Source organism: Phasianus colchicus, chromosome 1, assembly GCF_987193195.1.
Source record: "Phasianus colchicus chromosome 1, bPhaCol1.hap1.1, whole genome shotgun sequence".
Taxonomy (NCBI): Eukaryota; Metazoa; Chordata; class Aves; order Galliformes; family Phasianidae; genus Phasianus; species Phasianus colchicus.
Genome location: NC_143436.1, coordinates 51,943,352 through 52,086,105, shown reverse-complemented (window position 1 = coordinate 52,086,105; position 142,754 = coordinate 51,943,352). Strand labels below are relative to the sequence as shown.

At 47.4% G+C, this 142,754-nt stretch overlaps 3 protein-coding genes and 2 long non-coding RNA genes across 9 annotated transcripts in view; 2 read left to right on the top strand and 3 right to left on the bottom strand.

Moving 5' to 3' along the window:
* Positions 1–13,488, top strand: part of CYTH4 (cytohesin 4) — an 18,160-nt gene extending 4,672 nt beyond the window's left edge. The window contains exons 2-13 of one of the 2 annotated variants that reach the window (XM_031600117.2): positions 804–886; positions 3,072–3,172; positions 3,415–3,481; positions 6,564–6,682; positions 7,059–7,139; positions 7,761–7,873; positions 8,436–8,584; positions 10,015–10,126; positions 10,640–10,716; positions 11,048–11,119; positions 11,951–12,105; positions 12,410–13,488. In XM_031600117.2, the coding sequence (XP_031455977.1) occupies positions 804–886; positions 3,072–3,172; positions 3,415–3,481; positions 6,564–6,682; positions 7,059–7,139; positions 7,761–7,873; positions 8,436–8,584; positions 10,015–10,126; positions 10,640–10,716; positions 11,048–11,119; positions 11,951–12,105; positions 12,410–12,482 (1,202 nt within the window). In that variant the 3' untranslated portion in view covers positions 12,483–13,488. Of the gene's footprint in view, positions 1–803; positions 887–3,071; positions 3,173–3,414; positions 3,482–6,563; positions 6,683–7,058; positions 7,140–7,760; positions 7,874–8,435; positions 8,585–10,014; positions 10,127–10,639; positions 10,717–11,047; positions 11,120–11,950; positions 12,110–12,409 lie in introns of those variants that run through there. The other variant, XM_090142635.1, reaches the window with a different exon arrangement.
* A 43,594-nt stretch (positions 13,489–57,082) lies between these two features.
* On the bottom strand, positions 57,083–65,703 carry ELFN2 (extracellular leucine rich repeat and fibronectin type III domain containing 2). The gene has a single exon (XM_090142621.1). It carries the CDS (start codon positions 65,299–65,301, stop codon positions 62,875–62,877), a length of 2,427 nt encoding a protein of 808 aa, XP_089998747.1. The 5' UTR covers positions 65,302–65,703; the 3' UTR covers positions 57,083–62,874.
* Positions 65,704–65,737: 34 nt separating this feature from the next.
* Positions 65,738–111,423, bottom strand: LOC149919604 (uncharacterized). Of its 2 annotated transcripts, none has more exons than XR_016467735.1 (3): positions 110,915–111,055; positions 97,195–97,364; positions 65,738–65,966 (listed from the first exon to the last, which is right to left on the bottom strand). It is a non-coding gene; the product is annotated as an uncharacterized LOC149919604 (long non-coding RNA). The 2 variants fall into 2 exon arrangements; XR_016467734.1 differs by lacking the exon at positions 110,915–111,055 and adding an exon at positions 111,077–111,423 and having other exon boundaries at positions 65,739–65,966.
* Positions 85,650–91,849, top strand: LOC149919605 (uncharacterized). Its single transcript, XR_016463657.1, has 4 exons — positions 85,650–86,506; positions 89,518–89,821; positions 91,359–91,497; positions 91,646–91,849. It is a non-coding gene; the product is annotated as an uncharacterized LOC149919605 (long non-coding RNA).
* Positions 111,424–130,866: 19,443 nt separating the features above from the next.
* MFNG (MFNG O-fucosylpeptide 3-beta-N-acetylglucosaminyltransferase) lies at positions 130,867–141,836 on the bottom strand. Of its 3 annotated transcripts, none has more exons than XM_090142607.1 (8): positions 140,964–141,829; positions 136,734–136,848; positions 135,222–135,324; positions 134,972–135,125; positions 134,275–134,360; positions 133,005–133,170; positions 132,316–132,401; positions 130,867–131,468 (listed from the first exon to the last, which is right to left on the bottom strand). In XM_090142607.1, exons 1-8 carry the CDS (start codon positions 141,309–141,311, stop codon positions 131,402–131,404), a joined length of 1,125 nt encoding a protein of 374 aa, XP_089998733.1. In that variant the 5' UTR covers positions 141,312–141,829; the 3' UTR covers positions 130,867–131,401. The 3 variants fall into 3 exon arrangements, 2 of the variants coding, with proteins under 2 accessions (XP_089998733.1, XP_031455981.2); XM_031600121.2 differs by having other exon boundaries at positions 136,734–136,782; positions 140,964–141,826; XR_016467728.1 differs by lacking the exons at positions 130,867–131,468; positions 132,316–132,401 and adding an exon at positions 133,253–134,170 and having other exon boundaries at positions 133,039–133,170; positions 140,964–141,836.
* Between the last annotated feature and the right edge of the window lie 918 nt (positions 141,837–142,754).

Below are 142,754 nucleotides of genomic sequence, written 5' to 3'. Positions count from 1 at the left end.
TTTTCCTGGGGCTTACCATCTGCTGTGCCTCTCTGTGGCTTCAGCCTCCTCATTCTCCTTGCTGAAGAGTCTGTGCTTCAGCAGGATTATATTTAGCAGCAGTGCTGTCACCCCAATTCTTCTAGGCCTTTTATGAATCATGTTGTGGTCTCTTTGGCTCTGTTATCTGTTTGACTTCCTGTGCATTACAAGGAAGCCTGTTCGCATTTCTGTATTGTCTGTAATCCACAGGGGGGAGGAGAGCAGAATAACAGCATCCCACAGATGCTTCTTCTTCAGCAAGGCTTTCATCCCCTAGACCCTGTCCTCAGACTTGAAAGTCCTTGGTTCTCTTTCTTGAGCCATTTTTGACTCTAGCTGTGGTGGGTCAATCGATGAAGCTAGTGTTTCTTCATGGGAGGTTTGGATGTAGATGGAGTATTTAGGTTGCAGCTTTCTTGTGCTAGAGGTCTTGTACACTGAGGTGACTGACACAAAAACCACTGAAGAGCATTTGGTAAAGCCTCTTGGTTGTGCTTGCAGTGAGTAAACCGGGTTGTGTAGGCAGGTGGGTTGCTGCAGGGTTAGATCAGAGGGCTGCTAGCACAGAGGCTGGCTGTGAGGCAGGGTATAGGGGGCTGCTGCTGGCTCTAGGCTGAGAATCATTTTGCAAGACAAAGCTCAGGTTCAGTGGTTACAACAGCAGGGAGCATAGATGCAGGAGCACAGATATCAAAGCTGCTGAGGCACTGAGAGATTGAGGCGGCTTTTCCTGTGATGTGTTGGCATTAACTATTCTCATGGGCACCCGCTTGCTCTTCCAGGGTCATCTGACCTGAGTGAGGCTGAAGAGGCTGAAATAGAGACAATAAGGCAGCATAGAGAGGAGCTCTTGGAGGACATTAAGGTAAGAACCACCTTGTTCCTTCCATCCTGCTTAGCCTTCTCAGAGCTGTCTTCACCAAGGAATCTCTGCACATAACAGTCCAGACCATGCAGAAGTGTTTCTGCACAGGGCATATTTGCTTTGGCATGATCCAACTTGATTTCTAAGCTTCAGTCTGCCCTGACATACTTGCCACCAGCACTCATCCAGCCTCTGGTACTCTCTGCTGCGGGACTCATCCACCAACATAATGGGGTATTTGAGAAGGGATTGGCAGTTCATTAACAGGGATTGCATATTTAGAGTAAAGGAAAGAAATGTGACTTTATTAAGTCATACAGGCAAGGATTTGACTCAGCATTTATGGCTATTTTAAAATATCAGTCACCTTATCAATTCTAGTTCTCTGCTGCATCCCTCTGCGACTTTTAAATTTTTGTTCTTTTTGTGGACCTTGCCAAGTCACTTTTGAAAGGTGTGATGAAAGGGCCTTCAACACAAACTTCCGTAGCTGAACTTGCTTTTCTTCTTTTCCTTTAGCAGACTCAAACACTACTTCACTGACTCCTGAAGAGCCTGAAAATGACAAACTGAAAATCAGTTAGTAATATCACATCACATCCACGTCATGCATGGTGGTGGACAGCTTTTTCTCTTCTGCTTCCATTACCACAAAATGTACACTATCATCTTGCACTGACTTTTCCACAACATGAGGAGATCCGGACTCCTGGGGAATGACTGAAGTATTTCTTCACATAAAGAATTAAACCAAATTATCTGCGACTTCTCACACTTGCAGACTTAGCATCCCTGCTGCAAAAACAGAAAGACATCATGTGTCTGTCGATGCACGTGCTTGTGGTTTACTTGTGCACAGTTTTCATCTTTTCAGTTTTTAGGATGGGCAATGGGCACTGTGGGATATTTGAACACAAATCCTACATTTTTTTTTAACTTAGTCTGGGCACAAAAAGAAATACTAGACTACTTTGACCCTTATTCTAAAATCCAGAGCCATTAACTAATAGGGCATACTTTGTCCAGTGGAGAAGAATGAGTTTAGGTGAAAGTGCACCTAGAACTAGGATTTTTTTTTTATCAGGTGGATTTCTTCATTAACTGTTTAGCAATACTCTTTATCAAAAAGACTTGAAGGGTGGTGCTATTTGGGAGAGAGAGAAGGAATGAGGCTGAATTTCATCTTACTGTTATATAGAGAAAAAAACACGATCATTTAAAATTCAGGAGATATGATCACAGCTTTGTGACATTTTTGCAATACCTGAAGCTTATTAAGGAACACTTTTAGCTCTGGCAGACTGATGAAACAAAATGGAATGAAAGTAAAAGCAAAACTTTAAAGTTGTGGGATATTGGAGAACTTCACAGTTTCTGTACCAAGATTCATATCATAGCTGCATCCTGATTCCTAGCTGAGGCTAGATTAGTCACATAGCCTTCTTTCCCTGCCTATTCAGTTTGCTAAAGAAATAAATTGAGAGATTCCTGGAAGAGGCATGTAAAGAAGCACTCTTGCTCTGAAGGGAACCCAAAATGCAGAAGGAAAACAAGGAGATGCACAGATCTTGGTTTCCTTGGTAACACAGAACATCCAGCCAAGAAGGCTACCATCTCTCATGCATCTAAAGGAAACAATTAGCTCTTAAAATTCTTTTTGCCCTCCTCTCTTCTTTCTCCATCTAAAGACAGATATCCACTCACTGGTATTTAGTGACAGGAGCATTAGAAAGTATATTTCTTAACTTGGCCATTTCAGATCCTCATTGACCTCCCAGTTACTGGTTCCACTTCCTCTGTCCTGGATGTGTAGCCAGGCTGTGCAAAGCAAAATCTAGAAGAAAATATGTGTAGTGGAGAGAGTGTCATATGTGACATTGTTTGAAGAACTAAAATCAATATTGGGATGGGTTCTCTGACTCCTCCAAGTTGACTGAGCTTGATTTTCCAGCCTTCAGTGACAGCAGACACAAGAATATCCTCTGCCCTTCTCTCCCATTTCTTTCAGCTGAATTCCAGTTTGGATGGGCAAGGTCACCTTAGAGCGATGCATATTTCACAGAAATCCTTGACTAGTTCTGAACAGCTGGCTTTTTCCTATGATGGAGGGATGAAATAAGACAGGCTTTGTACATCTGCTGTTTTTCCCTTCTCTGCCTTCACCCTCTTGATATTTCTTTTGCAGAAGCTGAAAGAAGAGATTGCACAAGTGTTTGCAGAGATTGAGGGCTTCCAAAATGCAGAGGAGAGGCAAGAGGCAGACCAGAACCCTGGTGAGAGGACCAGGTAAGTAAGGCTAGTTAAGTATTCCTTTGTTTTCAAAACCTCCCTTAGTGTTGGGAAAACAGGAGCGCTAATGGAATTTGGATCACAACAAAGGCAGGAAAATGAGGCCTGGAATGTCCTTCTGTCCTCTGGGATTTCTCCCTGAACAGACACCCTCCCTTGATATCTGAGTTGCTTGTGAGGGTTCTAAGTGAAACTTGGCCCTGTATTCTAAGTTTGGCTTTTCTTCTTTTTGTTTGTAGCAAACTATCACAGAGGGATAAACTTCTGTCCGTGGGTCGGAAGAAATTCAACATGGATCCTGAAAAGGTAGGATCTGATCATTCCAAATTTGAGGATAAAGCTGTGAAGAAGAGTTTCTGTTAAGTACTGGTCCCACCCATGCCAAAGGAGCTATTTCCATGGACTGTGGGGCTGGTTTCCTACCTCGCTAAGGCTCTAGTCAGAAGACTATACCTTCTTTCCTATTTCTGAAATATTCTGATAAGGTCAATCTGTATTGCCTCCCCACATCACGTGTCTATAGGGGCCTATAGAGAATTTCATCAGATGCAACCCAAAACTAAGAGAAATAAAGGGAGGATGGCTTAAAACTGACAGTGTGTCAAGAGAGCTAAACTTTCTTCAGTCCACCTCTTCTTGCTTGTGTGATGGTCAGAATTCATAGAATCGTAGCATCATTAAGGCTGGAAAAGACCTCTGAGATGATCTAGTCTAGCTATCCCCCTATCACCAATACTACCCACTAAACCATGTCCCTAAGTACCATATCTACCCTTTCCCTAAACACCTCCAGGGACAGTGACTCCACCACCTCCCTCCCTGGGTAGCCTGTTCCAGCTGCAGCACCACTCTTGAGAAGAAATTCTTCTTAATATCCAACTCGAATCTTTCCCGGCACAAACTGAGGCCATTACTTCTCATTGTATCCCTATTACCAGGAAGAAAAGGCTGACCCTCACCTCGCCACAACCTCTTTTCAGGTCACTGTAGAGAGTGGTAAGATTTCCCTTGAGCCTCCTCTTCTCCAGACTGAACAACCCCAGTTCCCTCAGCTGCTTCCCATCAGACTGGTGCTCCAGACCCCTCACAGCTCTGCTGCCCTTCTCTGGACACACTCCAGGGTCTCCATGCCTTTCTGGCAGTGAGGGGCCCAGAACTGAACACAGCACTCGAGGTGCAGCCTCACCAGAGCTGAGTACAGAGGGACGGTCACCTCCCTGCTCCTGCTGGCTGCACTATTGTTGATACAAGCCATGATGCCATTGGACTTCTTGGCTACCTGGGCACACTGCTGGCTCGTGTTTGATCAGCTGTTGACTAATACCCCCAGATCCTTTCCCACCACTCAGCTTTCCAGCCAATCTGCCACAAGCCTGTAGTACTGCATGGGGTTGTTGTGATCAAAGTGCAAGACCTGGCACTTTGGTCTTGTGGAAGCTCATACAGTTGGTCTCAGCTCATCAATCTATACTATTGAGATCCCTCTGAAGGGCCCATCCTACCCTCAGGCATATCAACACTTCCGCCCAACTCGGTGTCATCTGCAAATTTACTCAATCCTCTCATCCAGATTGTCAATTCAGATATTAAATAGGACAGGCCCCAATACTGACCTTTGGGGAACACCACTACTGACCAATCACCAGCTGGATTTTACTCCATTCACCACCACTTTCTGGACCCAGCCATCCATTCAGGTTTTTACCCAGTGAAGAGTACACCTGTCCAAGCCACGGGCTGCCAGCTGCTTTTAAAGAAAAAATACAGTCTGCATTGAACAATTGTTCATTGTAGGCTAACTGCTGCTATCATCTTGGAGGCTGCTGGTCTGAGTGACAGCTTCACATGCCTCCCTGCTGAGACCATGAAGATGCCTTCCCCAGTGTCTACACTGCATCTGAAGTGCATGCCAGCCTCTGGACATCCCTCTGCCAGTGGGAGCTGTCTTTGAGCACTGATAACAGTACATCCAGATCATGCGAGAGCGGATTCTCTTTTTGTCTTTCTGTCTGACCTTGGTTTGAGGCCCCAGAGGCATCTCTTTCTATGGCACTTTGCCATGACATGCAGAAATGCCTGAACTAATCCTGACCCCAAACCGTTTTAGCATTATTAGTTCAATGCTGATCAGCCTGGTCAAACTGCTGTACTATGTTCCTATATTGATTTTAGTTTAGAACAGGCACACACAGATCTCTGTTTATTGCTTCCCTTTTGGTACAAACTAGAGCCTTGTAGGTCTTGCGATGCAGGGAACTTTCTTTGTTCCCTGCTGAGGTTATGTTTCATCTAGGCAATGTTGATGAAATGAGTTCCCATCTCCAAGCGCTCAGGGTAAGTTCCTGAGGCTACAGGAGGTAAACACTAGAAATACAGCTGAACAAAATCTTCTGGGAGAAACATTCTAGTCTGAAAAATGGAGCTCCACCATCACTTCAATAATTTGCAAAATTAAATTGGTCTAACCGAAATTTCATCTGGGGAAAAAGGAAGGAAAATAGTGTGGAGAAATCTCCCAAACATTTCAATTTCTTTCTTTGAAACTGATTTTTCTTTGGGGCATTTGAGAAATATTTTCTTATATATTGCAAGGCATAGTGAATTGATTCTGCTGAAGTAGAACGTTTTGATATTTCTAAAACAATATTCATTCCTTTACTGTATTTTGTGAGGAGAATTGCAGTGTGGTCTGAAGAATTGCAGTGTTTCTAGATAGTGCTCTTAAGCTGAACAAAAGCTCAAATTTCAGTGACTTTGGAAATGATGGAATTCTCTCTAAAATAAAATGTTGGCTGTTTGCACAACCTGATTCAGACTCTCTATCTTCCTTAAAGAACACACTCCATCCTCGTTGGCTTGGGAGAATGGAGTTTACCAGGTTGCTGACTTTTCTGTTCTGTGGCCTGCAAAAAACTTTAGGAAAAAGATATAGTCTCAGGCCTACATTTTTGACTGAATACCCCTTTTTGATAACATTGCTTATTTATTTTCAAACAATTTTTTTTCTTTAAGTTTCTTTGGTGAAACCTGACTTTTAGGAACAGAACTCTAAGATATTTTGACCAAGAATGTTAAAACGAACCCTTTTGACTTGACTTTAAATATACATGGCTGTTTGAACTTTTGAGCTACACTGCCCTTTTCTGTTTGCTTGAGTTTCCAGTTCAGTGAAACATTTGTCCAAGTTTAGGGATGAAATGAGCAGCCCACCACAATAGATAAAAATGGTGGGAATAAGGAGAACATGACTGTGATCTCCCATGGAGGGGTTGAGGAGTAACAGGAGACAATATTAACAAAGCCAATGAAGTCTGACATTAGAATATTAAAATTCTAATTTCACACCAACACAAAGATCTGTCTTGCTGTCTTGCTTGTCCTCCTCCAGGGGATCCAGTACCTGATCGAGCAGCAGCTATTGTCATCAGACCTGCAGGAGATTGCCAAATTCCTCCACAAGGGTGAAGGCTTGAACAAGACAGCCATTGGCGATTACCTGGGTAGGAGGTAAGAAATCAGCTGAGATAAAAAGGTCCTTTGGATGCCCTGTTCTGCATAATCCCTCTCAGCCACCATCTTAGATGACCCTTGGCAGATGCTGAGACTGAACATGACTTCACACTACAGTGGGCTGGGTGGGCATGGACACTGGGAGATGTCCTTTAGAGTGTGGCTGAGGCTGGCTCCATGGGTTACCTGTCTTTCCATCTATACTGAAGTCAGTCTTCTCAGACAAGAGTGGTGCCCATGCATCTTGGTTTCTTGCTGGTTGAGGGGAAAGGGAGTCTTGGAGGGAGCAAGATACGTGTGATCACATCAAGGAGCATCCAAATAGACCAGGGGCACAGCTCTCTACTGACCTTTTCCCTCTCTCCTCTCTCAGAGACTCCAAAAACATTCAGATTCTCCAAGCCTTTGTGGCATGTCACCAGTTTGCCAACCTCAACCTGGTGCAAGCACTAAGGTGAGTGTTCAAGAAGTAAGAAATGGAGCAGGAGCCTGTCCACCCAGAGAGGTCATGAAAGTCCCAGTGAGATGAGATTGGGTTTCCCAAGGTCGTGCTGTGTGTATTGGCTTTAGGCTGTTTTTTTGTGAATTGTAAACCTATCTTTCCTTGGTGGACCTATTTCATGGTCTTCTGAATGGACTAGCTATGTGCAGAGAAGATGGGGATAGCGAAGTGGGTTGTTGTTCAGTGGATGGTGGGGACAGGGTAAGTTACTTTTTGTACTAGGAAATACGTTAGCTCACGGTGCCCATTATGTCTGTGACAAAGTGACTCTCTCTTAGAGCATCTTGTTCTCTTTAGGCAGGCCTTCTGGCAGGGCTCTTTCTCTTCAGGTCTCTGATATCTTGCAGAATGCTCAGTAGGGAACAAGATTTACAGGATGCTTAGCTCTGCTTCTTTTTGAGGGTGAGCCTAGGAAATTTTTAGAGAAAGAAGCAGATCTCCTGCTTGATGTGCTGCATTGTTTCCCTGCTGTGATAACTTCCTTTATTTCCATGGTGTCCCATGGGCTGAGGGAAAGGATAAATATTCCTTGTACACAATCTGACTAACTCTCTGGCATGCTACTCCTGCTAGACAGTTCCTATGGAGCTTCCGGCTGCCTGGGGAAGCACAGAAAATTGATCGCATGATGGAGGCCTTTGCCAACTGGTACTGCAAGTGTAACCCAGGAGTGTTCCAGTCCACAGGTACTTACAGGGAGAAGAAAGGCTATAAAGCAAAGAACCACTGTGTGCTAGAGAGAGGAGCCTTCCTTTCCCAATCACAGTGCATAGAAAGCATCCTGTGAAAATGAGGATGCTGTCTTTCATGTTCTCTTATCTGAAGCTAAAAGAGGCAGACCAGAACTTTTCAACAGGCTGATGGTCTTCTGTCCTCATTCTTCTACTGTGCTCCAGCCCATCCCAACAGGGAACAGGCTTGAGAAGTGCTCCCAGCCCCACGTGAGACATACCTCATTGCAACATGGGTACCACTTACAGGCACGGGTCTGTAGAAACTTGCTAGCAGAGCTTTTACCTGACCAGATCTACCCAAGTTGCCTACTAGGGAATCATGTCCATCACAGGAGATCAAGTCTCCTTAAGCCCTGTCTGCCTCTCTTACACCAGATAGAGGGGAAATCTCCTCCTAAATCTGGGAGGCTGAAGCTGTTCACCGGCAACTGGAAGCCTAGTCACCTGTTAGCATGTGGATTATCTGCTCTCTAAGAAAAATGCCATCAGTCCTGGTTTTCTTTCTCATTGACAGATACATGTTATATACTCTCCTTCTCTATTATCATGCTTAACACCAGCCTGCACAACCCTAATGTGAAAGACAAACCCCCCTTTGAAAGGTTTGTGTCCATCAACCGAGGCATCAATGATGGAGCAGACCTGCCAGAAGAGCTCTTAAAGGTAAGAAAGGTTTTGATCTCCCATTTTATCATCAGTCCCTATTTTCTCTATGGGTCAAGCTTCACTGTGAACGTAAGGTCCATTGATCTCAGTGCGATATAAGACTACTGACCTTCTGCCCTGCAAGGGGAAGAGCTGCTCAAGGAAAAAGGTATAAAAAAGGAAGCTGCAAAACATGAAAAATACTTTGGAGAGTGACTGCAGGCATGCTAGTTGGTGAGGACGTGTAGCAAGAGAGACATTCAGAGAATAGCGATGAACAATGGTAGCCTTCTACACAGGGGCAAGTGTAGAATCCTGCACCTGGGAAGGAAAAACCACATGCATCAGTGCAGGTCAGGGGCTGACCTGCTGGGAAGGAGCTCAAGGAGAAGGACCTATGCATCCTGGTGGACAGCAGGTTGGCCATGAACCAGCAGTATTTCTTTTTGGCCCAGAAGGCCAATGGTGCATTACAAAGAGCATGGCCAGCAGGTAGAGGGAAGTGACCGTCCCCCTCTCCTCTGCCCTCTGTCTAGTTCTGTGCCTCTTTCCAGTTCTGGGCACCGTAGTTCAAGAAAGGCAGAGAACTTCTAGAGAGAGACCAGGGGAGGGCCACCGAGATGATGAGGGGTCTGGAGCATTTCATCAGTCAGGACAACAGAGCCTGACCTCTTTTGCATCGGAATACATCTGTGCAAGTAGCACCATCAAGCCCAAAATGAATGCCAGAGGCTTTTAAAACACCTCTTCCAGCACCTTTAAAGCTCTCAGCAGTCCATATCATCTCTGATCCCAGAGGATGAAGATGCAGAAGGGGGATGGAGGCAGGAGACACAGTCGTTATCATAGCTGGAACTATCAGCTTCCCAGGGGCTCAGCAGGCACAGGGCCATAGAATCATAGAATCATCTAGTTTGGAAAACACCTTCAAGATCATCAGCTCCAAATGCCTGGGTTCTGTGAAATACATTTCCTTATGGTTATGCATGTGTTGGTCTTTGCATGCAAGTTCTTAGCAGAATGTTTGGTTATTGGATGGTGCACCACTAACCCAGGGCCTAAATGGGGCTGCAGTCGCTGTCACCCCCCTCCCACCCTCTAACTTCCTTAGTGTACCTTGTTATACCCTCAGCTGTCCCCATAGGACATGCTGTGGTCAGCAACTGCTGCCAGTCCTGATGAATTACATGGTTTCCAAAATGGATTTCCTTTATTTTTGACTCAGGGTGCAGAAAAAAAGCTTGCAGTCGCCGTTGAAACATTTTGAGGTGTATATTGAGGGCTGCTGAGGGCTAGTGCTCACTGTTACCTCCTTTCCCATTCACTCACCTGCCCCTGTGTAGAGTGATGTACCAGATGGACCTGAAATGATTGTGTACAACTTTTGTCAGAAATTTGTCTTTCTTTTTATCTTCTCTTTCTCTCCTTGATCCAATGCTCTGGTGCAGAATCTGTTCGACAGCATAAAGAATGAACCATTCTCTATACCAGAAGATGATGGAAATGATCTCACACACACTTTCTTCAACCCTAATCGTGAGGGCTGGCTCCTGAAACTAGGTCAGTGGGAGCCTTCCTCTAACTCCTCGGGATTCCTCACTTTCATGCCTCCCTCCCATCACAAATTTCCCCCAGAAACCCACTCGGGCATCCAAAACTCACCCTGGCACCAGCATCTCCATTGTCCCTCCCTCCCGTCTGTTGTGGTGGGCTGAGGCTGACACCTGCTGTTGAAACCAGCCGCCTGCTCTCTCGTCTAATTCTGGCCCTGCTCCTACAGGGTCTCTCTGCTTAAAAAACAAAAACAAAGCAAAACAAACAACCACCACCAACAACAAAAAAAAAACCCGTTTCTATATATATATACCTCCCTTCTCCCCATCCCTAGCCTCATCACAGCAAAATCCCTCAGCATCCACTATATGGTGGTGAGTACCACTGATACACTGGTGGCAACGACCATGGTTTTCTCCTGGGGACTGATGGCTACGGGGAGACTGTGCATGTGTGTGTGTAGAGTAGGGTTGGGGGGAGGACAGCTAAGAGTGAAACTAATGGATTTTGAATCTTTAGGAGGGCGTGTGAAAACCTGGAAACGTCGCTGGTTCATTCTGACCGATAACTGCCTGTACTACTTTGAATATACCACGGTAAAGGCTGAACTCTAAGTTATGAACTTGTACTGGGTGGTTACAAGCCTCTGAGGGGCCAGGGGTTAAGACCGCCTCATACTGACAGACTGAGTTCAGACCTCCTTCCTCTCATATTCCATTTCCTAGGCTGTGGTCTGGAGAAAGTCTGGGCACCGAAGCTGTTGCTTTGATCTCTTGTTATCTAAGGTCCCCATAATGTAAATGTAGGGATCTCCCCAGGCAACACTGCTTTTGTTCTACAAAGGCACACATGTTGGGGAAATCAGAGGGGCTGTGGCAAAGGTGTAGGGATGATGTTTGGTGTTAATTCCTGTTTCTTTGACTACAGGACAAAGAGCCTCTGGGCATTATCCCCCTGGAGAACCTATCAGTCCGGAAGGTGGATGACCCCAAAAAGCCAGTAAGTCTCCTTTGCTTGGTATTCTGCCAATAGGAGGTTGATGGGAAGAGAAGGTGCTCACATGCTGGTGAAGGCTGAGGTGGCTCTGGGAAAAGGGAGTAGTGGGGAACAGCAGTTTCCCAAGCCTGCATGTATGCTTCTCAAAGGGAAGGTGCCAAACTGTCTTGAAACCCACTCTAAACACAGATGTATTTTAACAGACAACAACTGGTCTGAGAACCATCCTTTTACTGGCTTAATTGTATGTATATACACGTATATACATGTATATACATGTTGGAAGAGATGAGTACACAGAGCTGGCTTCTACATATACTGCACCAAGACTCTCCATAATGAGTTACATGATGTGTATTCCAGGCAGTGCTGTGGGGTTAAGAAACTTTCGGGAAGTGGCACTTTTCCTCTGTGCATCTTCCATGGAAAACCACTTCTTTGATGTGACATGAGTTTGGGAGAAGTGCCATTTGTCTCTGTGGTAGCAGGCAGAAGAGAGGATGCTTTGTCTACCCAAAAGTGGAAGACATTTTCATGTGTGGAGCAGGATGACAGATGCTGTAATGCATAACTATTGCTACTCTACCTCTCCATAAAACCTGTTTTTATGTCCAACCTCTGACAGGAGTGCTTACCTAAGAGGGATGGCTTGAAGATCTAACTCATGGGGCAATTCTTGGGGCCGAGAAGATGAGACCCTATAGCACTGCAAAGACAGAATGCTCTTGTTCCTTTGAAATCTTTCTGAGCCTGTCATCTATGGCTGAAAGCAGCATAGCTTCCTTGATCCCTCCTGTCATCTGCTGCAATTCCATTTTGTTCCCTTTCTGACAGAACTGCTTTGAGCTCTTCAATCCCAACTGCAAAGGGCAGAAGATCAAAGCCTGCAAAACAGATGGGGATGGGAAGGTGGTTGAAGGCAAACACCAGTCCTATAAGATCTCTGCAGCTACACCAGCAGAACGTGATGAGTGGATTGAGGCAATAAGGTGAGGAGACCTTAACTGGAAGCCTGAGCCTGCCAAAATGTTTACACAGTTTATCTGGCTGCCAGGGAATACAGCCTGAAAAGGGGAATGAAAATAACTGTTTGTAGCCTAACAACCACTTGATGCCAAAGAGTCTCAAGGTCCCTTCTGGAGAACCTCTAGACACAGCTTTGTTCTCTCCTATTTGCACTTCTCCACTCCTACTTTTTGGTGAGCTGTTTCTCTGTGCAGGTTCAGTAGGTTGCCTGTGTTGTTCTCCGGCATTAAAATTCTTGCTCTTTCTCTCATTTCTGCCGATTTTCAGGACTAGCATCACACAGAATCCTTTCTATGATCTCGTCTCTGCCCGAAAGAAAAAGATTGCCAACAAAAACTGATCCCTGACCTGGTCGCTGGCAGCAGGAAGATGTAGTTGTTGGACAGCGTCTCTCACATGCTGGGCACTTTCAGGGAAGAAATTTGGGAGGATTGGCTCCTTCCCACTTGGCACGAAGATGACTGACAGGACAACTTACCAGATTTGCTTCTTCTCCTTCCAACCCAAAGGCAGAGGAGCAATCCACTGAGGACTGTCAGAGCTGTGGGCACAGCACTTCCCATGTCATAGCTCAGAGGCTAAACATCAACTGGCCTTTGGGTTCCTCCATATTGCTCCAGGCATGAAGGGCAGGATTTGAGGAGAGACAAGAATGTCTCCAGAACGTCTCCAGCCTGCAGCTGATCTCTACAGCCATCAAGTGAAGCCTGGGTATTTTTCTATGTGGATGCTATTGGGACAGCAAAGCACAGTCCAGTCAACTGTGGAGTAGATAAGATCCATTGGTTTTTTTTCCATGAACAGATGTGTTGTGGTTGTGTCAAGGTGCCACTAATGTTTCAGGACTCCAGGATGAAACCAGAGCACAAAGGATGATAAGAATCCCTCTGTGCAGATCTCTTCTTTGGCTCTTCCTATAGCCATGAGGGCTGTAATTATGGGAAGTCCCTGCTCTGCAGCTGAGTCACAGGTTTTAGGAAGTAATTGATGTTAGATAGGGAGATAAGCTGTACACTCTGTGTAGAGAGGTTGCTGAGCCAGGGAAGAAGCTCTGGGTCTCTGTCTCTGTGTTTTGCTACTCTGGGACTGGCCATAGGTCTCCCTAGGGAAGAACCCCGAACGTTATTTCTCTTTCTGGCCAATGGCTGCCCAGCAAGCATTGCTTGCCCAAGATGTGTATCTGAAAGGTCTGCAGCCAGAAGGCATGAAAAATCAGAGGTGCATTTACATACACACACAAGCATGGGCACACAGAGGCATTCCCATCTTCACAGACCGGTTTCACTTGGAACCTGCATTTTTTGGCTCTTGTATGAAGAAATAAAAGTGTCTGAAACAAGCGGAAACCTCAGGGCAACATGATTATTGTGGTGATAAAAGCAGAGGATGTGAGATAAGAGTGTCGTGTTCTTGTGCATAGCAAAGCAGCCTGAGCTCCAGCACAGCTCTGCAGTGCACCCAAGATGCAGGCTGAGCAGTGGCACCAGCAGTGGAGGAGGAGTAAATGAGACAGGAGAAAAGGAGCAGGGAGTAGTAACACTGTCTGCAAGCAGGGAAGGGAATGGATGTAAATACCAGACAATTGCTACAGAAAATTACACCTGCAAGATGAAAGAACTTGATAAGCTATTGCTATCTCGTCCCTTAAACCTTTCAGGGCTCTTCTTGTAAATAATGGTGCTCTACTTCTGCCTTTTTGCTTCCTGCAGAGGGCTCTATCCACCAGGAAATCTGCAGCAGGGCCTGCACCACCGATTATTCATTTCAGTTATTTTTGCCCAAGCCACAGGAATGTTGAATTAATTTCAGGAGGCAGGGAGTGTATCTCAGAGTTGAAGCACGCGCACACCCTGGAGAAGGAACGTGAAGGTTTTCTTCTGCTTGCGCTTGTGAACGTCTCCTGCACTGAATCTCTGTGTCGCTGATGTGATACGGAGTGAGCTTTTTGCCCACTGCTCTGCAGCACGTGCTCTCGCACACATCCACTCTTGCTGTGGGTGCAATGCAGGGAAGCAAGGTCATGGCCAGAGGTGGGAGGAGAAGTCAGAATCTGGTCCCTCATCCCAGAGACATCTCCAGTGTATATAAGAGAAATACAAACAAGCACTTGGCTAGTAAAAGATGCCCCAGAGACTAGTATTTGGGTAAGGAATTTCTATTCTACTGCCTATCAGGCTCTTGCTCTGTTTGCCAAAGGACATCAAAATGCAGCTCTTCTACCCACAGTCTGATAATTCATGCTAAGCTCTGCCTAAGCTTACCTGGATTCCTCCTATGACAGCAGTCTGTTCAAGCGCTTCCCTGTCCCATCAAGGAAGGTGTGTAATGGCACAGGCTGCCCAGAGGGCTATGGTTGTCCCATCCCTGGAGGCACTCAAGGCCAAGTTGGATGGGGCCCTGGGCAGCCTGAGCTGGTGGGTGGCAGCCCTGCCCACTGCAGGGGTTGGGAAATTGATGATCTTTAAGGTCTCTTCTGACCTAAGCCATTATATGATTCTGTAATCAAACTGACCACAAGACTGAGGTAAAGATGGACCAGATTTCCTCTCCCCTTAGAGACTGAGGTAAGCAGAGACACAGTATGTTTCCAGACACAATTAATTCCCAGACCCCTTGCTCAATCTCATCAATGCTATGAACATGCAATGTTGCCCACCAGCAATGCAACTCAGGAGCTCTCCAAGTGCTATGCCTGCCCCCGTGCCTGCTGAACACCAATATATTTGTACAAGGAGGGAAAAAAATGACAAAATTTGGCCAGCCTGTTCTGGCTTCATCTATAAAACTTGACAATCCACTTGTATTAAGTGTGCTTTGGCAGCCACGCTTGGAGCTGTCACAAACTTGTGATGGGAACGACTTGTGTAAGAGGAATGGCACCACCAGGCAATGAGTTTCTGGCTACCATCACACGTTCCCTTTTCTGAGGGCGCTGCACAAATGCACACATACACACAGAGAGCCCTTCAGGTACTAAATCTGACAGACTGCTCTCTGGTAGACATGTTCATTTTTCTGCTCGTAGGCAGTGTATGTGGGTCACGCAGACGCACATGCAGAAAACTGACACTTACTCACTGCCAGCCCAAGGATTCCAGTGCACACCCAATAATTCATTTTCATAATAAATGTCTGTCTGTTTCCATAAAAGGGTTGGGAGGAGAATATCACCAAAGTGTAGGATAGAGCACATCAATGCATCTTGCCTCCTCCCCCTTCTTTCCTTCCTCCTGTCCCTGTTTATCAGCTCCTTTTTGGAAGGCTAATACATTTTAAAAAGCCTTTCTAGAAATTGTTTGCAAATGACATAGATGGAGCAGCAGAGCCAGCAATCTCATTCAGTACCACTTAGGTATCTAAGCAAAGAGTAGAGAAAACCTTTGGGATTTGGAGGGGAAGGGCAGTGTAGGTGGTAGACTGAGCAGAATTTTGAATTCAGAGCCCATCAAAAGGTGGAACGTGTCTTTTCCCAGGGGGGTACTGCCTTTGGCAATGGGAGATCATCAGTAAATGGAGCGCCCATCTGACACCGTCCATTCCTGGTTGGCCTGAATCTGCTCAGTTCTGTGTCATGCATCCTTTAACACAAAAGGAAATTCAAACAGCTCTTTTCTGCCAGCTGAACAGGGGTTTTGGAGCAGGACTGCAGCCTTTCATCTCTCTCTGTCTCTGTGATAAGCCATCCGCAGCAATGCAGGGGTTGCAGCCAAGAGAGGTTGACAGGTTTGCCAGCTCATACCATCAGCCTGGAGAAAGAAGAGGCTCTTCCAAGGCCCTCAGGGGGACAAGAGCCAGACTTCATACCCTCTGGAATTGGTCATTTTAATGGAAAGAAGCACAGCCTTGCCATATCTGAGATGGTTTGAATGAAGCAGTCAGATCTGTGGGGGGCAGCAGGAGCTTCCATCCTGCCTCCTATCCCTTCTTGCCTGAAGGTGGGGGCTGGAGGAAGCCCAGGCAGATCAGGGTCCACACCTGACCAGACTGTCTTGAACTGTCACTGCTGTCACATATGCAGTGGCTCTGCTCTAAAGTGCTTGCGACAGGGGTGTGCAGCAGTCTCATCTCACTGTGCCATTTCCAATGCTGCTACCTCCCTGAGATGAAGATGAATGTGACCTGTCCTGGGTTATCATATTCCCATGTGTAAGCCTGTGTACAGCCATCAGTTTGCACCTGGAGGTTGATTCTGGTGGGCTAACTGCGAGAAGGCTGTGTGTAGTGACCTGAAGTGGATTACAGGGAGCAAGGAGGAGACTCACTGATGAATAGTGACAAGAACATGTTTTTCATATCATATCACAGAATGGCTTGCGTTGGAAAGGACCTCAAAGCCCACCCAGTCCCAATCCACTGCCATGGGCAGGGCTGCCACCCACCAGCTCAGGCTGCCCAGGGCCCCATTCTACCTGGCCTTGAACCTCCAGAGATGGGGCACCCACAGCTATCTGGGCAGTCTGTGCCACTACCTCATTGCCCTCTGAGTAAAGAATTTCTTCTTAACATATAACCTAAATACTCCCTTCTTTTAGTTCAAAGCCATTCCCTCTCATCCTACCATTATCAGACCATATAAAAAGTCATTCCCCCTCCTGTACTCAAGTACTGGAAGGCTGAATGAGGTCTCCCCAGAGCCCTCTCTTCTCCAGGCTGAACAAGTCCAAATTCCTCAGCCTTTCCTCATAGGAGAGGTGCTCCAGTCTTCTGACCCTCTTCATGGCCCTCTTCTGGACCCTCTCCACATTACTCCTGTGCTGAGGCCTCAAGCCTGGACGCAGTACACCAGACTCACAAGGGCAGAGCAGAGGGGGACAATCCCCTCCCTCTCCCTGCTGACCACCCCTCTTTTGATCCAGCCTAGGATACTGTTGGCATTCTGGGCTGCAAGATCACACAACTCTGGAGCAGGGATGACACAAATATCTAGACCAGGTAACATATCACATCTGGGCAGAACATGCAGGGAGAGGAGCATATGCCCTGCTAGCACAGCATGTCTTCACTCCTTATCTTGCTGGAAAAATTGGGTTAGAGGTCCTCTTCTGGTTGTGCCCAAACACAGTCGTGTTCTGCATGCTCACAGTCACACATATCCAAGCATATCTGTGCATGCACATGTAATATGGTTGGAACTTAGGAAAGGATTATGGTGCTAAGGGACATTGCACAGTGAGACTTTTAGCAGTCCCTTTTTCTTTTGAGGTACTAGGCTCACCCTAATGCACCTACATGGAAGAGAAGTTTTCTTCTGCTCCTTTAACCATGGTGAGTGGAAGCAAGGTTCCTGGGGATGGCTAAAGAGGTGGTGATTTGTGCAATTAATGTCTAATCAGTTCTATGAATATTTATTGCTCATCAGCAAGCTCCTGAATGACAGCAAAGCCCCATCTGACCAGAATCACATTCACAGCTAAACCAGAGACTCCTGTGGGCTTCACAGATGTGAAAGTGTATAACCATCCCATTGCTCACGGGAGACATAGAAACTGCTAGAAAATTTTACTCCAATCTTTTTTGGAGGAGAAAAAAATTGACTTAAAAATCGACTGGCTGGGGAGAGACGCCTTGAAATACTCTGATATATTAACAAACTTAACCCATGACTGAGTTTGAGCTTGTTCTTTGTGTGTGTGCATGCGTGCTAATTTATTTTCCATTGCAACGTGGGAGAAAAAATAAAAGGGAGAGAAATATCAATTCCTGCACCTGTTTGAAAAGTCACCTAAGAGTCAGGAGCTTCTTGGAGCTTGTCATTGACCCTCCCCCAACATGGCATAAAGTCTACAGAAAGATACTGTTTTGCTTCCTCAAGAAATACCACGTTCAGGATTTTCTGCCATCATCAGAATTCTGATGTTCACCCAGGAGTAGGGCTTGATGATCCTTATGGTCCCCTCCAGCTTGAGTTATTCTATGATTCTGTGATATCTGTGCTCCTTTCCAGAATTTCCTTTTTTTCTCCTTGCTCTGATTCTTCCATCTCATTCCTTTCTCTGTCTCTTCCTTCCTATGGTATCTCCTTCAGCTTGATCCTCTTCATAAGGGTTCCATTACCATCCCATCTCCAGCAAATCCCAGGGAGGTGGTGCAGTCACGGCCCCTGGAGGTGTTCCAGAACTGTGTGGATGTGGCACTGAGGGATGTGGTTAGTGGGCATGGTGAGGATGGGCTGGTGGTTGCAATAGACATTCTTAGAGGTCTTTTCCAGCCTTAATGAGTCTGTGAATGATCCGTTGTAAATCTGCCTCTTCCTCTTTTCCCTGACCAGCAATGCTGCTTTTCCATCTCTCCCTGCACCTCAGCCAGGTTCTGCTTTGGGAACTCCAAGTCTGTCCTGGCAGAGCTCTAGGGAAACCCCCCTATTACCCATGCAAAGACTTCCTAAACCAGAGCCAAACTCCTCAGCTCACCTGCAGCTTGGGTTTGTGCTGAAGGCTCTGCCAAAAGCCTGTTATTACCTAAATGAAAAAGATACATGGCCCTCCTGGAGAAGGAAGAGACACAGATAACAGTGATTTGTCTGCTGCCTGCTGCCTTATGACTGAGAAAAAAGCCCCACATTCCAGCAGGGCTTCCAGGACTAGCTCTTGGTGGAGAGAGAGAGGACAGTGAGGGCTACATTTGCACTTTTTGCATGGATAAAATCCCATTATTTCAGTGGTGAGGTGGGAGAGAGCCTCTAAATTTGCACCACAGCTGTCCCCTTCCTCTCGTGTGGTTGTGCTTGAGCCTATACAGGTCTGGAATATACAAAAAGGGGGCCAGGAATAGACTCAGAATAAACAGCAAGGTATCAGGAGAGGGCAGAAGAGAGGGCTGGCAAGCCCCAAACCATTATCATAGTGTGAAAGGGCTCTGTTCTGCAAGTGTCTGGCAATTGTTTTCCTTGCTGCAGCCACATGCTTCGGAGCTGTGATTTCAATACCCAGGAGTTAATGTGCTGCTTGGACTCCTCTCCACAGGGCATTCAACAGAGAACCATGCATTGCACACAGAGAGGCAAGAAGGACCTCAGAGGAGGCAATGGGTAGGGATGGGGGAGCTGGTAGCTCAGGAACATGAAGCCTCAGAAATTCCCAGAAATTCCAGCTGACCCTACACCCCTGTCATACACAGATACACCTCACAGTGGCTGATGTCCATACAGCAACATCTTTAGGGTATGGGCATTGAAAACTGATGTAATGGTGGGCAAACATGGGTGTGCACGCACATATTTCTTTTCCAGTACAGTACCTTCTTCTGCCCATTCACCACTTCACCACATCCCTGTGCCAAGCTAGACCTAAATATTCCCAACTTACCCAAATGTAAAACCGTATTTAAAAAAACACTGTCTTTTATTTGAATATCCAGGGGACCTTTGTTTGGTTATATTTTGAGCTTATTTTCTCTCTCTGGAGAAGAGAAAGTATCTCACTTCTCTCTTTCCTTTCTTGTATTTGATATGAGAATTGAAATTGTCATTTGATTCCCCTATCTCCAGGTGCTGAGGCTTTAAGGAAAATGTTAAATATCATGATGTTTAGGACAAAACAGTGAGATTTGCATCATTTCCATGCAGTTCTTTCATCAGATAACTCAACTCCTGCTGTAAAGTGTGTTCTTAGATTCCTTTCTTCTCCCAAATGCTTACCCTCCTCTGTTCCCCAGCACCTGATCAAAACACCCCTGTACCACATGCAGCTCTGCTCAGTCCTTTGTAATCACACACAGAAGAATCCTTTTATTCTTTATTTTTTCTAACTTTAATTTTAGAAAATACCAATGTTTGACGTATGGCTCCACAGGGCAAGGTACAACATTCCTTCCCAGCTTTGCCACAGACTCCTCCATGATTCCCTGCTTTGTTACAAACTCACCTGTGATACCTCCTTATCTCCATTTCCCGAATTCAGCAGTACATCCTCTTTTCTTCAGAAAATCAAAAACTCAGAATGTGTCGGGAAATGTTCGGCATGCTGCAAGATGATCCTTAAAATCATCCATTCTGTTGGGGTAACCCTTAGCAAACCCATGGGGCTTTGCAGTGGGAGAGGAAGAAGAGGGAAACTGTCCTGCAGTCAGGTTTGGAGCTGTTGCATAATTCCTCCCCTCCCCTCCTGAGAGCTGCTTCTGTGAGCTGAGGATTGCTAAGAGATTGAAAACCTGTTGGTGTGAATTTCAGAGATGCCTGGCAGGGGCAGCTGGAGCAATGAAGGGTTCAGTGTATTAAACTTGCTGTAGTAAAGCCATAATAGGATTTTGCATGCTGCTGCGATCAGAATGCACAAACCAGCTCAGCATCTTGCTTCATCAGACGTGCTTCCAGTACATCCTTCCTGCTCTATCACTCTCTTCCTACCTGTAGTGCTTGTCCCAGTCCTAAAGCTTTGAAAGAATGCCATCTGCACAGTATGAAGGGAGGTGGGGGGTGGGGGAGAGGGCTTTCCTCTTTTTACTCTACTCCTTTTAGGACCATGACAGGCAGCATATATAGGTGGGGATAGGTGAAGGGGAAAGCACAGGAAAAAAAAAGAGCAAGAAAGTGAGTTTCTGAGGAGCTGGATCAGAAAAATATGGATAAGAAGGCTTGGGAAGAGGCAAGCCAAATAACAAGTGGAACATGATAGAAAGTAGTGATGGAAAACCAGGAGGAGGGATGCTCCAGGGAAGGATTTAGGAATTATCTGGGGGAGGGAAACCTTCAGAAGGAGGGTATGGATCACTGAGTCCAACTGTCAGCCCATCCCCACCATGCCCACTAGCCATGTCCCTCAGAGCCACATCCACACGGTCCTGGAAGAAGTCATTGTAGAGGGCGATGAGGTCTCCCCTGAGCTTCTCTTCTCCAGACTGAACAATTTCAGTTCCCTCAGCTGTTTCCTGTAAGACTTGTGCTGCAGACCCTTCACAGGTTTGCTGTCCTTCTCTGGATGCATTCAATTACTTTTTTATAGTGAGGGGTCCAAAATAGAGGCAACAGAGCTGTGAAAAGGCAAGCACTGTGTCAGAGCTGGGTTTGCAGTCTGTGGTCAGGACAGCCATGGAACTGCCCACATGCCAGAGAGGAGCGTGCAACCTGTCTGCTTCTAGGAGGGATGTGAAGGGCAGCCAAATTCCCCCTTTTCTGCTATGAATGAACGTGTAAGAACCCCCATCCCCAAGACACTCCCTGTCCAGTAGCATGTTCAGCAAGAGATTCCTGCAGGTTTTCAGCCACCACTGCTATGGCATCCTACCCAAACCTCTTCACCTTCCCATGTCAGGCTGGGCTGCAGACTCAAAGATACCTTCTTAATCATGAACACTATTATAATTTGAATATATTCTCTGTCTGGAGAACCTGACTCCTATCTATGTGTACTTTCCTTTCTATTTCTCCTTTTCATTTCAAACCCTTTCAAGGTTTGGCTACTCCTTACCTCTTTCCCAAGCTCTTCAGTGGGATTTTACCCTTACAGTACATGAAAGGAGCTTATAAGCAGGACAGGGACTAACTTTTTACATGGTTTGATAATGATAGGACGAGGGGAAATGGCTAAAAGAGGGGAGATTTAGGTTTAGATGTTAGGAGGAAATTCTTTACTCGGAGGGTGTTGAGGTGCTGGCACAGGCTGTCCAGAGAAGCTGTGATGCCCCATCCCTGGAGGTGCTCGAGGCCAGGTTGGATGGGGCCCTGGGCAGCCTCAGCTGGTGGGTGGCAGCCCTGCCCAGGGCAGAGGTTGGGGCTGGGTGGGCTCTGAGGTCCCCACCAACCCAAGCCATTATGTGTTTCTGTGATTCTATGATTGTGGTTAACTGCCTCCCACTTTCTTCCCCTCACTACCATGAGAAAGAAGGCAGAAAGAGTAAGGAGGAAAGGCACCATTCAGGTGCCACTTGGGAACCATTCTGCCATACTGGCTTGGGTAACCTGCCATCAAGATGCATGCCCCAAGAGCCAATATAACCTCACCCTAACACAGAGCCAGAGGTAGCCTCCCTGCTTCTCCAGCACTCTCAAACCAAAATTTAAGCCTGAGTGGAAGAGGGAGAGATTTGGATTAAAGTAAGGGAATATTTGTCAGTTAAGTAGTAATTTGGAGCTTAATTTAGAGTGGTCACCTCTGGCACACTGGGCATTTGCACAAGGAAGGTGCGAGGCATTTCTGTGCTTACTGCTCCTTTCCAGCCCAGAGAAAGCCAGGAAGGTACTTGAAAATATGCTCTTCAGCTGTGAGTGAGTTTGCAAGGGAAACCACATTGCTCGGGTCACTGACAACTTGTGTGGCCAGAGCCCCAGGGGCAGTACTCCCTGGCTGGCTGGGTAACAAGTGCATCCATTTCCAGTGTTGGTAGTATGGCACTCAGCCACTTGGCAAAAAGATGGATCAAATCATAACACAGCCAAGAAAAGCCTGGGAGGGAGACAGAGTCCAACTCTGTCAGGCCAGGCTGCATCTGCTTAACAGTAGAAGGAAGAAACTTAGCTGGGTTTTAATTTGGAATTCTATAGTGCGAGGTCTGGGTATGGATAGATGGCAGTGGATTCCACGGTCACTATCAGAGAGTTAGGTTGCCATAGTTACTCCTCCATTAGACTTCCTTCCCAGCAACCAGACACCATTGCTGTGCCAAATAGTCACCACCACAGGTGTAAGGGAAGGGCAGGGTAAACTGAAGAGCTCCATGTACTGTGGTTTTCCATCTGCCATGTAAGTAGAGGCAGATCAGTCTCTTCTATTCTGTGACCCTTCCACCAGCTCTTCACCTAGAGTCTGTGTGGCACAGCAGCAAAGTGGTGAGTCAAACCTGACCAAGGATGGTCTTCCACCACCAGGATGAGCTAGAAAGACCCAACCCACACTGTTCCAGCCAGCAACCAGCCATTTTTGCTGCATCTCTACTTCACTCCACTCCACAGGACACAGAGAGGTGGCTCCAAACCCAAGCTTCCCCTTTTCCTTTGAGGAATGGGCCTATTTCCCTTTTTCCCTCTCAAGGGCATGGCACCATTCCCTTGTCCTTGAGAGGAGAGAAGGTCTGGGTGGTGGCGAATGTCTTCCCACCTAGAAACAGGCATGGTGTTAGCAAACTGCATGGCACAGGATTGTCATGGTGAAGTGCATGGGAATAAGCTCCCTGTCAAGAGGAAGGAGCAGCCCCATACTCAGCATGTACAGTCTGAAGGCCCTGATTTCTCCCCTGCTTTGGGCTCTGTGTGCCAGGATGAGATGCATCAGGAGAGGTACCATTTTGCTAAATCTTGAAGCTGACACATTTAATAACCATTAGCATTGCTACCCTGCCAGAGAGCATTAGTTGAGATACAGGGACTGCTTCCTCCCTGATCCCTAGCCCAGTCCCTACTGTCCCTTCTTGTCTCCCCAGCTCAGCCTGGTTACTGTTCCCAGTACTAACATTATCAATTACCTCATGTTTTCTCCAACTCCTCCTTCAAAAAACCTGTCATCGGCATCTTTCAGTAGCTCCTTCCCAAGGATTTCTGTCTCTTGAGGACAGTATTTCTCTACACCAAGCACACTAACCCACATCCAGATGCATATCTAGTAAAGGACAAATAGGAAGTCTTACCTTGTTCTGCCTCCACGAAGCATATATGAAGATAGCAAAGGATAAAGTTAGAAACAGACTCTCGTATTCTCTCTTGGTTGTAGAGGTCAGTGGAATCTGCTGCCAAGATCTGATTTTGTGAAACAGTGCAAATTTCTTATCAAACCCGTTCCTGCCATCCCTCCACAAGTTTGGGCTACCAAGAAATCCAAAAGGAGGATGGTTGCATCTTTCCTGCAGGGGGTGAACAGAGGTGAGGAGTGCAAGTTGGGTTTGCTCTGGATGTCTGTGATCACAGTAGAATATGGAGCTGATTCTCTAGATATGGGCCAAGCTGTCATGAACTCACTGTGCTGCGGCCTGAAAGAGTTTATGCTCGGATGGTTAAATTCCCCTCCCCTCTACTAGAGCAGATGGGCCTTATAAATGACCCTCGGCATTCATGCCTCAAACGAGGCATGAACATCATCCAGAAGACTGTTGATCTGCACAATCCACTGCCATGAGTGAGAGGGGGCTGACAGTTATGGTGCAGACAATCTGAGAACAACGCTCAGACTGTCCCGACTATGTTCAGTATAGATGTATGGCTCTGTCCGTGGGCCTTCAGGATCTTGGAACTGCAGAGTTTGGGAGAAAAGGGAAGGGAAGGGAAGGGAAGGGAAGGGAAGGGAAGGGAAGGGAAGGGAAGGGAAGGGAAGGGAAGGGAAGGGAAGGGAAGGGAAGGGAAGGGAAGGGAAGGGAAGGGAAGGGAAGGGAAGGGAAGGGAAGGGAAGGGATATGCCCCCAAAATCTCCAAACAAGCAAAAAATGTCATTGGGGAGATTATTTTAAGTGACTCAAGCAAAAAAAAGGAGTGATTTGGGGAGCAGAGCAGTTTTTTTTCTTTTTCCTAGGGTGATGATGTCAAATATCAGTGACAGAAGGAAAATTATGTCTGGATTTTATCTTGGTGGCTGTGAGCATCAGTGTAGGTGTATAAACAAGAAATTGCAAAGTCTGGGAGCTGAGATGCTGCAGACCTGTGTGCCTTCACCCACAGCATTTTTGTTCTATCTATCTCCTAGTTTTCATATCAGTATTCATCTTCTTTTTCCCTATCAATTGCAGAGCTTTGGAGAAAAGAATAATGTTTGGGTATGTAGAAGGAGAGTGTCTGCTCCCGTAATGGGATCTGCTTCAGGACCTTTTCCAAGGCAATAGGGGAATAATAAGAAAGGGAGGCAGTGATGCAGCCCGAGTCTGGTCTGTCACACTAATTGGTGAGGGCATTTGAGAATGAGGGAGTGTTTATTCCCACAGGGTTTGATAGCGGAAGGAGGATTTGGTGGGAGTACAATATTGTGTACTTATACATGACTGTGTTTCTAACACATAAATACCCACCTGTTTGCAGTAAACCAAGTATGGACATGTTTCTGATCACCTAGAAATACTGACAGATTTCTCTCCTTTTTTACAGTCTCAGCTTCAGGGGATATTATCCTCACTGGACAGGTAAGAGTGGCAAATATATACTTACTATGGCTGGAAAGAGGTGCATGTTAATTGTCAGGGAGCTTTTTGCTCCACGAACAAGGATGATTCAGGAGCTGAAGATGACTCAAGCATGGGCAGAGCAGCAACCTCACAGACTGGGGTACAATACAGTATCACACAAGCTGGGCTCATGACAGCAGTAAGACCCATTAACAATCTCAGTTAAATAAAGGTGATGAATCAGCTCTAGGATCCACATGGGTATGCTTGAAAAAAACCCTATCTGAAAGATGCTTGAAAGATTGTTCAAGAGTCTGGAGATATGCTAGAAATCAGGGGGAAAAAACTGCTTGAGTTATTTAGAAGGTGGGGAGGCACTCCCTGCTGGGTCCAATAGCAATAGGATATAGTAAGGGAAGTGTTACTTGAAGTGGCATAAAAGGAAAAATAAGTTTCCTCCCTGCAAAGTGATATTATCACATTGTACCTTATGCTGAGCAAAGTAAAAGAAGGAAGCTGAAAGGAAGGACAGAAATCAACAAGTGTTAATGAAAAAAGTATGCCAAGAGCAGTGAAAACAGCACTGCTGGGGGAAAAGGAAGAATTGGCTGAAAGCTTGAATTATAAAGGATTCATTACAGTACATAAACAGAAAAAGCCTTTAAGAAGGTGTTACTGTGTAAGTACATATCCAAAGGAAGTGTAAGAAAAGTCATTATCTCACAAAGACATCCCAATTGCGCACACACAGCGCTTTGATAGGCCCATTACAGAACCAATTCAATGGCACATCCAGCTTCAAAAATACAGTGACTTTAGAAAATGGGCTGAGAAAAAGAACACCTACTGCGAGCAAGACCACAGAAGTGCTCTCAGCGCAGATCTCCTGGCTGCCCTTGCTTCTCTTTGGATGCTCAGTGTCAGCCCCACAACAACACCTCTTGCCTGTGTCTTTTCTGAAACCTTAACTCTGTTTCTTATTTCTGGTTCAGTTTTGAGATCGGAGTTTTGTCTGTGGGGTGAGAGATGTCTGGTTACAAAAATGTGAAGAGTGCAAGCAGATGACACAAGGATGGAGTAGGCGGGAAGTGCTGTGCTGCCAAATTCCTGCGATTACACTGGATGAGTTCAGGTGGTTCACAGTGAAGTCACAAGAAAATAATGCAAGGTGGGATCTAGGCCTTTATCTGAGAAAAAAAAAAATGTAGAACAGCAATACACGACAGCCTGCAGGACCTTTTCAGTGAGCATGCCAGGAAAATCATGTTCCAAAGCTGATCTCCAGATCCAAACATGTCAGATTTCTAATTGCCAGATTTCTATTTACTCATCTAAATGCCCATTGACTGTAAGGGGCTTCAAGCGTGAACGTTGGAGTCGCTGTTTTTATTTCCCCTCACTGTGGTTTATTAACACAAAGACAAACAATGAATGAATGAATTATTCAGCACCAAATTAATCTCCAGTTTAGCAACATATTCCTTTTATCATCAGGGAGGATTAGACAGTCTGCACTTCCATGCTGACCGGCAAGCTCCAGCTACTGCTACTCCTGGCAACTCATGGCTGATTTGCTTTGGATTTGAAGCAACTGTTGTCAAGAACTTAAACCTCAAGAGGTGAATAGCAGGCCTCCTTAAGGTATCTTCCCTTTTCCCAGCCATCCTGTCTCTTCCTGCTTCTTTAAACCCAACCAAGGGATGAATATTATTTTCTAATGACTGAAAGAAGACAGATAAGAGGCAGGTCTTCAGATTAAGAATCCAAGACTTGATTGCAGCTCTTATCATACTTCTTTTCCATTTTTTCCCTCTTCTTCCCACCAGAAAATAAATTGCTTCAATAAATTATGTCTTTAATCTGCATAGGGGACCAGCAGCCTGGGCTCTCATTTTAATACGTTCTATATCAAGATAATCAACACTTTCTTTTCACTGCGTGGAGCAAACTAATAGATTTTAAACAATTCTATTATTTGATGACTTCTCCTGTTATTAATACAAATTGTCTCTACTCACTTTCAATTAGAGCATTTTTATTTTCTAATAAATCCCTAACAGATCCTCTCAAACACCTCCTAGACACGGGGAGATTACACACCTTTCATTAAACGGAGTACATATCACATACAGTGCCTTACCTCCCTCCGTTTCTCATGATTTTCCTTCTACCAAGTTCTTCCTCTTTCACTTCTCCTTCCTCTCCCTTTCTCAGCAGAACCCACTTATTTTCTTCCCCCACTGCTTTCTCCTAAATCTATTTTTATGTGGCTATCTCAGGTGGTGAAGTCAATAAGGCTCCCCATTAACAGTATTGATTTGTGCAGTCACCTATTATTCTGCCCGCGTTCCCAAGAGTGACACAGCTCACATCTAGTGCAAATGCTCTATCCAGGGCCCCCTTTTGCTGTCCTGACACACGGAAATGAAAAACTCTGCTAACCTTCTAGTGAGAGTGCACTATCATGTGCACTGTTTGCAACACAGGCTGCCCAGTGGAAGGTTGGGTTGGATATCAGGAAAAGGTTCTTCACCAGAGGGTGTCAGGCATGAAATGGGATCCCCAAGGCAGTGTTCACAGCATCGGGCCTGCTGGAGTTCAAGAGGCACCTGGACAGTGTCCTCAAATGTATGGTCTGATTTTTGGGTTGTCTTGTGTAGAGCCATGAGCTGGACTCAATGGTCCTTATGGGTCCCTTCCAACTCAGAGCATCTGGTGATTCTGTGATTCTGTGTTTGTGATGCAACTGTCCAAAGGTTTCCTCACCTGAAAGCAGAACTTATGTGGTCATTCATAGCTAGGGGAGTATTTAATTCTAGGACAGCTGTAAAAAGGAGTGGTAGGATTTCCTGCTGCAGTTCTTAGCCTGGCTGCTTTTGATCGTGCCCAATTACACGTTGTCCTGCATGGCCAACAATTGCATCTTGTCCTCTTGGCCAAACACCTTGGCTCTTAAATTTTTCACTCACCTTCTTGGGTCTCTGGTCATTGACAGTCACTGAAATGAATAGTTGCCCAGAGTTGAGTACTGATTTATCACTAAACACTACACACTTTTTTTTTTTTTTTTTTCCTCCAGCAGCACCAAGAGAACCCCATTCAAATGAAGCAGGGAGAAACTGAGTGTACGCAGTCATGCTCCATCAATGAGCTTAGGACTCTGAGAGTGGTGGATGGAGAGGTAGCATGGCTGCTTTTATTTTAAAGCTGAATGAAAGTGGTGCAATACTCCCCATAAGTCTATGGCAAAGCTAATATCCAAAATCCCACAGGGCTGTCATGGCAGCTAGGAGCGGTCTAGGGTCCCCTTCTCAAATCTCAGTCCTACCCATTATTTAATGCTATCACAGCACTGCTCAGCTTTCAAGAGGCACCATTAAATCCAATCTGGCAGCTAAGCAGTGCTGCATGTGGGTGAGGAGCACCATGCGTGCCCAACACACTGGCAGCTCTCCCTCAGTGCAGTACCTGGGTGCTCTGAGCTGTGAGAGGTAGGACAGGGGAAGCTGACAGCTGCTGTGGCAATCTGTCTTGCCTTGCAAGGAGCAGGACAGGATGAAATCAGGACAGGAAAGGTGTGGGAATAAATCACAGCCTGGTTTGGGGAAATCATAGAACCACAGAATCATTAAGGCTGGAAAAGACCTCTAAGATCACCAACCACCAGCCCACCCCCACCATGCCCACTGACCATGTCCTCAGTGCCACATCCACACGGTTCTGGAACACCTCCAGGGACGGTGACTCCACCACCTCCCTGGGCAGCCTGTGCCACTGCAGCACTGCTCTTTCTGAGAAGACTTTCCTAATATTCAACCTGAAAATAAATATGCAGAGATCATTAGCCTTCACCATCCTTCATCATTACCGCACAGTTAAAGCTGTAGAGGCTGCACAGCTGAACACGAAGAGGATGAGACTGCTTTGTTCACATCACCCACAGCGTGTGCCACGCACACCCCCTCCCACAAGCTCACAACTCCACCTCGCCCCTCTCAGCCCAGAGGGTGGCATGTGCGTGATATCCACCCACATGCTTTCTCCACCGGTGTTTTAGCAGTGCCGCTCTTTGACATGAACAAACATCCATCTCTGCCCCCCCCTGCAGGCAGCTTTGCAATGCACTGACCGGCCCTACAGCTGCAGATGCGGCCCTCTGTATTGATGTAACCCTGTGCCTGCAATCCTAGCCCCCAGGATGCACACATCACCCTTTCCAGACACACAGAAGAGCACAGCCCCTCTGCACACACCCTCCCTGGATTGTCCTCTGGCACTTCTGTTTGCATACATTGCCACAGCCAACTTTCCTCCTCCCCTCCCCAGCGAATTTACTGAAAACAACTGACTTCCCCAGCACATATACATCCTCCCCTCCGCCCCAAGACTCTCTCTTGCCACGCCAGCTAGCGCCAGCCACCCACACACAAACACAGGCAGGCAGACACAGAGTGATGGCAGAGCCCTCCGTGAGCTGCTGGAGCAGAACAGATGGCTTAGCAACCAAAAAAACAGTCACTCGCTCCACAAGTTTCCTCCTCGATGTTCTGTTTGTTTTCAGAACACGTTCATCGCCAGAATAAAATCCAGGCAAGGCGAGCTGATATAAACAGCCCAGCCTCAATCCTATGAGGTGTGAAGTCCCACCTGCTTTTTGCACAGATCCCAAATAATTCTTCCTGAGGCATCCCCTTCTTCCCCCACAAATCCCTCTCCTTTGGTGTAAGATTAACTTCATGCTCCCTGTGATACTGTGCCCCACATCTCATCTTCTTCTTTTCCCCAGAGGGCAAACACTCTTCACATTTTGCAATGGTCATTTCAGGTCTGCATCTGATCCACAGGAGCACATTGTCCCCTGTTTTATGCTGCAGATACCCACCTGGAAAGCATTTGCCAAACATTTCAGGAAGCTTTGTGGTGCATCTGGCAGCAACTGCCATTTCTGTGGCCATGGACACAGTATCCATCAGATGTCGTGTGCTGTTAAAAGAAAGGGTTGAGGAACTGAAGGTAAGCTGCAGCTTCTATCATAGAATGATAGAATCATTTGAGTTGGAAGGAACCTTGAAGGTCATCTGGTCCGACTCCCCTGCAACGACTAGGGACATGTACAGCTCCATGAGGGTGCTCAGAACCCATACTGCCTGACCTTGGATGTCTCCAGGGATTGGGCATCCACCAAATTTCAGGGCAACCTGTTCCAGTACCTCTCCATCCTTGTTGTAAAAATCTTCTTCCTCATACCCAGCCTAAATCTCTCTTTTAGTTTGAAACTACTTCCCCTTGTCCTGTTCCAACACACTCTACTAAAGAGTCTGTCCTCTTCTTTCTTATATCCCCCCTTTAGATACTGAAATTTAGATATTGCAATTGTATTACATAATACAGTGATCCCCTGACTGGAATTTGGGATAGAAAATGAGACCCATATGAGTTAGGGGTAACTGGCTTTTACAGGCAGAAAGGAAACTGTCATCATATTTTGATGTCTTGCCTTACAGCCAAGTGGGAGCTGTATCTGTTCCCCAACACATGGGTTAACTATCAGGTCTGCCTTCATCCAATACCTATGGCAAGGGAAGGGGAACTTTAGCACCACAGCTCTCTGCCCATTGTTGAGATAGGGGTGCCTGCCATGCCTGCAACTGACTGGACCTGTCTATCACCATCCATCCTGGAGTGGGTTGCCCAGAGAGGTGGTGGGTGCCCCACCCCTGGAGACATCCAAGGTCAGGCTGGAGGGGCTCTGAGCTCCTGATCTAGCTGTAGGTGACCCTGTTCATTGCAGGGGAGTTGGGCTAGATGACTTTTAAAGGCCCAACTCAAATGATATTATGATTCTGTGAATGACCAGAGGCTTCTGGGACATGCTGAGCTGCAGCAGAAGACAGGGTTTTTTTCTCCCTCTAGTGATGTATCTGGAATAGGGCCTCACAGACCCACTGCTTCCCACATCTTCCCCAGAACCCAGTGCTGGGTGCTCAAGATGCACCGCCCAAACTGCCTTGCCAGCTCAAATGGAGCTGTTTATACAAGCAAGCCAATTAAGAGCTCTGTCTTCATTCCCACATTGGCATTTAATGATGATGCCTCATGGGAGAGCTCACTGAATGCACAGGGTGGGAGGAGGAAAGCCTGAGGAAGGCTAACAGCTGTCTCCAGTGCAGCAGGATGGGGGAACAGATTTGGCTGGGGTCACTCCAGGCAAGTTGTCTCCCACCTTGCCTCCTCCCTTAAGCGAGAATCTCTTCTCTTGTAATATTTTCTGCTGTGACGGATGAGCTGAAATGCCAGAATGCAGGCAATTAAGAGCTGAGCAGTGCACAAGCTGCCTTTGTCTGCCTACCAGCAGCTGGGGTAGTGCCCTCTCTGCGTGCCACCCCTCCGTACTCCCCTCCCTGGGAAGTTAAGAAAAAATAAAAAGCGTCTGAGAGATGAAAAAGAATTTTTGAAAAGGAAGGCTAGATGAAGAGGTGATTGACAAACACAGCCAGCATGAGGAGAGGAGGGAGAGGGATGAGGTGGAATGGCAAAGAGTTGTGTCAATATTTCATGAGGAGGGAGTGTTCCCATGCTCTGGAGACTTATATCCTCAGCAAGTAATGAATGGCTGTCCAGGCCAGGGCAGCAGGGAGGGCAGGATGCCAGAACAGAGCTTGTTCCATGTCAGAAACGTGGTTTGGGTAGGAAGAATTGAAAGAGACAGGGAGCTGGGCAAGGATGTAATGGAAAGTTTGAAAAGAGAAATGATCCCTTCTGGTACATGAATGAGGGCTAAATAGTGTGATGGACACAAAGTAGGACCTATTAACTCTAAAGGAAAGTTGTGCTCCCACATAATTTTGCGAGGACATGCCCAGTTCCAAATAAGCCATCTTTGTTAGACTTAGGGAATTCTACTTACAGTCCCATTTGCACTACATGAAGTCATCCACGGCGTGTCCAACTTACAGGACATAAAATTTTAGTATGAATGCAGTAAGTGGACCCTTTCTGCCTGCAGACATGCTCTGTGAGTTTATGCATCCCTGTCCCATCACATCAGATGATGTGGTCTCAGCACACATTTGCTCAGTAGAGGACGAGGTTGCATTGCAGAACAATGGCCAGAGCTGAGAAGTGCTCTGGAGTGCTAACGCTCAAATTCAGCCTAAAAGATCTTTTCCTATGTCCCCAGGGGCCCTTCCAAGGGAAGAGGACATGAGTGCCAGCCTTGTCACCACCGTGAAATTGTGTGAGCAGTTGTGCTACGCAGAACAGCAACAACTGTGAAATCCCAGAAGGGTCACAGATTCGTTATACTGTAATGTATCTGCGTCGAAACAGGGCAGGCAAGGAGAACTGACAGGAGAAGGAGAGCTGAAAGCCTTCCTTATGGACTGCCTCTCCTGCGAGCAGAGCAAGCAGCCAGCACCCAAACACTGTGATAGCTCTGCCTGTGCCCTCTTTGGGTTGCAGCAGCTTTTGGAAGTCTGCAGCTGAAGGCAGGGTAGGGAGGGAAAACCAGGGAGCCCTTCATGAGTCACTTCCATCTCTGATGGGGGGCTTGAGGGGATTTATGGGCAGGCTTGGCACCGCCCAAAAGAAAGCTATTGCTACTGCACAGACTCGTAAGAGAAGCTCCTGTCTGCCCATTCAGCTTCCTCTACTAGATATGAAGCTTGGGGTGTGGAAGATGAGGGATCTGAAAAGAGGGAATCCAAAAGGCATCACAGCAAGTTCTCCCTACAAGGTTAGGTCAACCAACTCCTTGAAGCAAGTGCAGCATTCCCTGGAGGTATTCAAGAAAAGGATAGATGTAGCATCAAGTGACATGGTTTAATGGGCATGGCAGTGATGGGTTAATGGTTAGACTGGATTACCTTAGAGGTCTTTTCCAACCTCAGTGATTCTGTGATCCTATGATATAAACTGTCACTACAAAGAAGCAATGCTGAGTTGTAGTCATAGGTCACTCCCTCCACAAGGGAATAGAGACTCCCATCTGCAGACCAGACCTTCTTTACAGAGACGTTTTCTGCCTCTCCAAGGCTATGATAAGGGACATCACCAGAAAGCTTTCAAGTTTAATACAGTCTTCAGGCTATTACCCAATCCTCCTCTTTAGTGTGGGTACCAACAACACTACAACAGGGAGCCTAAGGTCTATCAAAAGAGACTTAAGGACCATGGAAAAATGTCCAAAGGATTCAGGAACATAAAAAGCTTTTTCCTCAGTCTTTCTAATAATGGGGAGAGACAAAGAAAGAAATAGGATAAATCAGCTTATCAATGGCGAGATTGGTGCCTCTGCAAGAATTTTGGGAACATGGAAGAATTTGAGATAAGAGATCAGCTGACTTGATGGGGAAACCATTTTTTGCTTGGAAAGATGGACAGAGAGAGCTTTAGATTAGGATCCATGGGTGAAGAGGATACCATTAGGAACACTGAGGTTATGCTAAGGGATAGTACAGCACTGTATAAAGCAGGCCTGGCATCTCATCTACACTGGGAAGAACTGTGGGCTCAGGAGCACTTCTGAAATGCTTGTAATCCAATGCACTCAATATGAGAGACAAACAGGGGGAACTGGAAACTTTGGTCCTTTCCCAGAGCTATGAGATCATTGATATAAGTGATACTTGGTGGAATAAGTCCTGTGAATGGAGTGCTGGGATGGAGGGTTATCAGCTGTTCAGGAGGGATAGGCAGTGTAGTCAAGGTGGAGATACTGCACTATACTGGGACTAGGGCAGAAAAAGAAAATATACAATCTCTGCAAGTAAGATCTGGCTTCACAGGGAGAGTATAGAACAGTTCACATCTGCAGGTAGACAACAAGAAAAGCCAAAGCCCAACTTGAGATAACAGCGGCCAGTGAAGTGTCAGACAACAAAAAAGGCTTTTTTTACTATGTCAATAGCAAGAGAAGGTTTAAGGAAAACACTGAAATGATACTTGAAGCAGAAAGTCACTTAATGAGAATGAGAAAAAGATGAAGGCATTTAACATAGTACCTGATTTAGTGGGTGGCAGCCCTGCCTACCACAGAGGGTTGAAACTAGATGATCTTTGCAGTCCCTTCCAATCCAAGCCATTCTTTGGACCTTGTGATTCTATGATTCTATGATGCTAAGATTTTGGGCTGCCCAGTCCTAAGATCTGAAGGACTCTGGCAGAAGATGTGGGATGGGCATGAAGCTGATTCATGGGAGATTCAACTTAGACATTAAGAAAAACTTCTTTACTTTGAGGTTGGTTAAACAATAGAGTAGGCTTCCTAGAGAGGTGGTTGACTCCCCAGGTCAGTGTTCAAGACACATTTTGATAATGCCCTTAATACGCTTTAACTTTTGGTTAGCCTCAAAGTGGTTAGGCAGTAGGACTTGAAAATCTTTGTAGGCCCCTTCCAGCTGAACTATTCTATTCTATTCTGTTCTTTTCCATTCTAATTACTTTACATCACATTACATATTTCCAAGAGGGGTCTGTTGCCTCTTTTTCTCATCTTCTTTCCCTCAGAGCACCAACAATGCTGTTTCTCCATGCTGGATAATCCTCTCCCAGTAAATGGTATTGACTTTGCATCATTTGCATCTGTGGTCCCGAGACACTAACCACAGTGTCAACCTGCTGTTGCCTGTCTCCACCAGCTACTAGGCTGAAAGACCAGGGAGGAGTAGAATATCACTCACAAAGTTAGTAGGTGTCTGAGATGCCAGAAAAGGCTCCTGATCCTTTCTTGTCTCATTCCATATGCAGCCTGCCATATGCCCCTCTCATCTAGAGACTATGAGAATTTCCTCTGCCCCCTGCTTATACTGGGAGTGTTCTCACCCTTCAGTGGAGTATGGTGACTCCTCTTTTCTATCATTGTGGAAGATTACAATGGTCTGGGAAGAAAGTGTGAGGGAAGAAAGCTGGATTCTGTAGAAAAGGAAGTCAAGAATTGGCAGGTAGTGCCTTGGCAGGACATCAGCAGAAAGGCAGTCTGGGAAGAAGAAGGGGAGAAGGTAGAGAAACAAGTGGAAGAAGAGGAAAGGCAGGAAAAAGAGGCAGGAGAAGGAAGGCAGGGCGGCAAGGGCATCTCCATCACCTTAGGGGGGCTGCATCTTCTCAGCTTTTTCTAAATCCCTAATTACAGTGACTTATTTTTTCATAAAATCATATAATGGCCTATGATGGAAGGGACCTTAAAGATCATCTAGTTCCAACCCCACCAGACTCCACCTGAACACAGACTTATTGACCACAACTCTCTGACTGTGACCATCCAATCAATTATTTATCCACTGAATAGCTCAGCTTTCAAGCCCATATTTCTCCAGTTTAGAGATAAGGATGTACACTGGTGTGGAACTATGTCAAAGGCCTTGAAGATGTCCAAGTAGATGACATCTGTTGCTCTTCCTTGATCTACCAATGCCATCATTCCATCACAGAAGGAAACCAGATTGGTCAGGCACAATCAACCCTTGGTGAAGCCATACTGGCAGTCTTGGATCACTTCCTTGTTTCAAATGATCCTTAATCTCTTCCAGGAGGAAGATGTTTATTACTTAGTTTGTGTGAAAGACAGCCTTCTTTGTAATGTTAATGATGTCTTCAAAGAAAACAGATGCAGGGGCATTGAGAGATGCAGAATCATTGGACAAGGAGTGGAAAGGGACACACAGGCTTTTATTTGACACACATCAAACAATTTCACTGCAGGTCTTGGCACCCATGGGCTGACAAGAGGATAGGGGTAGAGAATCACAAAATGCAGATGGAGACACGTGTGTGGGCATATGCAGCTGGTAAGAGGTTTTCATGTGAGAAGACCAAATCAGAACATACAGATCGCATTGTCCACGTGTTCAGGCTGCATGTGTGTGCGTGTGTGTTTACCCATCCTATGTGCCCAGTTGCTCAGTGTAAGTCTGTTGAAGCCTAAGTGGCAATCTGGATTTATGCCTGCCAGGCTGCCATTGCACACTTGTGCAGCTACGTGTGTATGTGTGTGCAAATTATGCTGCTTTTCTTCTGTACCAGCTGAGTGCCCATGAAGCTGCAGGGCATATGATGTCCGGACAGCAGCTCTGTGCTCATGGATGCTGTGAATGATACAGGCGAGCTGTGGCAGTTCTCAGCAGCTCAGAAGAAGGCTCTTAACTTGCACAGACAGCCGGTGCTGGGGGCAGCTGGCAAGGGGCTAGAAGCCAATGCACTGTGACAGCTGCTCTGCCAGAGGAAGCTCAGGGCTTCTCTCTTCTTATTTTCACCACAAACTGGTTACCTACCATGAGGCTAAGAGGGACATTGCTAAATCCAACAGAAGTGGGATCTAAGGAGACATGCACAGAGTGCATTAAGCAGAAGAGCATCAGGAAAGCAAAGCACTTGAGAAATGCACATTTCCTACTGCATGAGCTACTGATAGACACTGCTCTGTTCTCATGCTTGCCTCTTTTCCCAAGATCCTTTTTCTCTTCCATCTTCTACTATTCCTACTCTTCCTCCCCACCTCCAACACATCCATCTTGTCTTCTTCCACATACCATGGCCTCACTCAGCCAGGATACTGTCACAGCTAGAACCTCCAATGTGGCTCAGACTGGTCCTTTGGCTACCATCTGGCAGAGATGTCTAAGAGGGGACTACAGCGATTCCCCTGCTGTTGCCTCACTTTGTTCAGCATCCTTGTCCTAGACTCTCTGGGATCCCTCAAGCTGGGCAGTGCGCCAGCCATCACAAATAGCTGCTTGGTCCCTGCTTCCCACCGGGCTCCTGACAGCACTGATGAGCCTCACGCTATGAATAAGGGAGGAAACAATAACAGCCCTGAGCCTACTGAGGAGATCCAAAGGAGCTGTGATATCTCAGCATAAAGTCATCCTTGTCGATAGCTATAGATAGCAGGGAGGAGGGCTTGAGAGCAAGCATAGAAATTCTAATGTCTTGGATTACTCCTAAAAACCATCCTGAGTCTGCTTCAAGACTTTCTGCCCCCCTTATGCCTGCATACTTTTCTTTTTATGCAGTCTCCCACTTTACTTCAGTACAGTGCAGGAATTATTGTCTTTTCTCCTGTTTTAGAAACCAGCCTGAGGAGCCAGCGAGGCTCCAGCTTTCCATCTCCACAAAGACTGGGAAAGAAAGAAAGAAAGAAAAAGAACACAATGAGTGACTTGGCAGTGAAAGCAGATTTGTTGCACATCGCCCCATAAATCTCATGCCTGTCAGAGTCTCTTCTGCTGGAGTCACTTAAAACCATGGCATATTATTGGGTTATATTGAAGAATGGCACAAAAAATGGGGACAGCCTAAAGCACTGACTGGAGACTCTGCTGATGGCAGGCTCCCTCTCTTGTTCACATTCTGCTCCTTCTCTCCAATAATGGAGCCTTTCTCTTAATCAGAAAGTAACTGCTCTCTGTGTTACTGCCTGGAACATTTAGAGATCCTCTTCAGGGAGACCTGGAAACAGCAATGCTCAGGCCTTCAACAGAAGGACAGAAGAAGGGAAAGGACCAGCCACCAGTGGATGTCATGTTGTTGGGATCAGGCTAACACTGTCTCAGAGCCTTTCCTTGATTCCATGGTTTCAGCTCTTCTCAGCCCAGTGTGCTGAACTAGGGGATAAAAGGTGTCTGCTTGACTTGGTGTCATTTCCTATCCCAATGTGATCAAAATGCACAGTGATGACTGAACATGACTCAATATTGTGTAAACCCATTTTTCACATCCATTCTGGGATCATACACCAGCATGCAGGCTATCCTATTTCCTCTGCACAGCACCAAGCATGAAACTCCTGAGTTGCCTCAGTCACTCTATTATTTTTACCCTTTCCCTTACGCACCCCCTTGCCTCATTCTCTTCTTTCTCTCCCGGAACCCCATCCACCTCTGTCACTGTTCCTCAAGGGCTGCCTTCCCCCTTCACCTTCATCTTCACCCTTCTTGAATTCCTCAGCTATATTTTCCAGTTTGCTCCTGCTGCATTTTTTTCCACTTGATATTCTCAAAGGAAATCTCTTCTGCTGTTTGCATCATTGTTTCTGCAGGTGGAGGACTCATTAAGCACCAAGAGCATTAAGTATGCTTCCCTCTCCTTCTCTTCTGTGCCTGTAATAGTTTGAGATACAAGGTTTTGGGAATACTCATAAGGTCAGCATGGTTTCTCTGTCCAAATCGCAGTCCAGGCAGGCACTTTTGGCATCTTTGGCATTTTTCAAATACACTCTTCGCTCAAGTATCAGGGAGTTGGAGCGAGGATGCAGGATGACAGGTGAATTCTACATGTAGAATGGGAGTTTAATGGGAGTTACTGCCATGAAAAATCTTTGGAAATGAGGGACCACAGAGTAGTCTGTAAACCAAATCTTAGAATTATAGAATCTGTATGGCTGGAAAAGACCTGTAAGATCACCTGGTCCAACCGCCAGCCCGTCCCCACCTTTCCCCCTGACCACGTCCCTCAGTGCCACATCCACATGATTCTGGAACACCTCCAGGGATGGTGACTCTACCACCTCCCTGGGCAGCCTGTGCCACTGCAGCACCACTCTCTGAGAAGAAACTTCTGAGTGGCCATTCTTCCTCCTTCTTTTGCTCCCTGGGAACAAACTGGAATCAGAGCTCACCATCTTTAACATGGTGGTCTCAGAACTACTGCCCTGCATAGCTCCTGGGATACAACCATGAAGGTATCCTGGAGAGGGAGGTAAGCAATGGAATTAACAGGCATGGCAGATGCTTCAAGGGAAGTCTGGTGAAACAACAGCAATAGGGGACACATAAAACTCCTAGGGAGCTCCCAGCATGTAGGCTAAGTAGAGCAAGCAGGTGTGCTAGATATAAGGGACTTGAAGACTGGATAATTACAGCTGTGTGCAACTTACTGTAGAGATCCTGCTTTAGCAGGTGGTTGGACTTGATGACCTCCAGATGTTCCTTCCAACCCTTACAATTCTGCAATTCTACATGATTCTGTGATGAGGACGGCTGCTGCACTGATCTTGCACATGGAAGAGGGAGGGAGAACCATAGTTCAGGACAGGAGGAAGAGAGAGACTTAGAAATGTTGCAACTTTCAATCTCTTCTGCTTTGGTGAATACTTTGGAGGATGGGGCAACAGGTAGAGGCAGAGTCAGAAAGAGGACACTGACACACGTGGTCCCTGCAGGTGGTGAGGTTCTCCTAAGGTCTTGCACTACAGTGTTATCCCTTTTGCTGTATTTTCACTGGAGAGTCTCCCTCCCTTATACCAAGAGCCCCATCTGTTCTTTAAGCAGCAAGGGACTCCTCCAGTCTCCTGACACATGATCTGCCTTGCCCAGGGGCTTCTCAGATGGTTCCTGAGACCTGAGGGGTAGAGGGGGGTGGGAGCACTGCCTCAGTGTGGGTAAAGGACAGGGCAGGACAACTCTGTGTGTAGTGAGGTGGTATGGGAATGCTATCAGGGATGGCCAGGAGAGATGGCACTTCTCAGAGGTGCTGCTGCCTTTGTTTTGCATTTATCATGGCATGCAGGACCTCCACGTCCTTCCAAATCAATGCCTCCCCTTCCCTTTTGGCCATGTGTAATCAGCCCCGTGCTCAGATGACACAGCTTGATTCACTCCTCTTTATCTTACAGCTCTGCCTGCTTGCTCCATTCACTGCTCTAATCCTGATGAGGCAGAATGGGAAGATACCACTCCTTTCCAAAACCAAGATCATTTTCTCTGTCAACAGCAAGAACATTTGGCTTCCATCTCCCTTCTCCTTTCATCTCCTATCTTTCTCTGTGTACTGTATTTCCTCTTTTAATGAGGGCAGCACCTGCTTCCCAGGCTCATTTGAATCCCTGAGGAACCTTCCCCAGCAAGTGCAGTAGGAGCTCAGAGGAGGAGTAGAAGGATGGGCAGACACCACTGGAGGACAGTTCACCTCTCTGAATGTTGGGTACAGAAGGCGAACCACTGCAATAGGATGTTGCATAAACTGCTAATTGTGCAAGATGCTTGTGAAGCTCAGACATCCTTCTGGCTGCAAATCTCTGGGTGTTCAGGATGTAATAGGTCACCCTATTAACCCTTCCCAGGTTATTTCAGAGCTTGTGCTCTAGGAGTGACACTCAACATGTCATCTTATGGCTCAGTAAGACAGGTCTTTGGGGAGGAGATGTGAACAGAGAGATAGGGTCACTGCCTATTGCCATTTCCTGGACTATGGCTTGTTCACTGAGAGAGAGGAACAAAGGCTGTGTGTTTGTGAGAGAGCATTCCCAGGTACCAGCCAGCCAGTGTACAGCCCTGCTCTGAAGCAACAATCCCTACCTATCTTTTCACTGTGCAGACATGGATGAGCCAGCTGCCCAGCCAAACCTGGTGACTGTGCTAATTGGGAGCAGAGGGAGAGAGGCTGAGACATGTCAGGGGAAGATGGAATGACTGAGTGAGCAGACGGCAGACGGCGGCACGGGGAGACAGTCAGGGGGAGAGGGGAGGATTGTGTGAGCGGGAGGTGCAGAGGAAAGGCAAAGAGGCTGAGAAGGAGGGGCTGAGCAATGCCAAGTGTTGGAGAGAGCAGGCAAGCACGCGTCAGAGCTGCAGGCACTCGGGGATGGTGTTGCAGGCAAAGCTGAAATATAAATGGAAATTCTCACTGAGCCGGATCAATGCCATATTGGGGAGTGAAAAAGGGGGGCTGGAGGCGTAAAGGAAAGCAATATGGGCAGGGCAGCCCATCTGACATCTTGCCAGGCACCCCCAGGAGCCTATAGTGGAGGCTGTTGAATTGAGGAATAGGCAGCCAAAGAGCAAAGGGGGAAAAGGGGCACTAAGCCAATTCATTTGTCACTAATACACCAGTAAAGAGAATGAACAAAGACACACAGCCATTTTTTTTTTTCAGTTTCCTTCTTGCCTTTTACCCCCCCCCCCAATCTCTCTCTTCCTCACGGCAACCAGATAGCCCTTCTTTGCCCATTAACCCCTACACCCTGCCTCTGTCTCCTACAGGATGTGTTTTGTGTATTGGCATTTCTCCCTAGGGCTCCAGGAACGCATCAAACATGGGGCTCTGGTAACCCCAGGTGCTAATGCACATAGGTATTCCTTAACTACATAGTTATGTCTTCCACCTATCTGGCCCAAGAGGGGCTGGAAAGTCCTGGTCAAGAAGTTTTAACTAGAAAGGTTAAGATGAGAGGAAGGGAGGGAATCTAAAGGCATAATTTCTTAAGGGTGCTGTGTTCTCCTTTGCAGGATGGTGTGGTTTGTAATTCCCCTGGCTTTTGCTGTTGAGTCCTACTCGTTATGTTTCATTTAATTAACGTTTTCTGCTTGTCTGAGTGCCCTGGCCACACACAGCTCCACACATCCACCAACCTAAGCCCGAGAGTAACTTCTAGCCTGTCAGACCTGTCTTCATCTACCTCCCTTAGTCATACAGTCTTCTCCTCCAAAGTTCTTCTTTCTCTTTATCTAACACCTTTCTTCTCTCACCTCTCTAGACACTGAATTTCATGGGTCTGAAGGGAAGACAGAAAAATCAATGTGGAACAGTGCAAATTAGTCTTGAGATCTGCCATTTCTTGCCATCTGTCTTTACCCATTGCACATTCCCTTGTGTCACGAGAAGAAAGCTTCATTCAGAGCACTGGGGAATGTATTCTCTGGCAGAAATATTGGTAATGAGAGCATAGGTGTTGCCACGGCACTGAGATCTGCAAGTTGGAGAGTCGAAGGATTAAGCTGTGATGAACAAAAAGACAGACTGGTGAATTAGCAGCCTTTCTTGGTCTGGATCACCCATGGTCTCCTAATACCCCGGCCACTTATACTCACAAACAAGATGGTGAACCTCTGACTCTGAAAGTCTCTGAGCCGTAATGCAAAGGTAGGCCATTGTGAGAGAAACAAGAGCACTTTACTGCAGCATGTTCTTAGACTCACAGGATCATTAAGGTTGGAAAGAGCACTAAGATCATTTAGTCCAACCATCAGCCCACGTCTGTGAGTGCTCTAGGCCATGTCACTCAGTGCAACAGCTACCCTCTGGAGATACTGAGAACATTCTGGCTTTCTGGTGAATCCACACACCTATGTGTGTAGGAAAGCAAATATTTCTATTTGATCATGCTGAGGCTCACTGCTGTATACCATCAAGCCTACATCTCCTGTCTGAAATTGATACCTGGCAGCAGTTGCCCTAGGGAGCATCAGAGAGTGTGGGTGTCATCATCATGACTTTGCTTTGGCAAATGGTTCTCCCATTTTGTGTGAGTAGGACAGACTCAGCTCTTGCAAGGTGGAAAGAAGGACTGTAGTGCTACGTAGAGATGCACTCTGTGGGAGATTAACTTTGCCAAAGTAAGCCCTATGAACACAAACACAAAGACTCATTAACTGCCCGCATCAGAGACACTCACACGAGGGCTGTGAGGTTTTTGGAGCTCTGTGGTAAGGATGGCAACTTCATGGTGACACCTTCACCAGTCATGGTCACACAGTTTGAATGGAGTGGGACTTGTCCAAATGCTTACTTTAACATGGTACACCAGCAGCACCTAGAGTGGGGTTCTGCCTAAGCACTTTGTGTGCTTATTAAGTCAAGATAGATGCCAGCAGTGTGGATATGCACCTCACGGTGTGGTCAGGTTTGTACATGGCATACATGATAAATATGGCATACTTGTCTCTCAGTTTGAAGATGGAAACAGTTTTCTTGACCTCGGGGAACACATTCCACTCTGCTCACTTAGGTCAAAATTGCCCAAGGAAGTTATTTCCCATTTGCCCCAAATCTGATCATCATCTTTGTACCTCACCCCCATCTACCATCCTGATAAATGAAATGAGAATGTCTCCCCAGCTTGCCTAATGCCCTCCCATCCCTCACCCTGCTGGCTCCGCTTCTCATGCACATCACAGCCAGTTTCTGTGCCTTTGGAGATCTTTGTTTCTCTTTTGATTTTTCACAAGTGATTATCGAAGTCAGAATTTGTCACCCGCAGAATGAAATGAAAATGAACCTTCAATCACAGATGCAGATCTACCTCCTGAGAAAGAGAGAGAGGCAGGAGAAGCAAAGAGAAGAAGGATATGTGAATCAGAGTGAAGAGATCATGAACAACATGAGCAAGAGTGAAGGCAGGACACGCAGGGAGGGGTTGGCAGTGGGATGAAGAATTTGAGATGAGGAGACTAAATGAAGCAGAACAGCATAAGAGAGATCACTATATCAGAAGAAATAAATTTCCTTAACCTCCTTTCCATTGCTTCCCCTGCCTGATCCAAACCCACTTATCTCCTTTTGCTCCCAGCACTACTGGTTCCTTATTGAAGCTGTGAGGTTATTCTGCCCACCTTGATCTGTGCAGGGGCAAAGTAACCACTGCAGCCTGGATCCTCATCAATACCCTGTCCTTGCTGCTGCCCTAAAATGTACCATCACACACACACACTTGCACATGAATATTTGCATCTCTCAGATGGGAAGATAGTTATCATACGTCCTCTTAGTCATCACTTAGCAGAGCTAAACATATTTAGTGTTTAATCTCTCCTCATCAGTCAGGCTTTCCTTTGCCCCTCTATCTGCTGCTCTGTCCTGAATATTCCTTATTTTCTCTCCGTCTCAGTTAATAAGCTGCCCAGCCAAGCAGAGCCCTCCAGAGAGGGGCAGGAGGTCTCAGCTTTAAGGACAACCATTTTCCTCTCCCTCCCTTCTCCTGCTCCGCTCCACCTCCTCCAAACAACAGCTATGGATATCGTTTTGTAATCTTCTCTGCTCTTCCCTTCTTTACTGCCTTACAGTTTGCTTCCAGATCTCTCAATGGCTCTTCTCCTTTAAAGAACAAATTACTTGTGTCAGACGAAGAGAGGACAATGTTGAGCTCTTGAGATATACATTTAAAAGTATATGTGCTTCTCTAAATTAAAAGGAACACTGTGTCTGTGAAGAGTTTGATACTAAGACACCCATACATTAAAAAAGCTCAAAAATCAAAAAGCAGCAAGTAATCCTATTAGCATTTTAAATTTATTTTGATAAAGCATATCTCACTTGCATGAACCTGGGGACCATTCATTATACCGTGCAGAGATGCTGGACTGTGCAGCCACAGCGGCATTCTCACTGGGAAGGCAAGGTGGAATCCAGGACAGGGCTGTGCTGGTCCATTGGGGATGAATAAAGGATGCTGCAGGTTTAATGATTGCTAGGGAGCCTATATTTGCTTATGGTAAAGGATGGAGGACCTGACTGGATTTTAAATAAGTGCTGCTACAAGTTGATCGAATGTCCTATAATTAGGTAGATTTAGATGCTGCCATTCTTTCAGATAGCTCCAGGACACTATTAACCTGCTGTATGAAGCAATAGTGGCCATCACCTACGCACAAGAATACATCACTGCCCAAAACAAAGATGTATGTGAAAGAGTATGAGAGAGGATTAAATAAAGCAGTGGAAATGCAGACTTATAAAAGGAAGAGATGAAAGGCATGCAGTGAAAAAGCACTGAAGAAAGTCTTTTGGGCATCACTGTGGATAACAAGGGCTTGGAGCTCTACGCAAAGAAACTGGCATGTAGATTTTGCCTAATCAAAGCAGCAGTTGGTGTTTCCTTTAGAAAGAGAAGTTATCTCTAGAAAACTTTCTAGATCCATCATTTATTTGTCTCCTTAATGGAAAACAACAGAAAGGAGACTGAACTTCAGCCAACAGCTTGCCTGTAAAAGATGCAACACAGTCTCAGGGCATAAGCCTAGGGCAGGGATCCTGTAATGTACATCTTCTCATCTTACCACGTCTCCCACCAGTGGGATTCCAGATACATCCAAAAGGTCTGTGCTCAGTGAAGAGTTGTGAACTACTGGTGCCAGTAATGACACCTGCCATCATGGAATCGTAGAGTCATTAAGGTTGGAAAAGACCTCTAAGATCACCTGGTTCAACCACCAGCCCACCCCCACCATGCCCACTGACCATGTACCTCACTGCCACATCCACACGGTTCTGGAACACCTCAGCGATGGTGACTCCACCACCTCCCTGGGCAGCCTGTGCCACCGCAGCGCAATTTTTTCTAAGAATTTTTTCTCTAATATCCAATCTGAAACCATTGAATGTGTACTACTCCTTGTACCTTTTATCACATCAATCCTAGCATAAAATTTGGGGCCTCTGATTTATTCTGACCTCCTGCATATCTCAGGTCATTTTTATTTTCCCATATTTGCTAATAACAGCCGAAGATTTCAGTTGAATCTGTAAAGTAAGTGTTTGTTTACCAAATAAAAATATGTGCTGCTGGCAGGGACTGAGAGCTATCAAAGTGTGAGCTTGCTCAAGGGTTTCTAAAGACAGGGACATGACTGCTTCCTGGAGCACAGAGAGTATCTTCATGTTTGTTTTTCTCCTCCATCTGTCTCTGTTCTCCTTGAGCACTCCATCCCATTCTGCTGGTCTGTCCCAGACTTTCATCTTTTCCCAGCACTTAGCTAGCCCCAAGTCAGTGGTGTGGGGGTACCTCTGCTCTCCCTCTCTCCCTCATGGACGTGTGTAAGCACAACATGTCCACAGGGATACATAGTTGCCTATGTATCTATCCCTGTAGTTTGGATTAGCAAAGAGAGAAAAAGGACTGTTTAGAGTCAATTTGGAGGGAATTGTAAGATCTCAGCCAGACCCTTTCTGTTCCGCAGACTTCTCCATCCACCACCTCCTGCTCCACTGAAGCCAGAGAGATGTTTTCCCTGTTGACTTCAGTGGCAGCAGGAGCCAGCCACTAATTAGGAGCCAGGATGACAAAGCACGGAGCAGCCCAACACTGCTAGACCACAGGTGCCTAGAGGCAGAAGAGGCAGCTCCTGTCCAAGGATCAGTTTCATTAAGACAAAGAACATGAAACAGCTCTCCCTGAACTGACATCCGTCTGTCAAAGGAGTCTGCAAAGAAAGGCAGAGCTGACAGAGGCCCCAAGGAGAATCTCATTAGCATGGTTTTAGAGAGGCCTCTTGATGAGAGAGCAGTGGAGACTCTCTTCTCCCTCCCATCAGAGCTAGCTTGTGCCTGTCAGTTTGTTGTGTCAGTTCTCAGAAACTGATAGGGACGGACAGGTAACACTGATGGAGGTCACGGGCATGGGAATGTGACCTAGGAGGAGGCATTGGGCTGAAAGCAAAGCAGTGGAGCAAGGCACCAGAAAGTGAGTGCATAGCGGCAGCATGCAGGGCCATGACTCACGTTTTGGCTCTGAGGAGAGGAGCTGCTGTAAAGGGCAGCTACTACAGCAAACACCCCAGGGTGAGTGCTGGGGTTGGAAGGGCATCACCTCACCTATTTGTGCACATATGCATGCTACGCAGGGTTGAATACAGATACATTTCATTTAGGCAAACTTTCACTCCAGGGACCCAGCTGCACATCCCTAAAAGTTCATCAAAATCTCAGCCCAGCTCAATTAACCCACGGCTCAACCTGGGACACTATTCCTCTCTCTCATGGGAGCAGGGATGAGGAAAGACTCCTTTTCTCTGTGAACAGCAGCAACATGAGTGTTTGTATGGGGGAGGTATAACCGAGGGACATCTGGCTCCCCTGGTGTGAGGTACAGCTCCATGAATGCAACATAGATAAGTGATTTCTGCAAGGCTTAGAACCAGGCATTTCTCTAACACCATGTCTCTCCTGAGGCACTCCTGCTGGTAACTGCATTCAGACACTTGCCCTGCAGTACAATGAAAAGGCATGAGCTCAAATTCCCCAGCTAGCTCTGATTCAGTAATCATAACAAGTGTTCATTAGTGCCTGTAGGGACATCCTACTTATTCGCAGTGGTCAGCTGGGCATTACAATGTGCTCAAGTGGTTCACCAGTCTTTAGTTTCTGGGTCAGACCTTGCAATTGACTGCTGCACAAGTCAGTGACATTATTCTGTGTCTCTGGAGGCTCACATAGGTGATATCATCACCTTTTATTAAAAGTTGCTTCTTGCCATCTCTTTATGTAGATTCAAAGCATTTTATCTTTCTGTTCCTTAGATAGCTCATTCTAATAGCCTGCCACATATGACCTCGTTTTGTTTTTTCTATAACAGTGTTGGGAGACCTAAACCCCATAGGCTGGATGTGGCTTGCAAGTGCTCATGCGCCTGGGACATATGGTATTCAGAAGTCCTGCACGTGGGCGACATAGAAGATGCCCCTGGCACAGGCCAGGGCCTTTGCATGTGTCATCACAGACTCAAATCAAAGATACAGCTCACAAACCTTATTTCCAACCAGTCCTGATAGCCACATCATGTTGTCACCTCATGTTATTGCTGTACAATGATAAATGCGACTTTAGGACTAGATGAAAAGCGTTGGGAAGACTTGTTCTGTCCTCAGGAAAGAACAGGCTCATCAGCTCTGCACCAAGACTTTGCAGTGATGACATCATCCAGGCTTTAAGCAGCTTTTCTGGATGATGTCATGTGATACCTCTGAAAATCTGCAATGCTGATGCTGTCCTGTGCCTGGTTTAGAGGGCTCACATCAATGATGTTAGTCAAGGAGTGAGTCAGAGGCCCAAAAAATGGTGCGCAGTGCAAAGTCACCTACCTGTCTTTAGGTTCTCCTGAATATCTCCCCCAGGTCTTGTATGGCATTTGCCAGACCTGGGCAAATATTTCAGGGTACCAGAAAAGGACCTGGGAACCATAATCTCACCCTTTGTGTCCCTGACATCTTACCGCAAAGACGCTGTCTGCCATCTACATAGCTTTGCTGGGATGCCTTTACTCTAGATTTTCCTCTCTTCTGAGGACAGCCATTCCAGCGTGGAGGGTTGTTGCCACGAGCACTGTAAAAGCCCACATTGTGTCACCATGTTGAAGTTTCCCTTGCCCTTGCAGTGTTTAGAAAGGATCCGTCACTGAGCCCTGACCAAAATGAACAAGTCCCTGAGCACCAGGCTTGAATTTTTAAACCTCCAGGAACTGTCAGCACTGGCAGAGAAAGAGGGACCAGAGCTGTGATCTGAGCGTGACCTCTGTCCATCATCTTCCCTCTTTCTTTTGCTTCTGAGTCCTTGAGAACTGCTGTCTTTGCATCATTATACACCGGGGAAGAACTGGGCTGGAAGGTGAACACAGCGGCCAGCACACCACTAACATGTTCCACAGGCTGCATCAAATGGCTACCATTCTTCTCCCTCCACATTGATGAGTGGTCCAAGGAAGACAGCTACACTCAGAGGCTCAAGAGCAAGTGTCTGAATGCAGGAGTGCCTCAGGAGAAAAACATAGTGCTAAATAAATGCCCAATTCTAAGATTTCCAGAAATCACTGATATATGTTAGATCCTTCCTTTCATCTCCTCTTTCTCCCCTGCTTTCTGCCTGACCCCAAGAGTCTGAGGTGTCTCATGAGACAGAGAATGTAAGGATCATTTTTCTGCTAGTCACTGCAATAAACAAGTTCAGGTGGGATGTATTTCTGGGCTTAGAACTGAAAGAGTAGCCCTCAATATCCTGAGCACCACGTACAATAATTCCCAACCTCATCTTTGTCAGCAGTGCCATTTGGCTCTTAGTTAGTACTCCCTGTCTCCATCTGAAATGTGATTTCCCACAACAGCTCCTTGCCCCCACAGTGGCCTTCTAGGCAGAGGTGTTCAACAGGCTCCACTTCAGCTCACCTCTCTCCTTCTGTCTGCCTCTTGTTCTCCCTCTCTCATGCTTGCTGTCACTGTCTCAGGCTTTCTCACACAGTCTGTCTCCCACACAAACATCTCTAACACAAACACAAAGGATACAGGATATATGTCTCTCACACATTGTATAGGATCCTTCTCCCTCACAGTGTCTCACACATACTGTCTCTATCCCTCACACCCATACTTGCATAAACGTTTTTCCTACTGCTTCATTCTCCTTCTGGCATTGGTGGGAGTTTCAGGGAGCAAGGCTCTGCCTTATTCCCTCTGTTCGAAGTATCTCACTCTCTGCTAATGTGTATGGAATCATAGAATCATAAAGGTTTGAAAAGACCACTAAGATGATCTAGTCCAACTGTCAGTCCATCATCTTTTCATTTTATTACTAGTAGTTTCTTCATTTAGTAGTCAGTTCTCTGCCCTCAAGGAGCAACATGAACTCTTATAGCTTAGCAAGAAACATATTTTAGTTCTTAGCATTCACTAGGCATGCCTTCACTTGCGCAAGGATTTTGCTTTGCAGCCTGGTCCACTTGGCTGTGTTATCTATCAGAAAGTGATGGTCACAGCATATGGCAGGTTCACATGATTCAGCTTGAATGCCAGGCAAACCTAATGTGAAAACAAACGGCACGTAGCAAAGATCAACTCTGAAAGACTGTTGAACTGCAGCTCAACTGTCTGGTAGAAGAGAGAATCCTCTTCTTCATTCCTGGTGTTGATTATAACAAAGAGTACCCATGTTCAAATGGATCATCAAAACAATTCCTTAATCTTCTGCTTTCTTTTCCTTCCAGCTCACTAATCAATGTAGGGTATGTTATTGTTTTTACAGACTGCCCTCTGTGAAAATAAAAATTTATATTTTAACAGGAGAGCTGTTCTGAGTGTAATGTTTGAAGACTGTAAGATTGGTAAGGTTTGTAGAGAAGGAATAGCTATGGTATAGTTAGAAAGACATGGGCAGTATGTCATGAACACAAACAAGTCTGGAGGAAATAAATGCACCAGGCCCAAGGAAGAGCTTGACCATTTTTACATTTAGTTTGGCTTGTCCAAGAAAAACAACAAACATTTATCTCCATCTACAAGCATTACACTACCAACAAATCATTGTTCCAACTTGACAGGAATCAGAAATGCATGGAATCCTCAAAGCAGCGTCAACCCTTTTTAAGGCACACGTCTCTAAAAAGACAGAGAAATTTCAGTTCAAACCTTCCTAGCTGGCATGAACCTCCTTATGACTTCATGTAGACTTATAATTTCCATAACATCAAAAGTATCACCCAGACAATGCTATGATAGTTTCGCTACTAAAGATACAGATGACATTTGAGTATATATTATCCCTTATTTTCACAGAACAGTTGAGATTGGAAGGACCCTCTGGAGGTCTTTGTTTCTAAGCCCACAGCTAAAGCAGGGTCACCAAGAGCAGGCTACCCAGAACCATGTCATTTTTTAGTATCTCCAATATCTCTGAGCAACAGTTCCAGTGCTCTGTCACTCTCACTGTGTTTCCCAATGTCCAGACAGAACGTCTTGTGTTCCAGTTTGTACCCACTGCCTCTTGACCTGTCATGGGACACCACTGAAAAGAACCTGGCTCCATCCTCTTTGCACCCTCCCTTCAGGTATTTATACACACAAATGAGAACATGCCCAAATCTGCTCTGTAGGATGAGCAGCCATAGGAGAGGTACTCAAGTTCCTTCATCATCTTTGTGGCCCGTTTTTGTCCTTCATGTACCTGGAAATGCTCCCCAGAACAAGCTGCTCCATCATCTTCATAGGGATTGAGGTGAGGATGAGTGACCTGCAGTTCCCTGGGTTCTCCTTCTTGCCTTTCTTGAAGAAAGGAGTAATGTTTGCTTTCCTCCAGTCCTCAAGCACTTCTCCTAATCACTGTGATTGTTTAAAGATTGTTTAGCACCCCTGGCTGTCTCCTATCAAGGCCTGTAGACTTATGCACACTTGCTTAAATATCCTCTAACCTGATTCTCCTACACCAAAGTTATATCTTCCTTGCAAAATGTTTCCCCCTGGAGTCCAGGGCCTGGAATTTTTGGAGGCCAGTCTTTCTAGTAAAGACTGAGATGGAAAGGCATTTGGTACCTTAGCCATTTCCATGTCCTCTATCACCAGGACATCTTCCACATTCAGCAGTGAGCCCATAAAATACCAAGTCTTCCTTTTGCCACTTAAATGCTTCTGTACAATTTTGCTTGTAAGGTTCCGAACAGTAATGGAGAACACACCTGGAGGCTTACTCAGAGAAATTCAGATCTGTGTCCCATGTGCAAATAATACAGAGCATACCTACCATCTGCTCAAAGAATGAGAAGCTGACTGCAAATAAGGTCATTAGCACATCTATTGTAGATCTTCATCTCCTAGGATCAATTCCACAGAAACCTTCTTGGCTTAAAACCAAAGTGATTTAAGTCATGGAGACATATGTTTCAGCTTCTTCCTTGTCTATTTTCACCAGTGATTTCTTTGTATCTCACTCCACCCCACACTCCAGTATTTCATTGTCAGCAATTGCTGACATCAGCATTCTTATCACGATGGAAATTTTACTGCTAGGAGGATTCCATTGCTCCAGTGCAATGCAATGACTTCCTCTCTCTCACCTGCTCTGACATACCTGGCTTTGGTCACAACACCTGGCATGGACCTGGGAGAGGTAACTGTGCAGACTGGTGCATAAGACAACCAGTTCTCTGGGACTGTTCTGACTTTATTTGATGAGAAGCCAAGATGCATGAAGTTCTGTCTCCTATTCATTTGATTGCTGCTGTGTATATTTAAGTTTGCTTTCTACCTGAACATTCCACTTGTCCTTTCAGTCTATGCCAAATAGTTGCAAGCCTTAGTTTTATTCAGGTACTCTCTGTATACTGGGAGAACCATCAACAGCAGCTGCAGAAGCTTTGTTCTGAAACCATGAGTCTCACTGCTGCAATGCTGGAAAGCTTCAGATGCAGCTGTTTTCCCATCAGGTCTGTCAGATGATCTTAACATCAGGCTAAGAGTTATCTGGAATTTCAGACTGCTGCTGCAGCCTCTCTGGGTAGACATGGGTAGCACAAGGCTGTCTGATGTTGAATAAGGTATGCAGAAATGTAGAAGAATGGATATATAAGATCACTGTGAAGGTACATCTGTCCTAATCTCTGATGGTGTCCAGGGCAGGCTGGCTGGGCAAGAACAATAAATGAGCCTTCCTTTCTTTATTTTCCCCAATCTGGTCTTTCAGTAGTTTAAAGAGTCCCAGACATCTCATTACAACACCAACTGGACAGATTCACAGAAAGAAAAGAAAAAAAAATAGACATTGCACATTCAAATATGTGATATCTCTGACTTGAGTATAACTAACTGAACAGTTTATTAAGAAAGTGCAACCACATATTTGCCCTGTTCTCTAATAACCTAAGCCTCAGTTCCTTCTCTCTGTGCAAGACAAGATAATGGACTAGTTATACTTTTGTGCTGGCCTAATTCAGCCTTTGGAATAGTACATTAGGTTACATTCATGCCATCCTACTTAGTGGTCACTGCTGGAAACTTGGAGTCTGGCTTCAGGGCTCCTGCAAATGAAGCAAGAAAAACTCCTGGTTAGCCTATCCACAAGCAAGTTGCTAAAAATACTAGAATCACATGGGATTAAGCCTGTGCTTGCTCTATGCAGAGATATTGTTTGTTTAATAGAGCACTGCTACTCAAGAGTCTGAGGAAGACACTGAGATTTTCTTTCTCTGCCCTCTGAAGCTACTCTCTGAGCTATTATGTGTTGAGTCAAATTCTTCTTTTCCCTTTGCTATAGTCAATAGATGCTGAGTCTGACTCCTAGTTGCAAGAATAGCATGGTACTTTCTCTGCTTCAGTCATTTCTGAGGTGATGCCTCTGCCCAAATCTATTGGATTTCCTCCATATTGTGCTCATTGTGAAGAAATTCTAGCCTGTGAATGGCGTCCAGGTACTGCAGTAAGTTGTCTTTTGGATCAAAGCATGTAAGAAATTGATTACAGTTGAAAGCATTCAGTGAGGAACCAGGAGAGACCTGGTGACATTCTGAGGGGAGAGATGCCTGATCCCTCCAAGAAGTACTTCCCAGGGAACTCTGAGGGATTGCCACTTTCCTGATTCTGATGGTATGGCAATAGGATAGAAGTGGCCCACACCTGCCTTCCCAACTGTACAACCAAGGCCATTACCAGAAGTGTCACAACAGGGTAACTTGGCAGCAATGTAGTGATCCTCTGTCACAGGGAGCCAGGTCTTCTCAGAGGAGCAGGGAGGGTCCATGACCCCTTTCTTACAGAAGCAGAACATGCATGACAGTGCAGAATTATCACCTGGCAGTTGTGGGTATCCAAGTACTATTCAGAGCCTTGTGAAAGTCACTCAAACCTTAGTTTCTACAGATGTTGCCCAGTTAGTATCCACCAACTCAGTTCCCTGCAGCTTGCTCCACTCCTAAACCTGCAGTGTCACTAAGAAGCAGGACTGCCCTTTTCCTGGCTGCCACCATTGATGCTACTGGCAGCTCCCTACTTCTCCCCTCTGCCCCAATGGGGCCATTCACTGCAGTGGCCCTGAAAGGAGTACACCATCCTCATGGAGTATGGTAACATTGTCCTGGAAAGCCTTTCATTAACCTTAATTATCTAATTTGCCACTTCATCCCAGCAGCTCCTGCCACAAAGTACTTAACAAACAGTGTCAAAAATACCAATTATCTCCCTGGCTGCCACTTGAGAAGCAGAGAGAAGGAGAAACAGGTGTCACAGGCAGGAAGCTTGGTGAATGATGGTGACAAAAGACAGAGAGAGAAAATGCACTATAGGGAAATGGGGGCAATGGGTCTTGGCCCATCTTACTAGGAGCTGATGGTTAGCTGGGATCTCATGTATCTTCTGAACAAATGTCTGATCTGAGCAGAGCCCTGAATGAAGTTCTTTTTCTTCAGACAGGATATTATAGGAATAAATAGACATTTCACTTCACTGAAGGTAATCATATACATCAGATACAGCCTCTTCAGCCTTTACAGCTTTAAACTGATAGGCTTAGCAGCTCCTTGCCCTGAGGAATTCACTTCATGGCATTGTTTTTCTTAGTTTGCCTATTTTCATTGGGCAGCTTTATCACTGTCCTGCAGCTCAAGATCTTGGTCAGATAGTGCATGGACCATTCCAAGCTGTTGGGAAGCCCCAGTCACACCCTTAAAGTCATCTCTGGATAAACTCCAGAGATTCAGGTAAGGAAAGAACAAAGTCTAAGGAAATGTCCCAGTTTGTGTGATCAGGAGACAGTCAGCAGCATCGGTTGGTCTTTGTCTATTTACTCACAGGTCTGTGGGCAACTCTGGCTCTTCCTCATGGTCCTTGCATGACTGTGCTTCTCCCTCTTTCAGTCACTTCAGATCAGAGGTCCTCAGCATCCCTCGGCCTTTCTTCAGGCTCCATCTTGTTATTCAGGTCCTGTTTGTCCCTTGATACTCATGGCAGCACACTCACCATCTTTGGAGCTGGAGCAAGACAAGCAGGACAAGGCACTAGGCCGGAAAATTGGGTGCAGAAGTTGCAATGAATTCTTAATGATGCCCTTTCTGGTGACATATACAGAGAGATGGAGCTGAACGCTTTTCTTTATTTAAGTGTTTCTTATTTAAAAAGTGATGAGGCTTTTGATCCATTTTCCACAGTAGCGTTGGCTGGGCCCCTGCTTACTTCTGCCTTGCTTAGCAAGAGTCATCAGTACAGCTCCTTAAACTCACTTTCTGTGACGTGACTTCTCCCTTTGAAGACTTGTGCTAAATACCAGGCCCTGACCAGCATGGCAATCCCATTGCAAGATGCATCATGTAACCATGAAGTGAGAGACAGACTGTCCTAGGGAGCTCAGTGAGGGAAGGGAGGACACAGACCTTTGTTTGATAGTTGGGAAGTTAGGGAATGGAGCACTGTTATAAATATGTAAGTGAGCTTTGTGTATGCAAGTGCTCCTTCTATCCTCCTTAACCCTTCACTCCTGTATCTTTTGCTGAGGTCTTAGCTGTCCTATATGATTTCTAGCTAAAGTCTCCATCACTAAGTTAGTTTTTCTTTTGCTGCAGCAGTGATTTCTTGGTAAGTGGGGATGATGAAGAACCAAGACAGCATGGATGAAGCACAAAACACCAAATCATCATGAACCAACAATTACAGCCCTGTACAGAGCAGAAGAATCCCAGGGTATGACTGGAATCAGCCAAAGGCTTTTTAAGTACCAGAACTGCTGGCCTCTTTCCTCATGGTACAGAGGGATGTGGTTTAGTGGGTGTGATGGTGATGGGTTGATGGTTGAACTTGATGATCTTAGTGGTCTTTTCCAACCTTACTAATTCTTTAATGCTATGATTCTATGATTCTACAGTCCTTCAATGTGCTCCCAGTCCAATGGTCTCCACCTGGCTTCAGGACATATGTGACTACCCCAGCCCTGACAGTCTTTCCTTCCCAAAGCTTTCTGTTCCCCCTAGATAGCATCTGCAAATACATCTTGTCCTTTGTCCTCCCTGTGGCAGAGCACCCAGTTGAAATGCAAGGACTGTGGAGACAAAATTGAATTTAGCAAAAAAATAAACAGCATGGGGGCACTCTACTGATGAGATTATACCTGTTTAAAATTTCTGCATTAATTCCTCTCAAGATTTAAGATTCCCTGTCTCCGACAGCACATAGCCCTGCACTGCAGAGATGCAGATGCCAAGAATATTACTTTGACCCGATGATCCAGCTTTCCACAAAGTACACAGAGCTCTGATAAACCCCATCAGAGCTCCTCTTTGTTATGCACCATTTTCCATCCCCCAGAGATGCACAGCCCAATGCCATTCCTTCCCACGCTCAGTCATTCTTCCCAGGACCAAGGAAGAACATATCAGACTGTGAAGCATCTGCATGTAGTAGCAGCTGCCCTAGGCTGCTCTAAAATCAATTCAAGCATTAATAAGAGTTGCCAGCTACTGTGGCATATATATCCAGGAGCTGAAAGTCACTGCTGTGTTCATATTCACCCCCTACCCCCCAAGACTGCTTATTCCTGCCACTTTCTGCTCTAGGAAGAGAGGCTGTTACAGCAAGTCGCAGCAGCTGCCTCCACAAAGGAACCCCAGAAGCCACAGTTAGACTTTTCTGATCAAAGAAGAATGTGCAGTGGCAAAAGATGATAACTTCTGTGCCAAGCAGCAATACCACTCTTGGAGAAAAAATCAGGAGGTGAGGAAGAGATAAGATATTTATGAGAATGGCTGCTATGTCACCATGCACAAATTGGCCTAATTATCTGTATAAATGCACACCAATACACACAGATCTGCTGGCTGCATTCTTGCCTTGAAATATTGATGCTTAGGAAGAGCTGAGATCAGTGTATGTGGTTGTAGATTAGTCTACAGATTGCTCAGCCACTACCTACAGACAAATTACCTGATTTCAGGAGCCTTTCTCCTGACAGCTCTGGGACTTGGGTGGAGAATGCCTCTTGCCACCAATTGAAGATCTTGTGCAGACTATGGGTGAAGAAGCACTATCCTACACACAGGCAGTGGCTTATGCATGCCTGGGATGGGACATAGCTCCGGGGAGACCTGTAGACGTGGGAGCAGCCTTTCAGTACCAAAAGGGGGGCAATAAGAAAGAAGGGGACAGACTCTTTTATCAGGGTCTGTTAGGACAGGACAAGGGGAAATGGTTTCAAATTAAAAGAAGGAAGATTTAGATTGGACAAAAAGATTGTTTTTTACAGAAAGGGTGGTGAGGTACTAGCACAGATTGCCCCAACCCTAGAGACACCCAAGGTCAGGCTGGAAAGGCTCTGAGCACTCTGATCTATCAGTAGGTGTCCCTGTTCAATGCAGGGGAGTTAGACCAGATGACTTTTAAGGATGCTTTCCAACTCAAATGACTCTATGATTCTATGAATAAGTCAACATCTAAGGTCAGAGAAACAGTGCGTTAGTGAGGAGCAGATGGGCACTGAGTGCCTGGGAGAATCCAGAATCCTTCTCCTACCATCTCACCCAGCTTTTTTGGTTTCTCCCCATTCCCTCCCAATCCATATCACCTCTTGTGCAAAACAAAGCTGAGACAAACAGACTCAGAAGCAGCTTTTCACTTTTTTGTTGTTGTTTTTTTTGTTGTTGTTTTTTGTTGTTTTTTTCTTTTTTTCTTTTTTTTAAATAAGAAATTTATTGCAAATATAGAAATTGAATTTCTCCATACAGGAATCTCCGAGTTGAGGAAAAATAATTTCGTGCCATTCGTTTTCAAAACAGGAAAATTAAAAAAGAGAAAGAGAGAGAGAGAGAGAGAGAAAGAGAGAAAGAAAAGAAAGAGGAATCCGAAAGCTAAGGAAAAAAAAAAAAAAGAAAGAAAGAACATAAGAAAACAACATAACTCCAACTCAAATGTGTCCATACACAACCAGGGGGTCACAGGGCTGTTGTGGAAAGAGGAATACCGAAGAGGACACAAGGAGCCAGTCCCAGCAGCTGCCTCCGAGGCCCTTCTTTACATTCAAGGGGAAACCTCCCCAGCTCTTCTCCTGGCAGCCACCCACCCCTTCCCATCCCCTCGCCCCGATAGCTGTGCTTGTGGATGGACCAGTGGTACCAGCCCTGGTGGACCTCGCCTGACCCAGCCAGCCCCTTCTCCCCAGGGACAGGGGACAATGGGCGGTGGGAGCGGGCCGCCAAAGAGCAAGGCCTCACAGTGGCGGTGGTGGTAACGGAGAGGCAAAGGCCAAGCCAAACGCATGGGGATGGGGCAGACGGAAGGGGACCCATGAGATGGGGAAAGGGGAGAAGGGTTGAAGAGGAATGGGTTGAGAGCTGCCTTCGTGGGGAGAGGTATAGAGACAGCTCACTGTGGCTCAAGGCAGGGGAAGAAAAGGGGAGGCAGACCAAGAGAGCCCCTCTTAGTACAAGGCCAAAGCGGCTGGAGGGACAGGGTACGTGTGTGTGGGTGGGAAGGGGGAACAACAGACACCCCATCTGCCCCTTGGGGACACCCCAAAACATCTGCCTTCAGGGGGCAGATGAAGTGGGGCAGGCTCCTCCAGCCCTATGGGAGAGCCCCAATGGCCCAGTGAAGGGTGGTATTCAGTGTCCTTCCCACTCAAATCCACCCTGAGGGTGCTCAGGTGGTGGGACGTTCAGCAGACTGGCTCCAGTGAGAGGACGGCACCTCGAGGCTCCTCTTGTGTGCAGCTGAAGGAGGTGGTGGTGGTGGAAGAGGACTTTTCTCCAGGTTCCCAGTGGCTGTGTGTGCTTCCAGATGCAGTCGAGCTTTCTGATGAGCAAGAAGCATGGCAAATTTGCTTTCGGGGCCCTGGCTCCAGCAGCTCCTGCCCACATGGCAGCTGTCTGCCCTGTAATGCTGAGCTCTGCCCTATGGAGAGGGGCCACAGCTCATCATGAAGCCCATCCAGCTTTTCTCTTCAGGCACTGCTGACTACTTCCCACTTCTTCTCAGAGAGTCTCCACCCCTGCACTCAGCCCTTTCACCCTTTATATCCCATTCTTTCCTGTATAGCTATCTTTCCCCTCTTCCTTCCAGCCTGTCCCTCTTCATCTCCCTCTACCTGTTTCCTACTTTCTCCCTCCCCATCCCTCCATCTCTCCAGTATAGATCATCCTCATCCCTGCCCCTCCTCTCCCTTCCTCAGTTCCCTTTCCTGCTTCCCTCATGCATATCTCCCCCTCCTTCCCCCAAGCCTGCCTGGCAGAACCTCCTCCAGGAAGACAGGCTGATTAGCATTGCAAACACACAGAGGCCTCCTCAGCCCGACATAAATCTTCATTTGTCAGTCATGAATATTTCACACCTGCCTCAGGAGGGATTTATTCAGCATGGAAGAGTGGGGAGTGGGAATGTGGCACAGGAGGATGAGCTGGGTCAGTTATCACCTACAGGTGTGGGGAAGGGCTCTGCCCCACAGGAAACCAACACCATACCTAGGGTCTTGCTTTTACTCTTCTGGATTCAGCAATCCAACTCAACTCCCTCTCAGCCTATTTTTGAGGAGAGGGCAGATCAGAACTCCCTCTCATTTTGCATTCTGCACTCTTTCCAATGAGGTGAACTAAAACTGCATTGTTCCCTGTCAGTAGTCACCAACACAGAAATAATGTGTGAAGGGGGATAGTCCTTGTTCTGCCCCATGGATCTACTTTGCCCTGAAAGAACGCAAGGATGAGGAGCTATCACCAAAACCAAGCTGTAGAGGGCTTAGAAGTTCTGGGCATTCTCTTGGGACCTCTTTCCACTGTGAAGGTCTTACAGGTGTCATCATGCCATGCTGTCTGCTAGGGCCACCCACAGGAAAGGGATAGGATAGGCCTAATGCAAAGCCATCTGCAGTCAGTAAGAGGAAGGTGGTAGTGGGTCTTATAGTGATTGCAACCAGCTCCAAATCAAGTTCTTCCTGTATCACATTTCCCTGCAGTTGAGGCACTCCTGGCTCCCCCAAGAATGGCCTTGCCTGTAGATCTGGGGAAGGTGAAACCAGGGCAGGGGGATGTTAGTAACCATTTCTCTTATGAGATCTATCTTGATGGGCCTCTCTCCTATTTCTAAATAATTAGGAGAAGTGATGAGCACTTGGAAGAGCAGGACTTTGGCATATAACACATTCCCCTTCACACACACAACCCTGAAAAGCAGCTAAGAGACCGCATTTGGGGCAAGGGGAGTGGACACTGGAAAAAGGAGTGGAAGATTTTTGTGGGGTTCATTAGGTTGGGCTCTCTTTGGGGTGCATTCCCTCTCAAACTTGTAGGAGTCTCTCATAAAATTATATCAGGGATGATGGAAAGGAGCAGGAAAAATGGGGATGAGGATGGGAGAGACTTTGGGGAGGAAGTTAAATTCCAACAAACTGGCACATACACAACAGATGTTTGCTCAGAAAAATACAGTAAAATCATCATGCAAATAGAACGTTAAATCTGCCTTACTCCAAAAGGGCAGGCATCACTTTGCAAGCCCTCATCCCTGGGAAGGGAGCAGGACAAGGAAGAAGGAAGGAGGAAGGAAGGCAGGACACTTTGTTCCCCTTTCTTGCCCTCTTCCTCCCACAGAACAGTCCATCTTGTGCAAACTTCATCCACTGGCTTGGAACGGGTGCTACAGTGGGGAGAGAAATGGCTTTTCCCCCCCTACCCAGCCTTACCCCCACCATAGACAAAAGAAGGGCCTGATGACAGTTGTATTCCTGACCTTTCTTTTCTACCTTGCTAAGGTGATGTGGGGAGAGAGCAGAAACCATTGCAGTTTTTTTAAGTCTTCCCCCTAATATAATAGACTGAGCAGAACTTATTACAAGACCATACAGGAGAGAAGAAGCACAGGGAGGGAAGAGGTGGGGAGAGGAACAGGACTCCATCCCCCTGTGTCTGTCATCCTCCTTTTCCTGTCCAATTCTGTGCCCCAGTTATTAGCCTTTCCTGCTTGGATCATTGCCAGGCTGGAAGACTGCTGGGCCTGCTCTGTGTGATAGCTGGAGAGGTCTCTGCTGTGCCTGTGCACCTTCTCACAGCATTGACCTGTTTTGGTTTGCTGTGCTGTCCCAGCATGGAGGGACACTTGGCAGCAGAGATGTATTTCATCATTCTGAACACATACAAACACACGTACCCCTTTGGGGTTTCTCTGGCTCTTACACAGCGGAGTCAACTCCATGAATACTTCTGGACTCAAGGCAAAATGATGCTCTGACTAAGGGGAGGTATGGCTGACAGTGAAGGAGACTGAGGCAACAGGATTCGGAACTGCCTTTGAATTGTTGCCAGCAGCATCCCTACAAGGAAGGGACCCCAAGGATTTTCACGGGCTTAGACCTTGGGGATCTCCAGTGATTTTTGCACACCAGGCTCTGTCTACTGCTGCTGCTCACTTTCAGAAGATGAAGCTATATCACCTGTAGCACTGAAATCAGCTGCCACAGCTGGCAGTGCAACTACCTGACAGATAATGGAATGGTTGTCTGCAGGCAGCACACAAATAGCTCCCAGAGAATCTCCTAAACCTTCATCCATCTCCCAGGGCCCCCAAACATATTGAGGATTCTGAAGAGTGCCTCAGAAAGGAAATAGGCACTTGGGAAAGACCAACACAACACAGGCTCCCACTCTCATCCTGATACGAGTGAACAATTGTCAAGAACAGTTGGGATGTGCAGCTCATGGAGGGGAGGCCCAATGTGCTGTATAAAGATGCAGCCTGCAGGCAGCTACCCCTGCCTGACAAGGAAAACGTAGAGGAAGGAGTGCCAAGATTGTGCTTTGTTGGGCTGCTCATGAACAGGATGAAGTATACAGGGTAATAGGCTCATTCCTAACTCTGTGGCAGATCTTCTTTCCAAAGGTCAGAATCTGGGACCTAGTAAAGGAAACTCTTTTTTTTTGCCAGGAAATTGAAAAATTCCTATGAGAAGTCTGTCACCGCTAACTGTGAGGGGGTGAAGGGCTTAGGAAGTGATAAGTTGCTCTGACTCTCATGAGGGCCTCTAGGTATTCAGAGAAACACTGCTATCCAGACGCTGGTACCTTCCCTATCCTAGCACATGAAATGCACAGAAAGGGTGTTTTTCCAATCTATCCTTACTGGACTAGTCCCAGTCCCGTTCTCACATTTCTTCTGTGCTCCTTCCTCCACTCTAGCCTGTCTCCTACCCATGCTGAAGTGCCCATGGGCTATTCAAGCGGGAGAAACTTTGTGGCTTTTCTGTTAATTCAGTGAGGAGTAGATTTCTGAACATCAGAAATTCTATTCTTCACATACACCTACTCTACCCCTCCTGAATCAAGAGAGGAGGATGGCTGATACTCTTCTACCCCATTCCCAACACGATGCAAGTCACTTGGGAAGAGCTGCAGAAGCTTCGTGCAGAAGTTGTTCTATTTAGCTCCTCTCCAGGTTCCTTATTCATAGTAAGAGGGGCAGAAGAGTGTGCCAAACCTACTAACCAGGTCATGGGTTTGTGTGATGGGAAGGACTTCTGACCTGCTGACACTCATGGGGAAATGAGAATCCTTTACATCTCTGAGAGACTGGACCTTCTTACCTTCTTGTCCATCATTCCTTGAGGAACTGACTTGATGTGCAAAAGAGCACAGCCATACCCCTTCAGTGATAGACATATAACTGGCTCTGAGCAGGCCTGTCACTCCAGAATCACTGGTGTTCACGACCAACATGGTGGGAGAAGGGAAGTGGGGAGAGCTGCATGGGCACAGAGCCTGTTGCATGTCAGGTCTTCCTCCTGTCTTTCACACTCTCCTTCTTCCAAGGAGGATGGAAGTTCATGCAGTATTTATTTAAAAAGTGCAAAGGACCCCTAACAGAGATGGATAGGGAAGAGGAAAAGGAAAAGGAGAGAGCTTCTTCCAACAAATCCTACCTGTCTTGGGATGTGAGGGGTGAGAGAGAAACGCTTCCACTGCCAAAGGAAATGGGGGAAAACTAGTGTAATGAAAGATTTGGAAAAGTAGATATATCAAGTGGGCAGAGCAGCTTTCTAAACCAAAGTCCTCCCCTCCCACTGAAAAGAAAAATCAGCTTTCAATCAGCAAAGAGAAACAGAAAGAGCAGTAATTCAGAGCTCAGTTCCATTCCCAGTGAGTGTCCATCCCTGCCTCACCCCAGTCACCACTGCCACCTCCTCCCAGGCCAGTCCCACCTACACACACTCCAGTGTTGTTACCACAGTGTCAGAGCAGGACTCTCCTCCCAGTCATCTGCAGGCAGAACAATGGTCCCCGTAACACAGTAGAGACAATTCGGCTTGTGTGTGTGTGTGTGTGTGTGTGTCTGTGTGAGAGAGTTTTCTGTTGTTGTTGTAAACTTTAAGAAAAGATTCTGTCAGTTTTGTATTTGTCGGAGTATTTTGATGTTGGTTTATTTTTCACAGTCAAGTGGCATTTTTTTTTTTTTTTTTTTCTGGTTGTTGGGGAAGGGGGTCTTGTTTTGTATTGTTTTCTTGGAAAGAGAAGGGAAGAGTCACAGCTTCTGCTGAGCAGAGACTCCCTTCCAGTAATCCAGGATGTCATGCAGATCCTCATCCTTGGCAAACTGAACTTTCTTCCGCAGGGCATGTCCAGCCGCCATGTAAACCTCCTCCCTATGATGCTTCTTGTAAGGCCGGAATCGCTCCCAGATCTTGTGGGTGCTCTCCGATGAGTACTCAGGGCTGGAGGAGTAACCCGAGAAGTAGTGTCTGGGGGAGAGCTGGGAGTATGTGGAGTCTCGCTTCGAGCGGGAGAGCGGCTTGAGGAATGACACCCGCTGGCTCAAGGTGTCTGCGCTTTCCTCATAGTACAGGGCCGGGAAGGAGTGTCGGTGCTCACTGCAGTGGTAGGAGGGCTTGACCTCCAAGTGGTGGATGGCGCCCGGGGACACCAAGGGAAGACGATCCAAAGGGCTGTTGAGTGGGCTGCCCTTCTCAATGTATTTGGAGTCAGATTTGCTCAGCGGTGGGTGGTCAGGCACATCCAAGCTGAAAACCTTGGCGCTCTTGATGGAGCCACTAGAGGAAACACTGCAGGTCTTTCTGGCCACAGCAGCATCAGCGCTGAGCTGGCGCTGCAAAGGGTGGTGGGAGCTTTCCTTGTAGGGTGGGGAAAGAAAGCTGGGCCGCTCTAGCCCACCCGAAGAACCGGCAGGTATGGACTGGCACTCAAAGGCCATGTCTGAGTCAACGCCAGTTCCACCCCCCAGGAAAGAGGCTGTGTCCAGCTTGAGGGCATCAATGCAGTTGTTGATGATCTGGTTGACTTTGTCTACCTCCTTGGCAATAGTAGAGATCTCAGCAGCTGAGCCTTGCCCATTGTCAAGCTCCCTCAGGTCCTCATCCCGCGGGGTTCGTTCGAGCCCATCCCCACCACCAGTCCGCACCTCAATGTAATTGCCTTTTGTGGTGACTTTGGGGGTCTCCATCCCAGTCTCCATTGACTTTGGTGGGGGCAACTTCTCCCCAATCATGGAAGGGATAGAGGACATACGTGAGACAGGGATGACTGGTGGCTCACCCAGTTTCTGGGAAGGATGGACCATGGTACTGGTATCAATATCTGATCCATAACGCATTTCTAAGATTGTCTTTTTTACATTGAGGGACTTCTGTTTCTCCTCCTGCATCCTTCGCTTTCGCAGGCAGTAGTATACCACCCCCAAGACAATGACCATCCCAAAGAGACAACCCAGGGTGGTCATGATGTAGTGCGTGGTGGTGGAAGTACTGGAAATAGGGTCCTCCCTGCCTTTGCTCCTGGTTGCAAAGGTCAAGCAAGTGTGGTTATAGCGTCTGTTGTTGCGGATGGAGGCCACACAGAAAGTGTAATCAGTGTGGGCCTTCAATTTGTTGACAGTGACATATTCCTTCTTGCTCTTCAGTGTTGCAATGTCAGAAACATAGCTGTTGTTGTACTGAACCAACACATACATCTTACTGTAGGGCATGGGGATGGTTACCATCAGGATGGCTGAAGTGATGGTGACATCATGGAGCTTGATGCTGGGACTGAAGGAGGAGTCAGTGGTGGAAGAAGCTGGAGGCTTGACAGAAAGGAAGTCTCCAGGACTGATGGCTGAGCCCTCATCCAGGTCTCGCTGAGAGTCAGGGGTATAAGGAGTGGGGTTGACCCTGGAGAGAGAGGGGATGGTGCCACCTCTGCACATGGACTGGAAGATGGTGATGGCATTGCGGTTGTGGTGAGGCCGAGGTACCAGGAGCGGGTACCCAGCAAACTCTCGTGGAGTTTCACACTGGAGCCGGTCGTAGTTCTTGGTTACATTGTTGAAGAGCGCCAACCAGTTAAGAAAGCTGTAGAGGCTACAGTCACAGTTGAAGGGGTTACCTGCCAGCTCACACACCATAAGATTGCTCAAGCTGGTGAAAGTGTTCCCCTCCAGACGGCTGAGACGGTTTGAGGACAGGTCAATGCTAATCAGGCTGGGACACTCAGAGAAGGCAGTAGGGGTGACCAGCTCAATCAGGTTGTGCTGCACAAATAGAAACTGGAGCCGGGCCATGCCCCTCAACATGCCCTCTGTCAGGTTCGTAAGTTTGTTGTAGCCCAGCTGTAAGACCTGGAGGTTTGTCTGGCCCATGAAAGCCCCATCCTCAATATAAGAGATCTCGTTCTTGGTCAGATTCAGATCAGTCAAGTTGCCGAAGCGGTTGAGGGAGGAGTACAGCACCACTTTGAGCTTATTCTCGTTCAAACGCAAGTCATGCACCGTGCTGTTGATGTGCTGGGGGATGGTTTCATAGGGGGGCTGGTTCTGGCTGCAGATGGCCAGCCACACATAGCCTTTGTCCCCCTCAATCAGCCAGCAGTCACCCCGCACGGTGCCAGGAGAAAACAAGCAGAGCAGAGCAGCTGCCCAAAACCCCAGGCACATCATGGTCTTCAGTGGTGCCTTCATCAGACCAAAAAAAGGTAAAAAGTAAAAAAAGAAAAAAAGAAAGAAAAAAAGACAACAAAAAATTCAAATTCCAGGACCACAGCAAAAGGAAAGTAAGAGGTACAGAAAAATGAAAGGGGCAATAACTAGGGGCTTAGCAATGGAAGTGCATGAGCACTCCAGTCCTATTGGGTGCCATCACCATCATTTCTTCTTGCCCTCTGGGTCAAGCCAGGAGCAAGGAGCAGGGAGAATACATGCAATTTACTTCTAGCACACCCAACAACTGTGACCAAGGATAAATGGTATGGGAGAGAACTACCTTGTGCTTCTTTTCTAAACAAAAGTTCAGACAGAGGAGAACAAATCTTCGATGTTCATGAGCAACTTTCTCGCCTTTTCCAATGTCTTCCCACCCACCTGCCCCCCACACCAAACCCACCCCAAAACAAACCCAAACCCTCCCCCCTCGGGTCTTCCCCCGCCCCTCCACGGTGTGATTTGGAAGAATAAGGCAAGGCTGCCTCCTCTGTCGCTCACACTCCCTTCAGTTCCTCCTCCTTTTTTTTCTTTTCTCCCGGTTCCTTCTGAGAAGCTTCAGAGCTTCAGATCAAACTTGTTGAAAACAAAAATACAGAGAGGGAAAGAGCAAGTGCACATGAGAGAGATCCATCTGTCACTGGAATCTGGAAAAGAAAGCACACAGGAGACAAGAAGAGGCATCAGTTGGAGGGGGTCTTTGCAATAAGAATTTAGACGATGTGGTTTCATGAGAAGAGGGAGATGGGGAAAAGATAGAGTTGCAGGGGGTGCTCACAAGGGGGGAATGGGACCTCCTGCCTTGCTGATAAGCCTTTGAGAAAGGAACCCTCACGACGTATAATCTTATATCAGAGGTATGCAGAAGGGTACTCAGGCTCTGTTATGTAATGTAATCACAGCCAGGGACGTGGGAGAAGGCAGTGGAATGGAGGCAGAAGGGGAAGGGGAGGGAGGCTGGGAAACATACGGCTGCTATTGTGATTGGCTTAGAATGCCTAGTGTAAACAAAGGCAAGCCCCAAGCACAGCTATAGACAACGATTTTCAGCTGCCTGGAAATCATGTACACAGAATGCATGAAGCAATAAGAATGGATACAACCCCTATAACAAAATGTAAAAAACAAAAATAAAAAACAAACAAAAAAACCCACCTTTTTTATTTGTTTCCTCCCTTCCTTACTGCAAGAGGGATAAATAATTCAAAGCACTTGTAGCCACTTGTGCTCTAAAAAATTTTCCTGCCTTTTGGTGCAGGGACAAGGCTGTTGAGGTGAGCCAGCCCAGCTGGAGCATGCAGAGGAGCTGGATGTAGGCAGCATGTCAAATACCAGTCTCCAGTCTCCCACCAACAATACCAGCAGTACTGTTAAAGGACATCATTCATCCACCCCACCCACCAAAGAAAGGTGTACAGCCTCCACCCTCCTGCTGTGCCCACTCTATCTGGGGGCTATGAATGCTGTTCCTCTGTAGGAAGAGACACCTTCCAGCAATCAAGGCCAAAGTGACATTTGCCCTAATGTATATGTGGGATCTGGGCAAGCTCCTGGTCCTGACTAGGAAGGGCAGCCTGGAATCATAGAATCATTTGAGTTGGAAGGGACACTTAAAGACCATCAAGTCCAACTCCCCTGCAATGAACAGGGACACCTACAGCTTGATCAGGGTGCTCAGAGCCCATCCAGCCTGACCTTAGATGTTTCTAGGGACAGGGGATCCGCCACCTCTTTGAGTAAAACCTTCCCTCCAGCCATAATTTCAGCCCTTCTCCCACTGTGCTGAAAAAGAAGCCTGGAAGGAGTGCCCTCAGGCAGTGCAGAGGAAATCATTTCATACAGCAGAGAAAATGTGGGCACTGGGCTTTATCTTTAACTGGGGAGGAGAGGGAAGCAGGAACAAAACAATAGAGAAGGAAAAAAAAAAGATTCTTAGTGAAGAATAAAGATTCCCTCTCGACCCTTTTTGTTTTGGGGGAAGGTTGCTCACTTAAAATACTGAAGGTTTTGCCACAAAAGCTGAATCAATTTCTAGCATAGAGCCACAAAGGGCAGAAGTAAAATGAAGGAAGATAAATGGAGGAGGAGTGAACCCTTGAGGAACAAGGCTTACGTCTGTGGAGAAATCTGAGCTGATTTGGGTCTGTGGAATTACCAGGCCAGCTGGATTAAGGGATCAGAGATAGTGTCACGGAGAAACACTTAAATATTCAATAATCCGAAAAGGAAAGCCAAGATGGAGAACAGGAGGGGGAAGAAGAGCTAGACTGAAAGAAAAGATAAAATCTTTGTACCCCACAGCTGAGACTGCCAAACTTGAGTCATTTGTGGTTGTCATAGATGGCCTCCAGATACTGCCTCACGTCCAGCTTTACATCAGCCAGCACTGATGCAAAAGGCAGGGGTTTTGCAGTCTGTTGCTTTGTTTCTCAGCCTTATAACCCAATGAGAAATCATTTCTTGATACTGCCCCACATGCATTAGAGAGGAGGCACATCTGGCTCTCCATAGGTTGGTATCCACAAACCTCTGCTTTCCCCTCAGTCCAGCCCCCTGTCTTGTCCCCTCAGCCCCTTTGTTTTGTTTCCTTCTGGAACAGCACAGGCTGTTCAAAGTGCTGTGCTGAAGTAGTCACTGCCTGCTGTGGCTTGTCCATGGTGCAGAGAGAGCAACACTGGGGCCATGAATGCATTCCCCTGCAGCAGCCCCACCAAGTGCTGAAACCCATCCTCATTCCACTCAGGCAACACAAAGAGAGCTTAGAGGGGGAGATGTTCTAGCAGCCTGGAAAGGAAAGAGGTGGCTGGGTTAGGAAGTGGAAGGAAAGGAGGATGATATTTATCCCTGGTATGTGTTGAAAACACAGGGGCCATGCAGAGAAGACCTACTTTTCCATCAACCTCCAATCTCTGCAACCTTGCCTCAGCTGCAGGCCAAAGAAGGGCCCAAATCATTCCTTAAGCCAGATTTATTGGTTTCCTTGGGTCACCATGATGGCTGTAATACAAGAAATATGCAAACCTCTTCTATTCTTCCCCCAACACCTGTATGCCCACTGTCTCACTGATCTCAAGGGCCCCAAGGGCAGCCCAAACTGCAACCTCACCATTCCTGCTCATGGCCAAGAACTCTATTTCATCTCAGATCGGGGCCATCAGTCCCTGTCTCAGCAAAGCCATAGATGTGCCTGTCTCGAACTCCACCGTAGCCCTGCTTTGCCTTTCATGAAGACTTCAGTGCTCCCTGACATAGAAAAGGGAAGACCGGGATAGAAGATCAGCACCATACTCTCCCTCAGCTGTTCAGAGCCAAATGAACATCAATCAGATGGTGTCACAGACCAGCAGTACAAAGAAGCAACACTATGTCCTTACTGCTGGCCCAAAAGGTGCTGACAGCAGAGTTGGCTATTTCTCTCCTTTGTTTCCCAGGCAACACAGTAAGATATCACTGGGATGGAGGGTGGGCAGGGAGAGCAGAGGTAAACAACTACAGCTTAGATAAAAGTTGAAGAAGGAGGAGGCATGAGTTGTGGAGAGCCTTGTTTGGATGGAGGGTGTATATACAGGTAAAATGAAAAAGTGAGACACAGGACCTGTTTTATAAGGTAGATGCAAGGATACCACCACCATTTATTGGGTTCACCTGGCTGTCAAGTTCCAGAACTTTTCACTGTAACAGTAGATAGCTCCTACAGCTTGCCTTGGCTTCTGTCAATCCTCATGTATGTGGGAGCATCAAGGAATAGGGGTGGCGTTGTGCCCATGAATGGCTGTATCCTCTCTTGGCTGGCACAAAGCCCACCCATCAGCTCCAAACTCCCAATGATTCATCTCTAGTTTATGCTCTATCAATGGATGCCTCAGTGTTATTGGTATTCCATTGCTCTGGAGTGTTCGAGGAACAGCTGAAGGCCACGAGAATGTTTCATCTGTTCAGAAGAGGAGAGAACAGGGAGGTTTAGGGAAAGATGGAGTAGGAAAAGTCCTGAATTTGAGTCAGGAGATAGGTATCCTGATAGCCATGAACAGCCCTTTGATTGAGAGATCAAAGTGGCACAGCCAGTCACACAAGAGTAGTCATTAGTTAGATAGCCAGGTATGAGGATGAATTCAAACACAAATACTGAAATTATGGACAGGAATGATGTGGGTCTGGCCTTGAATGCCTCCAGGAATGGGGCTTCCACAACTTCTCTGGGCAGGTTGTTCCAGTGCCTCACCACCCTGGCACAGGCTGCCCAGAGAAGCTGTGGGTGCCCCATCCCTGGAGATGCTCAAGGCCAGGTTCGATGGGGTCCTGGGCAGCCTGAGCTGGTAGTTGGCAGTCCTGCCTACAGCAGGGGGTTGGGGCTCAATGATCTTTAAGGTCCCCTCCAACCTAAGCCATTATATGATTATATAATTCTATAATTCCATGTAGGGAACGGAGGCCACTTGAGGGCTTGGGAGGTAGATGGACCATGGCTGAGGGAGGATACAAGATCCAGGGAGCATGGCATGAAAACACAACCAGAAAAGCCACATACAGCAGTAGTTTGGGCCTGCAATCATGACCTTGTCAGCTTTGTCCTCCTGGGGCCCAGTGCATTGAAAAAGCCAGCACTTAGTTCTACCATTCCTTAAACGGTGCTAAGAGCCTTACATTAGAAATGCATGCATTAAAAAAACGTCAAACACTCTTGGCTCCTCTGGGGACACCCCGAAACCAGGCCAAAACTCCTGCTGCTTTCTTCTACTTTGTGCTGATGCTGGGAATCTGCACTCCTCCCAGCTCAGCATGCTGCCAGGAGGCCTCAGGGTGCAAATGCCACCATTAAAATGCTTTGCTGTTTTGGCTTCAAAGTCCTTCCAAGATTTCTCTAACAGCTTTCCAGAAAAAGGGGAGCTGCCTTTCCCAGTGGGGGTTGGAACTGGGGGTTGCTACTATCCGTGCCTGCTTGATAATTTGATGATACACGATGCTCTGTTGGCATCTCTGGCTGCTTCAAATGTCTGTGCTTCCATCTTCCCACCAGGATGGCCAGAGATGGTCTTTGTTTTTGCCCTTGGCTCTGGTGAAAGCACAGTGCCATGGAAGAAACACGCAGCATGGGTGTGCCACTACCCAACTGCAGCCTCTCACCCTTCCTTCTCACCCCATTGCCTCTGGGGATGCTCCCATTTAACATCATGTTGCACAGTAAAGAAGCTGTGGCTGTGCCCAGCGGCATCCAAAAAACCCCCAGATGATTGAGACAAAGAAAAGTGACAACAGAAAACCTGATAACCTGAGGACTTGTGATGTGGAAGCCACTTGCATAAGAGAAAGAGGGTGAGAAAATGTCCTCCACTCTGGCTATTCTGATGCCCACTAAGGGTTGAGCTCATGCAGAACTCTTTTTTTAATGGAGCTCTTTGAAGGTTTCTTTATTACTTTATAGAATCATAGAATGGTATGGGTTGGAGGCCCCATAAAGATCATCTAGTTCCAGCCCCCTGCTGTGGACTGGAACCTTCCACTAGACCAGGTTTCCCAAAGCCCCAATCTGACATGACCTATGAAGGGAAAAGAAGAAAAGCTTTCTGTTTTATCCATTTTATCCCACTATTTCTACAAAAGAATAAAAAACAAAAGTACATAAAAACAAAGAGTTCTCAGCATCTCTGAGATCACATTTGTTTGAAATTTGCCCTCTAGGCTCAAAAAGTCTAGAGGACAGATAAGCTGGTTTAGGCAAAAGCATAAAAAGAAAAAAAAGAAAAGAAAAAAAAAAAACAACCAACAATCTACAGAACCACCATGGAATCTTATATAGTAAAAGCTGTTTTCATGTCACTGAGCAGTCAAAGCCTTCATCCCTTACATGATCTGGATTGCTATCAATGGGTCCTGCTGAATGTTGCTGCTCAGTGCCAGAGGCTCCGTTGAGTTCTGGCAGAGCTCTGCTGCAATAGAAATCCTGTGGTTCGACTCTGGACTGGTTCATTTCACCATACAAATCCACAGCTCCTGCTGCTCTGAAAGCTGTGTGGGCTCTGCCATGAGCAGAAAGGAAGTTCCCAGACTTCAGCTGTCCCCATGATGTGAGGAAGCCCAAAGCTCTGGCACACCAGAAGGACAGTGTGGTGAGGAAGCCTATGAAACCAACACACCCATCTCAGCTGCTTCTCACAGAGAAATGCTGCAAGGGAGCTCACAGAGCTCAAACACCAGCTGGGGCCAACAGTGTCTTGCACAAGGAATCATAGAATCATTTGAGTTGGAAGGGACCTTTAATCTTCATCTAGTCCAACGCCCTTGCAATGAACAGGGACACCTACAGTTAGATCAGGGTGCTCAAAGCACCTCCAGCCTGACCTTGGATGTTTACAGAGATGGGGCAGCCACCACCTTTCTCAGCAGCCTGTGCCAATGCCTCACAACCCTTGCTGTAAAAAGCTTTTTCCTTATATCCAATCTAAATCTCCCCTGCTCTAGTTTGAAACCGTTTCCCCTAGTCCTATCACAAAGGATGGCCACGGGACTGCCCAGGCCATGCTGTGCATACCTGCTGATCCTTGACCTGTCTGGGATATGAGAAGAGTTGAGGTGACCCAGAGCTACATCCATCATACACATGCACCCAAGCTCAAGCAAATCCATACACTGAATCCAAATCTTTTCAAGGCTGAACAGCACAAAGTCTAACCATGAACAAAACAGCACGGTGCTGTAGATACTCCCCCACCCCCCCTGCCCTCCCATCGTGCCTCCCCAGCTGCGATTAGATGCCTAATTTGTTAGGCAGCAAGAAAGAGAGAATGGGAAAGCTCAGGGGAGGAAAATGAAGCAGCTCAGAAGCATGAAAGAAAAGAGAAAGCTTTAGAAGCGTAAATCATTTTAAAGCGATAAACACTGGCAGAAAGGTCTTTCATATGCCATTGCTTCCCTGGCAGGCCGGAGAGCCACTTTTGTTTTTCCAAAGTGAGATGGTTACCTTTTATATTAATATGATTATTGAAGATTAAGGGGTATTTGCATTGAGCCGGCACCACCCAGACAGCCAACAGCAACAACTTGCAGGAGCGTGTGCAGGGAGGTTAGGCTTGGGGAGCAGCATTCTCCAAGAAGAAGAGGGTGTCAGGAGATTACAGGTCCCATAAAAATATTAGCAGTGATAAAGCTGCCTTCATCACTCTCGCCTCAGGGGAAAGAGGGGCCTGGGAAACATCACTCTCCTTGTTGTGACCCAATGTGCTCAGACACTGGCAGTGGAAAGGCAGAGGAATAATTCCTTCTGGCTAAAGGGAGGGTGCGTGGGCTCCATGCGTCTGTCCATGGAGACCCACCATGGGGAGGGCAGCAGCAAGGTGGGCTCTGCTTGTGCATCTGTGTGTGTGTGCATGTGCATCTATGTGTGTGTGCATGAGTCACTGCAAAGGATGGGGTAGCAGTGTTGGCTCCGAGCTGCAAGTGGAGGTGTGCTGGATGTGGAGGAGTTGCTGTAGGTGCTCAGGTGGGTGTGCGAGCCAGGAGGGAGGAGGTAGGGGCAATCACTCTGTGAAGCAGAATGAGTGTTGACTCCTGGGGGGGAGGAATTGCCATAGGGATCCGGGGAAGGCACTGCTCAGGAGTGCCTGTGCATGTGCATGTGTTTGCATGAATCAAAAATGGGGTGGGAGTGCTGGCTGTGTGTGAAATGCTGCAGGGAGTGGGGCAGGAGTGAGGGATGTCTGTGGGTGTGTGTGGATAACAGGAGATGGCCGTGGTTGTGAGTGTGTGTGGATGCAAGAAGTGCTGTGGAAAATGAGGGAAGCACAGTTCTTGCATTTGTGTCCTGATGTGAATCCCTGCAGGGAGCAGGGTGCTGTGCCTGTGTACATGAGAGGCTGCCTGCTGTAGGGAGCATGCTACGAGCATTGGCATGTACCAGTCATGGCTGCAGGGGAGGGCAGCATGTCCTGCATGAGGCCAGGAGAAATTCACAGCTGCATGTCATGTCCTTGCAAAGACCCCCTACCTCCTCAGGGTCACCATGGCTCCTCTGCTGTCCTGTGCTGACTCTTCTGCCCTGTATCGCAGAAAAGCAGCTCTTGGTTTTCAGTGGGCTGGCTGTGAATGGTTGGCCCACAAGTAATTTGAAAGATGCCCCCACTCAAGTCAAACAACCGTCTGGTATTTCTGGATACTAAATATGCCCCCAGCAAACCTGGAAGTTAGGAAGAGACTCAGAGCATAAGTAATCACAAAGGTCCTGGGCTGGCTGAGGACTGAAATCACTTCTCAGGTTGCACTAGCAGCCAGACATCCAGTAAATACCTCCACACCAGCAGATTCTATGCTGGTCATAGGTATTCTAGCATCCTTCAATATGCTTTCAGCATCCAGCCAACCTTCCCCTGAACAAGGACCTGAGAGAGGTTCCCTCACCAGAAGTGACACCTCTCTCCTTTCTTCTGACATGAGGCAGAAGCAGAGGAAGAGCTGTGGGAGGACATGGAGAATCTCTTTCTGATAACCCAAGAGCGACAAGCTGTGGCAGCACGTGCTAACGGACTCTGCAGAACCTCTAGCTCTTCCTCTGGTCAGTGCATGCCTAGAGCTAGTAGCACCACACCAGGCAGGATATTACATTTCCACATGGCTGCTTCCATCTCCCCTCCATCCTCAGCCCCACTGGGAGAGACCCTCTTCCTGGCCAGCTCACCCACCTATATTTCAAGCTAACATCTGACATGCATTTTGACACAGCCACGCCTTCCCTCCCTATTCTCCACTACCTTGCCTTGTTTAGAACCGTTTTTTTTTTCTTCCATTGCCAAAACACAATGACTGTTATAATTAACAGATTATCTCAGTGCGACAGCTGCAGTCCTTTGAAAATTAGGTTGAATAACAGGATCCTGCCGTATGGTAATTTCTTTTCATCTCTCAAATATTTTCTCTCTCACACTCGTTTCTACCTCATTTCTTTTTTCCTTTCTTTCTTTTCTATCTCCCTCCTCCCACCTTTCACCAACTTCCTGCCTACACGAATGATTTCTTTGGGGTGAGGCAGGCTGAAGGGCTCTCTCTACCTCCATCAACTGTTTTTATTCTTCCCCTCTTACTATCACCCCTTTTAGTGAGGCATCATTGCCAAACAAACACACCAGGAAAAAATGTTCTTTTCTTCGTCCCACCAGAAACCATGGCAAGAGGCCCTCTCCAAATCCCCAGCCACTGGAATTTCACAGGCAGGGGACAAATAGAGAAGTGGGAGCACCTTTCCCATGGGGAGCTGAGCGCAGCAGCGTGGCCAAGTGGTGTGTGCCGAGCCGGCCAGGATGCTCTAGCCACCAGCCCAGCCTGCCGCCTTCTTGCTGAGTCAGTATCTGCCCCTGACTCACCACTTGCTCACTGAATGGGAACTGGCAGTACTTACATGGCATCTTTCCCTCTCACTAAGGCAGTAGCTATGCTACTCACCACCCCTCTCCCCATTATCCACCTACATCTGTCTCTCTACAGACTCCATCAACCCAGTCCAGCCAGAAAAGCTGGAAATTTGGGGTTTCACAACGAATAATACAATTGGCATTGCTCCCAGCTGGACCCAAGCCTCTCGAGACCTCCTCCAGGACTGCCATTCTCTTTGCCTCTGATGCAAACCACATAGAACCATCCAATGAAGTGGATGCACTTCTCAGGCTCTGCTTGGGAGGATATGCTAGCAGGTAGCATTTCAGGCTGCTGGAATGACCAGCTAAACCTATGGGGTTGGGATGGTGCCCTGCATTTAGCAATCTATAGGTTTCAAGTTAGAGCTGTTCCAGGCTCAGGAAACCTGCAACATTGCCAGTGAAGGTAGTAGGGGCATAAGTCAATTATTCTCAGTGCCTGGCTTGGACTCATGCAAAATTCCTTTATCCTTTATTGTTCATTTCAACCATGTTTGTAATCTATATAACACCGGTTATTATAATTAAACACTCCTGAAAAGACTTGTGCTCGGGGTGGGATACTCCACACCATTCATCCATTCCAGTTTTCTGACCTCACCCACCTCTGCAGGGGCCAGCTCCTGCTGACTCCTGGGCCTCCTCCTGCCTCCTCAGCACAGCCACTTCCTCTCCCCTCATTAAGTTCCACCTCCTTTATTTCCTTAATCCCCGACTCAACTCGGTAGAACAGAAACATTTTGTCACCATTATTCTGCCAAAAGCCCAGTTGAATCTTTAACAAACACTCATCTGTTCCATTGTACTTCAGCAGTCTTCAATAATGCTCCTCCTTGTCTTCCATGATCGCTCTCTTTTCATCCTTCACCACTCTTATCCTGCATTCTCCCTTTGCTTTCACTCTAGGCCCTGTGTTGGCTGGTGTTGCATCTCCTCATTCATTCACTGTCACTTATCTAAATGCTACCTATACTTATTAATTCTCCTTTTTTTTCTAGTGGCATCTCTCCTCTCAGTGCTTTGTACAGTCCTACTTACGTATCCAATAATAGTATTTTCCCAATGAGTGAGTCATATACCCCCTTGCTGACATTTAGAATTCTCCTTGTTCTTTGAAACACGTTTATTCATCCCCCCTCTCTACAATTATATATGTCGGCTCATGGTGTTGCATTTCCTACAGCAGCCATGCAACAAACGGATGATCCATGCAAATAACCCAAAAAATACCTGTCTCTGCTGGCACCTTGTCATTCTTCATTTTAGTTATGTAGGCCAAAGCTAAAACAAGGTATGAAGCAATCAAAAATAGGGGACAACTTGATTTGCAAAACATCCCACCCTTTCCTTTGTTCTTACTCAGTCCAGATTTTCAATCTTTTTTCTTTTTTCACCTCATTCACTGCTCTGCCTCTTTCAGTGCTGTTCAGTAGCAGGGTGTATGGAGTCTGCAATTGGTACTGGGCATCTGGTTTGCTAGGTGCTGCCAGTATGCTCAGTGAGAAACAAACTTTGTTCCAGATTGTATCCAAGCTGGAAGGACAGAAGAAAAAGAATTAAAAAAAAAAAAAAAAAAAAAAAAGCACTATCACTGAGTTACCATGGGCATGGGAATGTCTTGTCCTAAGTTAATGCATGCTCTGTGACCAGGCATGAAGCCATATCCCCCTAAATGTCTCTCAGGGAGCTTCATCAGTCAGCCCTAGTAAGCAATTCATCTGGAGTCTCTCCTCGCCATTCACCATAGCCCTTTTTCCTTCCCCCACACTGTTCTTTGCTTCTCTTCCAGCCCTTAGTCACCCTTGAGTATGCCATGTTTTATTTATTCCTTACTACTACTCTTAATCTGCATAGGCCAAACGCTAAGATCTGAAGTTACCCTGACTCATTTCCTACCCATGAAAAGCAGTGATTTTGTTCAATGGAAAAGCCTGTGATGTCAGTCTGGACAGAAACTGATGCTGCCTGGGGATCCCGCATGATTATTTCTCTCTCCCACATCCAGATTTCCATTTAGTGATGTCCTTAAGCATGTACCCAACAGTGAACCTCTGCAAGTCCCATTCAGCTTCTCAATCGCTTTCTTCTGCAACATCTGTGTTGATGATTCCCACATCTTCCAAACATAACAGATTCTCCTTCTGTTCTTCCTCTCCCTTGCTTCTTTGTTACCCACCCACCGACATCCTTCCTCTCACTCTGAGAAACTGAGATTTTTTTCCTTTTTTTTTTTTTTTTTTTCCTTGATTGGATTTTCTTGTTTTCCCTGCTGCCCAGGAACTCCAGTTTGTAATTTCATCTCCCTTTGCCCAAGATTGCCGTGCTGAATAAAAGGCTGACTTCCTCATGTGCTCTCCGGTATTCCAAAATGCCGAATGGGCCATTGAGGAGAACAGCCATTGGCCAGGGCTGCTGTCTCTGGTACTGACACAGAGCCGGCAGCAATATTCACAGGCTACTTTGAAAGCTCCAGGGATGGCTTGTGGCCAAAAATGATGATATCCACCCCCTCTTTTTTTTTTTTTTAATGATGTCTTCCTATGACTCAGTCTGGACCATAAGTCAAAATGAGATTTTTTTTAACCAGGAAAAAAAAAAAAAAAAATACCAACTCCCTTTAAGCAATGGAAACAAGAGCCTGAGATCAGAGTGCTGTAGCATCGTGGACAGGATAAGTTACGTCACGGATAATGCATCTTGGGGTGTCCTTGGTGGTTTTAAAAGACGCAGAACAAAAGGCACATGTCCTCTTTCCAGAGAAATGAGTTTAGGCAAAGCTAAACAGGCAGTCGCCTGGTTTTCTGAAACTTGGTTTTATCTGTAAGCAAAGCGGGACGCACAGATACCATGACCTCGGGGGCTCGTGACTTCCTGGGCTCAGCAAGGAGCAGCCGTGCCCTTTGTTATCCACAAAGGGGACGGTGCAGGGGGAACAGAGACAGCTGTTTCAAAGCAGGACCGTGGCGTTCTGACACAGCCTGCCCACGCACCCTCACCTATGTCGATAACTCCCCAGCCCGCAGCAGCAAGCAGCCATTCGGGTGGCTGATAAACGAGCAGTTCAGCCGGAGACCACTTAATTTGCTCCTTGCCTTCTTTTGTCTGCCAGAGGCAGGGAACAATGCATGTTTGGAAATTGGCGGTGCTGTGTGTAGCATTACCGGGCTGGAGTTATACTGTCTGCTATAGAAAAAATTAAAAAAATAGGAGAAAAGGGGAGAGGATTGTGAGCAGGGGAGAAGAAGGGGGGTGTGAGAGCCAGGGAAGAAGAAAGGAAGAGAAATGAGAGGGTATTGTATCCAAGGCTAGATACTATGATGATGGGGACATTAAGAATATGATAGATAGGCAGGAAAGGAAGGCAAACAGACGGAGGCAGACACTGTGAGAGAGACAGAGATGAAGGAGGGAGGGAGAAGGAAGACAGAGAGCCAGAATTAATTTAGGAGGAATACTGAAAACATAATCTTCTCAACGGGGGAAAAAAAAAAAAAAAAAAAAAAAAGGAGAGAATTAAACAAACAGCAACAGGAAACTGGGAAAGAATAACTTTTTTTTTTTTTATGAGCTTGTTAACATTTGTGAAGTTAAGTAACCTTAAATTTATGCCATTAATTTGCATGTATTACTTTTTTTTTTCTCCGCTGCCAGTTTATAGTCTCTGTGAAACCTTTAAAAAGTGGCTTTTTTTCCTGCTTTTCCCTTTGCTTGTGTTAATTAAAGCTTGTGATATATGTATATTTTTACACTGCTGCTGTGCTCCAGCATTTAATCATCAAATGGCCCTTCTTGCCTACTCCAGGGCCACTCTTCTCCTCCCCTCCGCAGCAAAAGGAGGGGACTTCTGGTTCCATGCATCCACTCAGGGCTATAAGCTCCCACTAGCCGCCTCCTTGTTCAAGACAGTGGTTATCACAACAGAGAGAGGTAGGGAGGCCCTTTAGATGCTGAAGAGTTAACAGCTCCAATCCACTCGGGCAATCACATCGCCATGCTGAAGCACACTGTATTTACACATTAGCAATCACTGGGGAGCCTTAAAATCGGATTCTCAGGGGAAATCCAACCAAAGAACACACTGAGATTCCTAATGAAGCTGCTGGCGGCCAGAGCTGGGGGAGGCAGAAGTGATGGATCCAGCATAATCGCCTGCTGGCATGAAAGGGGATGCAGGTCATCCTCCAGGGCTGTAATAGCATCCAGATTTAGGATGTCCATAAGCAATGCTGCTGCAGTAAATGCAAGTCTGGCTTCTCCTTACTTCCATGAGGCTGCCCCACGCACATCCCAGGGGCAGCAGACCTTCCTTGCTTCTCTTTCCAGGCAGACAGATCTCTCTCCTAAGCACATCACTGACTTTGGAAGTGCCCAAGGCCAACACAAAGCATAGCTGGTGGAGACCTTTTGGCAGTTGTCCCAGCAAGCATATTTCTGAGCTCAGCTGGACAGGAGTCCCGGTCCTAAATGTGCTTTGATTGCTTTGCTCCTCTCTAAAGGATCTGTCTCTCCCAGCTGTAAGCAGAGTTTGCTGAAGCAAGAAGAAGGTTGCTAAGCCTGGTTTGGATGCTGTTCTGTCTCTAGTGGAACTGAGGGGACTCATCTTGTTAAAAGCCAGCTGAGCTGAGATCACAAATGCTAATCAGACCTAAACAACCCCTGTGTGAGACACTGCGACCAGAGAAAGAAATAAGGGTGAATACTGGTCACAGAAAAGGTGGTGTTCACTCACTCCCTATAAGGAGGCTTATCATCTCCTTGGGGCTCTGCAACGAGTCTCTGGAGGGGCTTGGCTGAAATGAGGTTGGAGAGAAGAGGCAAGGGAGGCAGAACAGGTTTTCCACACTGTCACTATTATTTTGCCATATGGGGGTGTTAAGCACCGGAGAGGATATTTTGATTTACTCCCTGGCTTACCGTTGCTGTGGCAACAGGAGAAATACAGGCCAAACTAGGCTGCATCTGCAATGTGGTGGTAATAGGGAGTTTGGGTTCCCATGTGTTTATTTGTTTGTTCGGCTGCTTGCTGGAGCCACATGGCAAAAAAGCACCATCAAGATGGAAAGAGAATGGGGCCTGAATTGTACTCAGACGAAAACGCCCTCCCCTTGTGTAGCACCAAAAACAGTCATGCATGCACTCATACTTATGGCACATGGCCCAAGGAATGTGAGCACATACCCATGTGCTCTCCTTCTACCACACATACATGGGGGTCTTCTGGCTGCTCTCCCAAGAAGTCAGATTTCTTGTTTTGTAGTTACAAAGCCCCTGTGCATCACACACTTTCTAGTAGGGCACTGAAGCACAAGAAAGAGTCTGGGGCCTATCAACTTGCATCAATAAGAGGCTTTCCTCTACCTTTTGATCCACACCTTAGTTAGCTGTGGTGCTAAGGGGTCACCAGCAGCAGTGGCTGCTGAGCAAATATTCTTCACTGCAAAAACAAACTCAGCCTTATCTCATCAGTGATGTCTCTAGCTAGGAGAGATGAACTCCATTCCCAGCATCGGAGCAAGACCTTGGGTCACATACATGGGCCTACTGCAGATAGCACCAACCGCTGTGATGGCACCATCTTGTGGGTCTGACAGCACATTTACTACCCCAGAAAGGAGGCTGTGGAGCAGTATTAAGTATTGCTTCCTTCATTCTCTTCCCTCCACCTAATGGAACCTGACTGTTCCCATCTGAGACCTGTGGCCTTTGGATAAAGGTTCAGTGTCTAGTGCCTCCAAAACACTGGCCCTAGAGATTTCCTTCTGATCATGTGGAAAATTATTTATCTGTTGTCCCTCGCCACCTCTGAGCTGGTCGCTGGAGAGCTGGAGGAACAGAAGAGCTTTATATGAGATCCTCTGAGGTAGAATGCCTCTAGGGGGGTCAATGCACTTGGGGTCTGAAACATTACGAAGACAAGGGGAGGCACAGAAAGCATAATGATGTCCACAATGTAAATACTGCTGCTTGAAATACACTGAGGTGAAAAAGCAAAATAAAAAATGCAAATAAAATAAAATAAACAACAGAAGAAAACAAAGGGGTTAGGGATGATCTTGGAGAGCAAGGAGGATCTCCTCAGTCCCAAAGAGGATCAGACAGCCACAGGGCATGTGTAGTGTAGGTATATGTGCTACAGGAGGACTGCGAGCTTACAGAACAACTGGGTACCCACAGCCCATATGTGTAGGGGTGAAGTGGGCATCAACTGACTCCTGGCTGCCTTTTCCTCCATCATTCCTGAGGCTCCATCTGTTTCCATTATTTTTTACACACATACACACACACGCACACACAAAACAAAAAACAAAAAAACAAAAAAAAAAAAAAAAAAAAGGGAGAGAGAGAGAAAATAAGCACTTAATTTCTAACCTAATCAGCCCTTCTCTCACTAATTAGCACCCTTGGAGCACATCCACAGGCTGGGAGAGATACTCTGGGGCTGATAATGACCCCCAACCTGCAGTTGCATATGCTGGAGGGTCAGGAGAGCCGAAAGCAAGCCAAGAAAAGGCAGGGGAGTGGTGACCTTTTCCATTTGTTTTTGTTCTTTTTCACCACAAATCTGGGATGCTGGAAAGGGAGGGTGTCTCTTTTGGGCATATTTGGCATGTATATGTCTTTTTTTCTGTGAGAGTGTGTGTGTGTGCATGCGTGTGTGTCGAAGAGGTGGGGAGCTGGAGAGGTTTTGAGGGAGGGGAGTGGAACAAAATACTGGCGCTGAGCCCAAACCTGAAACACATGCCAATTTGTGCCTCGTGCTGGTGGTAATGAAGGGCTCCGTTCAGGACACGCGGGACACTAATTAAGGGGCTTCAAAGGCAGCTTTCTGCAGAGAGCTCTCTGAAGGGGGGCTGGGGGAGGAAGGAACACAAGAAGGGGGTGTTCTCCACTCAATGGAAGGCTTCTAGCTGGGGAAGGCACTTTTCTTTTCTCCCTGTCTCCCATGGCAACTTCTGCCCAGGAGAACCGAGGAGGTGCGAGCATCTGGCACCTTCAGGCCAGCCCTCCACAGCCAGCAAGCAAGGCAGGCCTTGGTGTTGTGCTCCCAGAGGGAATGGAGAACAGCACACTGAAAAAAAAGAAAAAAAAAAAAAAAAAAAGGAAAAAAAAAATGCAAAGAAAGCCATAGGCAGAACAAGAAAAGGAGTTGTAAGGGAATAGAGTTGGTGTCATTGTTTGGCAATGGTAGCATCCATAGGAACAAGAGTTGTCTTTATTCTCCAGGGATGCTCAGGAAATAAAGACCTGGATCACCACAGAACACACCATGGCTGACTCATGTCAGTCATTTCCCCTGGAGTTACTTCTCATCACAAGCAGGATGGTGCAAAATTTTTAAATAGGACAATGAGAAGGGCAGAAAATGGGCCTTCAGTGTGTCAGTCCGGGCACAGGTCTGTGGGCTTAGTTGGACATCAAAGACAAACCAGCTTTATATCCAAAGAGCTCTAGCTCACTTTCAGAAGCTTCACAGACCTCTGTCCTACAACATCTAAGTACTGTAGACTCAATTATAGCTTCTGTGTTGCTGTGTTGGAAAGAGGAAAACAAACCACGGACTGAGAGACATGACTCAGCCATGCCCATCACCAAGAAGTCTTGGCCTGGCTCTCCACTCCCTACCTGGAACCTTAACCACGTGCCTGCCCACCCTCCCTCCGTGAGAGTAAGCATGAAACAGCAACTCTGGTGGAAAACAGGCCTATGCTAAGATTGATTAAACGGGGACAGAGTGTGGGAGGAAAGAGAAGAATAAATTGGCAGAGAGAGCAACAGAGAGCTGGTGAGAGACAGGAAGAAAGAATGAGTGAGAAAGAGAAAAGAGAATGGAGGGTTATGTATGGATTATATTCACTGAGCAGTGCATCAAGCACAAACGTAAGGGAAAGAGAGGGGATATGAGCACATGAGAAAGAGTATGAACTGAGAAGAGGCACACAGAGAACAGCAGAAGAACACAGCTTGAGAGATGAGCAGCATTTCATTGGTCTTGCACCGCATTATGCTTTGACCTTCGCTCATTCCTTTAGAGAGTAGCATCCGTACTGCCTTGACCCACAGCTCCATTGGGAGCTGCCTCCTCCATGCTGAGCTGCCTCAGCACAATAGGGTCTGGACACAGCTGTTTGGGGCTCAGGACCAGTTTTGCCCCAGTGAGCCATAGGTACATGATATTTAGTTGAGATTAAGCAAAAAGCTAGTCTTTCAGTGCTCCTCCACAATTGTCCAGGCCTGTAGTTTATCTGACCTTTCTGCCTTCTCCTGTTCACTATCCTCCCCATGCACCAACCAACACTTAAGTGCTTATTCCAAGTGACCTGCTCCATGTCTACAGTGTTCAGTGTCACCCGTCCAAAAGCACAGCTGCCAGCAGCCCAGTAGAAGAGCAGAGCTGTGCCAACTCCTGGAGACATGAAGGGAGGAGGCTCCAGAGAAGCACCTGTGTTGCAGCAGGCAGAGATGTGACTCTGGCCAGTGAATGCCCATGGCAAAGACAGCAGTGTGGAATGGTTCTGAATATCAGCTCTTGGGCAGAAGACTTCACGTGAATATCCAGCAATTCCCTCTACTTGCCTCGTATGGCCCAGCTATGAGTCCTACTGCCCTGCCCAAGAGACTTCTGAGAAGAGATTCTCAGATTTCTGAGCATACAAAGTCGAAAGGGTTTGGATGCAGAAAAAGATGTGGTACTGGAATTGGGCCAAGAACAGGTTTTTGCAGCTGCCTGGGTTGGAGAACATCCTGGGGTCTGCTGGGATCTGCTAAGGGATCAGCCTTCTGGAGGAGCAGACATAATCTCAGGTGAAATTAACAGATACAACTTTGGAGGGGCTTAGCCCCATCACTGGCTTGTCTCATGTGAATGCATCAGTCGCAGCATAGCCCAGAAAGGTCCTGGGAACTCATGTGCCTGGCCTCCTTCCATCCCCCAGACCACCGAACGCTTCCTATCAGATGCCAACAACTGCTGAACCTTTAGTAAGAAAGCCACAAAAAGTCTAAATCAAACAGGGGGATGGGGCTGATCACCAATCTCTTCTGACCATGGGTTGAAATAACAGCAAGAATTTTCAGGTTCACAAAAATATAGCAGCCTTAGTTTCCATGGAGAGCGGAAACAAGGACACCCTCCAGGCTCTCCTTTCCTCTCCCATTTCTTCCTTCTCCCCCACCCTTCCTCCTCTGTACAATCCAAATTGGATGGCACACTGAGGAAAGATAAACAGGCAACTAGTGAATCACTCTTAATAAGTTTGAACTGATTATTATAAAGAAAAAAAAAAAAAGAAAAAAATCGAAAGGGAGGGAGAGAGAATCAAAGCTGGGATTACAGGCTTAGCAAGCATGAGTGCATATTCAGCCTACACTGTTCTCTTTGTGGCTCTGTCACACCGGTAGACTGCTAAGAGAGTTATACCATTACTAACATGACAGCATTGTCCTACCCAGCCTGGATTAGAAATCCCAGTGGCTGCATGGAGGGGAAAAGTCCCTTGGCAGTGGCAGGCACTTGGCCTCACAATGCCTTCCACTCACAGCATGCCGGCCAGGCAGGAGAGATATTCAATTATCAGCCATGCTCTACCTTTTCCTAGGCCAGCTTTCTCCTTTTGTCTGATGGCTTTCTCCCTGGCCAGTGATGCTTGATAAGTCTGTCACGCAAGAGGAACTCAAGATGGTCCGGGCAATTCCTGAATCAGGCAGGCTTCTCATGGATGCCCCCCTCCTCTTTCCCCTCAGCAGTACACGATCTTCTCCAAGTGCCGACAAGATGCTCAGTCAGCAGGCGGTGAATATCTCCTGTGTGAACACAGGATCTCTAACAACTGCCTGGAAAACAGGATATCCTCCTTCCCTGCTGGGCTGGGAGCACTGGCCAGTTGTGATTCTTTTGTGCTTCTCTGGTCTAAAATCATCCTACAGCCACTTAGAATCATAGAATCATTAAAGTTGGAAAAGACCACCAAGATCATCCAGTCCAACCATCCACCTACCACCAATGCTGCCCAGTAACCTCAGTGCTACATCTATGCATTTCTGGAACACCTCCAAGGGCAGTGACTCCACCACCTCCCTGGTCAGCCTGTGCCAATGCCTTATGATCAAGATTGATTGCTTTCATTTCTTAAGCAGGACTTCACCAGTTTTTAAACACATTGAAGGTGTGTGTTACTCTAATGCAGTTCCCGAACATCTCCTCTGCTTCAGGTAACCCCGCTACAAGCACCACCCAAATCATCAGGTCACCAACCACACTCTCATCCACTGATCATACTCCACAAGATGTCTCTGTGACCCATTGCTGGGACAGTGCCATTATGGCGTGTCTCTGAGCTGGCCAGGCTGACAACAAAAGGCAGGTCACAGCAATAAAGGATTCAGAAAGAAGAAAGTTGACTGGGGAACATGTTCTCTCATGGCCCTGGCAGCATCTTTGCTGATGTGGCCACTGAGCACTTGGGAGACCAGCTTGGTAGCACTGAGAGAAAATGAAATGAATGCTCTGCAAATTGGCTGTGTCAGCCCCTGGATCTCCAGAGAGGGAAGGAGGAACAGGGCTTGGAGTGGGAAAAGCAGTGAGCTGAGAGGAGGAGAGAATTGGGTATGCAGTGCCTGGAGGGTGAGGGTCAGGACCAAGAGTAGCAGAAGGATCTGCCTGGGACAGCTGCTCACCCAGATGGTCTCCAGTCTGCAGCCTTCAGATCTTGCCTCAGCTCCAGCCCTGTGGCTGGTACTCATGGTCTCATCTCCCCACAACCCTGTTCTGAAGCCAGTAAAGGCACTGGTGGGGCTGGCTCTGTACCACTGTGGGAACAGGGGGGAGGCACTGTGCCCTGTTCACTGTACCCCAGCGTTACTTCTGTCCCAACCCCAAGAGTCAAGGGAATAAGCACATTTTTCATTCCCAAAGCTGCCCCAGGTCTAGGCTACAACATTTTATGGCCCAGTTCTTAGCCTATTTGCATTTTATATTTTTATTTCAACTGCTGTTTGTTTCCAGGCATTTGGGATGCCTAATGATTTTCAAAGCACTGTTTATTTTAATCCCTCTAATTTATTAATACATTGGTTGGCCTCGAAGTGCTTGGGAAAGAAGACTAAGGAAGTTGTACCCAGTGCTTTAAATAAAGCATCGAACTGTCATATGATCACTTCAAAGCAACAACAAGCAGCTCACTTTGTTGGCTACATCATGATACAGCCTCATGGGTCCTCCAGCTCAGTGGCTGTTTTCCTCATGCATGTCACCCTGCAACACAACCAGGCTCACCAGCTCCAAAGATGAAGCAAAAATTGTAGTGTCCAAAGGCAGCTCGCCATGAAAAGTCTGCCCCTGCTCATCCTTTCATGTGTTGTTAGAATATAACAGGCCACCATGGTGCAGGTAATACAAATCATGCCGGCATCCACATGGATTTGCAGGCAACGTCATAATCATAGAATCATAGAATCATTTGAATTGGAAGGGACTCTAAAAGGTCATCTGGTCCAATTCCCCTGCAATGAACAGGACACCCAGAGCTAGATTAGGGTGCTCAGAGCCCATCTAGCCTGACCTTGGATGTCTCCAGGATGGAGCAGCCACCACCTCTCTGGGCAACCTGTTCCGGTGCCTCACCACCCCTATATAAAAAATTTCTTCCTTATAACCAATTTAAATCTCCCCTCTTTTATTAAAGGTGCACTTGGCCTCCAACCTCCACTCAACTCTCTTTAACTGAAGATACAGTCCCATGCACAGGACAGACCCTGGAAGAATGACAACTATGAACCCTGCTAATCATGTGAGTGAGAGGACTTTGAATCTCTGGTAGTCAGTCTCGATAGGAAGATGGGAGCCATGGGTGGGATCTATTCAATTGAAAGCCCTCAGGTAGCTTTTGCTGTGGTGGCAGGGCTTACTGCACTTGTACATCTTGTGCTGAAAGGCTGGGGTGATTCTACAAACAGCTCTGTGAATGCAGCCTGAAGTTGCTGCTGGTTGTCATGATGAGTTAGTTGTGCTAGATGTCCTCCAGAAGCAGTGTTCTGCCTGGGAATATACAGTGCCTGCTGTTTATGGGGCAGGGAGGGGGGAGGACAAAGCCTGCCTGCCTGTTACAACAGCCAGGAGTGAAGGCACCTTCACTCACATTCTCCTTGTGCTGGAGGAAGACAGACAGAAAGTGAGGTGCCTCAAGAAGGACAATGATGGCATGGAAACTCTCTTACTCCAGGTGCAGGAAGGACAAAAAGGGTTTTGTAGTGCTGGTTGCAGTCTCATTTCTGGAGCATCTCCCTTTACTGAGACACACAGCTTCTGTCACTGCCAATGCATGCTGCACAGAAGTGTGCTCCAAGCAGGCTGTGTACCCATCCAAAGGTAGGAGCCTGCGAGCCCAGCAGCTCAGATGCAGTGTGTCTGCAGGACAAATACACTTGGCAGGGCCAGGTCAGGTACCTTCCTGGGACTGGCTAACAGGCTTACTTGTTTCCCCACTAAAGAAGAGGCCAGGAATTCCAGAGAGAGCTCTAGTTCTTGACCTGACATCATTGATGACCTATCACTGCTCATTGCTATGTCTCTAATCACTATATTAACATTTTTCCTTCTAAATAATAGAATCATAGAATCATTAAGTTTGGAAAAGGCCTCTAAAGTCATCCAGTCCAACCGTTCACCTACCACCAATATTGTTCACTAAACCATGTTCCTAAGTACCACATCTACATGTTTCTTGGACACAAATCCTGCACTACATTTCAAAGAATCCTTATTCTTTCCACGTTTCACCTCACAGCTGACAAATGGGAGCTCCCGTGCCCAGCAAAAGGGCTGTCTGCCACAGTGCCACTCCCTCGCTGCTTCCTCGCAGGGTGCCAGCCTGTCAGCAGAGCATCCCCCTCCCTGCCTTCCCCCTCTGACTCCTGTGCTCACACCACATGCTGCCAGAACAGCAGGGACCCCTGGGGAGGCACCAAGACTGCTCACCCTTCTTCTGTCCCTCCTTCCTTTCTCACACTTCCTCCTTCTCTGAGGACTCCCTGAAGGCATCTACTCACACGCTGAGAGGGACACCAATGACATCCAGCCTGCCATGTCACTGGCACACAATGCGTGACACCAATGTTTTGAGGGCACTGTCAACCACTCCAGCAGTCCTTCCTTCCCTCCCCAGAGTCCTGAAGCCATCCAGCAGCCACCCGTGCTGCGTAGGAAGAGGAAGGATGGCATGAACCCTAGCTCTGTGCTGTGTGCTATGGACAGTATGTCATCTTCACCTTGCTAGACCAGGGTAGCTCTGCCTTCGGCGTGCTGGGAGAGGTGGTGCTTGCAAGAATTTAGGTGATGAAGTCCAAAAGAGAGAGGACATCCTGCTGCCTGCAGTGTCAAGGGATATCTCACTGTCAGGCTTGTGTCCTTCCTTTCCATCCATGCCTGTCCCTGCTCAGCTCCCTGCCCTGGTAAGGCACCTGCTCTTTCTCCTGCCTATCCCCAGAGGGGCAAAGAACTCTCTGCTTTAGCGAATCCTCAACTCCCAGCTCTCCTGGGCTTGGAGGAGATAAAGATCCTTGAATCAGGATTTGAATTGACTCCTCAGCTTGAAGATGTCTCACTTAAGGAGAAAGTCAGTGTAAATTAACGCTGATCTCTGCTCTCAAGTGATAAGGACTTTGGAGAGAAATAACAAGAGGGGCAGCAGACAAATCAGCTCTCAGAGCTGCCCTGAAAAGAGCACAAGCTCATGTTCTTAAGGCCAAAACCCTTCTTGCTCTCTCTGTTGATCCCTTTGCATCTTTTCTTCTATTGCCTCTACAGTCCCTGAGCAAAAAGCACAGCCATGGAAAACTAGCCCCAGAAGGAAGTCCAAGAAAGGCCAGGCCCTTGAGGATCCCACCTTTCTTACCTATGAGCACAGACAAGAGCCATCTGGCCCCAGGAGTCCCTCTCCACCACTTAAATCGAAGTCTTGGAAAAAAGAGCAGAACCTGAAAAACATATGGTGATGCCTTCCCATGTTACTTTCCCAGCCTGTGACAAGTTGAAGCCTGAGGATTTCCTGAGCTGGATGTGGTCTGAATTTACTAAGCCTCAAAACAATTTTTTTCAGCATTCTCATTTAGCTTCTACTCTAACAGTGCTGCATTATAAGTTGTGCATTATAGCTTCATACTCAGGTGCATTTCTGATGGAAAGGAATGGGATAGAGAAAGACCCCAGCTCTTGCCATGTGGTGGGTCTGTGAATGCAGGGAGGAGGCTGCGTGGTCCTCATCCACACTCCTCTGCACAAATGAAAGGTGATGAACACACTGGGAAAGGCAGTAGCGCTTGGGTTGGGTATATGGATCCAATCAAAATGGGGAGTCTATCACTGCATTCACTCACATTCACTGTGTCTGTACAAGACAGCTGGTGCAAACATCCCACCGTGAGAGTTTATATGAGATGTGACTCATAGGACATGTCCCAGGCTGTGAGCATGTGAGCCAACCCCACAGGTTGTATGCTGTGTGCTGTATGATGGCCAGAGGGTCTGTCCACTGGGGAGCCTTCCATCCAAACCAACTGACAGCTGCTCTCCCGAGTTTCCTGGACACCAATAATGTTTTCCCTTTTCTAATCTCCCTGATGTAAATCCATTCACAATGAGTGCCTAGAGACTTTTAATTCCATCGGCATTAAACTCACTAAAACCTCTATTACCAAAAGCTTTTAGGATTTTCCCCAGAATCTACAAGTCAGGTTTGTAACATGACAGAACTCCACCTCTCTAGGGCGCCTGAGAAATTAATTTGTTCTTTCTAAATGCCAGGATCGCTGACCAGACATTCAATGCATTCCCTTTCCCATTGGTAAGCTCCAGTAGCTGATCTGACATGGCCATTCCCAGGTGCTCAGCTGTCTTCTGAAGCATCAGTAACAGTGTGAGATGAGCTCCCGCCTTGTAAGAGTAAAGAGGAGATCATCTGCCGTAGCAGAGCAGCACCAGAGTTTCACAGATGTTGTATTAAGAGCGGAGATGTCTCCTGCAGTGGTCCCTCGCTGCACTCGCAGAGCAAAAGGACAGCAAATGCGTCACGGCACTGATGTTCACCAGTTCTGTAACAAGTGAGGAGGTAATGGGGTTTCATCTCAGAGCTGCACGCAGCTCGGTACTGTAAAAGCACAAGGATTATCCAGCTACACCTCAGCAGAGAATGTGGCTGGGTGCCAGGACGAGTGGAAGGTGGTGGAATGGGGCAGAAAGCTGTGAGTCAGTGAGTGAGGTTTCTAAGTGCTATAATACTACGGAGATGGTGCATTTATTGCTTGGCCCTGGGGTTCATCGGTTGAAGTAACGGAGCAGAGAGATGCAATCATCTCCCGATCCCAGAGGTCTTTTTAGGTGCTGTAATAGGGTCGTGGTGATCAAGCAGTCTCTCAAGCCTTGGGGTTGCTGGCACGCAGCAGAGGTGACATCAGCGTCTCTCAGCCCCCGCAGCCCTGAGCTCCTGGATTCCAGGAGAACTGCCGGAGATGTCGCTTCAACCCCAGAGGTTCGCAGGGGCTGGGATGATGTCAGCATTTAAATGCTGCCAAAGTTCCCTCTGGCAGTGCAGAAGATTTTATCCCCATGGAAAGGTGTGACAGTGACCCCAGATTTCTCAGTACTGGGATGTGTGCCTGGCTGCCCTCACTCTATCCGCATCAGCTGCATTGGGTGTAGCTCTGAGCTATCCACCAAAAAAAAAAAATTCACAGCTCTAAGAATACAAGAGAGCTCAGGGATCCAGCCAAAAGCGGCATGCAAAGATGATCCTCAGTGTTTGTTTTCCTGGCTTAAAAACATTTCCCTGTGCAAGGAGTCACTCCACTCATACCCTGAGGGCTGTCCAGGAAGGAAACATACTAATGAGGAGACTGCTACACATAGAGCTAGAAATCAAACTCTGTATAGACTCAAGCTAGCCAAGCAGTGAGGGGCTTCAGCATCCTGTATCATGTGTTAATTAAAAAAAAATAATACTCAAGAAATGAGACTATGCTCCTGACTAGGGAACTCTGTAGAACAGGGAAGGGGAAATTACTCAGCTCCTTGCACCAAAGAGGAGAGCAGATAATCAGGTAAAGTTTCAAAGTTTCTATAGGCTCAGGGATTTCTCTCCTCCTTCTCCATTCACCCCCAACAGAATCTGGCTGCTGGGCTCCAGCTTGGCCTAGTTCATGAAAAGGATGCAAAGCCTGTTTATCTTGGCACTGCACTTAGAATCATAGAATCATTAAGGTTGGAAAAAATCTCTAAGATCACCCAGTCCAACCGTCAGCCCATCCCCACCTTTCCACTAACCACGTCCCTCAGTGCCACATCCACACAGTTCTGGAACACCTCCAGGGACAGTGACCCCACCATCTCCCTGAGCAGCCTGTTCCCTTTTGGATAATAAATTTTTCTTAATATCTAACCTGAACCTCCCCTGGTGCTCGGCTCAGGCGGGATGTGAAATCACGGGCAGTCTCCCAGTAATGTCTGGGAACTTTCCAGCTGAGGTCTGTGACCTCAGGCATTTTCAAGGATTGATGCAGTTGCTGAATTTTGTGTGTGCATGTTGCTTGATTTTCAACTGATTTTAAGTTCACAGGATGAAAACTCTGCTTTCCTATTGACTTTGACAGGATTATATCAGTTTAGGTGAGGAAATAATGTGACTCCATTCTTCCCTGACCTTGTGAATGCTCCCGAACACAAGCAATGCTTGGAAGAGTCAAGACATGAGAAGAAGGCCTCTGCTCTCATTCTAAGGGGATTATTAAGGTAAAGTACACTGGGGAGCAACCATACCAGAACAGAGATATATATACTGTGTCTCATGGATGTCATCACTAGATATTTTGGTGGAAAAGGTGGAAAAACTCAAAGCAGACAACTAAAAGACAATGTGCTCTTATCTTCATTTTCCCAGGTTACAGGAGTTACAGGATAATATGGGCTCTGAAGACTAAACCTGAAGGTTCAGCTGCAAAATTGGACTTGTCCTTTATTAAAGCCCATTCGAGTACTCTTGCTCTCTTCAAAAATATGCAAAAAAGAATGCTATGAACCTTGCTAAATTCCTATTTCTGATGTTACCTCATGACTTAGCACTCCAAAGACCAACTATATGAATCTCAACACTATGCATTTTGATTTCACTGTGCGTTCCCTCACTCCCGTGTGATCAGGGTACTCACAATTCTCAATTTTATTTTGCCAACAAAGACTTCCACTCTGCTGCCTAAATCTTTGCCTTCTCTATCTCTTCACTTGGGGATGTCCATAGGTTTTCCATGAGAAATCCTGAACAGTTTGAACTCTTCAGAGTCTCCTTGGAAGCAGGCTGACCCCAGCTCAGTGCACCACAGATGTACTGAGAGTCTCATAGCTCTTCCAGAGAAGTCTCTACCCACCACCTCCATAGCCAACAGCTACCTTGCCTGTTCAAGGATAAGAGAGCATGGAGCAGAGCTCTGCAGTGAGCTCCCTGACATCTACCCATGCTGTCACACTTCATTCAGGACCTTTCAGCGTGTCTAAAGGACTGCAAGGCTGCCCTGCAATGCCTATTGCTTTGAACATATCAACACTGTGTTTTGATCACCAGAGAGCAGCACATTTGGTTTAACAGAGTTCTCTTTCCACAGTGTTACCCACAACCCTTTCTGGCCTCATCTAACTTAATGATTTTGTCTTGTGTGCAAATTTTCGTGCAGCGTCTCTCTCCTCCCACCTTTCCACATCATTAAGCAATACATTAAATCACATGGGATTTGGAAGAAAACCTGGAGGCCACATTAACCTCTTGCCATGGTGAAACTCAGCTGTTTAATCCCCTCATTCTTCCAGTCTCTTACTCACTTTTTTTGATCTATGTCAATATTTTGTCTCTCACTGACTACTTAGCTTCTTTAGTAGCTCTTGTGTAGGATCTTTCAAAAGCCTTTTGGAAATCTAAATACATTATATCAATTGGTTCTCCTTTATCCGCTGCTTTATTGACACATTCAAAGAGTTGTAGAAGATTAGCAGGATGTGGTTTTCCTCTGCTGAACCCGCGCTGGTTAGGCCCTATCAGACTGCAATCTTCAAGATGTCTTCAGTGTTGCTTTTTAATTATAATTCCCACCAGTTTCCCAGATACAGATGCAAAGCTTACTGATCTTTAATTCCCCAGATCATCGCTGGAGCCTTTTTTTAAATATAGGTACAACATTTGGTCTTCTGCAATTCCCCGAATCAGTAGCTTTTTTTTTTTTTCCACAAGAGATTGCATATTTTTGTTAGCAGCTCAATCACTTAAGCTCCTTCCAAACTCTCAGATTTAACCATCTGGACTTGATAACTTATTGTTCAGGGAAGGGGGGGGGGGAGGTTTTGTGGGAGTTTTTTTTTGTTGTTATTTTTTAGGATTGGCTTTGTCCCAGCACCCATTATTCTGCCAGCATAGTTTCCAACAGTTCCTTATCTAAGCAGATACGGAAGAATCTCACAAACACTGTTGGTAGGGACGACTGATATAAGAGAAATCATAAGAGAATTCAGCTACCCAGCAACGTCCTAAAAATGGAGATACTGAGTCACTTTAAACACAGGAGGTGACTGGAATTGATCAGTGTGAGTTTTCTTGGATAACTTCCACCCTATTCTGACCGACCAGGCTAGTTTTGCTCATTTGTTTGGGTCTCTTGCTAAATAGTGATTTCCACCTTGACCCCAGAAGATTCAGGGCAGAAGCAGAGCTAGCTTTATTATATACAGCCCATGGTGCAACAAAAAGAAAGCCACCTCAGTGCTGGGGGATGCGTGAACCTGGGAGGAGATGAAACCCAGCGAGGATGAAAAGAAGTAAATCAGAAGGTGAGCAGAACAATGCAGGGCTGTTAGCTCCATTGATTGCCTTTCAACTGTGATTCAGCCCCAAGACATGAAATGCAATGGGAAATGCTGGGGAACTCAAATAAGTAGCTCCATTATATGTGTGTTTCTCCCTTTGTGCCAGGCTGGTTCTCGATAACTGTCTCCATGCTAGCTGGCTTTAGAACAAGAGAGTTCAGCTCAGGGCACACCTTGATGGCCCTGATGCACCACTGACTTCAAGCCGTGTGACCCATTGGTCCCACAACACACAAACAGGGAGGAAGCTCATAACAAGCAAAAAGCAGCTACATGGTTGTGTCCCAGATACATCACAATGAGCACGTGCCCAGCTGCAGGCACATGTTCACACATTCACCTGCAACACCATCTGCAAACCAGCACCAGCAGTGAAGCTTCTGAAAGCCTTCTGCAAACTGCCACACTCTCATCACAAATCACTGCAAATAGCAATAGGAAATCAGTCTACACCCTCTGTCAAGCCTGGTATACCCATCTTAACTGATGAACACATAGAATCGTAGAATGGGTTGAACTGAAAAGGACTTTAGAGACCACTGAGCCCCAACCCTCTGCCATGAGCAGGGCTGCCACCCAGCAGGTCAGGCTGCCCAGGTACCCATCCAATCTGGTCTTGAACATCTCCATGGATGGGGCATGCCCAGATTTATTTTGCAAAAGAGGAAGAGAAGCTCCCATAAAACCTCCCTAATTTATTTGCTGCGGTTCAGTTCTCAAGAAAGATATTAATGGGGCAATTGCAGAGCAAAGTCAGCCTCCTGCAGCTGGCTGAATTCACTCCTTGCAGCCACTGCCTATGTGAGGTAATGTGGCCATAAATATTTCTCAGAAGCAGCCTGAAGGCAAATCACATGTTCGCATGATTCTTAGGGAGCCTGTGAACCCCTCCAAAGTTCCACTAACTCCATTTCAGAGCAAGGCCATTCCCATCAGTACCCCCAGGGACAAGGAACAGGAGCAAGAGGCCACCTCCCACCACCCCATACAAGGTCTGGGCCCACAGCCCAGACCTGCAGGAGGAGGCATGGAGGCAGCACGTATCCCACCCAGCTGCTCCACCTTGCAAGGCTGAGTTTCTCTGTCACACACATGCACCATGGGGCTGTCCCCATCCACTCAGCATGTCTGAGCAACAGGGTGATGGAGCTGGGGGTGCCTGGTCTGTACCCCTGCCTGTCATAGCCTGTACCAGGGTCCCCTTGACTCCTGTGATGCCCAAGCCACGGCAGCTCGGGGAGGCCCAGCCAAGAGGCCCACCCTCTGCCGATGAATCCCCACTCTGTTTCCACAGTGATGAGCCACAAGCTCCCTTTCTCCTCCCAAACAAACGGAGGCTTGAGAGCATCACCACCTCGGCCCTGGCACAGGCGCCCCGTCATTATAAATTCTCCTCCAGTGTCCATCTCCACACGATGGTCAACACACAGCCAGGCCAGCAAGCAGGCCACAGGCTGCACATCTCTGTCCCTGTAGCATCCCTCTCTGCAGCCCAAAGCAACCCACTCCACTTACTGGTAGAGGAAACCGAGACATAGCATGGTGACCTCACTGGGCAGCAAGGCACCACTCAACAGCCCTTCAAGAGAGCCAGGCCATCAGCAGAGGACATGCTTGTCTCTCTAGGGTCTCCCTGAACCCACTGTGGGGCTAGGAGAGGTGGAAATAGAGAGCTGGTCTTCTGCCCCTCTGCTCAGCACTCCTCCAGGCACCAGGGAGATGAGGGATGTTGACCCTCCTGAAAGGAGAGTAGAGGTTCCTGGGGTGAGATGAAGATTGCTTCCTGCTTAAGCTGCAGTTCAACTCCCTCTCAAATCAGCTTGTCGGACAGGAGGGGTTGAACCAGGCTGCCTGCAGCATGCAATTGCATCTGTCAAATTTGTCAGCGCACACACAGTCCTGAACATGTGCAAGATGTGGAAGGACAAACAACACTGGAGCCAGCATCAAACTAAAGTGGTGCAGACAGATAACACCCACTGCAACATAAACCTTGCCAGCAGAGAGTTAAGCCAACATTGTTTTCTAAACAAATCTGAACCGGTGGAGTGAGTTCATATTGGATCAGCATTTTCCACCATGTAGCCGCAGCAGTTTTGACCCGACACCAAGCTCCCTAGAGCTGGATTTATTGTCTTGTCCACCCTGAATCCATGCCAAAGTCAAGTCCTGAGAGGGCTGAGGAATTTAACCAATGCCAAAAAGGCTCCAACCGGGAGGAGCTTGCTGTCTGTAAACTCCCCAATAACAACACCAAATGTGACCGTGCAGTCACACTCCCTGCCAGTCCCCAGCCATGAGTGACACATCAATAGCACCATGGTCCCTCCGTCACCTGCAACACATGGGCACTCATGTGTGCTCAGGCTGGCTGGCGTGAATCACGGGGGAAAAGATCGCTTGGCGGTGTTGTCAGCTGGCAACAACAACCAGGAGCATCAGCCCAGCAGAGCTCTTGTATGGTGTGCTCCAAGGGAAGGAAGGATGCTGCTGAAGAAGGGACAGGCAGCAGAGAGGTACCCCAGAAGAGGAACAGCGAGAAAGGAGTGGTTGTGGAGGCAACGGAATGGACATAAAGGGGATGCCAGCAAAGGACATCTGAGAGAAATGGTGCAGCCCCTGACTCCAAAAAATGAGGAGCAACTGTGCAGAACCCTAAATCGCAGACTGCCAGGTATGAACCCCCAAACCTTCCCTCCCAAAGCCGCTCACGGGGCCTGCCCAGGCACAGGGAGAAACAGCTGCTCCTCACTCCATTCCGTTCCTCACGCTACAGCACAAAAATAGAGCATGGAAGTAGCACAGCTGATCGTCCTGTCTTCCCCAGTGGGAAAGGGCACTCAAGGCACTGCAGGCAGTGGGGGCCTGGGCTTTGCACCCCAAATTGGGTCAGGTTGGGCACAGGGCCCCTCTGCTTCCTGTGCATGGCAAGTGGCATTCCTGGCTGATGAAACAGATGGGTTCCCACAGGAAAACCCCCCTTGCTGCTGGACAGAAGCACCAGGGGATAGCAGATAAGCAGGGACAATATGCATCCAAAAACAGCACCAAGCTGGGCCAGATACCAGGGAAGGGATTGAGAGGGAAATTGGAGGCCAGCACACTCCTCAGTTAATGGAAATGCCCAAAATATCGGTGAGGTGAAGCAGGAGAGGTAAACCTTTCCTGCCCCATAGCTGGCAGTGCGATGCTCACTCCTGCTCTGCTGCAGGATGCAGCCCTGAGGGGACCCAGGGTCGGAGCAGCTGCCTCCTCCTCCATCTCTCTGCAGCATCATTCTGGCTGCCCCTTCTCCCCAAATACCAGGAACTGGGAGGAAAAATGCCACAGGGAGAGGAGCAGGTCGGTGTGTGCAAAGGCAGAATGGCAAAGGAGGAGACTGTACAGAATGACCCCGCTGCGTTTCCACCTACCATGCCTCAAGCCTGCAAGCCTGACCACCCCACAGAAAGGCTGGAAGGGAGAAGCCCTGCACTGCTGGGGTTTCAGGATGGATGGAGAAGCCCCCGCCTCTCCCCTCCCTCGCACTTCTGGGGAAGAAGCAGGAGGGAGATGTGGGCGGCCGTGTCAGGGCTCGCTTACCTCGTGGTGCCAGGGGGATGTGGTTGCATGGGGGGTAAATCCACAGCTCTGCTCTCCCAGTGCTGGCAAGGGCCTCTTCGCAGTCACATCGAGGAGTGGCCTGTGGGTAGGTGCTCCAGCTCACTGCTCAATCGAAGCTGCCGTGGATTCATTGCGAGAGACTTTGCTTTCTGCGAGGAGAGGAGAAAAGGGAGGAAAAAAAAAAAAAAAGAAAAAAAAAAACACCAGCTTAAGACTTGGAGGCTAGATTCACTTCTTTCTTAGGTTTCCAATGGCAACTGAATATACCACAGATGAAGATCCAGTGTGTGTGTGTGTGTGCGCGCGCGAATGTGCGTGTGTGGGAGGGACGGAGTGATGCACAGCTGCTGAGTCCACAGGCAGCGTGGGGTGCGAGCGAGCTGGGGCGGATCAGCATCACTGAAACAGGCAGCTGGACATGGGCAGCCGAGCAGACAGACAGATGGAAAGGAATTTCAAGGATGGAGAAAGGGCAGCCTGCATCCCCAAGGGCTGAGCAGTCCCATGGGGTACAAAAAGGAGACAGCATCTGGGTGCAGGGCAAAGCACCTGGATGATGATCAGACAGACGAATAGCATCTCGCTCCGTGTGCCCCCACCACACTTAGTCTGCTGCACACACACTTGTGTCACATTTTTCACACCTCGCTGCATCACCTTGCAGGGACCCCCAACAACTTAGCCCCTCTGGACAGAAAGGTGCTGGCTTCCCCTCCTGTGCTGCACAGCCACGTTGCACGCCTATGTGATGTTTCAGACAAACATCGCTCAGCCACATCAGCTACACTCAGCCTGTACCACCACTCACGAGCACACAGCAAAGGCGTTTCTGTACGGCCCAGTGAACACTGACCCTTACATAAACGCATGCTGAATACCTGCACATATCTACCCTACACAGACACCTGGCTGCTTACTCATGATTTTCAGCACACACAAACACATCATTTGATAGACCCACCTCTGTATCTACCAGCAGGAAGAGTGCCAGATACACACACACACATATTTATATCAGCCCAAGCCGTACACCAGTATATCACCATGCATACATCAATAAGAAAACAAAAGCCCATAAAACACCCTGACACATTTAGGAATATAAGTCAAGCAAGCACCACTGGCTGCATCTCACACACAAATATACTACGCTTACAAATTGCCTGCAGCACACAAACTGATAGCATCAGACACTGTTACCTACCTAACTCAGCCCACACAGTGGCACACCATCCTTCTGGATCCTAACCGCTAGCCCCAGCATCATCAAGCACCAGCCATATTCTGTCACATGTAAAACACAAATACTCGTCAACATCCAGCACAGGCAGGCAAACACAAACTACACATGAAACACAGACAGACAGCATTACTCACCCCAAAAACCAAATAAATACAGCATCCTTGAAAGTTAGGAAGATACAAATCACTCTGGAGACCACTTCAGTGTTCTCTGCACCTGAGCACATGCACACCAATGGCACATCAATTGTCCTTATCTCCTAGCTCTTCATTTCTTTTGCACTTCCTCTCGTTCTGCCCATTCATTCCCCATTCATTTCATCACCTCTCAGCAAAGCCCACATAGCTGTCCACTGACACGGGCTGCAGCTCCTGGGGACAAAGTCACTGGAGCAGAAACCTTGTAACACCATCCATGCTCATCCCTCCTCCCTTCCTTCTTGCTACTCATGTGCATAAATTGCGTGCAAGGAAGAGTGCACTGAAATTGGGTGATAGTGCCATTAGGGGACAGAAATGCAAACTCTCAGTGTGGTGAAAGCGTACATGAATCCCTACAGAATGGAGAGACCTGGCCAGCTCCCTCAGGACCTCCTGCAACCAGGAGCAAGTCATTCCAGGGAGCTATCTACTCACACACACTCTCCAGCTTCCAAAGCCCTTCACAAAGTGTCCCCCAGCGTCTTTGCCACCACATACAAATGCATCTTCCCCATCATTACTCAGTGTCTCCACTGCTCAAAGTCACCTCCTTCACACCTCTCTCCAGAGCCTCCCCACCTTCTTGCATATGCATCACATATACCATCATGCAGCAGCATTAAAAAACAACAGGGAAATCCCCAGTACCACCTCAACCCATCCAACTGCTCCCTCTTGTTCTCTCAGTTTGGATGTTAGGAGGAAGAATTTCTTCTTTGAAAGCCTGTGCAGTGGCTGTGCATCCCTGGAGGTGTTCCAGAACCGTGTGGATGTGGCACTGAGGGACGTGGTCAGTGGGCATAATGTGGATGGGCTGACAGTTGGACTAGATAATCACAGAGGTCTTTTCCAACCTTAAGGATTCTATGATTCCATGATTCTACCACTGCCACCATTCTCTTTTCGGAAGTGCTTGCAAAGGAGCACAATTTTCTCTCCCTCATCGCAACTTGGTCTATGCTCCCAGGCAATGTCAGCCTGCTAGCAACGACGTTTCCTCTCTGTTATGCTCGACTATACCTGCACGCCTCTGCCCACAAACATCAATTGTGCATTACAGGAAATGAATAATGCAGGCTGAAAGGGGACAAGTGAGAGTCTGTTGGGCCTCAGCAAAGCACATGTACAGAGAGGAGCAGAGAGGAGGTTGCTTCATTTTATCAAAGCTAACAGACGCTGCTGAACCTGGAAAAGTCACAACAGCCTTAAGTGCTTCTTGGGTTAAAGCGCTGTCATGAGGGCAATTTAAAGAGGGCTCTGGACTCAGGGTTTCTAATACGAGTTGAGAGGTGACACAAAGGCATCGTGTGTTGGTAGGCAAGGAGGATCTTCATTGCTGAGATACTTAGCATTGAGCTAAGCAGCCAAAGAGAGCTGTCAGTTGAAAGGGAAACCAGCATCCTAAACTGACCTCCAAACCATCTGCTCCTGTGCTTCAGGGGCATGGAAGAAGCAACATGACTGGCTAAACAAACAGCAGAGAGAGAGAGCAAAGTGAACAGGAGCAAGAGGTATGTTTATGTGTGTTTGCATGTGTATGCTTGCATGGCATTCATCTCATTCATCTCTGAGGATGTGTTTTGCTACGGGCTGATTTTGGGTGGTTCTAGTGGAGCCAGGAGTTGGGTTCTATGATTCTTATGGGTCCCTTCCAACTCAGGATGTTCCATGGTTCTGTGATTTTCATATGCCTAATTTGTACTGGCAAGCAAGGAGACCGGGAAGATGCAAAAATGTGCATCTGTCATTGTGGCCATGAGTGACTCTATACACATGGGACAATGCTGAAAGGGGACAATGGGTACCACCTGCTGCCATGTGTGTACATGGGTGTGTGGGAAACATGGGGAGCAGAATGTCCTCTGAATGTTTGTGCCCATGTGTGTGTGGGACTGTTTCCTATGGGCAGCACCTATGCGCTCACCAATGTGTTTCTGTACATCCACAGCCTGAACATCCCAGTGGATGCAATGCTATGAGTACACACAAAGCTATGCTAAGTGCGTATGCTGTGTTCCCCCTGGGCATGTTCATGATCCTGGAGAAGGTATCCCTTTCTGGGTGGAAGAGCCCATCTGCCTCCTGCACTGTCTCTCCTCTGGGTCTCTGCTTCTCCTTCCATGCCTTCCCTCAGTTCCCCTCCCTCACTGCAGCAGTCAGTCCTGGGAACTGACTCCCATGCAGCAACACACAGCCAGGGAATTCCCTTCCTTGTAGTTCCCCAGTATCTTCCCATATCAAGAGCCAGAAGGAAAAGAAAACCTTGCTCAGCAGCCTGAATTCTATCTATTCCCTTCAGTGTTCTTGTTACCCCTTGTTAGCCATCAGGATCTGCATCACAAACCTCCACCCAAACTCTGAACTTCTACTGCAAACGAGACTTGAGGTTCACATCCAGTCCCTGGGCCATGCAGAGCTGATATAGCCCAAGTAGGACAGCTCAAAATAACAGAGTTAGTAGGCAGCAGATGTTATATCCAAGAGTATAAAACAGAATACTGACTGGCTTACAATTCCCCAGCCAGCATCACCCACAACTGGGTTTGATGTGTAACCTCCTGTAACCTGCTGGCTGGGATCCAAAGCATGGAAACTGCTCACTGAAGGATCTCTTGGGTCAATGGCCCTTAAATAAGAAGCCCCAAAGCCATTCCTTTGTTCCCTTAACCTGTTCTTCAAATCACTACCTTCCTCCCAAGTACCTTACCCTGAGCTCTGTATATTTCTCCCAGAGCTGATCTAAATTACTCCCCAAATTGAACTGCAAGCAGTCAGCCTCCATTTTTGGCTTTGACTTTGCCTTGTGTCCCAGTCTGCTCCTGTTCCCTCTGGAGAAATAAACTAGCACACAGGAACCAGACATGAAAAACTAACCACCTTCCCCGGCAGTTTCCCAGCAAGCTGCAGTTCCATCCAGGCCCAGGATCTCACATTAGCCCTAAAAATGGAATCTAACACTTTAGCTCCATCTCTTTTCTCTTCACTGAAATCCACAATCCGTGATAATCCCCAAATTTACCCAACCCTCTATGTTGACAGCCTCTAAACAAATTGTCGTCTCCTTTAACCTGTTCCCAGATTTCTCTGAAAAGGGACCCAGCCTTCCACTTTGTTCACCAGCAAGGCAATAAACTTCTCCATGGCAAATCCCTTCCCTAACATTTACCCCACACCATACAGGCTGGGGAAAGTCCATCTCTCTGATCCTTCAGACTTATAGTGCAGTCCTCTGGGAGTCAGGCCAGGATCTTCTAATTATTTGGGGTTTTGATTTTTTTTTCCCTAGAGAAGATCTCTACATGCAGCTAAGGCAGTTTGGGCAACCTTTTCACTGCTGGAAATCACTACCAAGAAAAAAAAAAAAAAAAAAAAAAAGGAACACTGTCTTAATAATCAAGTGCCCATCAAAACCAGTCCCAGCAGCCAGCCAGGCCTCCCCATGTGCAACAACATCAGCATATCTGCTCCTCTCTCAGCCTGAAGCTCCTCCATCACCCCAAGGTCGCTATCCCCAGCCCTGCCTCTTTCTCTTTCCTCATCATCTTCTCTCGCTTTCCCCATGAGCAGCTCCTGCCCTGCGGCATCCCTGCCTGAAGGTCCCTGCTGAGCATGCAGAGCAAGCCCCTGATTACCATTCAAGCTGGATACTCATTAGGCAGAAATGCCCCTCCAGGAGATCCATTAACAGTCCGTAAGGTTAACTTAATCCAGCCAGTCTTGTGTGGTCTCTGCCCAAATTCCCGATTGCATTAACAATCCTGAGTCTTAATTAGCATGTGAGGCAGAGGTGGCATTATTAATAGAGATAATACTGAGCGTTAAGAATAAACAGGCCAGGCTGACTCTCCCCCACCATGCATGCAAATTCTCTTCTATGCAGGAACTGCATGAGTATTCCCCTTGGGCAATGTACATGGGCTGGGGTGTTCTCAACCAACAAAGAGCCCAAGGACACACAGCCAGGATGGCAGAGGACAGTGGAGAGAAAATAGGGTCTTCTCTCCCAGAGGGACCCATCAGCCCTGGAGACGTGTTCCCGCTGGAGAAAAGATTGGCAAGGGGAATGCTTGATTCACACTGTTGTTTGTGTGCACATAGGATAATGTGAGGGGCATTGCCCTTGAATGGAACATGCAAGAAGGGTGTCTGCCTAGTAGTAGCTACTAGAGCGTAGCTGATGGGACAGCAGTACCTGGATGTAGATGGGGAAGTCCACACCCTCTCTCACCTCAGGTAGAGCTATCAGTTTCCCAAAGAGGAGATACCCCACCTGACGTGAGAGAATGGCAAAGGTCACAGGCATGTTGGGGCTGCATGGCACAGCATGGAGCTGTGCAAGTAGAGGTTACACGTAGTAACCTGCCCTTCCACAAACCCACCACCATGATGCTCCCTGCTAGAGGTTGCACTCACAAAAAATGTAAAACAAAAAGGGGAGAAGAAGCCAAGCCGAAGAATAACATCCTCCTTGGCCATGGCTTGCAGAAGTTGAATGCCCATAAGGCAATCACCCATTGAGCATGATGCAGTGTATGCATGCCATGACCCAACAGCACTCACCAATCAGCAAAGAATGGTGCTGCAGTCTCAGGCTGCTCAGGTCCATGCTCAGCATCCATCTGGCTGCCTCCACCCACCCGGAGGCACAGCGGGTAGCAGGCAACGAGAGAGGCCCTGAGCAGAGCCCAGCTCTCCAAGTTCGCAGCACAGCAAGCTCTGGATCCCTCAGGCCCACCAGCCAGCCCCTGCCAAATCCATTTGTCCAATCTTGTGCTTTCTACTAATCCTGTTGAGCCATCCTTTAAGTTGCTCTCAGGCAGAGATAAAAAATGCAGTTGATGCCTTAAGATGCTTCCCCCGACCTTGCTCAATTCAAGATAAAGGGCTTTGATTTAAAAAATTACGGTGGGGGTCTGTCATTTATCCATCCCGTGGATTAAAGGAAGGCAAACAGAGGCACAAGGTGCAGCTGGTGTTAAGTGAGGAGACACAGAAGAAAAAAAAGTTTATCTCAGCATGGGAGAGCAGGCAGAAGAAAGGAAAGGATGGAAAATTATGAGAGTAGACAGAAAAATACCTTCTCCCTCATCATCTCGACTACTAATTACCGACATAAGAGCCTTACATACACCTGGTGTGTTGCAACGTCTCTCTATTTTCCTTCATTTACTCAGTATAGTAGTTTTCCTCTATAGAAGATGTCTAAATGGCTATGGAAATGTACCTTCTCTCTCTGCACCCTGCAAATTTATTTCACCTTTCACCCTCTCACAGACCCTATAGGGACTTCTTTTTTCCTATCATGAGCCCATTTCCTCCCTCTGAACTTATTTTGTTTGAAGAATGCTCACAAAATGGCTGGTGTTTCATTTTCATTCATCTTCTCTGCATTAGCTGGCTGAGGGTCTTGGCTAATTAGTAAATACAATAAGATCTTAATAGCAGCAAGGGTTTTGTCTCTATGTTTCTCAGTCTGCTTGAGAAGAATCTTTCAAATGGGTCAACTTCTCCATGTGCTGTGCTTGGTTCTAAGATCCTTCTCATACATAGTCCATGCCCTTTTATTCTCTCCTCCAACTCTTGCACAGCACATCACACCAGTATGTCCAACCCATGTTTTCCCAAGAAACTTGTATCTACAGACTAACCCATCATTAATCATTCCTTTCCTCTCTGCTGGTCTGAACAGAGTCCCAACCAGATCTCCATCACCTCTGGCCTCTCAGTTTCCTCACCTTCTATACTTTGACCAATCCCAACTCCTGTCTGTACTGAACACTACAGGCTATTCCCAGAGAAGCTATTCCTAAATCCCAAGGTCCACTTCAACTTTCCTTTCCCTTTTTTTTTTTTTCTTCAAGCCTCCTTAGGGCCCTGCTCTGTCTTGTTTTAATGGTCCAGGGCATCTTCAGATGGTTCAAATTCCTTTTCCATCTTCTTCTCCACTTCTCACACTTTGTCACTTTGTTTTGTTTTGTGTCATCTTCAGCTGACACAAAAGCTTTCATTTGTGTGGGACCTGGGACTGCTCGTCCCTGTGACATCATATCAAAACTCTGCTAGCAATGCCCCATAGCTTTCTGCCACTACGAAGTTGCTCTGCTATGGCCAAGGGAGAAGCAGAAAGAAGGAAGGTGAAGGAGTACTGGAAAAGAGATGATAGAGACCACAATACAAGAGAAGTCTATAAAACCCACATGGGAAGGGTGAAGGAAACATGCTTCAACTGTCTCTTCCCATCTGAGAAACAAGGGTCATGAGATTAAGCCAGAAATCAGCAGATTCAAGACAAACAAAAGGAACTGTTTCATAGCATGATGCCTTTTTTAAACTTCCAAACTTCCTGCTGTGAGTTTTTTTGGATCCTAAAACTCTACTTCAAAAAGTAGTTGAACAAATCCACAGAGGAAAAGTATCCATACAGGTCTCAGAGGTGTGCAGCCTTCTAAGTCAAGATTCCTCAGCCACACATCACTGGAGGCTAAAGGATAGTTCAGAAAAAGTGTTCCTATGCAGTTGTCCTGTCCTTACAGTCTTCCTTCTGGGAATCCTCTCTTAGCCAATCCAATATCTCCAACAGAAATATTGGACTGGAATGATCTTTGGCCTGGCTCAGCAAGGTCCTTTCTATATCCCTTTGGCTTTCAGATGTCTTGAGCAAATAGGAGCTATGAGTATCATTTTGGGACTTAATGTCCCAAATTAAGTCCCCTATTAGAAATGGATGCACAAGAGAGCAAACAACAGACCTTATTCCAATATGAGTTTTTTTCCCCTTTGCCCCAGAAGCTGGAAGCAGATCTGAGGACTTAATTTCAACCAGTCATCCCAGTACAGATCCTTGCTGGGGATAACATTTGTTCTTGGAGGCTAGTCCCCTCAATTAATTGTTTCAAACTTCATAAGACCAAATTCCCTTTCCCTGTTGGTAAACACAGAACCCTTTCAGCAGACCATCTGTAACAGGGCCAACCCCCCCCCCCCTTGAATTCCCTTCCATTTTCCTGACCTGTCTATCACACAATTCACGGCAGCCTCTTCACACTAATCCTTTTATTATGATCTGACTCAATTTTCCTGGCCTGTGACTGCAATGGGGAAAAAAGAGGAGGGGTGTTAATCCTTCTGACCTTGTTGTCCCAATTTTGGGCCATCTGTGACTAGGGAGTCAGAAGAGAGAAGAATGATCCTCCCAACCCCACTGTCCTCATGCCAAATCATCTTTGTCCAGAAAGAGGCATTCACCCACTGTGAAAAGTTTAGCTTGTATTCTCCTAGAAAGCACCCCAGGCAATTCCTACAAGATTGCTTCCTAGGCAACCTCTCCAATCAGAAAGGATAGGAAGAAGAAGCCAGCAGTGTCCTCCACCTCCATCAGACTCTATTTACTCACTCCTCCCGTACCACCTCTCTGCTTCCTCAACAACAGCATCTGCAATTTCTCCCCAACAGTAAGACAGGGAATCAATACAAAGTGAATGACAACCAAATATCTCTCAATTTTTTTTCCTGGCAATCCTACCTACGCAAAAGAGGCCTCGCAGGTCATTTTACCTTCATCACTGGCCAAGTCTGTCTTGCTCCCTTGTATCCCTTTTCACCACCATATAATTCCTTGCTGTAAGCAGTTGCATCACCCTAAACCTGCCAGGTTATCTCATAGTTGACTGAAGCACTCTCACCAGGAAGCTTGCACCCATCCTCCAGGCATTTGCCCCTTTGCTCAGCCTCATCCCCTACCTCTGCCCATCCTTTGCCACCTCTAATAATCTTTTCCTTGATGTTTGTTCTCTGGCAGAGAGAAATGCTTCTCTCCATGTTCACAAACACACATGTTCTCATGCATACATCAATGTTCCCAGAGGAAAGATAGCTCATGGAATCCCCATAGGAACCTAAAAACACACAGGGAGCTCTGATCCATCTGATCAACAGTCTGAGATTGTGAGCCACAGCAAGAGTGAACACAAACATATGACACCTTGCCTTAAGGCAACCAGTAGCCTGTACATCATCCCAGGACACAATCTATGTGTCTATTGTGCCTCCAATGGTGAATAGTTTGTCACCAAAACTACTCAGAACTGGTGTGGGTGCTGGGAAGCAGAGGGGAAGGGATTTCCCCACAAGCCAGTTGTGGCAGAGCTACAATGCCGTGACCCTCTTTCCACATCATGCTACAGATGACCCTTCCTCACATAAGTATCAGCTCCACCTCTCTGCTATCAGAATAACTGACACCCACAGGAATCGAATCCATCCATGTCTTCTTGTAAATAGTACTTCCCCTACAGCTTACCAAAATCAGATAGGCATTATCTTTGTGTGCGGATGTTTCTGCATAGAGAAAAACATGGATTCCTGACTCCAGACACTTCATCTCACCTCTGAGAAATTCACGTGGCACCATCAGCTCCGTAAAGCACAGCCTGGAACTAAACTCTAAGGCAAAAATGCTGAAAAACTGGAGATGCGCTCCTGGGCTGAGGGCACTTGGGAAGGCAAGGCCCCAGAACACCCATTGGGTCCATGCAGAATAATGGATGGGCCTCACCTTCCGCAATAGGTCAGATTCTGCTCCAGGGTTTTGATCCTGTGCCTGCCTCTGTGACATGTGGTGTCATGCTATACAGCACTATATTGCCATTGTGTTTACCCAAACCAGGTCTGCCTGGGAACCTCAAAATCTCCCTGCAATCAGCAACAGCTTTCTCACAAATCCTTAGGACCACTCACCTCCACCTGGCTCCTAATGGCTTATTTCCAGCCCCTTATAATGCCATTGAAAGCAACAACCACCCTCCCCTCCTTCTGGACCTCAGCTGGTCAGCTGGAACTGGGTTTCCTCTTGGCTTGGAAGTATTGAGCAAATGAGGTCATTTCTCCTCAGCAACATATAATTATTTGGTCAGTCCTATTCACGAGCAAGCAGTTCATCTCAGGCAATGCCCAAGTACTTCCATGTTCCCAGGAGACACAAAGTCCGCTGTCACCCCCATTCTCTTGAAGAGGAGCTCATGGGACAGCAAAGTGAGGCACAAAGCTGCCCCACTGGATAGAGAACACAGGAAAGCCAGGACACAGACACAGCTCTAATAACATGAGGCAATAAGTACTGTCAGACCATAGAATTATAGAATCATTAATGTTGGAAAAGACTGCTAAGATCATCCAGTCCAACTGTCAGCCCATCACCATCATGAGACCTAAGCAACTACAGCAGACTCACAGCAGCAGTCCTATGGCACTGCCACCTCCCAAAAGCCAAACTGGACAGTCCTATGGGCAGAACACATGGTGTTCTGCAGGTTTCCCCATACATACCCACAGCCATCACTGCTCAGGACAGCTCTGCTTCTTCCTGGAGGAAAAAATAGAAGAACCTCTGCTTCCAGTTTTCCTGTGCTGAGTTGCTCCTGTCCTGCCCTGGTCTCCAGGTATGAGGGGGGGCTGCAGGCGTGCCTGAGAGATGTCACATCCCTTCCCCAGAGCTGGGCACATCTCCTCTGCTTTCATGAGTGTAAGGACAGAGCTGTTCCCTTATCTCCTGTGCTAATATAAGGAACAGCTTTGTCCAAGCCCACGCTTACAGAGGACAGAGGGAAAAAAAACCACAATGTTTGGGCTAAGGGAGAGAACAACCAGGTTTCTCTTTCCCAGCAGTTGTGCTGATATTTTGTGACACGGCTGCTGACAGCGTCAGGAGGTTGCAGCGGGCCCTGATGTGACCACAAGCTTTTTTTCCCAGGTGGGCAGCGCTCTCCGCCACTTGCGAGCAGGGTCAGACGAGGCAGCTGCACCCTGCCTGGAGCCGCATCTGCCTTCTGACACGACCCAGGTAACCAGCACAGCCACATCGCCCTCCCTCCTCCCTGCCTGCGGTTCTACCTTTCTGATTTTAACCGCAGGCTGCCCCATCGCCTAAACAACCCCTCCTAACACCCCTCTGCTGTATGCTCCCTACAAGCAGCTTTCACTGCATGGCATTGCTTTGCACCGGCTCAGACAACGCAATCCCAAAAGCCCACATCTCCTGGAACTGGGTGAAGAGAGGGAAAGGCCATGCATCCGCAGCTCCTGTTGTGGTTTTGGATGGGAAGAGAGAGATGGAGGCAGCTCCCTGTATCCCGCTTTAGGTTTGATGCCCTGAAAGGCAAACCCATTGCAGGGGGAAATAAGAGGACGAGGAGGGTGGTGGGTGGGGAAAGGGCTGGGGAAATCAGTGGGGTCATAGTGGCTGCTTCTCACCCCCGGCACCGCGGCAGAAGCCCTCCAGTCCCTGCAGTTCCCTCACTGCTGCTGGTACAGAGGGGGGAGGTGAAAGGGGGGGCTGTATTTAAATATATTAATAATGCATGCTCTATGCAAATGAAGGTTCCTTGGAATATTATTGCATTAGTGATGCTGCTGGGCTGCATTTCCCCAGACCTAGCAGTGATGGGGTGCAAGGAGACTGGGAGGGGACAGAAGGATGGGGGTCACCCCAAATCCTCCCATACCCTCACAGTACCTCTTCACCCCCTCCACCCGGCACCCCCACATCACACACTCCCACATCCTCCCACCTCCTGATGCATGACAAATACCTTGGCTCGCAGCAGGCAATGCAGCCTTCCCTCTTCCCAGGCCCCCTTCAGGGCCACGGACCCCCCTCATACATACACATACACTGATCGTCATTACATCCCTCCTCCAATCTCAGCAGCCCTCTCCCAGCTCCCCAGCTTCCCTTAGAGCTCCCTACCTCCAGGGTGGGCAGAAGGGTTGTGCTCTCCAGCCTTTAGGGGAAAAAGGAGGGGAGAGGGGGTAACCCCTGAGCCTGGCCCGCACACGTGCACCCACTCTATGTGCACACACCAGCCCCCAGCAGCAGCAGGCGCCTGTGTGAGGATGCAAACTAACCGCGGCTGCAAGATGCACACACCCGCAGCACACAAGCAATGCTCTTTGCTCCCCACCACTACAGACACCTCCTTCTTTGGCTACTCACAAGGATGTTTGCAAGCACAGTGCTTGTGCACATCCTGCTCCCCACCGCCTCCGACCTCCTGCACACATGCACACATGTGCGCTGGCATGCATGCACACAGGGCCAGGGGGGAGCCACCCCAGCACACATACAGGAGGGTATTATGCAGAGCAGCTCCCGAGTACGCTGCCTGCTGCAGCGTTAGCAGATTTATGCTGCCTTTCCCCAACCAGATCCAAGCTATGGAATGGGAACAGCGGCAGCTGTGTACTCCTGCCCATCCTGGGATGAGGTTAGGATGCGTCTGTTCGTCTTTCTCCTCCACCCCCCACCCCTCCTTCTTCCCCATCCTCTTGCTCCCATTCATTCATTCATCTTCTCCTCCCCCCATCCCATGCCCCAAAGCAGGAGGATCTTGATGCATAAAAATGTGGGCACGCTTTCCCTGCTGGAATAAATGGGCATACAGGCAACCTGCAAGCAATGCCTGTGCACATCCACATGCATCCCGCTTGCTGTCCTGGGCCCCTACGTAAATAGCTAGATCCCACCACTACCACACTCACACACACACACTCTCACACTCGCCAGACACCACGCAATGACTTTCGTGCATCCAGCAGCCTCCCAGCAGAGCGGTGTCAGAGCAGAGCCCAGATTTACTCACTCCCCTGCATTCAAACCAGGCAAACACACACAGACATGGACACAGCCTGGGCTGCAAAGGCTCCCTGGCAAAGTTTGGGATGGGTCTGCCTTCTTCTCCCCATGCTAACTGCTACCAATTTACACATATGTCTGTGTATCTACAGTTACATGGATATAAAGGCGGTATAGGCATAAAACTATAGATATATTTACACATACGTTCATACAGAGAGGCATATACCTATAGATATGAATACCTATAGATATGGGGGTATATACCTATAGGTATATACAGATATACCTACAGATATATGTTTATGTATAGATGTATACATTAATATAGAGAGATGAACACACACACACAGACACAAAAAATATGCATGGATCCTCTCCCCTTGCGGGTTCTGGACTGAAGCACAGCAGACAACCCAGCTTGCATGCAAAGCCCTAGATCTACTCAGCATCCCGATCCCCGGCACATACACAAACATACACGGAGATGGTGATGGGGAGCACCTCTCTCCCTACCACCACTGATGGGTGATGCGATGATGGGGAGCACCTCTCCCCCAGCTTCGTTCCCTCCCGTCTCCCATATGGGCATTTTCCCCACTCCTTCCCCATCTCCCACGCACTCACCCCGGCTCAGAGACACCCACCCGTGGGTGGGCAGCGGGGAAAAGGCGATCCCTCCATCCTGCCCCTCTCCGCTCCCCCTCCGAGCTCAGCCGCGTCTCCGAGCGGGCGACACCGAGCCGTACGCACCGAGTGTGTCACACGCACACGCACACACACACATACCTGCTCCTGGAGGGCCGCTCCCACGCGTGACATGCCCCGTGGAGGCGCGAACCGCAGCCCTTCCGCGCTGTCCCCCGCCCCGTGTCACCCCTCCCGGCTGCTCTGTCCCCTAAGCAGCGCTCCCCGCCGCGCACAGGAGCAGCCAGGGCAGGGAGCGCACAGCCGGGGGGGGGGTTGCTGCCTTCTCCGCATCCGCATCACCGGGGGAAGAAGGCATTTAAACGACGAGCGATGGCTGCGCCGCGGGCCAGGCTGCCGGGGCTGTGCTCGTGCCGGCTGCCAGCGGCGGAGCTGCCTCTGCCATGGATGGAGCCGGCGCCGAGCTCTGCTCGCCCGGTGCGGGAGGAACGGGGTGTGAGGGGGGTGGGGGGACCGGAGGGATGGGGCAGGCACGGCGCCGGCCCACGCGTGACAGCGGCAGCGGCTGTAGGGAACGCACACGCACACACACGCGAGCAGCAGCACCTCAGCTGCTCTGGATCGTGTCACCGACGTGAAAACACAATGGTTTCTAAGAATGGCACACACACACGCGTGCTCTGAAGCAACAGCTACATGCAACACCCCTGCAGGTGGATGCACATTACATGTATGGATGCCGTGCAGGTATGTGGCATGTGCGGATGTGAAAGCCGTGGGAAACTGCACCTCAGTGTGTGCCCCTGTGGTATTCTGCACATCAGCACATACAGATGCAACAGGAGTTTGGGAAAAACCCTCACTCCCACACATACACATGCATGGGGAGACTTTCCCACGCCTGCTCAGATCAGCATCTTCTTGGACATACCACATATATGTTCCAGCTTCCTGGAAGATCGAAGTGCACATCCGCCACCATGGATGGAGATCTCACCTACAGACAGAAAGAAGCACACGTGTGCATCAGGTGCTGGAGAGCTGGCCCAGCTCAGCCCCCAAACACACAAGGTGATACCTGCTTTGAAACCAACAAAGGAAGCATACATAGAAAGCATACATGTCAGCCAGACATCAGATGCACAAACCATGTTCCACATTCCTCACAATCAGATGTGGAGGGATGCTCTGTCTTGCCCAGCCACACATAGCCATGCAACAGCTGCAAAGAAACTAAGGAATGCAGCTTATGGGATGGGAATTGCTTTCCTGAGCTGTGCAATCCAGTCTCCTGCTATTGCAGGCAGCCACGTGTCACAGCCTTGCTCAGAAATGTCTCAAGGTCCATTCTGGTGCTGGGAAGCGCTTTGCTCCCTGCTCAGAGCTGGCTCTGATGTCAGCATCCTGACCCAACACTTGCATTTCTTCATGACCAACTCACACCCACATGCTCCTATGCCAGCTGCGCATGTGCCTCTCACTGGAGGTAGCAGCAACAAAAGGAAATGCTTCACACACAGCTGAGCAGACACTGTTTGCATCCCTTCTTCACACAGCCACACTCACAGCAGCTGGGTGAAGGCATTCTTCTCAGCACCAGTATGTACAAGCTCTCAACATCTGGGAGAACAGACACCCGATTCTGCTTATCCCATCATGCACATGCACCACAATTACTAAATATGTGATATTGTGATTTCCAGCTGCATCCAAAGAGTCATCGCTGTGGACCCACTCCTTGTTCTTCAATGCCAATATAGGTGTTGAAGAAATACATAAGCAATCTATCACACACCTTTATGTGGGGTGAGCTCCTTTGACACTGTACATTTTTCTCACTGCTGGGAGAGAAATTACCTCACATAAATCTAAACCCAACAAGGATGGAACTGCCCCAAGTCTTCTCACATGCATTCTGCATCCTCAGGGACAGAACAGCAAACACACAAAACCAGCTCCAGCCTCACACCTAAGATGGCACCAAGAAACACTTTTGTCCATTAGATGCACAAATATAAGGGCATCATCCTTGTGGAAAATGGTGGTTAGGAAGCTTCTTGTATTCTCTTTTCCCCAAAATCCATGAGCTGAAGTCAGAAAACACACAGATGCTTCTCAGAAAGAGAGAGGGTTGGAATTAGGTGGTCTTTAAAGTCCCTTCCAACCATTTTGGGTGGTCCTGTGTGGAGCCATGAGACGGAGTCAATGCTCCTTATGGGTCGCTTCAAGCTTGAGATATTCTATGATTTATGAACCCAAACCATTCTATGAGACACAAGGGTTGAGCAGCTTTGAGGACATTTCTGTGCACTCCCTGATCCATCAGATGTCTGTTCCCACTGAGTTAAATGACAAACCTACTTGCTCCACCTGGGATGAGAAAGGCTACAAACTTCAGTTTCCTTGTCTTGATCATTTGGGGGAGTTATGATTGTGGATTATTTCCTTTCAAGCTCACTTAAAGCTAAAAACTGTGGGAATTAAGTCTTGCTTCCGTTATTTTTACACTCCCTGAGAAACACAGGCTGTATTGAAAGAAATGGTTTCCAACACCAAATCAAAACAGGATTTTCTTCTGATGGAATTCCTCCATGATTGTCTCTCAAGAGATGGGACCCCGCCAGCTTTGCTGCTGATGCAGCCACTGGGAGGTGCTGGGACAAGATCCTTGTGTTTCTGTGGCTGAAGGGGACGTCAGATTGTCCTACCTTACACTTACACAGACCCATGAACAGTTCTTCAATCAAACAGACTGAACAGAGCCAAGAGACACATAGAAGTAAGCAGCACATCCCCAGGGATGTGGGGCACTTGGGTCCTCTATCTGATTCCAAGCCATGCCCTCAGTGTTTATTTGCCCCATGACAGATGATCAGATATAAGGTAGAGAAGCTCACCCTCATGTTTATTTTGCAGAGGCTCTGTCCTTGTCAGAAGCCCTGAAAAGACTCTGTTGTTTGTTACTTCACAAGAAAGAAAGAAAAAAAAAGGAAAAAAAAAAAAAAAAAAGAACCTCACCAAGCAAAAAAAAAAAAAAAAAAAAAAAAAAAGTAAGTACGTCACGGATACTTTAGTGGAAGTCAGCTGCAGGCGCGTTCTGCTCTATGCCCAACACCACAGAAGAATAATCACCTTCTCATTCTTTCGTGCTGATGCTGCTGAGACAACCGCCCTCCAGCCTCTCTGTCTCCCTAACAGAGACGGAAACACAGAGACAGAAACAGTCCCACAGATTGCTCTGTTTTACATGTTTAACTGAAGTTTTAACCTTCTGCTGCGTGCTGGGGTTACCAGAGCTCACATTCAGCATCCCCCACCGCCGGGTCCTTGAACTGGGCAGCGTGGGTGCATGCCAAGCACAGTCAGTGAAGGATCACAGAGCCCTTTTCCCTCTTTGCCTCCTCCCCATCCATCCATCTGTGCCCCCCGTGGGGTCCCACCACTGGAAAAGAGGTCCTCAGGAGGAGGCTGGGCTCAGCCCTCGCTGCAGTCTCAATCTCTGCCCTGATCTATACTGCGGTGAGCAGTGACAGATTGATTTTACAGCTCTGCTTGGAGCCGGCCGCTGGCCCTGGGCTGTGGATGAATCAGCTTTCTCTGGGCCTTGGCTTTTATTTCATTATTTCCCTGCAACTTCCCTCACAGGCAGCAAAAGAGAGAGCAAGAGGGAGAAGCACCGTGTTGGCAGATTTCCTTCCTTGCTTGTGGGACTGTGGGAGCAGGGAGAGAAGGGATTTTTTCCTGGAGACTGACAGCTGTCAGCAATGAAGATGGAAGGCTCTTTCTGCACGGGTGGCTGCACACAGCATTCGTGGGAGATGGCGAGCACAGAGCGAGCACTGCATCACACGGACAATTCCTGCACTGCTGCACTGGAGCCTCCTCCTTTGCCATATGGAGCAGGGAGCATTTTTCAGCGTGTTTGGAAATAATATCCCATGTGAGCTTTGGTCATTACCATGCTCAGAGAATCCAAGGTGGGAGTGCTGCCAGATTCTGCCTTAATATGTGTGGAGCTAGAGGAGGCACATGGGCTGCACACCACTGTCTCCGTCATGCTGAGAGGTCTGCAAGCATACCATAGTTAGCAGGCTCTGCCAGGATGAGACACAGAATTGGCCTTCTTCTCTGCCCTAGCTGTGGAAGCACTGCAATTGACCAGGTGGAGCCAAGTTCAGTTCTAACTCCATCGGTTTCTGTGCTGTGAAGAGCAACTTTGAACTCAATCGAGCTGGGAGCAGTGAATCCCTCTGTGAAATTGTTAGGAAAAATTTATTCTCAGAAAGAGCGGTGCTGCAGTGACACAGGCTGCCCAGGGAGGTGATGGAGTCGCTGTTCCTTGGAGATGTTTCAGAGCTGTGTGGATGTGGCACTGAGGACATGGTTAGTGGGCATGGTGGGGATGGGCTGACGGTTGGACTAAGTGATCTTGAGATGTTTTCCAACATTTATGATTCTGTGATTCTGTGAAATGAAAGGACAGAAAGGCATTGGGTTTTCCAGCCCTGGTCTGGAACCACAGTGGAAAAGTTGAAGCCCTTATGGTTTCCTTTAGTAGGCACAAGTTTGGAAGAACTGGTCTCCATGGAAGAGGCAGGACCAACCCAAAGTGCAATGAATGTGTTCCATTCCACATACCAAACACACTGAGAATGAATGGGAGCAAATCTGTGCTTTATCAGACTTGCTGTTGAAAAATCCCTTTGTCAGAGATGAAAGGAAGTGTTGTAGTCCTCTATCTGCACTGGCATCTGCCTTGAAAAAGGTGGAATAGTCAAGGGAGCCCACCACCAGTTTTTTTCTGCTCCAGCCTTCTTCCCACATGCTCACATCCCAAGAGGGGCTTCACATCACCGTGGGTGGCACATTCACAGCAATGATTCCAAGACCCATTGGTGGTTTTTAGCTGCTTTGTCATAGAGCTTTTCAGGTGGATGAATGGCCTGGGGAAGGAGGGTGTCTCAGAGGAGAGATGCTAGAGTCGCTGCAAATGGACAGCTAAGACGTTATGTCAATGGCTTCTGCAGCTGCGGACGCATCCTTCCTCTCTCCACTTGACCCTGAACGAGGATCAAAGAGTGGCCTTGTAGATGGCCAGACTGGCTCAAACAGACAGAAGGAAAAGGCCTTTTCATCTCTAAGGATCAAGAGGTGGGAGGGGAAGGGGAGGAGAGAGAAGATGGGAAAAGCAAGAGACAGGTTTCCCAGAGGTCTGTCCCAGCAAAAGGGAGGGAGGCAGTAAAGTCTATCTCATCTAAGTAAGCTTTTAATCTCTTGGGCTTTAATCTCTCTCATCAAGAATGAGACACAACATTAAGACAAGAAGAAATAGCAATTGGAAGGGAGATGGGGATGGTTAAGGAGACATAAAGGACTTTTGTTTCTAGGTCTTGTTACTTTCCTCTATGTCTCTCTCTCTCCTCCCTTCCTTTTCCCCCTCTGCTTACAGTGATAATATAAATAGTGACCAGACAGGCACAGATACCTGCTGGGGGCTCCTGGAGAAAGGGCAGTTAGTGGTATAGGGGTGACCCATGGCGACCACCTATGGGACATAGAGGCACAAAGCCCTGTACCACACATGTGACTCCTTCAGAGTCTAACAGCAAACACTGCCCCTAAATCCTGTCCTTGTCCCAGACAGGGTATCCCAAAGAAGCTGTCCCACCCCCCACTGGCAGAGGAGAGATGGATTATAGGAGGACCAGGGAGGAATTGGTGGCACCAACTGCCTCATCCTTGTCTCAGCTTCCCCATCTGTCCAATCCCGTGGATAATAATCCTCACCTCAGAGGGTGATTGTGAGAGGTTAATGAATTAATGTTTGCAAAAGCTTCAGATAAAAGGCTAAGGATTATTACTGTCGTTCTGCATGGAAACTGCTCCCAATGAGCATTTCCCACCTCCTCCCCCTGTGAGCCTGGGGGATCGTCTGACACAGATCCAGCCACACAGGAACTCCCCCAGAGATGGGATTACGGAGAGAGCAACAGAAAGGGCTGCAGGAGAGACAGTATTAAAGGGAAGACAAATCGGGGACACTCCATCAGCCAGGCTATGAGGCTGAGAGCCTCTCAGTTCACCCTCTAACCATTGGTGACAAATCCATCCCATCCCCACCAAAGTTCCCAGATCCGACCACAGCAAGCCCCTCCTCATGCCCTTTCACAGCTATTGACTGATGTGAGCCTGTTGAACAAGGTACATTGGTTTTAAGTGAAGCTTAATTCTGAAAGGAAACTTCCGTGCTGCTGGCTTGGGGCAAGAAAAGAAACGAACCCAAACAAGCACTACATTCACATAGATAGGCAGAGGCTATCTGGGAGCAGATTTCAATGTCTTAAATCTTGTGCATGGTATTTTCCAGGCTGGAATCAGGAAATAATTCAAAGCTTTAGTCGTAACGCTATTATACATCTCTCCCTCATACACAAGCATAACCTCAAGAGAGAAGAGCCCTCCCTAACTCACCTACTATAAATACACTGAACCACTTAAAATGGCTACATTAAAAGAGAGCTGGTAATTTGATAGTGGTCTCCATTTAATTAGATTAGGCTCTTATTGAACTCAAGGACTACAAGCAGCTGATCCTGCTTTCTTTTTCAGTATTACCCTCTCAGCTGCCACGCTGACATGACCATCAACCCTCTCTCCATGCTTGGTCTTCAAGTGATGCTGAAAGGGGAAGTCTCAGGGACCAAGAGCTGTGGTCAGGCAAAGCATTTAAATTCATGCCCTTGCCCCTGCACTGAGGCCTCTGCAAAGCTATGGGACTTGCCCTGCCATTGAAGTTGGGGTTAAGTATCTGGGACAAGCCTTCTTCTGAGCCAACAGCTCCTATTCATAGGTCAAGCAATGTTCTTGGTTTTCTTAGCCACGTTACCTTACAACTTTCCATAAACAATGCATCTGTGTCTGGAGAAAATATGAACTAGAGTATAGCAATGATTCTGAAGGTCACAAGGAGACAGAGTCACCAATTTTTGTCTAAATACCTTTACACAACTGCATGTGAGAGTACAGGGGAGAGGGGGAGAGGAGGGGTTGAGTTAAGGACAAATCTTGTAGTCACTGGCAACTTGAGATGAAACCTCACTGCCGTCCCATTCCTGAGTGGTCAGATCACCAACCTCAGCATGAATCATGTCTGTGTCACAGCAGTGCAGAACACCAAATTCACAAGCAGAGCTTGCCTTACCTGGGTCACAAAGCTGTTCTATCATAGCAGGGGTAAAAGGCAGCCTCTATAGCACAACGTGTGGGCACTTGCACTTGCACTTACACTTGAGCTAGGCAAACAACTTACAGCACAGTTAGTCTCCCCTGCAAGCAAGAACAAGGGAACAGAGGACAGCACTACCTTGGTATTGTCCTCAGGAGACTAAAGCAGTTAACAAAACACAAACATAGCCGGAAGCCTTCTAAAATTACCTTGTTTTCCCAATTGCTCACTTGGAGAGAAATAAGTGACCTGCTTGTAGGTTACTGGGGCTAGCTGGCAGAGTTTATAGCATTGTTGATAAGAAGACAGAAAGACACCTGGAAGGGAGAGGTGTTCTGGTGTTGGGGCCAGACTTGGGACAGATGGATTTGGGATGGACAAGGGGCCATGCCATGCCTCCCCACCCCCATCAATGCAGAGAGCCAGCCTGTGCCTTATGCAGGAGTCCCAGTCTGCTCTCCCTGGAGTCTGATCCTGTTCTCACTTGAATCCAGGCTAATTGTGGCACTACTGTTAAACTGAAAAGTTAAGCTGTCACCTCTCCCACCCAGATCCTTCAATCCCCGCTCGATGACCTTCATTCTGTCCCTACTTCTGCACAAGTTGCCCCCTCCACAAAGCACCATCCAATCCCCAGACCTTTTCCTCTCCATCAACAATGGAGGAAGTTGGCTTTAATGACAGACAATTTGCTATTCAGTATGTTCTTAATTAATATTAAAATCTATGTCAGGTTGGGGTTTTTGTTGTTGTTGTTGGTTTTTTTAAATTCTCTCTCTCTCTCTTTGTTATTTATTCGTTTCGATTTTTTATTTTACCTCATTAATGTAGCGGTGATTTAGATGCAGTTTCCTCTCTCTGCTGCACTTAATGAGTCGTCAGCTTTATTCACTCTCACCCGCGTCCTCATGGGAGCACGCTTTGATTTTCTAGTGGGTGCATGAAAACACAGATTAAAGCAATTAGACAGAAATAATCTTAGGGAAAGGGGAGAGAGATCCAGAGCGCCTAATTATACCATTTTAATCAAGACACAATTATGCAGAGACTTTTATAGATTATAAATTAACCAAACTCCAAAGGCAGAAAAAATATCATTTTAAATATGGTTCATTATGCTTGTTGTTTCTGCCTTGTGATCTCTCCCAAACTGGACTTCAAGTTTCACTTAGAAAAAGTTCTGGACGGGGTTTGGCAGGAATGGAAAAGAGAGAGACTCAGGAGAGCTGTTTTTGCTAGGACCTGGGAATCACAGCTGCACTTCTCACTCGTCTCACCAGGCTTTGACCACTGCCAGGCATGCCAGAAGACCTCCAGCTGCCTGCATGGTCAGATAAGGAGACCCCATCCAGAGGTGTGGGTTTTGTTTGCCCTGACAGGCTACGCTAAGATGTCAGTGAAGGACTGTGGGTACTGTAGTCTAAGAAGCAATTTTCCAAGCTACAAACATCCCAATTAAAAACACAGTGAGTGGGCAAACAGAAAACATCAGGCTGGATGTTTGGTTTTTTTCTTACGAACCCTGGAGGAACTTAAGCCAGCTGCTCCAGATTTATAGCTGCTCCAGATTTATTGCAGCAAAACCACCAGGCGCTCAGGCTCTCCGAGCACGTAGGAAGGTGCTCAGCTCCTGTCACCTCTTCAGAGGAGGCAGGAGACCCCCCAGCCCCAAGATCTCCAGGGAATACCATTTTCTCATGTAGCTGTCACACTGCTTTATGATGAGGGAAATGTCTAGACCTTGCATGGAAACGAGCAGGACAGTCCCTCTGATGGATATGACCAGGATAGCTGGGGAAGACAACAGCACGAGCAGTAGACCTCAGAGACTGACAGGCGCAGAGCTGTCCTGCTGTTAAGCCTCGGGCTCAGCAGCCCTTCCAAGTAGTGAAAGATGCTGCCTTCCCTCTGCACCAGAATTATATTGTACCCAAGGTCTCAAAGAGAAAAACCCAAGGCTGTACAACCACCATCTGCATCCATGTGCTGGGACTGCAGTGAACCGATGGAACAGATGTGGAAGTCCCTGGGACCCCTCCCCTTTGCAGCCTCCTCATCCACTTCCTCCTTCCCCTTTCTGCAGTGAGGAAAGCAGGGCTGCAGCCCTCCCCTGCGTTCTCTTGATCCCCTTTTCATCCTACACCCAGGGTGCAGCCCGACAGGGCTTTGGAGTGACCCCATTCCCTGACCAAGGTCTGGGTCTGGTGGGCGAGCGGCGGTACCGGAGTGCCCTCTGCTGGTCCCATTTCTGGACTGGTTGGACTGCCCAAGCCTTACACACCTCCAGCCACACAAACAAGACACCTTTGGGTTTCACCTTGCCCTTACCAAGCCATGTCGTGTTGGGCACTGCTCCAGCAGCAATACAAGCCGAGAAACGAGCAGTGTGTCATCCGGTGAGTGCTGCATCCACAGCCCCAAAGGAGCCAGCGTGGTGAGAAAGGAGGGACAGGGAGATGAGAAGCCAGAGCTTGGCTCCACACATGTGGGTGGGTGGGCGTGAGGTGCATGCGTTGCTCTCGCCGAGCGTTGCTGCGGAGATGCGTCAGGGACTCCCAGGGGCTTTCTGGCTGTGTTCCCAATTCCGTGGGAGGTAAAGTGCTTCTCTCGCTCCTTTGCTCCCAGAGGCAAGGCAGTCAGAGGCGTGGTGCGTGGGGCTGAGGAGCCTCTCTGGAGGCTTGGTGCCATTCGGATGGCTGAGCCGGCGATGGGAGAGAGGTTCTGACCATTTCAAATGAATCTCCACAAGGCTGGGGCAAAGCATCCTGGCCGTTGACCTGCTCCAATTTCCATGCCTTCATTCTTCATCCTGAATTTTCCTCCTGAGGTCACACAGAGATCTTTCAGTGCTTTGACAACCCCAATCTGCCACCACAAAGCCAGCAGGAAAGGCTGGAATCCTTCTGCCTGGAGCCAGGACAGTCACATTCAGACCTGCCAGGAAACTCCCAGGTTGTGCTAAAAACTCTTAAGACTGTGCACACAGAGTGGGGGTCAAAGTGCCCCTGGATCTATGCTGATTTATACCAGCTCAAAATCCGGCACGCTATCTCTCAGCTCCAGAGCTATGGAGGTGACCTTCTATTGCTCTTAGTAAAGAAGGAGAGAGATTACATTCGAAGGAGTTCAGGTCCCTCTGTGCAGCTGGTCACTTTGTACTGTGGTGTTTAAGTCATTCAAGCAGGATAACAGTGACCTGAAGAAAAACTGAGCTAATTAGCAGTGCTCTCTTCAATCTCCTTCCAAGCTCAAATGCTGCAGAAATGCTGAATACCAGGTCTGGTTATTGATAAATTGTTAGATGGAAACAGATAACAGAAACTGGATTATCCAGAGAGACGGCTGGGTTAGAGACTGTGTTGAGAATCTGGGGGACAAATTAGGGAGAGATGCAGTGTGGTGCTGAACCACACTGCAGGACCTGAAGAAAGTAAGGGAAGTCCCAGATGAGACCTGGAGGAGAGTCCCTGAGGAGAAAGCTGAGCTGAGCCCTGGAGAGCACTTCCACTGGAAGCTTCCTTTTGTAAATATTAAAATACAGCAACAGCAGAAATAACACATGCAATGGAAGGAATTTATTTATTTTTTCTTAGGAAATTAAACGAAGGTGTTCATCAGCCTCAGCAAATGGAACTGTGCTTTATCCTGCCCTGGAAGGAGACATTGAAATTGCTTAGATTGTGAGGCCTAACAAAAAACTTTAGCATGAGCTTAGCACACAGTGTTGCCACCATTTCTGGGACTGTTTGTGGTCTTGAAATGCCATGCGTGGCAGCTGTCTGCTAAGGAAGGCGCTGGGATGCACCATATATAACCAAGGCTTCCTTGGCCTCAGTTAAACTAAAGCAAAAACTAAACTGATGGCATCAAATGTGGAGTAAAAACTGGGCTGCCCTTTCCCTCAGCTTTCCACTGAATACCAGTGAGAGCACTACCCTCTATCCCCCTCCCACAGTCATCTAAATGTTGAGCTCCAGACAATGTGGAGCCATCCTCTGCTGCTATTAGCCTAAAATGATGGAAGAATCACAGGCCAGAAAAAAGCTTTGTCTGATATAAATGTAAATGTCACTTTAAAGTGGTTGCCTCCATCCTAACAGAAAATCCATCACCTCTTCCAAACACTTTGTGAGCTCTTCTGGATGCCATGGTGTAGCTTAGAGAACAAGGAGGAACACAAGTGCTATATTTCCAGATGCGTCTACTCAGTCCCCAGCTGCTGTGGTCCATTTAATTGTGGACGGATTTGTCACTGCCACAGGAGCTCCAGCTTTAAAAAGCTACAAAACAAGTGAAAGACAGTCAATAACTCCTTTTTTTTTTTTTTTTTTTTTTTTTTTTTTTTTTTTTTTTTCCCCCCACTACCCAAATCCAGATACCTGTGGTGCTGGCATGAATCCCATCCTCCATGCTACACTGCCTAAATCCCATCCAAAGTGGTGTCAGGCTGGGAGTTCTCTGAACTCCTGTAAATTAAAATGGTTTTCTGCAGCTGAAACTGATATACCACCTTCCCAAACTGGATCACTTCCAAGTAGTACAGTAGACTTCAGAAGGCTTATTACTCATTAGGTACCAAATCCTACCAAATAAACCAATGTACGCTATTGGCATCCTTCAGCAGAGCACTGAGAACTTGCATCAGGGAGATCTCAGAGAAATAACAGTTTGCAAAGCTCCCAGGTAGAAGCCTCTTAGGGCTATAAGGGTAAGAGCAGAGAGATGAAAATCTGCACTGGATTACTGAAACAAGCTTTGACTACAGCTTTCTGTAAGCTTCCTCTTTCCCTCCAGGTCTCGGTGGACTTCTGCCCTGTTTCCATGCTGGTGGGAACAGACTGTGATGGAAACAAAACCAGAAGTTCTTCTGATATTTGAGAACTGAAAGCTGGCTATACAAAAGAAAAGGGGATGGAGGGATACAGAGAGAACGGAAGGGCACAGATGCCAGGAAAGAGAACACAGGGCAGGAAGGGAAGGGGGAAGTCTGACGGAGAGAAGGAGAGGGATCTGGAGGGATTGCCTGATGTCAAATCTGATAGAAAAGAGGATTTGTCTGCAAAAAATAACGCAGATCTAAGCCACAGTTTCAGAGCAGCTGTGTACAGAGCTGTAGCACCCTGTATTTGTTCTTAAACAAGAGCAAAAAAAGGGTTAGTGTTAGTTGCAAGGCAAGGTAGAATTGTGCCACATCAGGAGGCTGTCCATCAGCCTGCACCAAAATGAAGGAAAGGCAAAAAAAGAGGGAAGGCAAGATAAATCGTGGTAGAGGCAAGGTAAGACAGGGGAAGAAAAAAAAAAAAAAAAAAAAAAGCAGGAAAAGGCAGTGGAAGGCAAGTAGGTGAAAGCAGAGGCATGTCGGACCCGTCCCTCTCCAGGGTGCTGACCAGAGCTTCCGCCTCCCAACCCTTCTCCTCTTCCTGCTCTCTCCCCGCACAGAGGGCAAGGGCCATTCCAGAGATTTCAAGCAGTTACCAAAGCACTGTGCTCCTAAAGTGAGCCGAGCAAAGGGGAAAATAACACATCATCAAAGGGATGCAAAAGACAGTTTTCCTCTCCCTTACTGTCTTAAGGCAAGACTAGTTGAGTGGTAGTGAAATGCAAAGATCACTCATCATCTGAGTCTCTCTGTGTAGGGTGAACTTCACTCTTCCTCAGGCTAGAGGTTAAGCTCTCAGTACTTCCATCCTGTGTTGTCCTGGATGTCTGAGTGCACTTTGAAACTGCTGTTGCTGTGTCCCAGGCTCTCAGCATCCACACTGGAAGAGTAGAGAATCAAATGGGATGATGGACTTGGCTGTTCTTCCTGCACATGATCTGTCTATACTGTATGATCAGGAATTGATTGTCACACAACTGCCATGCACTGAGCTACGTTTGTCACCAGGGAGCTTTCAGTGAAGAGGTTTTTTTCAGTGTCCATATGGGTTACAAAGCTTTTCATCTGAAACGTGGTCTTGAAACCACAGTTCACCCACAGGATAGACAGATGCTCTGTGTCCACGGTGGATGAAACCCCTTCTATGAACCACCACATTCTGCAAGATGGAAGGCCTAGAAAGGATCTGACCTTCTCTGCCCTCAGGTCCTGTACATATCTCTGCCTCCTTCCAAACATGGCCTGGCCTCACCAGGATTTTTTATGCCAGAGAACTGCAAATCGGCTGCCCCACAGAGGAGAAAGCAGTGCCCTAGAGCCTGACAGAGTTGCTTCATCTGAAAATCAATACTGGCACAGAAGAAACCTGTTTTTACAATATCAGCTTGTTACCACTGCTTAGTTATCAGCAGTTTTCCGATCAGACACTAATAGTCTGTACCAGAAGAGCATGATTTAGTACTTGATTGGAAAAACTTTTGCCAGAAGGGTTGTGATGTAGCTGCCCCTGCTGCAGGACCAGATAACCTCCTGAGAGATTGATAACACCACCTCCTTAAACCTCTGAGATCCTAAAATGTGACCAAATCAGAGAGCAAGCTCTCCAGCCACAGAGACCTTTGTGTTACCAGACTAATAGCTACATAAATATTTCTTTCCAACTCGAAATTTCTGGCAAAATGCCCTTTGGGGATGCAGATGCAAGGCATCAGCTGGGCCCATTTTCTCCAATCCTCAGAGCAGATCAGGGAGCCTCCATACATCTGGGTCCATATCTCATGGGGATGTGCTACCCACCAGCAACCCAGCTCCATTTAGGGAGATGATTAAAGCAAGGAAAATACACCAGAAAGAGTCAGATGAGAGTAATACAGTCTCAGGCCAGCAAGGATGAACTACTTGTCTTGTGGCATCTCCCCCAGTTCAGGCCTCATTGGCTGTGCTGTGCCCAACAGCTGGCTGAGTAGTTATCCTTCTTTGGTGGACCAGCACCACGTATCTACGCTGGAATATTATTTTCCATTTCTAGGAAATTGGATTAAGGGTCAGAGAATACCAACTGTTATTTACCTTTGATTGAAACCACCCCTCCTCCCACTTGAGCTGGAGAGGCCAATGTTGCTGTTATTTACTCTGCTGCCAAACCTGGAGTTCAATGCCTTCCCTGTAGCACTCAATAAAAGCCAACACAGGGGGTGAGGGGGTACAGCAGGCAAGCAGTAGGGGGTGTGTGGGTGAAAGGGGAGTGATTATCCAGGTCAGTAAGTTCAGTTTGTTTATTTTGCTGTCAGCCTTTGGCTCAGCACGAGCCAGGGCCAGGGGTGCTGCAGGTGCCTACCTTGCTGGCTCACAATGTCATCAGGGATCTAAGCAGGGTGATGAGAAGCCAGCTCTGTTTGTCCCCATGCTTGTCCTCTCCTCTCACCACTTCTACTGTCAAACCGCTTCCCTTTTGCTTCTCCTCCTTCTCTACCTTTCTCTAGCCTCCACCTTCACTCTCCACTCCCATAAGATCTTCCTCACCACTCTACTGCCTTTTCCTCCCCTCCTTTCCACTCTCTCCCCCCACCTCTATTTCTCATTCCTTTCACTCCCCCTCCTTCCGTCTTCCTTCACCCTTCAAGCTGCTATTCCAGGACAATAGAGCAGATGGCAGGCTGTTTATTTTATACATCCCTTTGGAAAACCAGCTCAGCTGTTGAATCTGCCACTTTTTCTAAAAACAGACACTGTCCAACACTAGCTCAATGCCGGGGGAAAAGAGGGGGTTATGGAGGGGTCCTGTTCCCCTGACCATCTGCAAGGATCATACCAGGACTTCAGGAAACTGGCCTCTCCAAGAGCTCAAAGTGGAGATCTCTGCCCCACATTTGTGGGGGAGAGAGAGATTTTTCTCTGATTCCTGTCTTTCCCTGTCCCAAACATAATCTTTTTTCCCCTACTCTGGTATGACAGCACTGTTCACTGGTTTTATAAGCCTTTCCCATCATGCTTCTGCTTGTGAGGCTTTGGGGCAGGCACCATTTTTCCCTCTGTCCATCACCAAGCATAAGCTGGCCTGGACTCATGAATGGGGCTGTTGGATGCTCTGCCAGTGCAAACGCCAGATGTTTCATGGCACATTCTCCACCTGATGCACTGTGGCCAAGGGCACCAGCTGCAGTTTCTGTCTCTGTCTCATTTATAGAGATGGGAGAGGGAAAATGGAGGTTCAGCATAGCAGCATTTCTCCCCATTCAATTGCTTTGTTTAGTTCCAATTCTTTTTCTTACATTGCCAGAATCAACAGTCTTCTTCTCAAGCAGTGGCTGGAGGGTCGGGGCCATAAAATCCATGTACAAAGTGCTCTGTTTAATTTGTTCTCAAAGTTCTCTACGAATCAGATGCAGCTCCCAGTGAAATCAAAGGTTTAACCAAGGAGCAGTCAGACACAACATCTGAAGAGGCTCCTTAGCCTTGCAAAATCCTGGAAGGCAATTTGAACATGACTGATAGGCAAGCAGCCCATTCTAGAGGTCTGTAATTAATCACGCACATTTCAAACAGGGATACAGATGAATTTCCAGTCTTCTTGGAGTCCAAGCTGGATAAAGCAAGAGTGACAAAAAAACTCATGCTTTCAAGGAATAGCCTTAAAGAGGTAATGCCAGTTGAGTGACAACAGCTCACCCCTTAATTCCTTTAACATCCCAGGTAATTGGGTAGAAAATCTATAGGAAAAATCCTGCAGTAGTTGGTGAAAACAGAAATGGGTATTTATATTTGTCACAGCTCTTGGCTTTGCTTATGTCTATGGCAAAATTCACATCCTTTTCAGTGGAGCCATAAGCCCAGATTGAGATACTTCATGTGAGATCCCATGTCTGGCATCAACTGAAAGCAGGGGCCAAACCTGTACTCATTGTGTGGTTTGTTGCCTCTAATTCAAAGCTGTGATGGACGCATGGTCCTTCAGCTTTGAGTTCTATGATTTAATTGCACATGGAGCCCACTATTTATGGAGGACAATTAGAAAAAGAATGTGTGATGCATGAGACATGAAAATGTGTCACTATGGATACAGAAATAGGTGATCAAGCATTTTTGTTTGTTTGTTTTATTTGAAAACCTATACCCAACTACCTCACCCAAAGAAGGGCATAACACCTAGGAGTCAAAAAGAAGTGTGTAGAGCCCTGGTGGCCAGTAGTGCAAAAGGGCAAGCCTGTTCTCTTGTGGGGTTATTCAGGGATTGGAGATAACAGAAAGAAATAAGTGAAAAGTGTTGCTGAACCCACTGCTGGACTAATTAAAGAGCCTGCATCGTAAGCTTGGGCAGACAAAGACTCAAAACTACGATGAAACTTCTGTAAGGAATATAGTATAAAAGGCATATCAGCTTTTCATAAGCAAACAAATAAACAAACAAGCAAATAAAAAGAAGTAAATGAAGAGAGTTGGGGCCAGTCAATCTCACCTCTTCCAAGTTCTATTGCTTGGTTGTTTGTTTCCTTCCAACCTCCTTTCTTCCCATTTCTCACCCTTTGGTTTCTGTTTAATACACCGTTAATCTTTGGAAGGCTGCATCTTTAGCAAGAGCTTGGGGAGGGAGCTGTGGCTGCAGCCTTGGTACAGGCTCAGTAGATCCCATTGGTCCATTGAAATCTGTTTTCCTTCAACAGCAGAGCTGTTAAGAGGAATTGGCACCAGAAAAGCATTATATAGCATTACTATTCTTCTCTCTCCCCTTCAAGCCTTTAGCAACAATTGCAGTTTCCCACCTATTTCAACTAACTTCTCTTTTCCCCCTGAAGAAAGGGTAGTCATTAGCATTTTTTGCCCTGTCAAATTGGGCTTTTCTTGTAAAAATTCTTTGCAGCTCAGGGAAAAGCATAAAAAAAGTTATTGTTAACATGAAAGCTCCACTTAATACTTTACATTTCAAATACTGTAACTGGCTTTTTCCCCTCCTTCCCCTTTCTCTGAATCTTCAGTACACAGCTTAAACATCATTAATAGTGTTCGTTGCTATGGTGTTGGGCAGCTGAGGCCTCTGTACTTGAAATCTGGAGCTACACTTAATGTTGTACAACAGCAGGGTCATGCCAACACCTTTGGCTTTGACCCCCATTTTTCCCAGTAAAATAAAAAGACCGTGTCTCCATCCCTTTTAGTTCTTGGGATAGACTTTTTTTTTTTTTTTTTTTTTTTTTACTGCAATGAGAAATGGGAATGTGAGAGAGGGAAAAGGAAAGAAAAACACAACATTTTAATAGACCCAGTGGAACCCTTTCAAAAAAACTCTGACTGTTACAATCTGTTACATCAGAAAATCATGAAGGAGAATAAAAAAAAAAAAAGATCAGCCCATGAAAAGTTTCACATGAGATTGTTACTCATTTTCCCAAGCAGCTAAACATTTTAATAAACTAGGAAAATGAGACTGTAAAACCACAACATCTGACAGCAAGCCCCAAGGGCAGGAACCATTCCTGAAACTAATTTTAACTCAGGTTTTAACACTGATCAGATTTCAAGAGGAGAATGTCCCCTTAAGCTGTTTCTCTTTTCTTGGAGAAGTCTTGGCTTCTTATGTTGACTCTGAAAAGCAATTTTCTTCCCAGTGCATTGCTCTCAGAGGCACATCAGGACCTTTCTGTCATTCATTTCTCTACAGCCCAAGAGATGCCCTGCCCAGACATCTCCTCATTTCTCCTCTGTTTTCTTATGTGAGAGGATGTTTTCCACAGAAGTGGCACTGCTCCCGTATCAAAGCCTCATCTTAAATGGTCCCCATGCAGCCACTCAAGGACCCAAATCATTGAACAACCATACTGAAAGCACTGGGCCAATTCAGACCAGCTGAGGCCAGGATCCAACAAGACCTTCCAGTTTCTTCGAAGGGCAGTGAGTCTGCTGCACCAGCCTCTTCTCCTCAGGCACACAAATCTCACTGTGCTTTGGCTGACACTGGGACATCTACAGATAGAACTGGCATTTTCACTGCAAGACTCAATCAACAACATAGCTGTGAGCTGAATGAGGATAAAAGATAATATCGGGGTAGCGTAGATTCATAGAATCACAGGGTGGTTGGGTTGGAAGGGACCTCAAAGCCCACCCAGTCCCACCCACTGCTGTGTGCAGGGCTGCCACCCACCAGCTCAGGCTGCCCAAGGCCCCATCCAACCTGGCCTTGAGCACCTCCAGGGATGGGGCATCACAGCTTCTCTGGACAGCCTGTGCAAGAGCTTCATCGCCCTCTGAGTAATGAATTCCCACCTAACATCTAACCTAAATCTCCCCTCTTTTATCTTAAAAACATTCCCCCTTATCCTATCGCTATCGGATCACGTAAAAAGTTGGTCTACCTTCTGTATATCAGCTCCCTTTATTTCTTCTCGTGGAAGCGTTTTTCATCTTCTGGTTAAGTTCAAACAAAACCATTTGCCCTTTGGGCAGGACTATTTTATGCTGCACTGATTGTCTGATACCTGGGTTGTCTCTATTTTGAGCTCCATGTCTCACATGGCTGCGTGAGATGGAGCGCTTTGCACTTCTCCCGGAATGGTCACTGCCATTACGTAGTTCCTGCCACTGCTCAGCATGAATTTCCAGTTCAAAGACATGTTGTGCAAGAGAAGAAAGCGGGGTTCTTGGCTGCTTCACAAGCTGCCTAAAGCTCACAAGAACGACCAGGCTGGAAAGCAGCTCCGCAGGCCCCCTCTTTCTTCTTCATTGGTAATTACAGCGCTCATTCATTTCTAGGTCCCTCTTTGATGAGGTAGATGGTCTTTCTGATGCCTTTTCTTTAAGCCTCATGCAAGCTGTGTGGGAGATGCTGGTGTCTGAGGGATGAGGTGGGATGGGAAAATAGGGTGACCAGTTTCCAGCATGCTAGAGGCATGGAGATAGTCCCCCTAAGCTCTGCCAGCCCAGCAGCAGCAGGCTTAGTCAAATCAGCAGCATCAAAGCTGTGCAGCTCTTTGGAGAAAGGGCACGTGTCCTTTCAACCAGAGATTACAGGAATCTCTCTCTGATTCCAGCAGTCTGATTTGAAGCACTCTTTAAAGAGAAATACCTGATTGTGGTGCTGCTGCCATGTAAAACAGCCCCTTTGCCTTCCAGCTTTCCCCGCATTGCTCTCCCCCAGCCATTTATTCATGTGTACAAGCACAAAATGGTGCCAAAATTCATTCCCCATTGAGTGGAATTGCCTAGCTTTCATGGCAGGATCTGTGCTGAGAAAGGGGTTGTCCATAAATGTGCTAGAAAGCCTGTAGCCTATTTGGGCTGGCTCCTTCTCCCTGTTGTCTTTAGCAGGGACAGCAGGAAGGCAGAAAACTGCTCTTAGCATCAGGAAGAAAGAAATGCAGAGATAAAAAGCTCTTTGCCCTGCAGTTTCCATTCCTTCATGACTTAATTTTTTTTGGTCAGGGCACAGAGAAGATTATAAAGCTGTAACCTCTAATCCGCTCCCGAGTGCTCTTTCTCCATCTCTTCCTTTCTCCTCTCTTTCAGCCAGTTCTAATCCTTTATGTCTCCTCTCTCACAGGTAGGAGTTGGAGTCTAATCTCAGACGACAGGTTGATAATTAGAGCAAAAGATTATCCTGACCCCATATCAAGAAAGTAAAAAGAGAGGACTAATGCAGGGCCATACAAGCCTTCAGTGTTTAGAGCAGAAAACATCCTCATCTCCATCTCTCCTCCTGTGATCCCCTTTTTGTACTCTCTCCCTTGCCCCAGCCAAGGAGTGATTCTTAATTTCTTACATTTCTTGCCCACCTCCCCTCTGATGGCCAAGAGCTGTATTTTTTCAGCACTCATTCAGCACAGAAATGATCACATTTTCCATTTCTGAAGGGAGAGTAGAGTCAGAGTTTAATGAGGCAGAGACTCAGCCAAAGGGCTGCAGCTGGGAACAGTGGGAAATGGGGAAGCCCAGGCACATACAGAAAAAGAAGCCTCAGAGAAACTGAAGCCAAGGCACACTTCCAGTGATCCTCAGTCTGGCACTGGGTATCCTGATCCAGCACCCTTCTGATTCAGTACAGTGAAACCACAACAAGGAGCAGCGGGTCCCATCTCCACCCACATGCTCAGCAGTCACCACCCAGCCCTTAATCTGTTCAGGAAAGCATGCTGCTCCCATCTCCCGTAAGCATCCCAGCACAGATGGGAAGCCCATCCATGTATCCAGCCCATGTTATCCATCTTTGGTGCAGATCTCTCTTGTCCTGTACCACTGGTACTCAGCAAGGACCAAAAAGCCCTGACCATCATAAGTAAGGGGAAACTGGGAGCACCAAGCTTCTTCAGTGCCCCATCCCCTACATGCACAAGGTGAAGGGATATCACCAGGACCCACTGTAGCTTGGGCATCACCAACCAACAGCCTGAAGGCACCAGGGGGTATCAGGATAGAGATGGCAGTGGAGAGATCGAAACCTGCAGGGGAAAGAGTGAAGGAACGTCATGTGGCAGTTTTTACTGCAGAACAAGGTGGGGACTAGAAGGCTTCTCTCTTGTGTAACCATCCCACATCAGACGCTCACCCTGCATTACAGTGCTCTGGGTCTGGCTGCTCATCTTACAAGGTCTTGATTTGGCAAAGCTGAGCAGCCAAGCTTTCCTCCAACACCTGAATCCATGCTAATCCATGGAGCCCAACTCACTTTTCACCCTGATCACATTCAGCGAGATGGGGATTGCACCAGATCCTGCTAAACTGCTCTGTAGATGCCCTTTTAATTGTGTGGTTGCTTCCCACCCTACTATCTCCAGCCAGAAGCTTCCTAGCCAAGTTCTGCAAATAACAACTTCAGGTTTGTTCACTCAAAGCAGAGCAAGTAAATCAAAGAGCACTTTTGTTTGCAGTCATCCTGAAGCAAATCTTTTTCTTTTCTCCCTTCAATTTTCTCAGCAAAAAAAGAAAGTAAAATAAAGCAGAATTTCCTCTCCTGAGTTTAGAAGAACATTTCAGTTCCTGTCCCAGAGGTAAAAGGTTAGCTTGTTCCTTTTCTGTGTGAAATGAATGGCAAAACTTTTGGCTCAGTAGCTGTTCAAATAAAATGTTATAATAATTATTTTCTTTCCTTTCGTCCAAAGTGGTTTGCAAAATGTGTGTTTGCAAACATCTTAATGTTGGTGTGACCCTCACCCAATAAGACCTGTTACTGCAAGGCTTTTGTCCCTCACTCTAGACCTCCTGCCCCCTATTTGGCAGCCTGCCCCAGCCACTCTGCTGTCCTACAGCTCAAACCTCAGCAGTGCACTGAGCACTCACATCCCATACCTTGAGGGATCTTCCTGGGGTGAGAAGGGACCACTTAGTTTGATAACGTTGAGCTTGTTCTCAAAGACACCATAGCTGAGTGTGACCTGAAAAGAGAGGCAGGGAGAAAGGAGCAGGGAGGGTGATGTGTTCCAGAATCTGCTTTGAGTGACAAAATCTCCCATTCTCATTCCATCTCTGGTGGCTTGGCCTCTGCTTTCCAACTCTCCTCTCCTCCTTTCCATGGTGGAATATTGTAAATGCCCCCAGTCCTAGAAGCATTCAAGGCCAGGCTGGATTGGCCTTTGAGCAACCCGATCTAGAGGGAGGTATCCCTGCCTATAGCAGAGGGCTGGAACTGGATGATCTTAAAGGTCCCTTCCAACACAAGCCATTATATGATTCTATGATTCTATGGTCCACCATGTAAGCCACCTGCACCACTTGTTACCTACCCATGTGAGACAGACATGGTGCAAAAACCTTTCCCAACCAGTCACTGTTTCTCCTTGTCCTGATACCATGATCCCTCCAAGGTCTGCCCCCATCCTCCCCTCACTCCCTCTACACATGCTACCCACCACCAATACACAGCAATTGGCATCTGTGCTGCAGGCAACATCTGCTCCTTATTGCAAGGAAGCATTTGTTGGCAAAATATCTTCAAAAGTGCAGACAATTATTTCAATTCACTTGTTTCCGTTGCTCACCTGCTGCATGAGATGAGAGCTGGGGATGAGTTGCAGATTCTCCAGGTGGGAGTGGAAGAGCATGTTGGGCAGCAGCTGCCCACCAACTTTGCACTCAATGATGTAACCTATGGTGCAGTCGTCTGGCAGACGGATGAGCTCTGAGGTGCTCAGGAAGTTCTTGCCACTGGAAGAGAGCAGGGCTGCATGAGTTACGTAAAGGAGTAGGAGGAATATAGGAAACCACTTCACTGAAAACCAGAGTAAACCTTGAAACAAGGAAAGAAATCCCTTAGTCCAAATGCAAAGATGTGGGAATGTGTCTGCTCTTCAACCATGTCCAACCGTGCTGTCCCACCAATTGCTTGATGTATCCCTGACAAATAGAATCACAGAATCATTAACGTTGGAAAGACCAATGAGATCATCCAGTCCAACCATCAACCCATCTCCACCATGCCAACTAAACCATATCCCATGTCATCGTCACCACCACAACCATGTTGATGGTTGGTCTGGATGATCTCATTGGCCTTTCCAATACTAACAATTCTATGATTCTATCCGTGTCTCTTGAAATTTACCCCAGATAACAAATCATTGTCCTTTCTGGATTTTGCACAAAGAATGTATCTTCATCTAAATCAGTAAAAATTGGACCATGAGCCACCCAGTGTGGACCAGGTCTGTCTTTCTGAGTATGCAAAGACTTGGTTAAGGCTTGCACAGATCATTCCTGTTGGCGTTTGCGCATAACCTAGGGCATCCTGGAAAACATCACCATGTAGGTTGGGCTAACACATGTCCCCAGGACCCACTGCCATTCTCTATACATCAAGCTGAGGAGATGACCATGGACACTGTAAGCAGCTGAATAGAGTTTAAGGTGGAGGAACTGGAAATCAGATCAAGAAGGAGGCAGAGGAGGTTGGAAAGAGACAGAGCTCAGTCTGAGCACTTACAAAAAGAGCCAGAAAAAGCTGAAAGAAAAAGGAAGGAAGGTTGAAGGATAACCAAAAGCTGGAAGGAGTTGGAGGAGGAGTGTGTCATCATGTGATAATGTTTGCTGATGTGCCTGCTCCTGTCTTTCTTTAATCAGGTGGGAGATCCACCCACTACGTCCTTCCTTCAGTCCTGCATGCTTGTGGAATTGAAGTGTGTGGCTCTCTGCACCCTTCCAAACATCCCTGCAAACATCACAAACACAAGTCCAGATTTGACATTGGCAGAAGTTATTGTGTCTGTGTTCCTAATCCCAAAGACTCACATACCCAGTGACTGTACAGTTTACCTGGCCCAAGGCATCATCTTCCTTGCCAGCCTACGACTGATGCAGAACCCAGCTCCTCCTGTGGCAAACCAGAAGTGCACAGATTTCTGGAGAGAAACAGCAGAGCAAATCAATGGCAGAGGCTCAGATGACACCATGCTCCCTGAGCTGGGAATGCTACAAACACAGCTTTGACAGAGAGATAAACAGCCCTATTGTCACCCCCCAGCTGCTGCCCAGTACAAGCACCTGTGGGCAACACAGTCCCAATTTTGATCTCCTCATATGGCTAGGAAGTCAGGATGAGCAAAGACTGCAAACATGGCACTCTCAACCAAAGGGAAAAAAAGCCAGCAGGGGTGAGTAGACCATTGGCCAAATTACAGCATGTGTGCTAAGAAAGGTTAACTGAAAACCAAGGCTAAGTAGTGCCAGCTGGTCCATTTGGAGCAGCCAAGCTCCTGCAGTGGAAAGTGGGCTGCCCAAGGCAGGCTGGTCTCCCTGCAGATGGGTACAGCAGAATTGTTGAACATCACCTTTCTTCCTCAAGTGAGATTGGAATGAGTCAACACATGCTACCATATTCAGACAAAACCACTCAGTTTTCCGCTGATGTCTCTTGCTCTTGCAACTTTTCTCTCATCAGAGTAGAGCTATGGCCAATGAGTCAGAGCATTAAAACCAATCCCTGGCTGCCCCACCCTGCCATAGGCTGTACCGTCTGGTTGTTGGACAGTGTTTCAGAGGCTCGAATGGGTCGGTTCAAGCTGGGTTTCCCTAGGTAGACATCCTTCATCGCAGAGTATGAAGACAGGAGCTTCAGGAGGGCCTCAGGGTTCAGATAGTTGTCATCATCCAAATGGCAGAACCAGCTGGAGGGAGATAGGAGGGAATATACAAGAGATTTGCAATAAGGAGGTGCCAGCATCCCCAAGAAGAAGTTCACTTTCACAGCAGCCCCAACTCACCGCTTGTTACTGGACAGGAATGCATCAAACTCTGCAGACATCTTGCAGGAGAGGGCTGAGTGGCTGTGCTCAGTAGAGCAGTTGGTGAACACCACATGATCACCTGTGGACAGAGAGAAGGCTGTTGCTTAGGGCTGACTCATACAGACATGGAGAAGACTTCTGGGCAGGAGGGAAGAGGTTTGATCACAACCAGATTCACCATGGCCCCTCAGTCCAAGTCTGCTGTGATGTTGGCTTCATCTTCCACCCTCTCAACACTTTCCTACATCAACCTCAAGACATTCCCTCCGTACAAGCCTTCTTGGAAGGCAGTTCCTTGATTTTATTTTTGCTTCTTCTCTTCACTCATATATATATATCAACATATAAGTGGGCTTTTAAGAAAGACAAAGACTTACTGGAGTTTGTAATCATAGAATCGTTTAGGTTGGAAGGGCCTGTAAAGGCCATCTGGTCCAACTCCTCTGCAGTGAACAGAGACACCTACAGCTAGATCAAGGTCCTCAGAGCCCCTCCAGTTTGACCTTGAATGTCCAGAGGGATGGGGCATCCACCACCTCTCTTGCAACCTGTTCTAGTGCCTCACTGCTCTTATTATAAAAAACTTCTTTCTTACATCCAGTCTGAATATCCTCTCTTTTAGTTTGAAGCCATCTCCCCTTGTCCTATCCAAACAGACCCTGACAAATAGTGTGTCCCATTCTTTCTTACAGGCTCCCTTCAGACATTGAAAGGATGCTTTCAGGTACCCAAATGGAAAGACATTTGGTCTCCAAACAATAAGACTACAAACAAGAGTTTTAAACTCAGAGTGAAAATTAAATTGTACATTAGAAATTTTTAACAGTGCAAGTGAAAAGATGCTAGAACAAGAGAATTTGTGGACATCCTATCATTGGAAGTGCTTAAAGTTGGGACTTTGAGCAAGTTGATCTAGTGAAAGACAAACGCCCTTGCCCGTAGCAGAGGATTAGACTAGATTACCTTAAGATTCCCTCGCAGCCCAAATGATTCTCATATCTAGATTTCACTCCACAAGTCTCACTCCCATCCGAGCACTCTGATGTAGCTGTAGATGCCCCTGTTCATTGCAGTGGAGTTGGACTAGATGACCTTTAAGGGTCCCTTCCAACTCAAGTGATTCTATGATTCTATGATTCTGAGAAAATGGCATAGTAGGGACAAGAGTTTAGTCATCAGCTCAGCACACTGCTTTCCAAATTGCCATCACTGCACTTTGCAGATGTCAGAACCCTTATCACTACTTCACTGTGGCCCCCACAAGAAAATAAAGCCCAGAGAAAGCAAAGAATCCTGCATGAGGTTAGATCCCCCACACTACAACTCTACCTGTAGCCAGAACGGGTACAGGAATCAAGGAAGGGCTTTCTCCCATGCTGCTTGCACTGTGTGGCTACAGCCTGGAGCTAGCCATCCTGCCTGGCCCCCTCCAAAGGCCGTGTTAGCTCAGAGTGAAGGCAGAGATGGTGATATAGGAAAGGTGGTTACCCATTCTCCTCTTCAAGGCATCATCTTCTTCGTCTGTGAAGACATACGTCTGGGGAGATGAGAAAAGGATGTTACCATCAGGCGTGGAGCTGGTGCTTCTACTGCATTCCAGGCACTAGGCAACAAAGAGGAGGGACAGTGGCTGTCCCAGTCCTTTCCTTTCCCACTAAGGCTGCTCCAAACCCTCACAGGCTGTGCATGCAGACCCCACCACCACTGTTATCCCCATGCCCTCCCATTCCTTCATGCTGCTTCCTTCTGCTGGCCTGGAAGGGCCTGGGAAGCTTGCACAGTCCTGGGGGTTGATCGCTGCCCTGAGCAGAATCAGCGTTCCTTTGTCATCCATCACCCCCAGCCAGCACCATCCCTGCCTGCACTGCTTTATTTTCTCCTGACGCTTCGGAAAGAGGAACAAGAGGGCCTGCAAAACTGAGACAGAGGGTGGAGGAGGCCTGATTTAAGTGTCAGTTGGAGAAAAATGAAAAGCACTGTGGCCAAGGAATGCTCAGGCTGAAAGGAGAACATCTGTTTGTGTGTTAAGTGTGCTCAGCCCCCTGCCACTTCCCTGCCTCCTCCTTCTCTTCCTCCACCCCTAGGCTCTCTAATCCCCCTCTATGCCATTATGTGGCACATCTCCCCCTCTTTGGGTCCAGGCAGGGATCACAGCTCGGGGAGAAAAGCTTTCCTCAAGCAGAAAATGAGCTTTCATGAAATCAAAAAGGAGGTGCAAGCCTTAAACAGTCTCTCCACCAGCTGCCTACAGGCTGGTTAAACAATGCACCTGGGCATGGACAAAAGGGACGAGGCAGATGGACAGCAGCTCCTAGGAGCTGTCACTGCTCTGATGAGACGTCCTTGTTTCGACACCGCCCCACATTCACCGAGTGCTTGGGTTTGGTGATGTGCCCTGCATCAGCAATGTGTGGGAAGAGAAATGATGTGAACACACAAGGGAGGCCCTCAGAGAGCACCCAGTCAAGCAGAGGTGGCAGGATGGACAATCTCAAACATGCAAGCTGTGGTGAGTCGGCAAATTCCTCGCCTGTCTCACAGCTGATTGCAAAAACTGACTGTGCATACAGTCCTACCATGCCTCAGCAAGATAAGCCCTCTTAGTTTAAACCACTTTCAAGGTGGTCATGGGACTGGAAGCAATTAGCAAAGTCACAGGTGAAGGAGTCCTGAGTCAGGTGACCGTATCTTAATGTTCAAACACAGCAGGAATTCCCAGCAGCATGGGACTCGCCTTGCCAGCACATCCAAAGGCAGAAATTTCCACTATAACAAACGTTTCACCTTAAGAAAACAATTCTGAAACCACTGAAACTGTTCAAAAAACAGAAATGTTTCTAGAAATGACTTGCTTACAGTTGCAAAATCAACCAGAAATCACGTGTCTAATAAACTTCATATCTCACTGCCTATTTATCTTTCTATTAATGGAAATACTCTGAAGCACTCACATTCCCCTAGATGCAAAGGGGAATGTTTACTTGCAGACACCTGGCATACTCCTTTAGGAACCCAAGGCCCATGCCACCTTCTCTGGCAGGTGGACCAATGGCCCACAGAGCTGCCATTCTACCACAGCTTCCCACTTGCCTTCTGCACCTCACCTTCTCTAAGACCATTTCTCCTGCCAGGGATGGAGGGAAACCACACCAGGAGCAGGCTGGAAGACATCCTTCAGTTCTGGACCAGAGAAGTGGGAAAAGATGTTTGACGGGTGCTAGCAGTGATATGGAGCCACTGGTGTCTAATGAGTTGACCAGGCAGCTCTTTATGAACTTAAGTACACATGTGGTGGATTAACACAATATTTTGAGGCTTCCTCAGACCAAACTGGAAAGTGACCCAAGCAAGAAAAATGAGAAAAAGGGAATAAATATGTGGAACCTGACAGTCCAGGACATGAATCTCCCAAGCTCCCATAGTATTCCTTCCCCAGGAAAAAACAGCCTCCAGAATGCAAACACATCAACAGGGGTAATGGTACAGCTGGACAGGAAACTGTTCCCTTGCCCAGAGAAGAGATTCAAAGTCTACAGTGTGTTCACAACACCAAAAGCATGAAAAAACACTTCAGGGTGGGTCACTCCAAGTTTTCATTTCCATCAGTTGGATGTTTGGGTTGCTGAAAGGAAGGGTGCTGGAATTTGTTTATATTACCAAACAAAATACTGTTTCAGACCAGAAAAACTAGACTTATCTCCATCAAAATGTGAAGAGGCCAACAGTACCAGCAACTTCAAGATGCTGTTCAGCCTAAACAGCCATCAAAACACTTGTGCTTAGATAAAGCTTTTTCTAACTAAAAGACTTTTCCTCGACAATTTGGCTCCTGCACAATCTCTCCTAACCATAAAAGATCACAGCTGGCCCTGCCTCCTGCTGCAGTCACCTAAGCCTGGCCTTTGAGGTCCAGGTTACTTCCTCTGGGAGGGCACTGTGCAGGAACCAGCTCAGAAGCCAGGCTTGGCATCAGGAGCATGGCCAGCTGACAAAATTTCCACACTCGCTATATATTTTTTATTTGTTGACATTCATGTATTTCTCTTTGCCTCCCCATCCCTCCCCTGCCCTCAAGGCTATTTAGTACAAAAAGCAGAAGAAAAACATGGAAAATTGAGGGGGGCTGGGGAAAGGAAAGTGCTGAGCTTGTAACAAAATTCGATAACAATGAAAAAACACTGTTTAAAAATGACTGACCCTCCCATTTGACCCCTTCCTTCCTATTCTCCTACAAATGAAGTTTTCCTATTGGTGGGCACCAGCACAGAAAATTCACTGCCTCTACCCATGTTGGAACATCACTCGTCTGCCAGAAAGAGATGGTCTGGTGAATATGGGGAGACGCTGTCTAAATCCTATCATAGAACCATAGAATGACACAATCACGAAGGTTGGAAAAGACCTCTAAGATCACCTGGTCCAACCACCAGCCCATTCCCACCATGCCCACTGACCACGTCCCTCAGTGCCACATCCACACAGGTTCTGAACATCTCCAGGGATGGTGACTCCACCACCACCCTGGGCAGCCTGTGCCACTGCAACACCACTCCTTCTGAGATTAAATTTTTTTCCTGAAATCCAACCTGGACTCCCCTAACATAAGGCCATCACCTCTCATCCTATCATTTGCAGGACAGTAAGACGTCTGTCTATCAACTGCACAAGAAGGGAAAGTTGAGCTGCTGTGTGCAAGCCCACTCCAAAAGCTCAGTTGTAAGTGTTGTTTAAAATGTGTGCCCATGGAACAGTTTGGTTTCTCCAAAGAACTGTTGGGCTTAGAGGAGAAGTGCATGTGGAGGAGGAAGCAGGGTCTCTCAGATGCTTAGGAGAGTCACACAGACAGGAGAGGAAGTGTGCCTGAAATAGGACACGATTTCCTGTGACTACCACAGCAGCACCAGAAAACCCTGCACTGCTTCAAGCACTCTCCTACCCAAAACCTCCACCCCCGCCTCCCTTCCGCACATAGGCCTGAAGTCATCTTGTTGCATGCAAGCAGAGGCAAAAGGAGAAAAAAAGAACCGTTTGGGGACAGCCGCAGGATTTTTTTGTTCTTGAGGAGCAGCTTTGTGAGGGGGGAGAAGCAAGGAAGAGAACATCTGCCCACCACAAAGCCACCCTGCAGAGCAGCACAGCTCCATACCCTGCAAACTCATGGTATGAGGAGGTTGGAAGCCACTATTTCAGATAGGTTATGGAAGGTCTGTTCTGCCCATCTGGGATGTCCTGGGCAGTCTGTGGTGTTCATCATTAGACATAATGAAAGAAAATCCCTTCCATCTCAAGCCAAAGGAGTTGGGGTTAGGTTAGGCAATGGTGATGCTTGCTAAGAGCACTCATAAAATCATAGAGTATCTCGAGTTGAAACAGTCCCTTCAGGATCGAGTCCAACTCCTCAATTCACACAGTACCACACAAAAATCAGACCCCATGTCCCAGTCTTCATGGGAAGTGCATGCTTCAGCCCCTCTGACCACCATAACTAAGCACCAGTGGAAGCTCGAGCCTCTCTGACCACCCTCCCCATGAACCAGCTATCAATGCAACATTTCACGCGATAGCATCCACCTTTCAGTGTGAACAGAGATGAGCATTAGGGAAAATGAGGCAAAAGGAAGCAACACAGTGCCCAATCTCCCCTTTTGTTGGCTTTGTCCTTCCCCATAGAATCCCCTCGCACTGTACACTCTCTGTAGCCCAAATCCACATGCTCACCTGCTCTCTTGCCTGGGATATCCACGTGTCCAGGAGCAGCTCCATCCTGCTCTGGTGAAATCTCTTGGTGGTCTTCACAGCTATGAAAACATCCCCAAGGGTCAGGTTCCCTTCTGTCTTGTATTTGTCCTGAGAACGGACTTGCAGGTCCCTCTGCCCAGTGCCACCACCTCCCTTGGCATCCTCTGGGCTCTCATGTGTTTGTCGCTTTGGATTCTCCAGCATCTGCTCCCTGAGCCCTGGGTACCCTGAGGTATCCTGAGCTCCACGGTGCCGTACAGAGAGGAGAGCCACACCGACCAGAAAGACTGCAGCTCCAGAGAGACCCCGTAGGAGCCGACGGCCCATGGCTCCCAGATAGCCCAAGCAAGGACAGCTTCAGCCAGCCTGTACCTCCATGTGAATCTCTCTGCTCTTCTTTAAGCCTTTAGATGGGTGAGATGAACTGAGAGTAAGGTATGAGTAGGATGTGGCCACAGACTTGGATAGATGAAGACCAGCAAGATAAAGCAACAGATGAAACAAGGGGAATTTCCACAGACCAAGGGCGCCGATCATCCAGCAAGATGCAGACACGTGATGGGAAAATACTCCGAAGTAACTGATGGGTGGCTGGCACAGGCTATCAAAGGGACAGCAAGCATTCTTGCTCCTGGTCGTGAAGATGAGAGTCCTGGTATGGATGTGGAAGGGTCAGGAGAGGAGATCAGAGCCATCAGCGGGGTATCCAGACAAAGACATCAGCTCCTCAGAAGACAGCAGCCAGTGTATCCAAGCCATGGGCTCGTGGGGCTGGAGCAGGGCTGTGGGAAGGGGCTGCCTGGCCGTCCACCTGCTCCCTCTGTGTGGCTGGGTCCCTGCCAGCCCCCGGTCCCGCCTCCGGGCATGGGGCGGAGCGCCAGCCCCCGGGGGAGGAAGAGGATGAAGGGGGGAGGATGAAAAGGGGCAGCCCCCAGGCTGAAAGCGGATTGGCTTCATCTGCTGCGCCGGATCCCCTGGCTGGGAGCACTCCTAGGTGACGAGTAGCTGATGGGGAAGGACAAACCTGTTGCTTGAGTGGTTGTCCCCTTCCCCTGTGAAAGCCCAGCCCCTCCTGCATGGGAGGGCACAAGCCCGGTGCAGCCTTTCGCTGCTACAAGGGCATAGGGAATGGATGCACGTTAAGGTCAACAGGATCTCACTAGTGTCTGGCTCCCACGTCTGAAACTCATCTCCCAAACCACAACGCCAGCCCACTCACTCTTGAAAACCCCTTTCCCACTGCCCCACTGCCCCCCAGCACAAGGACCACTGAGTTTGGGGTCAGCACCATGGACTGCCCCGTACCGTTTCTGGGTCAGCCGCCTTTAGGCCACTCCAGCGAGCACTTGAGGGGTACAGAGAGGTAACCAGCCCGGGTTGGAGATGGAGTCCACCCCCACCCCGGACTCGGTGGAGAAGCAAGCGTGGGGACAGCAGGATGACAGCACTCCACATAAAAATCAGAGCGCATCCTTAGGGAGCTGCAAGCTGTGGGCATTGAGTCTGAGCACAGCAATAATAATAATAATAATAATAAAAGGGAAAAAAAGGGGGGAGCGGGGTGAGGGATGGCACCCTGGATGTGCCGTGTGACAAAGACCTTCTCCCTTGCATGTCTGATTCTGAGTGGTTATAAAAGGAGGTTAGGGCAGGATCAGGCTCCCTCTGTTGCACGCTCCCACTGTGTGGCCGGGGCATGGGGAAGATCTCCCTGCAGGACTAAAATCCCTATTCTTTTACATTGTTTTGAGGTAGGGGGAGGGTGTAATT

Bases quoted from the DNA above. Each gene is read 5' to 3' on its own strand.
- ELFN2 (XM_090142621.1), bottom strand. From the start codon at position 65,301: ATGAAGGCACCACTGAAGACCATGATGTGCCTGGGGTTTTGGGCAGCT.
- MFNG (XM_090142607.1), bottom strand. From the start codon at position 141,311: ATGGGCCGTCGGCTCCTACGGGGTCTCTCTGGAGCTGCAGTCTTTCTG. The intron at 133,171-134,274 runs GTAAACTGTACA...GCTCTCTTCCAG, and splicing joins AAGATGATGCCTTGGGCCAG to TGGCAAGAACTTCCTGAGCA. The intron at 131,469-132,315 runs GTATGGGATGTG...TTTCCCCTGCAG, and splicing joins CCCCAGGAAGATCCCTCAAG to GTTTCGATCTCTCCACTGCC.